This window comes from Anomalospiza imberbis, chromosome 2 (assembly GCF_031753505.1).
Source record: "Anomalospiza imberbis isolate Cuckoo-Finch-1a 21T00152 chromosome 2, ASM3175350v1, whole genome shotgun sequence".
Taxonomy (NCBI): Eukaryota; Metazoa; Chordata; class Aves; order Passeriformes; family Viduidae; genus Anomalospiza; species Anomalospiza imberbis.
In genome coordinates this window covers 60,033,919-60,178,097 of record NC_089682.1, presented here as the reverse complement: position 1 = coordinate 60,178,097, position 144,179 = coordinate 60,033,919, and the positions used below count along the sequence as shown (strand labels likewise).

The 144,179-nt window shown below is 39.3% G+C and overlaps 2 protein-coding genes across 13 annotated transcripts; one reads left to right on the top strand and one right to left on the bottom strand.

Annotated features, from left to right (window-relative positions):
* The first annotated feature begins 28,975 nt into the window (after positions 1-28,975).
* ZMYM2 (zinc finger MYM-type containing 2) lies at positions 28,976-98,308 on the top strand. 7 transcript variants are annotated; one of them, XM_068181332.1, is made up of 24 exons: positions 28,976-29,102; positions 30,221-30,719; positions 30,987-31,080; positions 35,410-35,695; positions 38,528-38,693; positions 39,503-39,715; positions 53,329-53,479; positions 54,228-54,343; positions 59,998-60,114; positions 60,686-60,836; positions 70,569-70,741; positions 76,710-76,875; positions 77,719-77,753; positions 79,533-79,662; positions 79,830-79,945; positions 80,653-80,824; positions 82,302-82,403; positions 84,268-84,362; positions 85,337-85,505; positions 86,420-86,571; positions 90,556-90,670; positions 91,800-92,051; positions 92,436-92,556; positions 96,853-98,308. In XM_068181332.1, the coding sequence occupies exons 2-24, from the start codon at positions 30,228-30,230 to the stop codon at positions 97,043-97,045; spliced, it is 3,777 nt and encodes a 1,258-aa protein (XP_068037433.1). In that variant the 5' UTR covers positions 28,976-29,102; positions 30,221-30,227; the 3' UTR covers positions 97,046-98,308. The 7 variants fall into 7 exon arrangements, with proteins under 7 accessions (XP_068037433.1, XP_068037432.1, XP_068037429.1 ...); XM_068181331.1 differs by having other exon boundaries at positions 30,218-30,719; XM_068181328.1 differs by having other exon boundaries at positions 30,221-31,080.
* Positions 98,309-130,170: 31,862 nt separating this feature from the next.
* On the bottom strand, positions 130,171-143,197 carry GJA3 (gap junction protein alpha 3). 6 transcript variants are annotated; one of them, XM_068181324.1, is made up of 4 exons: positions 141,781-143,194; positions 141,482-141,572; positions 135,342-136,850; positions 130,171-132,436 (listed from the first exon to the last, which is right to left on the bottom strand). In XM_068181324.1, the coding sequence occupies exons 3-4, from the start codon at positions 136,831-136,833 to the stop codon at positions 132,300-132,302; spliced, it is 1,629 nt and encodes a 542-aa protein (XP_068037425.1). In that variant the 5' UTR covers positions 136,834-136,850; positions 141,482-141,572; positions 141,781-143,194; the 3' UTR covers positions 130,171-132,299. The 6 variants fall into 6 exon arrangements, with proteins under 6 accessions (XP_068037425.1, XP_068037422.1, XP_068037424.1 ...); XM_068181321.1 differs by having other exon boundaries at positions 141,471-141,665; positions 141,777-143,193; XM_068181323.1 differs by having other exon boundaries at positions 141,482-141,665; positions 141,777-143,193.
* Positions 143,198-144,179: the final 982 nt, after the last annotated feature.

The following is a 144,179-nucleotide window of genomic DNA, read 5'->3' as shown; positions in this document are numbered from 1 at the left end:
CTTGGGCTAAACAAACCTTTGGTTTGACTGCTTTTATGTTTTTATGTTCCTGTAAATTTGAAAATTCTCTGTTTGCACAAGTTAGCTTGTAATTGATAAATTCTTGATTACATACACACTGACATGCTCCAGCAGTTTGAGGTCCAAACTCTGACATTATTCCTGAATAGCTTGCTACAATGCCAAGAACTGAGAGTAAGGAAGTAGTGCTGGAATATATAAATGTGAGAAGATATGCTCAAAGGGACTGAATGATTACTGACATAAGGAAAGAATGGGAGCTGGAACAACACTTCAAAGCAATAGGGGACTAGGATATAAGCCTCAAATGTGCCAGGATGTGCATCTCCAAACTGGAAGTTAAGATGTGAGAAAATGGAAGCCTGAGACATAGGCTGCAGGGCAGGTAGTGGTGCAGAAGAAAAGGGAATGTATAGTCCTTTTGAACATAGCTCAGGGTCCAGGATTCCTGAGTTAGCTGGTAAAGAGACTACCTAACATTTTAGCCAAATGATCAAGCTACACAGAATTCAGGGATTATATTTTTCTCCTGCTTTCATTTGCTATTGGCTTATGTCACCAGAATTTGTTCTATAGACTTGTGAGTTTTGAACTTTTTGTATGAGCCCCAGGGATATAAATTTGCTTTAACACGACAGAATTTCTGATGGTTGTTTTTCTAGATTAGTTAACTCCTAAAAGTAATTTTGGAAGTTTTAAGAATACAGACATTAAAACATACAAAAAATAGAGAGCACTCGAACTCAGGTTACTTGTGAAAACTTAATTCAAACTCCTGGAAGATACAGTCTTTTATCTGTGAGAGATGACATGTTTGAACCACAGGCCATTCCTTACTTATTTCAGAACACAAGCTATCTAGTGTTCAGAGTAGGGAGAAGACATGAAGTAGCCTGCTGATTGTATAACTCTTTGTATTTACCTTTTCTAGTACAAAAGGTACACAGTACAGTGACTGAGGTACCTGGTTTCATGAACAAAAAGTGTGTTCATTGGACAGAAGAATGTCTCCTGAACAACTGGATTATCTCCTTGTCTTGTTTCAATGGATCCTGTGTGAGGCTGAATCTCATTTAATTCAGTTTTGGGACAGGTGATGATAAATAGGTATTTTTCACTTTCTGGGCACCCAGCCTCATGCTGTGAAGACTTCTCAACTGCAAACAAAGTTGATGTCAGATGGATTGCCAAATAAAGTGTAGAAATAAATGCTATATCATTGAAAAATGTAATCATCCAAAACAGGCAGCCAAATAACACATATTTTTGACATTAACTGTACGCTCTGTGTATAACATGGGGATAAATGCATTAAAGTTTGTGAAGCTGTCATTTGCTAGTGATAAATGTCAAAAGAACCGTTGAATCACAAAATATCCTGAGTTGGGAGAGTTCCATGAGGATCATAAAGTTCAACTCCTGACTGCACACAGGAAAACTTAAATCATATATATGAGAGTTTTGTTCAAACCCTTCTTGAACACCTACAGGTTTGGAGCACTTCCTTGGAGAGCTTGACCACCCTCTCAGTGAAGAAAATTTTAGTATCCAATCTGAATTTATTCCAATGCAGCTTGAAGGTGGGATCACAGGGTGAGGATTTTTGAGTCGGAATCACCATAAGCTGATAAAGTTGGACAAGGAGCTGCCTGTTGAGCTGAACATAGGCAGTAGGACACAATGATTGGAGACAGCAGCTCCAGAGAGCAGAGAGTATGGAAGGCAGTTCTTGAAAGCCATGTCACAAATTCATTGTGATTTTTACAGCTGGCCTTTTAGAATTGAAGTTAAATGGGGATGTAGCGAATATTGCACTTCCTAATCTGCAGGCATTAAACTTTGCAAAGTTTCTATTACTTCAATTACTTTTTCATGTATAGCACACTTATTTACAATGAGCCAGAATGGTTTAGAACTAAATGAAGAAAAGTTTGTGAAAGAAATTATAGTTTTAGAGTAAGAGCAAGAGAATGAATGGAAGGTACCTTAAGAGCCACTAGAAAGCTAAAAGGAAATGATGGACTTTTGAAAGATCACAAAAATAAAAAGAGCACAACAGATTCAGCTCTGGGGTGATGATGCACTTGTGAGAGATCTGAAATTGAGGATAAAGCACTGTTAGTTTTTATGTGAAAAAGAGGCTGCACCATGATGACGGATGTTTAAAGAGCAAGAATTCTGGGTTTTGGGTCACAAGTCAAAGTCCAAGTCTGTAGTCTTTTTAAAGGAAGAAATGGTTGAGTCAGTCAGGAGTCTTATGAGAGTGTCATCACAAAATCTTCTCTTTGTAGGAAGGAAGGCTGGAGTTTTTCCACTTGCAAGGCTCTGTGCAGGACATATTCTGAGTCTCGTGTCAAGGAAGGGACCCTGCTGTTTAGAATATTCACCCATCCACCTTACAGTTTAACAAAGCCATTGTGGAAAGATGCTCTAGTAAATGCCCTGACTGTGTCCTGCTCTAACTAATTTTTCCAAATGGCCTTTTAGAATATAAAAGAGCAGCGCGTTAATCCAACCTGATGGTCCTGTTGACTATGGCACAGTCCTCATCCAACGGGAAAGGACAAGTTGCCTAAAAAAGCAACATTGTTCATTGCTCAGACAGTAAATGAAACAGAAGAAAAATAGCTTTGCTTTGAAAATAAGAAAGTTCACCAAAAAATTACTGGTTTTTCCAGGTTTTGTCTATGAAGCAGATGTCAAAATATTGCCAAAGTATCGTCACACTGATTTGCAGTAAGATAATCTTCTTATGATTTTTTAATAATTTGATTTTAAAATTAAATTTATTACAAGAAATATATTAAAGAATGCTTTTAAAACAAACCAAATTTAGGCATTATGAAATAAAATTCACTTGAGAATTTAATATTTTTCAAGTTTGTTTTTTTCTCTCAGACAGCTCTAAACAAAGCTAATAACCAATTAAAAACTACATTGTGCATCTTACTGAGATAAAGCAGAAGCTAGATCATCAGGCAAAAACTACTCATTCCATTATATATATGTAGCATCACTTCCATTTCTGCAGGCTAGTAGTGCTGTTTCAAAAATGGGATATACATTATTCCCCTGTGCTTTTCACTGCACCCCCTTATCAGGCACTATCACTCATCTGATTGCACATGCAGAAAGATCAACATGTTGGTCCAACTGAAAATTGGCCAATTGTCATCTGCAAGAATGCTCATGTCACCATAGAAAGGTGACATAAATTTATAGCTAGTCACTGAGAAGAGGATAGGACTGCTACTTTTGGCAGCAGCTTTATCATGCCTGTGGTGAAACCATGGAGCCTGATCTTATTCAAGTTCTTCAATAAGAGAAATACCATGAAAAAAAAAAAAAAAAGGAATATAATCAGCCAGATTTAATGGAAAGAAACATAGCTGAAGGTACACAGAAGCTCTTTCATTTAGTGCTGTTCTTACACACTGTGGCAAGCACATTTCTCTCTCTCTCAGGATTTTTATAAAGGTGCACAGAGAGAAGTGAAAGAGAAAACAATTTCTATTTCTGCTCCATGTTTTTCTCTTGTAGAATGTGTTTGGAGAATTGTTTACCTAGAGCAAATGCCTGGCTGGATCACGGTGGATTGTTTGGGCCTGATGGCCAATGAGATCCACCTGTGTCTGGACTCTGGAGAACAGGGTCACGAGTTGTGAGGGGAGTTAGATAAGATAGAGAAAGTAGCATGTAGTTTTTAGTATCCTCTTTTATATAGTATATTAATGTATCATAGCATAATTATAATAAAGAATTCATTCAACCTTCTGAAATAAGTCAGACATCATCATTCTTCCCATTGGGTTCGCCGACATCTACAACAACACACCCCACAGAGGAGATCTTCAACCTCTTAAGTAGAAAGATCTTGTTTAGGAAACTAGAAAAATCCAGTACTTGATTAATACTTGTGATAAAGTAGTTTTTGAGATCCACAAGTGAAAATCTAGAAAGAAATAGGATTTAGAAAGGATAGGGAATTTTCTGTATATATAGGAATACATACACAGATGCTGCTCCAAAGATAGGTTATGGTAAGATGAGAAGCTAGGTTCATGCAACAACTCCCTCCTGCTGAAATGGAGTCATTCTCTCCTCCTTCAGGCTGCACACTCTTCTGTGCTCTCTTTGTGGGGGCTTTGGTACCTGGTTGACATATAAGTCACTTCAACACACCAAGGTGGTAAGAAGCTATTCACCTTTTTTTTTACTTAATTGATTCAGTAGGTTGGAGAACAAATGTTATTAATGGTGGCAGTGCCCCAAAAATAGCTGAATATCATAGCTGACAGCTTTTCTCAGCAAAATGTCACTAAACCAACATGAAATCATGCTATTTTAGACTTAGACAGGACAGTATAGGAAAACTGGCTGTAGAAAATGATCCTAAAAGTTGATGTTGTGTAAATTGTATGGAAAGAAGACAAAAGCAGGTCTATATCTAAAGCCCTTGATTTCAAAAGGCAAATTTTGGTAAACTATGACCTAGTTAATCAAGTCAAGTGAATGGAGCAGCTCAGAAGTTTGAAATGAAAATTATTTGCCCTTTCTTAAAGGGGCAGGTGCTAAGACAGTTCATAAAAAGGATCATTAAGTAGAGTACTTTTGGGGAAAGAGGAACTGAGTACCAGAAGAGTTTTGCTACACATTGAGAATCCCTGAGATAAGGTCATATTTTCCAGAGCAGAATGAAGGAAATGGCAGCAGGTAGTATCAAACAGGAGAGTACCAAAATAGTGTCTTCTAGTAGATTTCTTTGGGAATTATTCTTGGGATTGATCTTATTGTTTGGCAAAGAAGAGAAAATGAGTTTATTGCAGTGGCTGGTTTCACAAAACTAGGCAGCATCATCAACAGAGCTGCAGTGGTATGTCATATGGAAAAACAATGAATGACCTTGATGACTGAACTCATGGAAACAAACTGCTATAATACAAAATGCAAGGTCATGCACCTGGAGGCTAGCAAAAATTTTGCTGTTAATGGAAAACTTTCCCAGTAACTGAGTAGTAGAAAAGAACATAGGTATCAGTAGGTAGTTACCTAATGTACTTATGCAAAAAGGCAACTACACACCCAAGACTAATATTTCATGGAGATATGGAAATATTGATCTACTGAACAATGTAGTAATTTAGCCTAAAATGGATTGTTATGAGAATTTGAACTGATATTCAGACAGATGAGTTCAGACTGGGATGGGTAGTAATAAAGCCTAGTAGAATGAACATTGGACTGAAGATCTGTTGAGCAAGAAGAGACTAAAAAATCTGTATTTAGTCTAGCAAAAGGAAGGCTGAGAGGGAATATCATGGCTGTCTATAAATATATTAGGACTAAACACCAGGGAAGGAGAAGAACTATTTAAGCCAAAGGATGAATACTGGCACAAAAACAAATGGATTCTTGAATAAATTTAGTCTGAAAATTAGAAGAAAGTTTCTAACCACCAAAACAGTGAAGTTCTGGAACAGATTTGTCACATAAGTAGGGGGTAAACATATCAGATGGGGCTACTATTAAGATGGGGCTTGAAAAGTTTCTGCAAGGGATTATATGACACAGTTTCCTCTAATAGCAAGATAGTGGACTCAGTGACCTAAGCAGTCTCTTTCAGTATTAAGATCCTGCCTTCTGTTTTGTAATACCATTTCTCCATTAAGACAAGAGATCAATCCAACTAAAACCCTCAAATGTTTAAAAATTAATAAAAATTACTTTGCAAGTAAAGATTATGTTAATTATTGTAAACCCCCTTAAAATTGTTACAGAAGAACAGTTGGTAGGTATTACAATCTTATTCTTTCAGCATGGGAATGTCTTCTGTGGGGAAGTTGCCCAGATCAGATCATAAATTGTTATTTACTGCTCCAAAACTTAAATATGGGATGCAGCATAAAGGTAATTTGAAGACATATTATATTATGCAATGAATGATAATCTTATAGGATAGGACATATTGTGTCCTTATTCAACCATTGGAAAGATCACTTTTGGTTAATTAAACTGCAAATTACACAATCTGCCTATAGACACGTAGTGATTTATTTATAAATATTACAAAATGCATATATAGTCCAACAACCATAATGGAAACCACAGGTAATGTTCTGTACAAAGCATTTTTTTGTAATTAAAAAAAAATCTATGGGTTCTGTTATGTAAAAACACACAGATATGATATAATGGAATCATAGATTGATTTGGGTTGGGAGGGGACCTTGAAGACCATCTGGTTCCAACCCCTGTGGCATGGGCAGGAACACCTTCCATTAGACCAGGTTGCTCAAAGCTCCATTGAACCTGGCCTTGAACATGGCTGAAGATGGGGCATCCACAGCTTCTCAGGGCAACCTGTTCCAGAGCCTCAGAATCCTCATAGTGAAGGGTTTTTTCCTAAGTATCTTTTCATTAAGTGCTTTAGTCTACAAAGAATAGCTGCTATGCCTGATGAAACTCAAAAATCAGAACACCGATAGAGGAAGCAAAACCAAAATGATGAAGCTGTTACTGATCATAGTTGTTTTAAGATTCTGCTTTCTTTTGTTTTGATTTTGTGTTTTTAATTTCTCTTCCATCCACTACTATTTCTTGAAGTTGTATTGACCAAACACTAGTAGACCACAATTCAATTATGCCATGACTATGAGAACACATGTTCCATCAATGAGATTAAAGACAGAAAAGTAAGAGAAATATTGGAAGAAATGGTAGGAGAAAAAAGAAAAGTTGTTCTAAGCCTGGAACAAATGCCACTATATCATAGATAAATAACGCTGACAGCAGGAGGTAGCTTTAAACTATGTTCATCTTGTTATTACAATACAATATGCATCACTTGAAGGTTGCTTTGGTAAGTGCTTTTAAGATTTCTGCTCAAACATAAATTTTCCAAAATGTATCAGATTACTCCTTCTCAGTTCAAATACAGTCGACTGGTTTTTGAGAAAATAGTCCCCCATGACAGCCAGAAGGGTGTCACTCTTCTTATAAGGTGATAAACAAACTATTGGCTCAGCTTTGTTGAATTTATCTACTCCCAGTCAATACATTTGACATTTTCTAGTAAGGTTACTGACATCAGGCCTGTCCATGAAAGAAGTGGTGTGAAGCCTATAAATACATACGCTTCAATTCTCTGGTGCTCATGAAGAGATTTTGCTGCTTAGCGTTTGAGCTAATGCTAACTCTTTCAAACCATAAAAAGAATTACTCTATATGAATTATTCTTAAAAGTAATCTGAATTATACATGGTTCTATAGAGGAAGAGGAATTTACATGGTTGCCTGAACTTTTTGTCCCTTTTCCTGATGTCAGTTGAAAAAATGAAAGAAAAATTACGGTGTATTTAATTATTTTTGGCTATATTTCAACATATGAATTTAAAACTAAGGTTACATGTCTATAGGGGGACAACAGTTCTCTGGAATTATAAACTTTATTATACAAAAACATTTCATATAGTTCCAAAAGTGCAAGCAAAACCATTAAATTTTGTTTGAGCTGTATAATCTAAAACATTAATGAAAATGTCCTATTGCTACGTAACAGTCCTAGACAACACTGTTGGTAATGTCTCTTGCTATGGCAGTGGTAAGATGCAAAGTATTCTCCAGTTACTTTTAGTACTCCAGAATACTAAGAGTGATAGGTTTTTCTTAATGTGTTCTTAATTAGAAAAACACTTGTTTTCTACCATCCATTGCTAGTGCTTCAGTCCTCATGAATTTCTTTCTGAACTCCATGAGAACTTAAATGCTTAAGGATAAGCACTGTTGTAGAACAAAATCATGTTCATGAGACATATGACTAGGAATACTGGCAAATATGTAATATGGAAGCCAACTTAAAACAGCTTTAAAAAAATTCAACCAATCTAAATGATATTCCAGGCTAATGATGAAGATGGTCAGGAGCTAGCTGACTGGATGGAGTGAATGGGGTTCAATGTTGAAATTTCAACAGCTTTCTGGTTACATAATTAGTTTGGTAGTGTGATACTGCAGATCAAATATATATCAATTTATAGGGCAACTTTGATACCTTCAAAATGGGTGATGATGCATGCAAACGTGGCACTTTCCTCCTTGGCAATGGTTGAATTAGAGCTGTTCTGCCGTCAGCTCACATAATTTTTTGCAGGCATGAGCAAGCTGCTGCCAGCCCTGAGGGAACTCTGTCCCTCCACACCAAATAGCCCTTCCAAGCTTCATCTGATGAGCAGTATGTCTTGGAAAAAAAAAGCCCCAAAACCAACAAAACGAAACCCACATTAATTCCACTCAACAACATAGAGTAACAGTGCTGGATAAGCTTTTGGCTTGAGTTGTTGATTTGAGCCAGTGTCTCTGGGTGGCATCATTAGGAAGAAACTAGATGTATTGTTGTGACAATGGATGGTAGAAAATTTCTCGTCTCTCCCACACACGAAAATTATTAGCCAAACACATCAAAGGTGGTGGAGAGAGGAGACATCCCTCCAATGACTCCTGCGCCGCCCGTGAGGAAGGCTGTCCCTCAGGCTGATCCCGCGGGTGGTTCCAGTTCCCGACTGGAAATGGCGCCAGCCGGTGAAACCCAGCGCCTTGCGCACACAAGAGCCTCTCTCTCCCGGGGGGATGCTGCTGCGCGTGGTTGACACGGATTGATCCCGGCTAGAGGAGGCAGGGCGGGTATTGCGCTCTCTCTCTCCTTCTTCTGGGCAGAGGAGGATGGGTAGATGGAGCAGAGCGGGACCAGCGCGCCAGACGGGAGGCTGCACTGCCCCGGTCCTCGAAGGAGCGGGCGCTGGTGCCACGGCCAGCGCGGGGGAAGGAGCCGCGCAAGGGAAGCGCGCATCCTCCATTTTGGCGAAGGGCGGGCGGAGAGTTGGCTCCCGGCGCCTGGCCGGAGCAATCGTCCCCACCCCGCGGCACTGCCGGGGACACCCGGCTTCTTTTCCCGTGGGGAAGCCGGACGGAGGCTGTTCAAATGGACGCCCCGCTGCGCCTCACGTTGGTTCAAACTGGTACCAAGCTCCCCGCAGCGGCTTCCGACAAAATGGAGGACGCCACCACTATTACCACCACCAACACCACCACCACCACCACCATCTCCTCCAGGAGCCATGTCGGCGGCTGATATGGCGCCCTCCCCCGCGGCAGGCGGGGGCAGCAAGGCGTCCTCGGCTGAGGAGGCGCTGCTCGGCGGGGCAGGCTGTGGGGACGCAGATCAGGCGCCCTCCCTTGGAGACGTGAACTCTCCCTTTTCCCTCTGGGAACGCTTCCATTACCCATGCTCTGTCCACTATGGGAATGACCCCAGGTTCAAAATCCTGGTGAGGGGAAGGAAGGAGCGGAGTGGAGCCCTTCGGAGAAGCACTGCCAGCCCCTATGGCTCGGCGGCGGGGGACGGAGCGGGAGAAGCGAGCCCGCGCCCCACGGCCGGAGCGGCGGCGCCCGCAGGGAGCGAGCGCACGGCCGGGACGGCTAACGCACCCTGCCCGCGGCCGGCAGGGCGCAGCCGGCTCAGCGGCACCGAGAACTTCTGCAAGTTGCCGCTGTCAAAGAGCGGCGCGGGAAGCGCCAGCGCAACCCTTGGGCACGGGTAACGAGCCGGTCGGTGAGCAGCGATCCGGGTTCCTTAAACCTGATGGATCAAAGTGGGAAGAACCCCAAGCATGGCCAGGAGGAAGATTGGCAGTTTATAGGGTCAACTGGCTGCGGGCGGCTCTGATGGATGGGCGGCGCACCCACTCCGCTAGCCCAGCGCCAGAGCCCGCCCTCTGGGAAAGCCAATGCCGGGGCAGGGAGGCGGATCTCCCCGAGCTCCCTTGGCCCGGTTCCTCCTCCCCTTCGCCAGCAGCTGCGCTTCGCCCGGGACTGGACCGAGTTAGAGTTGAGGCGCCGGAGGAGTAGCGCAGAGTGCGTGCGTCCCCCGCGGGGGGGTTCGTGCCCGCAGGCGGTGGGGAGCCGGGTAAGGCGCGGGCGCGGGGCGTTGCGCCTCACCGGGGCGGGCTGGCGGGGGGCTGGCGGCGCTTAGCTGCCCTCAGGGCGGGGATGGGAGAGCAACCGCCGTGCCTCCCAGCTACCCGGCCGAAGTACCCCGCGGTGTCGCTGCCGCGCCGCCGCCTCTGGCGGCGGGGGTGCGGGCGGCACCGGGGGCAGTCCCACGCATAACCATCGCGCCACGGCGGGGGGCGGTGGGGAAAAAAGGGGGGCGCCCGGGGGCAGCCTCGAAGAGGGGGGGGGCAGGGGTATTTGGGGGAAGGGCCGGGTCTGCTCTAGCGCCTCCTATTTTAACTCTCTCCCTCCCTTCCCCGCCGGGCCCTCGGCTGTTGTTCTGCCCCTGTGCCTCCCCCCACCCACCGCCCTCGCAGCCCCCCCGCGGGTACCTCCCTCCCCTCCCCTCCTCTGCCCGGCGCTCCGCGGCTCCCCTCCCGTATTGTTCGGCTGGGTCCCTCTAATGGCGGACAGGAGGCGGTAGTGCTGCTGGCCGACTGCAGGGGGGCAAACCCGAGACCAGGGGCAACTGCCGCGCGAGCGGGCGGGGGGCGCGGGCGCTCGCCCGGCGCCGGGGCCGTGCCGCTGAGGGCCCCGCGGCCCCTCCGGGCGCCGGTTCAGGGCGTATAGGGCAAGTTCGCAGGTAACACTCGCTGCTCCCTGCCGTGGGTGCCACCGCTGCCTCTGTACCCCACCCTCGCGGTAGGAGCCCCACGGTGTGGTGGCGCCCGGGGAAGTCTCCTTGTCCCTCCTTCCTTCAGCGGGGACAAGCTGCGTGGGTGTGCCATGAGGTGTACCCCACCGCCCCCGGCGAGAGCAGTGGGTTTATTTGTTTATTTGTTTATTTATTTATTTATTTGAAAGATTGGGATTAAAGGGAAGTGGTGAGTGATGCAGGCAGTACCTGCCCTGGCCAGGCGATGGAAACGCTCCTTGGGGGCACTGCCTGATCCTCGCTGCCCCGTGTTAACCCCACGTCTTTCCCTTAGGCTCCAGCCCAGTTTGGTGCAGCCTTGGCAGCGACCAACAAGGAGAGGGAGCTCCATTGTGAGTGCTATTTGTGTATCTGTTTCTGCCTTTGCTAGACCTGCTTACAGCGGGCTTGAACCATTCCCCCCGCCCCGTATTCTCCGGGGACAGGGGTAGAATGAGGTCCCTCTAGGGCTGGGTGGGGAAATTCCTGGGTTCAGTAGCCGCTGCCCTGGGGCAAAGCCCCAGTAATGGCTGTGAGGCGGCTCCTCCTCGGAGTGGGCGCTGCTGCTGCAGACATCGCTCCTGCAATACCAACTCCGGCAGGCAGACGACGGGCTGCTGCCGCTGCTCACGTTACCCGGCTCGGGAGGGAGGAGGAGGAGGGCATATTTCGGGTGCCCTCTAGAGTTCTGGAGCGTGTGTGAAAATCCGTGACAAGACACCTTCAGCCATCTTGAATTTTTCTCCCCCCCTCCATTGCTCGAATCACGTGTCCCGCGTATCATCTCGAAGCTAAGAAGAGGCATGGGAGGTTTAAAATCACCCAGCAGTTTGTAGTGGAGAAGCGCGCTCCGTCGTCTTTTTGTGCATTCACACTGGTTCTCTACACCCACAGATTTGTTGGGGTGATCTTGTTGGCTTCCTTGGCTGGGCTTCTGAGCCATCCGCTTTGTCCCTTCCCCAGGAAGCTGGAGGACACTGGTGAAACCCACAGGTTCCCAACAGCGAGCATTTTTGGTGTTTTGTCTGTGTGGGATTTTGAGAGCAGATTTTGATCTCTGTTGGGTGTTAGGTTGGCTAAGGAGAGGCTTGTTGCCAATCCCTGTGGGTAGGACTGGGAGGTCACTTGACTCTGGTTTCTGCCCTTGTTAATGTTGGGGCTGTTTTTTAGCTGCATGGGGCATTCCGAAATCGCCAAGTAGCGTAGCGAAGGAGCGAGTGAGGCTGCGAGCGCACGGGAGAGGCTCGGGAGCTGCCGCGCTGGGCCCGGGCGCGGTGCGCGGGCTGCGCCGCCAGAGGCGCCGGCGGGCAGCGCGGCGGCTCCGCTGGGAGCGTGCAGCCCGAGAACAAAACAAAAAGGCAGCGCCTCTCTTGCTTTCTGGGTCCCTCCCTTGGTTACAGCACGGATTCAGGTATTGCGCTCTTCCCCACCACTTGTATCTAGAATTTTTTCCCCCCTGCTCTGTTTCTGTCCCTTGCTGTTTTACGTGGTAAATTTTCCAGATTCGCAGAGCTTGCAACTTTTTTTTGTCACTTTTTGGTGGCTTACATGTACAAAGAATAAGTGCTTCGCTGCAGAGCCTCACTGCTTAGGATGAAGACATCAGATCTGTATTCGTTCTGCACGTCTAAAATTACAAGCTGCATCAAAGACTTGTAAGAGTTTACATGGCACGTTATCGTTAATAAAGTCGTCTGTTCCAACCCTTGACTTGCTACAGCAGTTTAAAATTTTTAATAGTAATTTTTTAACTCTTACCATGTCTTGGATGTAAGGCTACCATCTAATTTTATTTCTGATTCATTTGTTATGCATTCCAGTCTAATAGCTGTTCTGTTTTTTCTGATTATCCTTCATGTCAAAAGTTACTTCAAGGAAATACCAAGGCAAATGATGCTTTGGAAGAAGGGGGACAGTTGTGTACTGGAGCTGGTTTGACAGAAATTATTGCAGCTTTGTGTGGCTGCTTATGAAAAGATGAGAATACTACCAAGAACAGCTGTATAGCTAAGAGAAGCCTTTCAGTAAATGACTTGCACAAAAGCATCCTGGTAGCTGGCACATTGTCCTCCTCCAGCTGTGATGATGGTGGTGCAGCCTTCTTGTGGCATGTGATAGGACCATGCTGTTCTGGGTGTTTGGTGCTTAGTGCTGCAAGGTCATCTCTAGGAACCAAACTCATCAGCTATGTTATTTGGTGGTTAAACTAAGTAATGTGTTTGAATAGAAGTCTGTCTTAATTAGAGCAATAAATTCACTTTATTATCTACTAAATTGGCTTTATATTGTTGTTATTAATCCTCTTTGACCTCAAATATATGATTGCATTCTACTGTTGCTTGCTCTGTAATAACATGCTAATAGGGATTTGCTTCAGCAAGAATGCCAAAGTGGCAGTGAAAAAATGAAAGCAAGTTTCTTTGTCTTTTATAGAGCTTGTTCAAGTATGTACAGAGGGATATGGTACAAAGCTGGTACAGTCTCTTTCAGATTTTTGCTAGGGTTGTTTGGTTTGGGTTTTGGTTTTTTTGGTCCTGCAGAATCATGAATTGTCCTGTGTTTGAGAAATTTTCATTTTGGTTTTGAGGACTAAGTACAGAGTTGCTGAAGTTCTGTCACATTGTTTGAGTTTGCATTTAATTGATGTACCCTGCAATAAAAGCAGTATGGGGAGTTCTGTTAAGAACTTGTATCAAGAATTGTTTCTAATGGAAAATTCACTGTTCATGGAGAACTATTTATTTTTCCATCACAATTAACAATTAACTCAACCAATTTATGGAAAGGGATTGGAATTTGAAGTTCACAAGAGTTCAGAAGACTGCTCAGGTGTCCAGTGTGCGAAGTTTGAGGTAATACTTGCCTCATGAGGGTCTTAAAAGCCCCCTGTGTTGCATTGGAGTTTTGTATCCACTGAAATTGTGTTCAGCTCCACAGCTGGAAGTGTTTTCTTTTCAACTTCTTCTTAACTATGTTTCAGTGATTTAATCTTAGTAGTTGAAGGCTCTTTGTGGCTAACTGGGTTGCTTGCTTACACATTAAAGTTCAGACGAAGCTTAGCTTGTATTCCATATTTATAGCTTGCCCTATGTGCTGCTGGCATTACATGCCAACTTGATGTATGAACAATTTACTCAATTTAGATGGTACTATTTACATTCTTTATTTTATACCAAGATTTGCAAGTTTGTCAGATAGCGTTTTTTACTTCTAAGAGAAATTTTTGGTAGAAGGAAGAAGTTTGAGACTTCTGGAATGCAGTTGCATGTTATGGCTTCTTCAGTTAGGACTTTCACTATATTGACTTTGATAGCATAGTTTTACAGCTGGATTCCAGACCCTCCTGTTTGTTGCCCATTCTGTGTGTATTGGTGTAAATGCACTTTATTGGGACTATTCATCCTGCCACCTGTTTTGGGAGAGAAGTGCTGATTCATGTGTGACTGTTCTCAGGCGTTTCTGTGGTTTCTAATGCACAAACAAGCTTTGCATCTTTGCTGTCATGTGAATCTCCATCCCTTACCCCCTACTCAGATGGTTAAGTAGCATTCATTGCTGCTGTGGTTGGCTGGATTGAATACAATCCAGTGTGTGCCTGTTGGCCCAAGAAGGCCGATGGCATCCTGGCCTGGATCAGCACTGGTGTGGCCAGCAGGAGCAGGACAGTGACCGTGCCCCTGTACTCAGCACTGGTGAGGCCACAGCTCCAATCCTGTGTGCAGTTCTGGGCCCCTCACTGCAAGAAAGACATTGAGGGGCTGGAGCGTGTCCAGAGAAGGGCAGCGGAGCTGGGGAAGGGTCTGGAGCACAAGTCCTGTGAGGAGCAGCTGAGGGAGCTGGGGGTGTTCAGCCTGGAGAAAAGGAGGCTCAGGGGGACCTCATCACTCTCTACAGCTGCCTGAAAGGAGGGTGTAGCTGGATAGGAGTTGGCCTCTTCTCCCAGGTTACAAGTGACAGGACAGGATGGCCTCAAGTCACACCAAGGGAGGTTTAGATTGGATTATTTTGGAAAATTTTTTCACTGGAAAGGTTGTCAAGCATAGAAACATTCCTAGGAAAGTGGTGGAATTGCCATTCCTGAAAGTAATTGGAAGATGTGTAGGTGTGAAAAGTAGGGACATCATTTAGTAGTGAACATGGTGATGTCAGTTTAATGGTTGGACTTGATCTTAAGGGTGTTCTCCAACCTAAATGGTTCTATGATTTCAATGCCACTTATTTATACTTAAATGATTTTGAGAATTGAAAGCTTCTTTTTCATGAACTTCTAGAAGTTATGAATTTCATATGTATTCTGTGAAACTCAATGCCACTAGAGTTCAATAAGACACACACACAAAGAGTTTGATTATATGTGCGTGTGTATGTATGAGAACATCAGCGGTTGCAGATCAGTGATTGTCGTTTATGGACAGGGTCCACTGAGGGTTTCTTGTCCCTTCATCTGAAGTATCTCTTGGACACAACATGTCAATGATGAAAGTTGTTTTCTTGCTCTGGATTGCTATCAGAAGAAAATTATTTCAATCAATGGTTATAATAGATATTTTTATTAATCCAACATAAGTAAAATCTACAGAGATTGTTAATTTTTGTGTTCAAGTGACAGTTTTAGTGACAAGATTGCTAACAACATATTTTTCAAATTGCTCTCGATTCAGAGAGCATTTGTACTTGGTAAATTTGTCTTCATGCTTAAATACTTAATTTTTGTCCATGTTTCCTAAATATTTTGGGATTAGCTTTACAATAACTTCTTTCTCTGCCCCTTTCTCATAATCATCTATTAAAAGAATAATCTTGTAGGGATAGCAGGGACTCATCACAGAGGTGGGCTGCAGAAGCAAGTGTTCAGTGATCTTACTCAGGTGATGTCAGTGCTCTAGCCAGCCATACTGAGTGTCAGTAGCACAAGAAGATTTTGTTTGGGTTTTTTAAATTTGTCTGAGATGGGACTACTTAATGGTGTTGCCTGTTGTGCAAAACTATGTGTTTGGGTCTCTAAAAAATACAATTTGCAATATGTTACTTCTTTAATTAAAAGGTTTATGAACTTTATTGTACAGGTTCTTTAACCCTTACAAGACTATCAGAATCCTTCAGTTAGTATCATTATAGCTTCCAAAGGCTGTAATACTGACAATTTGTGTACCTAGTGCTGTACAAAAGTCTGTTCAGGCATAGTCCCTGTTCATCAGTTTTACCCCCAGCACATGCTAAGCAGAATGTCATCTCAGTTCTACCTTTCCCCCATGGAATAGTTTGTACAGTAGCCATATATACTTGGGCACTGATGGGGACAGCAGCTGCTTCGATATTTGAACCAGAGCTACTGATGTAACTTATGCTGGACTACATCATTAGGTGAAATCAGTGGCATTATTTGTGTTTGTGTTGGTTTTTACATTTAGTTTCCTCTAATCTTTTGCTGTGAAAGATGGTATTGAAGAAGATAGAAAATCATGCACATAGAATTGTATGGGTTATGGCAAATTTTACTAGTTGAGGGCTGCTTGCAACTCACAGTCAGTCCAAGAAGCATGGACATCTTTGTTTTCCTCCTGCAGGCTTTTGTTGAAAGTGTACTGGTATCTTACTTTTCTTTAGGCTCTTCTGTGCAATGCAGCCATACTGAATGTTAAAAAAAGTTAATTCATTTGAGTTAACTCATAATGCAACTGTGCTTTTTTTTTTTTCTTTTTGTTTTCCTCTCTCCTTGAAAGTAACCTCAATGAAAACCTTACTTCTTGAAGTTCCTTTTCCTTAGATCTGTGTTAGATCTTTCCAGCTTGATATTTACTCCTAGTACTACATCAGATTTCTCTAAAAGTCATTTTGTTCGTCTCATTCATAAACTCGGCTGTCATGCCTGTATGGATGACCTTCAAGTCTCTCTTTTCCAGACTTGCTGCCCTCTAAACTAGCTAAATCTCTGTGTGTGCTTTTGACTTCTCTTTGTGGATGTGTGACCTTTAGCTGAGGCTACTATTGCAAAGGAAAAATCTCTGTGCTGTTGCTTGTAGACAGCAGTGTCATGACATCTTTGATTCAAGCCTATAATCTAGCCCTGGTTTTAGACATAGCGCACACTCTTCTAACAAAGACTGTAGATTTCTCCCACATATTAAGTGGTGTTTTAACTGTTAATCACCAATTAGGTGTTTGTTATTTAGTTGTGTTAGAAAATCACAAGAGTACGAGATCATACCTTTGATCTGTGTATCATGTGGTAACAATTTTTCTGAACAGATGTGATAAGAATGATCCTACTCTGTTGATGGGGACCTAGAATCCTATACCAGAATGCTTTCCTGGACTTCTCTTCTGACTGTCCGATCTTTTTGCCTTTTGCATTTTATGGCGATAAAACCAACAGGTTTTGCTTACCTTTAATCTAATGTTGGGATCTAACTGTGGAGGGTACTATCTGGTTTTTGTTGTTAATGAGATTGTAAGTGCTGTTTAGGAAGTGACATCATGGGCAGTTAAACAATTTCATTCATTCTCCTGTGATGCTCCTCATGCTTGTAGAAGTGGTGCGTGTGCGCTCTTACAAGCAAGCCAGTTGCAACCTGTTAATGCAAAAGAACCTGATTTTAGGAAATAAAACCTAGTGAAAACAAACCCCAACCACAACCTTTCCTGTCACCCTGGGACTCAAACACACCTTCCTTAGCAAAAGAACTATTTGTAATCATTGTTTATGGTGGTGCTGTTTCCTTGTATTCTCATTTTTGTCTCTCTCCATCTGTTGCCCCTTATGTTTAGATTGTTTGCTCTTTGAACAATTTCACTCTGTGTTTGCACAGTGGCTAGCATGATGTGGTCTACAGCTTTGGCTCCTGAGAGTCTGTGATAACAGTTGTGATCTATGGGTGTGGTATTGGTGTCTTTTTTTTCCCTTTGTGTGTGTGTGTGTGGAAAAGGGAAGAAGACCTAGTGTTCTGTTATACCTGAGATAATTTCGTTTTGTTTGAACAACAATTGATTGTTAATATGCCAATCTGTAAATGTTTAACAGTTCTTATTAAGCTGGCAGAATTTACCAGACATCTTTTGAGCTTATAACTAGTGTTTGCACATATGCACGTTTGGGATTTTGTTTATTATAAAAATTATTAGTAGTAGCAGTAGTTTTTCTTGTAAGGGTGGTTATGTTTTTTTGAAAAAAAAAAAGTTAATTCAGGAAATTATGTTTTGTTCTGGTTGGTGATGCCTCATTAAGGAAGCCAAGTAGTATCTAGAGAGGCCAGGTAAGAAGTACTTTTTATCCATGTAATAGAAAAAGAATTCACAATTTAGAAATTAAGGAAAATGTAGAGGACAACAAAGGTGATTTGTTTTTTATCAGAAGCAAAATTTGGATATTTGCCATCGTCACAGTGTTTGACCATCATTATTTATACTTCTATCCAAAGAATTAACAAAGAGAAATACTGAGATGGTCTGACTGATATTGTGTATAGTACAGTAATGATCTGAACTAAATTCAGCTTTTTTTTAGTAATTTAAAAGAACCATAAAGTTTGGAGAAGATACACAAGAATTACTTACGAAGGAGTGGAAAACATGCTTTCTATTAACAGACTTCAGTAACTCAGTCTATTCCTCAAATAAAAGAGAATAGATTAGGGTATGACTTAATCCTAATCTAGGAGAGACTGAGCACCCAATACCATGTTAGATAATTGGGTGTGCTTCCCTTTCCAGCTGCAGTGTTAAAGGCTGAATTTCTTAGTGACAGTTATTGCCTAAGCAGTACAAAATCAAACAAGAAACAGTGTGTAGCCTTTCAGCAGGTGCAAGAACTAGAAGATGAAGTATCTTATTGAGGCATCACTTTCTTGTTTTTAGGCAAAAGTTTATAGAGGATTTGAAAAGCTCCCTGCTGGGAAAGTTTTTTTTTTTTAAGGCTCAGACTATGATTCCAGTTGCATATGTGGATTCAAAAGACAAAATATTGGCTTAAAACAAATACTACTTCGTATACTTTTCATGGGTTTAAATTTAATGTATATATCCTTGGTTGTATGACCATTTAAACCAAAATAACTTAGGTTTGTCATTGTCCTTTCCTGTTTGTATCAACATCAGCCTTTTCTGGCTTTTTTTATTGTTTTATGTTTTTAATTTTGGGAGTCAATTTAGGTCCATGAATCATCACAATTAAATTTGGGGGTGAGCAGCTATGTAGGTATAGAGTATTTGCTCTTGTTTTTTTGTGTTTTTGCTTTCTACCATCTTAGCTCCCATGATGGGCTGGCTGTTAGAATCCTTAAACAGCTAGGGAGAAAGGTGAAAGGAGTAGGAATTCAAAACCACAGTGGTCCTGTCCAGGACTGGATGTGGTTTGTAGTTGTGGAACTGTGGCCCTAACAAATACAATATGCATCTTATTTAAAAATAAGACTACCTTTTACATTTTAAAGCAGTTGGATAACCTGGAGTCTTGATTGCATAAAGTAAGTGCAGCAGCCAGTGCAGCTGTGGAAACCTATCATACTTGCCTTGCTGACCAGATCTATTCTTGCCTTGGATTTCATTTCCCTTCAACTTTACCTCATATAGAACATGAACGATTTTGTGGCTGGTTTTTTCATTTGATTTTCTCACACTTCTTTTTCTATCACATTTTGTTTATGGTGATAAGTTTTTTCTTTCCTTTGTTGCACTGTAGCTTCATTGTCTGTTTACTTGGTCTTAGTCTGCATGGGTTTCCCTCCTCCATATAGCATAATATTTACTTAACTCTTTTAAATTCAGTTTTCTTTGTTCTGAATTACTTGATGCATTGAATACTAATCACTGCAAGTAAATGGTGTTGAAGAAGCTTGTCCATACCAGGCCCAAAATACTAGGTTGTTAGCCAATACTTGATTATTTCTCAGGGATGAAAAATCTGGTTGAGGCTGTTAGCTGATGTTAGTTATGCTAAAGGCAAATAAAATGGTCTCTCTGCAAACTCGTTCATTTATGGACTTTGGCATGACAGTTTTTCCTCTTTCTAAGCATATGCAAAAATAAAGTATTTTAGAAGCATTAGTCAAAAAGATTTGTGCAGTCCGGCACTGAGAAGTGGTGTGCCATTAGGCATGGTAGATACCAGTTACCTATACAGAGCTACTTGTTCATGGGTTATACGTATATGAGTGTAGATTAAATGCTAGTTTAAAATAAAAATTTTAAAATCCCAACCAATTAAGAAAAAGCACTAATGAAGAATAATGTTAGAAGTCCATATTGTTAGTTAAAAAGTGTCTTCATTTCCAGAATGTGTGGGAATAGTATAATCTGGGCACTTACAGGATAGAAGACAGCTTTGGCTAGTCCTGGTGGGCAGCAAGTTAAACATGAATAGTGCACCCTAGCAGGATGAATGTAAGCAGCATACTGGACTGAAGGAGCAGGGTGGTAGCCAGCAGTTTAAAGAAAGTGATTGTTCTGCACTGTCTTATACTGGGAGAACACATCTACAGTGTTTAGTCTGGTTTTGGTTAGACTCTGTCCTAATGAAGATGTGGATATTCTAGAGTAAGCCCAGTGTAAGACCAGAGTGATTGAACACATAACAAAGAAGGAAAAGCTGAGAAAGAGGAGTGTGTTCAGTCTAAAGAGAAGGCCGAAGGGACAGTTTACTGCTGTGTTCATCTCATTAGTGGGAAAACAGAAGACAAAGCCAAGCTCTTCTCTTGAGATACCTTTTGGTAGAATGGCAGGTAATAGGCATAAGTAGCAACAGGGGTAACAGTTGTGAATAGCTAAGATAATCAAACATCAGAAGATTCTTGCTCTTGAGATTTCTGTTCTTTCCGGTCTCTAGTTGCTTGTTCACATTTGCTTGGTTTATATATGATTGGCTATACATCCAATTTTTTGTAATTTTACAAATTTGAAAGATTGTGTACTATTCGTGTATACCAGATTTTTTTAAATGCTAGCAAAAGCTAGGGACTTCATAAACTCTCAGTTAATCTTCACTGCTCCATATGGAACAAGAGTAAGGCATGTTTTTGAAATGTGTGCTGTGACCCTCTGACACCAGTGGCCTGTGTTCTATTGCCCAGGCCTGACATCTAAATAAATGTACTGTTTCTGTGTCTGTTTCTGATCTAGTCATTCAGTATTTGTTTTTCCTATTAAGTGTTGCATTTTTTAAAGTTAAGATCCATCAAATGACAACTTGATTCTTGCCATGCTGTATTAATGCCAATTTCTATTTATTTTTCAGGATTTTGCATGTCATTTTCCTGTTTTCAAATCTCTGGCATAGTGTTTCTCTACTGTTTCTGTATTCCCTTTCCACTTAGCCATCTTTCAAGTCTGTTGCTGTGGCCTAGTGTTGCCTATTTTCTAGAAATAGACAAGTGTTTGGCTATAAGTAATAGAAAAGCATTTATTGTGGGTCCTTTGTTTTTCTGTCTTGTTTCATCTTTCTATTCCATTTATAATAAAGGACATCCTTAAGGAGCATCTTGCTGCTTGAGTAGTAGATAAAATTTACTGTCTACCACATTACACATAATGGCTTTTAAGGCTAGAAACGGTGCTGTGTTCTTGCTGATCAGTGTGTTTCCAAGATTAAACAGCCATGAAATACATAGAAAGTGTGCTGATAAGGAGGAGAGACATGTCAGCGTGGCTGCCCTAAAACAGTGTTGGTCAACTGTATGATTTTGATTTACCATGAATTCTTATGCCAGGTGCTGCTTATTCTTTGATGAATAGTCTTGAGAATTACTGGTACTTGTTTTGGATACCCCTTCACAGAACTAAGTTTGAGTTGACTCTATATTTTGATTCTGTTTGTGCACACAAGGAAGCATTTCTTTGCTTTCATTGAGTAGGAAGACTCAAGAAAGAGCCTGTGTTGAGCAAAATTGTTCAGGTATGCCTGGAAGCATCAGTTGGAAAATAGATGTCAGCATTCACAGGTAACAGTAGTGGCTGCAGTTCAGTTAAAATGCTCAGAAGATATCAAAGTTTGCATGCTTTTGGTAAGATTTAGCTGTGTGTAAATAGTTATTCTTGTGAATAAAACTAAAATTTATTGACTTGCTTCACAATATTTCACTAAGTAGATCTTGCCCTTTTACTGTTCTTCGTTACTGTCTCTGCTGGATTACAGGTCTTTTCATATGCTTTTTTGTTGAATTCTCTGAAATCTGCATGACAAACACACTTTTAGTAAGCTAATTTCTTCAATCCATACAATTTCTTTCAAAACCAGAGGAAATAATTAAATTTGAAGCAGCTCCAAACCTACTGGAAAACAAATTCTGAAGCAATGTCTCAAAACTGAAGTAATGAGATATACCGGGCTTTTGTAATGATGGTACTTATATAAACAGGTAAATTACATTTGTGAACCTAAACTTAGTATCCTGTTCCTGAAAGCTTTTACCCATGTTCTGAAACACCAGCAATATAAATACATTGATGGGTTTGTGTTAAATATTACTCAGACTCTTTAATTAGCTTGTATAGTAATTTAAGACCCTTGTTTTACTTTGGTGTTGTGAATACTTGCATTTGAGGTTAGCCCAAAATATGCAAGTATTCCTGTTGAACTCATTACCATGATTTGTGTGTGAAACTGGCTGATGAAATAGTTGAGTCATTGTGGCATTAATGTAATATCTGAGGCTTGCTTAAAGCCTTGCTTGCTTCAGATACACAACTCAGTGTGGCCAGTGGATATACATGTTGTAAAATTCAGCCTGTCGCTGCTTGCTGTGTTGTCAGTGGGCACATGCATGTTGGATTGTTTTAAGTAGTAGTTGCTGTCAGGGTAGAGCATTTCTGTCTGTGGCCATCAGCTTGTCATTACTATCCTGTCTGCTGAAATGATCTTTGTGCTGAAGTTCAGAGCTGTGGCACCAACCTTGATATGTTCAGGCACAGGTGTAGTGTTCTTGCACAGAAATTGTTCGTTTGGGGAACTGATTTGGCTGGAAAGGATTCCAGCAGGAAAGTCTCTTTTGTCTGGTTATATGTGTGGTTGCAGAAACAGCTGTGCCACATGATAGCATAGCAGTGAGGCTGTGGACCTAGTGACTAGGTGGACCTTCAGAAGTGTTAAAACTTTTGTTAGAGATGTAACAGTAAATCAGAGCTACCAGGTATCCAGGGCATATCTGAACATAAAAAGCTAAAGCTGATGGCTGAATACCCCTCAGGAAGGCTATACAGAGGAAAAAAAACCACAAACCAAAACAGTTATGTGGTTGCCTGTGGTAAGAGTTTTATATCTGGTGACTCAGAATGGCCCTGCAACTGCTTTGTATCTAACTTGGAGTTATATTAACATAGGTAGGAGTCTCTCCATACACAGAATATATCATTTACTATGCCCAAATTGAGACTGTAGTAGTAGCATGCAGATTCAGCTTAAAGATGGATTAAATTACAATCTTTTAAAAATCCTGGGTTACTTGTGTTTTTCTTGCAGTTTTCACTTCTTTTATGTGGATATAGTTGAGTTACTAGTTTACTTTAATTGCACTGAAAAAGTGCTACTTTTAGGTGATTTTAATTTGAGTGATTTAGTTTGTTTTTGGGGTGAACTGTGGCATACATTCAGCCAGCCACTGGGTTGATGGTTCATACCCCGAGAAAGCTGTGGTACATGGATTGCATCTACCTGTGTAGGGAATGAGTTTTCCTGAGCTGTAGCAAGACATTAAGCTAGAGAGCTTCTTGATAGCTGCTTTGCAGATAGTCTGTACTGAGCTTGTGATCATCAGACATAAGGAAAGTCAAGTGATAAGTGATTTTCTGTAATAAGGAGAGGAACTTCAGAAAGCAGCTGAATTAAGGAATTAATTGATATTACGGTCAAATGAATGTCAGGGTCAGGAAGTGGCCATTAGAACTGGATAGCCTCACAGAACATCAGGACATGTTCAGTAAGTCTCTAGCCCTTATACCAAAATGTTGACATGCATCCCTCAGCTGAAGTCAGCTTCAGAGCCATAGGCTGAAATTTAGATTTTTTGGGTAAATGGGTAGAGTTTCCGTGAGGCTAGTGATGCTTCTTTTGTATGTAAGAAGATTATTGTTACTCTCCTAAGTTAGGGTAATTGCTGTGCCAGGCAAATAGACAATTTAGTCACTTGTTTGCAGCAGGGATGTCTAGGAATGGAAGTTTTTCAGTTAAAGCTTGATTTTTCTGCAGGTGTATTCTGGTTATCAGCTGGCTGGCCAAGAACCACTTGTTTCCTTTGAACCACTGTGTTGAAGTCATCAATGCATTTATTCCGTGTTTGCCCAATCCCTGTTTGAACTGGTTGGCATTTCTAACCTCTGTAGCCTTCTACAGCAGTGACTCTCCCAATTAAGAAAATGTTTTCATGCACAATAGATTATTAAGGCTTCTTAATTATTAAATTTGTCACCTTTTTGTTCTTGCAAAACACTGGGCAACTCTTACCATCTGTATTTTTTTATTCTTTCAGATTTAGGATCTTCTTGACTTGTTTTTGTTTCAAAGAGAAGTGTTTTCCATGAGTATGAATTGTTCATGTAACTCATCTGTTTTTCCCTTTCTCTGAAAAGTGAGTGATCTGAACATCTCATGATAAGCAAGATGCTGGTGAAGTATGTTTTTTTTCATAGTAACAAATGTGCTTTGTTTTATTTGGCTCTTTTTTTTTTCCTCTTTGGTTGTTGATGATTGAGTAGCTTTGATTTGAATGAGCGAGAGGGTTGCAACTGGGATCATAAATTATGTGTATTCTTCCCCCCACTCCCCGTTCATTACCTTGGATTTATCTCTAGTGTTTTTCCTGCCACACTGCTTTACAATCGGTTTATGTTTTCAGCTGCTGTGAATAAGTTTATATGATTAGGAAGCACTCATTTTAGGAGTCACTGTCTCTTTGGCTGACTTCATATATGTTGATCTGTGTCATTTTATTTTGGAACCCCTGGGGTCACTTGTCTTTATTGTGGTAACAGCAAACAACACATGATATTTTTCTCTGTAAATAATTACAAATCCCCCAGAGAACATATTCTCAAAATCTTTGTTATAGATAATTTCCACAGCAGTCTTCACTTAGTACAGTGTTTGAATGCCTTTTGGAAGACTTTAGTGTTTAATCACAGTTGGTCTAAAAGTATATGAACCTTTCAAATTATTTTGGCAGTAGTCCTGTGAGACATTACCTTTTCATTGTAAAATTTTTGTTGCTCCCCTCCCGTATGTTTTTTTGATGTATTTATTCAGCTGTAGTTTCTTTCAGTTTATTTAGTGGTAGAGATAGGACTGTAGTCTGAATAATTGTTCTTGCCTGCTGCTTAAGTTATTGGTTGCAGATTCTGAAATAAAAAAAAAAATTGCTGACTGCCTTTAGAAATCTTAAGTGACTTCCACAAGGCCCTAGTGATTTGTTCTAAAATCCTCGTGTTAGCACTTTAATGCAACATTTTTCCTCTGACCTGACCTGTAGAAAGAGAGCTTAGATATGATCTTCCCTGATCTTTTCCTTACTGAACATCAGTGCAAAGAACTTATTCTGTGTTTTCTGGTTCAGGCTTCACGGATGCTCTTTTACTTCAGGAAAATTTTACTGTTTGTAAAATTGACAAGAATTGGGATTTTAGACAGTTGCCCTGACATAGGGCAGTAGCCTGTTTCTATCCAAAAGGTCTATGAAATGTATATAAAATATCCCCCCAGTATGATTCCAGCACTTCTGTAGGTCAGAGGCTTCTTGATAGTAGTCTCTGTTGGGGTTTTGGAATCTTTTTGGGCTGGTTGTATGCATAATGTAGTGAGTTTTATAGATGGCTTTCATGCTTTCAAGCTTTTTCTTCTAGCTGATCCATTTCTTTTCCTCCCACTGAGGTTGTTCTTTCTGAAGCTATATGTTAAAGTAATGAGGTTTTTTGTATTTTTATTTTTTTATTCCCCTGGGAATTTAAATACACTTTTCTGGAGTGCTGTCTGGATAATTACACCTTGAACTATGTTGCGTGGCTCGGAGTTCTCTAGGTGGTTGAAGTTGGCTGTGTTACAAAAATTTTTCCCATCGTTCAGTGGTGGGCTGATTTTACTTCCCCCCCTCCCCCAGTTTGCACAACAGTAGTTAAAAGTAGTTAAAACAGTAGTTAAACAGTAGTTAAGTAGTTATGGTGAGTAGTTATCTCACCATAGTGAGATAATGGGAATGAGACTATTTTGCAGTCTCTTGCTCATTATCTCACCTATGTTGTCACTGGTTGAGTGGAAGTGGTTGGTAGTATACCATTAATGGGCTGCTTCTTCTGCTTCGGATGTGGAATTTCAAAGTAGCTCAGTACCTCTTGAGGTAAATAATTTAGTTATGATACTGTGCTTTCCTAGCAGAAAGTAATATTCTTTTTGCTGAGGTAAATAAGTCCTTTTCTTTTTGTTCCGATATTTGTGTCTTAGGATACTGTCTCCTAAATTTTGTCTGTTTACGTTTGAAGATGTCTCAGTTATGCATTATTTCCAAAGTAGTCTTTAAAGTTTTTCCTTTTTGTGTTTGGGCTTATAGCACTGATAGGGAAACATCTGTACATGATGGTCCTACTTTGGATGTCTGTTTCCAATGTCCCGTTTTGGTGGAACTGCAATTTTAGCCAGATTTTAGTGACTCCTTTAGATTTTTGTGTTTTTGCTCCAAGTGTACATAACTGTGACTTGGATCTTCTGTCACCTTCATTCCACATGTTATTAATGGCACTTGGTAAAGGCATTTAAATTCCAGTTTCTGCTTTTGTTAAAGCAAAGTTGATTTTTTTTGAGGTACTGATACACCTCATCTAGGTTTCTGCAATTCATGATAACTTTAACTCTCTTATCAGTGGACTTGACCCTACAAGTATTACTTAGCTGTCTTAAGAGCTGTAGTAGTTGTCATCATTCTTAAAAAGTGCCTGCATTTTGTCTCTTATTTCTTCCAGCAATTAAACCTTGAACAAAGCAATGGGATCGTAATTTATTTCAGTGTGAAGTCTTTTAACCAGGTAAGTGATGTAGCTTAAATTAAGAGGGACACACAAGGCCTGGTTCAGGAAGGGCTGTTGAATATTTGTAATGCTTCTGTTTCTGTCCAGATGTGATTTTGGTGTCTATGTACCACCACAAAGCCATGTGCTTGTTCTTCAGCAGTATTGAACTGCATTTTCTGCAAACTAGGTCTCACTATATTGTGGGTTGTTTTCTTGTTGGTTGGTTGGGATTTTTTGTTTGAGGTATTTGTTGGGTTTTTTTATTATTATTTGGTTTTGTTGTTGTTGAGTTGGGTGTTTGTTTTGTTAGTTGATTGGGGTTTTTTTCTGTTTCAGTTTAGTTTTTTCCCCCCCAAATGTCAGCAGTTCATCCAGTGATCAGTCTAATCAATCTCACAGATTTCTAACAATTGTATTTCTATTGTAAAGCATCTTTTGCTGTTGCCAGTTTTGAGGTGTGAGTTCTTTTCTAGTTTCCCATTCTAAATGTTTTGTTTTGTTTTTTCCTGCTAAGTCACTTTTTTGGGTAGCTTTTTGTTTAGAAATACTGACTGTGACATTGCCTATGTGGTTTTTATGATTCTCCTTGTTGTTCCTACTTTTAGAAAACAAGCTATCTCATTTTGCACATTTTATGGGTAATTTTGTTGAGAGGTAGGAGCTATTTGCAGGGAGCTATATGCAGATTTTGCTTATGACTTTGCACTAGTAGTTAAACACAAATTTTTACTTTTTTAATATTTAACAGTACAGCTCATTAAAACCTAAGAGCTTTGTGGAAAAAGTAAATAGATTTAGGCAAGAAGATACATGTTTTGAGTCTTGATTTTGCTACATATTATGTGCATGTACTGTAATACGGCCCAAGTCTGTCTTTCTGCTAAGGATTTGTGAAAATAGAAATCATAAAGTTTTGAGTCAGGCCTGGGGTGTAGTCCTGGCGTAGTCCCATTTTTTCTCTGCTCACATCTGTTCAAGTATATTTAAACTTTATTAAGAGCTTTATGTGCTTGTGATGCTTTTGTCCTTGTAGAGAAAGAAAATATATAGAATAAACCTGTGAAATTAAAAAAATTAAATAAACTTAATTATTTTCAGCAAAATCTGAGATGCAGAAAAATCTTAAGTTATTCAGCCCTAGAGGAAAAAGTAAAAGTGAAAGAGAATATTGGATTAAATTAACCTTCAGTGTAACTGTCTGATTTCCAGGGGCGTACATGCCAACTGCACTGTTAATACAATTTTTTTTGGGTAAGAAACCTTTTATCATTCCAATTCAGTGTTCCCTTTATTATGGTTCAAATACTATTACATAATGGCATATGTCTGTAAGGCTAACATAGGAAGGAGCTAAAAGGTGGTCACCTGCCTCTCTTCTAGGATTAATCTGGTTCACAGCTTTACTGTTTGGTCCTTGTCCTGCCCTCGCTACTACTGCTCTGTTAATGGTCAGCAGGGCTTGAATAATGTATATGTGTAGAAGAATATTTGAGCTGTATTCCTCTGTGCAGCTTTACTGTCTGGGGGTTTTAAGGGATGCCCTCAAACAGTAGATAACTACATAAGTTAATGCTCTCTTTTGAAAATGCTGCCAAGTCTGGAAAACCTAATGACTGTTATAAAGCCTGAAGAATAAATAGATGCTTGAACTTTGAACATTTTCAGTCTCTTGTGAGTGATCACATGTGTTAATACAGGCTATGGATGCCTGAATCTGTGCTAAGTATCACTGCAGTGTATATATACAAGCTGAAAAATATTAGCAGTGTAAGGTTTATATTGCATTGTAGGCCTGATTTTATGTCCTGTAGTTTTCCTTTTATATTTTAATTTTAGCATAGTGTATTCTGCTATAGGCAGCAAGGAGGTTGACCCGATAAAAATGAAGGAAATGTAGCTGCTAAGATTTTTTTTCCTCAATTGCTTAGTTTAATCGAATCATTTATTTCCTTAGTATTCTATTACAGATATATTTCTTAATTCTAATGTTTGATTATTCAATTGCAATTCTATATATCTGTGTCTTACCAAACATGGCATATTTTTCACCTCTATAAAGCCTTCTGGGAATGTGATGTGATAGAGTAGATGATCTCAAACAGTACTGCCTCTGCTTAATTCACAGCAGGGATTGAATGGACTCACATTCTCTCTTACTGTAGGATCATAGTGCTGAAAGTCAGGTTTGAACTTAAACGGTAAATATAGAAGAAATTTGGTTTGAGGAACATAGCTGGCAGATGATGATTGAGATGAGGAAATCGTTTTGAGTAGCTAATATTTGTTTTAACCCTGTTTCAGACCACAGTATTTTTGTGAAAGGCAGCAAGTTGGTACAAGAGCAGTTTCCCCACAGGAAAGAAAATAAAAGTGCTTGGAACAACTTATTAAGGTAAACAGATTGCAGTGGATTTCTGGATGGGTAAGTATAGATGAGCAGGATATTTCTACTTCTTGTAATTATCTTCCTGTACAAAGGTTTTATAAAAAAGCACAGATAGCCACTTCTAACCTTCCACACAAACTCAGTGGTGTCACGCACCAGCGTATACTCCAAGACATACCCAAATTATAATTATGTGTGTATTTTTCTTGTAGTATTATATCAAGATCAGTTTAATTTACTGATCTTTAGTATGGATGTTTTTTAGCGCCATCTTGGGTCTTTTAGCTTTGATCATATCCAGGTTGACTTTTGTAAGTTTTAATTCATGGTTGAATTGACAGTTATGAAGAACAGATTCCTCAAACTGAACAATTACTAAAAGCAAACAGATCTCCCCAGGCAAAGTAGCTATGGGGAAGTAGCCTGAATAAACACTGCTTGCTCTTAAAAGAAATTAGACAAAGTCACTGAAAGTTGCAGGAGCATGAGGTAGTTACTCAGGACTTCAAATGAGCTTGCCAGTCTGTAGTGGCTGCAAATGAGAGGTTGCTGTCCACTTTCTGCTGCTCAATAATGCATCTATTCCTGTCATATGCAAGGGTTTCCTATATATCTCTTCCTTACTTCTTTGTTCCAGTCGTCTTGTGGCTATCTAAGGAGCTTCGGCAGCGTGGGGTTGGGGGAAAATCAGTTGAATTTCAAAGCTGTTAACATTCCTAATAGGGCCAAAATTTAATAGGAATTCAGTTTTTCTTTTTGTGTGCCTAACTCTTGATCTTGCTTTGCAGTCTAGCAAAAGCAGTGTTAGAAGATAATTGCTTGCATATGTGGGGTGGGAAAGGGACTGAGAGATCAGGATCATGTAATAAATAGCACTGAAAATTATGTTTCCTGTGTGTAAATGTATTGATAAAATATTGTGATGTGTAGTGATTGCATATTTTTTGCTAGTATAGGATTAGAAAGTAAATGGATATTAAGACATTCAAAAAAAGCATGGAAAAACTTAATTTTCCTTCCTGTTATCTCAGGAAGAAAATAAAATCTGGAACTATTAATTCAGTAGTTATTTTTAAGACCTGTTACTGGCAAGTAGTGTCTTACTCTGAAGTTGGATGTGTTCCTTTCTTGCTTTGTTTTTCTTCAAACAGCAGATCTGGAATGGACACGAGTCCTCTGGGAGGATTAGACTTGTCTGAAAATACTCCTAGTCTGCTAGGGAATACCACCATGGCAGCAGGTCTTGCCAATGTAGGAAATACATTTGGAGGGCCACCAAGTTCTTTAGTTTCTAGACCTAATAAATTCCAAAACTCGCCTATAGAAGATGATGATGATGTAGTTTTTATCGAACCTATACAACCTCCGCAAAATTCTGCATCACTGGTAGCAGACCAAAGGAACGCTGCATTTACATCATCTAAAAATGAAGAACTTAAAGGAAATGATTGCAAAATGCTTCCTTCTCCAAAAGACTTACATTCTCGAAAGGGGAGTATAAGTGAAACTATTATTATTGATGATGAAGAAGACATTGAAACAAATCAAGGACAAGAGAAGAATGCTTCCAGTTTTAATGAACGAAGACTTCCAGAGTGTAAAAATAGAACCAACGAAATGGAATTCTCACCTTCCGGTTTTTCAAGAAGTAAGGTAAATTCAGGAATAGGTAATAGTGGTATTACCACAGAACCAGACTCAGAAATTCAGATTGCTAATGTTACTACATTAGAAACAGATGCTATGAGCTCTGTCAGTGTTGGTCATTTAGAAAATGATGGTGACGGGCATGACATGAACCTAATTATTACACGTGTAACGTCACTGCAGAATGCCAGCTTGGGAGATGTATCTAACGGACTGCAGTCAGATAATTTTGGTGTTAATTTGCAAACATACACCCCATCTTTGACTTCACAGACCAAGACTGGTGTAGGACCTTTCAATCCTGGTAGAATGAATGTGGCTGGAGATGTATTTCAAAATGGAGAATCTGTGACTCATCATAATCCTGGTAAGTTGCAATTTTGAATTTTTCCTTAAAGGCTAGAAATAAATTGTGAAATAAGTTGATTGAAGTATTTTTGGCAGTGGCACTGCTAGTCTTTTAGCATAATATGTATGAGAGATCTTGATTCCCTTCATGCCCATCACTACCTTATTTGTGACTGGAATAAAATATGATCAGTGGCATAATACATTAGAAAACATATCTTCACCAAAAGCATTATTAAGTATTGGAACAGGCTGCCCAAGAAAGTGATCTTCAACCCTGGAGATACTTAAAAAGGATGTAGATGTGGCACTCAGGGACGTGGTTTGGTGGGAGTGCTGGGTTAATGGTTGGATTTGATGATCTTAAGCATCTTCTCCAACCTACATGATTCTGTGATTATATATATGTGGTTTGGAAGATTTTTTTCTGGATCAGTGTTAGTCTATTTCCTTGAGTAGGTATCTCTTCTCTGTATGAAGCAGTAGGTGCATAACAGAGACACTTCTGTGCTACACACTAATTTAGAGTCTGATGTCCCCAGTAATCGTTGGAGTGCCTATGATAGAATGGTTTGGATTGGAAAGGACATTTAAAGATCACCTCAACCAAGCACCATGCTGTGGCAGGGACACCTTCCACTGGATGAGGTTGCTCAAAGCCCCATCCATCCTGACCTGGAACACTCACAGATGGGGCATCCATAACTTCTCTGGGTAAACTGTTCCTGTGTCTTGCCGCCTTCATTGTGAAAGAATTATACCTCATGTCCAATATAAACCTACCCGCTTTCAATTTAAAGGTACTGCCTCTTGTCCTCTTACTACAGGTCTTGTTAACAAATCTCACTGCATCTCTTTCTGTAACCCCCCTTTATATGTTGAAAGACTGCAATATGGTCTCCTCTGCCTTCTCTTCTTCAGACAGAGCAACTCCCAGCTCTTTGCTTTTCTTCACAGGAGAGGTGTTCAAGCCTTCTGTCACTTTTTGTAACCCTCTCCTGTGCTTGCTGTAACAGGCTTATTTCTGTCTTGTACAGGGGACTTCAGAGTAGATGCAATATTACAGGTGGGGTCTCAGCAGAGCAGAGGGACAGACCAGGATACGAGTGATTTTTTTTGGTCTGTAGGCACAGGTTGCTGGCTCATGTCCAATTTTTCATCTACCAGTCCCCCACAGTCTTTCTCCACAGGGCTGCCCTCAATCCATTCAGCCCCCAGTTGGTATTGATTTTGAAGATTGCCCTGACTGACCTTCTACTTGGCCTTGTTGAGCTCTGAGTTTTCCATGGGCTCATTCATCCAGGCTGTCATGATCCCTCTGGATGGCATACTGTCCCATCTGGCTTATAAATTGCACCACCCAGCTTTATGTTCCCAGTAAACTTGCTGAAAGTCTGCTTCATCTCACTCTCTGTGTTGTTGAAAAAAATACTAATATCAGTCCCTGTACAGACCCTCGAGGGACACTGCTTGTTACTGGTTTCCACTTGGACGTTGAGCCATGAACTGTAATTCTTGGGGTGCAGTCATCCAGCCAATTCCTTATCCATCAGATATATATGTCTCCAACTCAGCAGCAGGAACATTGTGGGGGGGACCTTGTCAAAGGTCTTGGGAGACGTCCAGGAAGATGAGGTCCATGTAGGCATGCTTTGGAGTGGAACTTAGGTTTTGTTTCTCTCACTGGAACCTAGTTTTGGTGCTTCAAAAATGTTCCAGAGAAAGAGTCAACACCTAGTAAATTGAAGATGCAGTTTACAACTGCCCTGATCTGAACCAGGTTTTAATGCAACTGTATGTAGCTCAATGTGTTTCAAAAGCTGCATACCTGTGTAAAACTTCTTCCCCACCTTTGCCCCAAGTTGTACTGACATATTTTTTTCAGCTTTTAAAAAAAGATTTAATTTTTGTAAGATGACTTTGCAAATAAATGGTATAAATGACAGGAAAGGATGATTTTATAGCACTTTAGAGCAGGAATGAGTAAGAAAGAAGGGGAGCAACCTGAAAAGCCACAGCAGTAAGAAGTAGTTGAACATGACACTGTATAGTCTCATAAACTTGGCCATTACAGAATTGCAAGTAGGATGAAGACATAAGGCAGTGAGGCATGAAAACTCACCAGGAATTAACTAAGGAAGTGTGATACTCCTCAGTTCAAGGACATGAAAACTGGATTTTACAGATATCTTGTAGAGGACTTTAAGCAAAGGAGGTAACATGGCTGAGAAGTGAGATGTGAAGTAATGGGTATCTATGAAGATGGGATATGGAAAAAGTAAAATTAAAAAATGTCAAGATCCTCAGATGTTCTTGCATATTTATGGAAGGAGAAATGCAACAAAATATCGAGGGAGGCTATCTGAAGCTTTAAGAAAATAAGGAATAATTGAAATAACCTTAAAGAGATATTATCACCTACCGTAATTAGGTATTAGTCATGCTGAATGTTTCAAACTGAAATGAGTAGCAAACTCAAGTTTTCATGACTGGCAGTTGAGTGCTACCGGAATTACAAGCAGATGTAGCTCTGTTGCACATGCTGTACATTCCTGATAAGAGAGGCAATGTGCTTTCACTTGATATCTAAGAGGAAAGAGGAGAATCTCAGAATGTTTTGAGGTATTAAGGTGCTACCAGGATATTAGTATATTTGAAGTAGTAGAAGTACAGAAAAGTTTGAAGAGGGCACTTAATTTTAATTCTAAGTACTCTGGTAGCTTGTCTTAGTTTGTCAGTAAGGATATTCATGCCTTCAAAGGTAAACGTCTTTAATGCTTTTGAGACAAATGTGTTTTGTTTTGTGTCCTTTTCCCTTCACCTTTTCATTCCAGCTCTTCTGTTTACTCTCAAGCACTACAACAGGTAAATTTCTGGCTTGTCTTAAATGCCTGACTAGTAGGACATCCTTGATAGCTAAAAAGTCACACCGGAAAATGATCTTTTACCTGCTAAGGAATGTATGTTGTTTTTTACACTAACAAGTGTTCTTGGATCTTTGTGCCTAAATGGATTTTAAAGCTATGCATCAGAATATGTTGTTAATAGAATCCTTTGAGGAAAGAACAGAATGCAGAAAATAGGAGGAAAGGGTTCCTTTCATTTATTGAACGATTATGGGCCTTAAGAATAAGGTAGGGGTAGTTGCTCATGGGTGTAGGTTAATGCTTTTGTTATCTGATGTAATAGAGTTTAAAATCATCTGTCTTATATTTGGGTATTAGTTGTATTAACACTCCAGAAATACTCTGAATCACTCCAGTAAGACATTCAAGGCTAGGTAAGTCCCAAGTGCTCTCAAAGTATTTGGTATAACTGGCGCACTATTGAAAATTTGTGCAAATGTTTTTTATAATGCAAAATCATTTTATCAGTTTTAATTCATGCTTAAGGAATGTATTACTAATGGCAGTCCTCAGAAGGTAAACATTTCTAAATTCTGATGATAATCACTTTAAATGAAAGCTCAAATTCTGGAGAAAAGCCTAGAAATTACATTTTATTAGGGGATTTATTTTCCCAAAAAAACCCTGTATTTTCTGCTCCATACCAAGATAGAGAGCATGTAATTTAACATATAATCTTTATAGATGTATTTCTTTCAGAAAAAATTGTTTTGCTTACGTTCTTGTTATGTGAGTTACTCGTATAGCAGATTATGCTACAAAAGATTGGGCAAAGATGACTTTGTTCCATGACAGTTATTTTCCAAAAATACAGATAGAAAAATACTGGAGTCTGAAACATGGGGACATGGATCTGTGTACTACCAGAACTTAACAAAATATTATTTTCTAGGTTCATTGATTTTTACTGAGGAAGTCATCTCTCATGACTTTGCAAGTTCACTGCTATGCATAGAGTTCTTTGGCTGCAGGCTGAACTAGGAGCCAGTTATAGGATTTATCACTGAGGCTGGACATACTATACTTGTTAAAGCTTTGAAACAAAATAACTAATGAAAACTTCAGATCTAAATTTGCAGAGTTTGTATCAATGATTGGTTTAGAAATTCTATGTTGTCTGTTGGTCTCTTTTTTAAAATTTCAGTTTTGTTTGTCTGAAGATAAGATTGCCAGCTTGCAGACTCAATGCAAGTGAATTGAAATCTGCAAAACCTGTCACTAGATGTAGGATGGGAGCATCCTGAAATTTGTTCATGTTCTGAAACAACGTAGCAATGGAGAGTGGTACCATCAAACAGGATTTTTTACATTAAACCTGAAATTAAAATATATTTCTTCTGTGCCACAGAAAAATGATTTTATGATCATGCATCTGTGAATACTATTCTGTACATATGTATGTCTCTAGATTTACTTCTATGTTTGGGTTTTTTGTCTTGAAGATTCTTGGATATCCCAGTCAGCTTCCTTTCCTAGGAATCAGAAGCAACCGGGTGTGGATTCCTTGTCACCTGTAGCATCCCTTCCTAAGCAAATTTTCCAGCCTTCTCCCCAGCAACAGCCTTCTAAGCAGGTTAAAGTCACGTGTGCAAACTGCAAAAAGCCTTTACAAAAGGGACAGACTGCGTATCAGCGGAAAGGATCAGCTCACCTTTTCTGCTCCACTACCTGCCTCTCATCATTTTCACACAAACCCACTCCAAAGAAACTTTGCGTCATGTGCAGAAAGTGAGTTTTTTGTTTCACTCTAGCACCTAAATTCAGTACTATTAAGATTCTTACATGTGCATGCGAATTGCTCTATTAAGGATATAAAATCTGAATATATAAGTGCTTTATGTAGTGTTGCTTTAGTATTTGGAAATGTTGAATTCTCCGAGTCTAACAAAATAACACCAGCTTTTGAATTCAGAGTATGGGATATTGTTTTACTGAAAACCACCAGTACACTAAAAATAGGTGATTTTTTTTTTTTTTTAAGACAAGATGTCCCAGTTGTGGCATACTTTGTGACAAGATAGACTTCATATATGAAGTCCTTTATGAAAATGTGGAGCATTTGTTTTGGAGAACGCGCTCATTTTGATAGATGAAGATGTAAAATGAAGAGGCTTTAAAAGGTTGAGAAGCTGGAAGAAACTTGGGAGTTCTTCCACTCTGGATCATAGGGGGATAGGAAGAGCCTTAGCTTTTCTCCATAAGTGGAGCAGCAGGCAATATTGTAGCTGAAGATACCTTTAGTGGGTGTACAGAGGGAGTAACAAGCATAGCTAGAAGTGGCTTATTTTAAATTAGTGATTAGGTTTGACTTGCAGTTTTTCATGATATGCCAGACTTGATATTGCCAAAGAGAAGTCTTCTTTAATTGTGTTCTTACAGTGTTAAGTGCATGGACTGGCTGTACTATCTTTTACTTTCAGTGTACTGTTTACTGAGCTTTTTGCACTTTTTCATTTTCTCAGTCTGGTACATGCTGCAATGACACTGGTTAAAGGATAAATTTTTGCTGAACTAAAGAAGACTTGCAATAAAGACTGCCTTTGTTAGTGTATACTCCAGAGCACATAGTCTTTGCTCAATCAAATATTTAAACTACTAAAAAAAACCTTTTACAATACTGTCCAGTGTGCTGGATTAATGGCTAGTATTCAGATGCAAGCTATTGATCTTTTTTTCTCCTTGGCACTCAGTAAAAATAAGCTACAGAAGACACTGATATCCTGCATATTCATACCTTGGTACCCTGCAAACCTAGAAAATGTAAGATATTCTAGCTTTTAAAAAAAATCTGTGTAAAAGCTCAAATTCTCTGAACCCTTCCCTCTACAGGGCTAGTTAAAAGTAATGCTTGTTTTTCTATTGGCTTTTTATGTGTTTATACACTATTAATTTTTTTAGACATAATCTGGTGACTGCCATGTTCAGCTAGCTGCATGATATGTAAAGATGAAGATTGACTAATCTTTTCTGACTGAAATCATGGCTAAATCCATGCTCCTTTGCCACTTTGGAGATAATTAAGCTGTGTATTGCAAGAGGCTACATACAAAACTGTCCTAAATTAAAAGGCTTCATTTTTGAATGATGAGGAAATTTATTTCCTCCTCCACCTTATTTCTAGGTTTCAAGGTTAAAGGGAGTCTTTCTGAAGTCACCTTTGACCGTTTTTGAGGTGATGTTAGTCTTTGCTTTTCCACCACTGTGAAGTTTTTACTCAATCACTGTTAAATAGAAGATAGTGTATGCACTAAATTGGTCTTCTGTGGTGCTGATACTCTGTATAACCCAACAAGAAAAGTCAAAATTCTTAGGTATTTTATTATAAATCCCTTTTCTTGCATTCCTCTGAACTCTTCTGTAACTATATAAATAGCAAGCTCCGCAGGGCAGAAGCTCTCCCTTTGTTTTGCAGAACAGGAATAGTAGCACTCCCTGACACAAATCTTAGTAGTTCTCCAAAGGGTAAGCCAAACTATGCTGACTTCCCCTTGATGGAAGAAGGCAGGCTTGCAAGTGTTGATATTGGGGCTGTACAAGTTAATTTTCAAGGAAGTGTGTCTAGGGAAACATACCTTTTCCCTGTTTTCCCAGTGTTTTTTACCCATCTTGGTTTTAAAGCTTATAGGTATGAATGTGTGGGGCATGTGTTTTCCAACTGGTGATCCAGATGTGCCCAATAATGTATTTTATATATTCTGCCCAATAGCATTTCCTGTATGTCAATAATAGGTTTTAGATTTTTGTGGTTTTTTCTGCTTAGAGGGCAAAGGAGGAGGCTTTTATTTCTTCTCCTTACTTCTAATATATGGTATGTATTAGTTTGGGAGAGTGAAAGTCTGTTTGTTTAGAACAAGGTTTGTTCGGTTTCAAATTACTTTTATTGATGGTTGGTTTTCTGGTTTAAGGTGTTAAATTGGCACAATTCCATGGGCAGCTGCATGAACTGCTCAGATGCTTTGGGACTTTTAAAAGGAATGATGGAATTAACTTTTGTCAATTTTGAATGATAGAACTTCTAGGCATGTTTGTGGTAGAGTTCTAAGCATTTTGGTTGTTTTTAAGTTGGAGAAATATGAGAATACAACTTCTTCTCTTCCTCTCATCCTGTCATGAGATAAATACTGACCTACAAAGACAATTTCTTGCTTTTAATTATAAATCTGAATTTTTTGTGCGAAACTTACATACAGCTTTTGTGTCAAAGGAAAAGCCATTATAAAATGGCTAGTTCAAATTTGGTGTGTTTTTTGAAAAAAATTGAGTGTGCTATAATAACATCTAATGGTGCATTAGTACTGCTTAGTTCTATAATAATTTAATGGGGAAAAATAACTCAAAGCTAAAGAAAAGTATAGGGGTTTACACAGTAAAGACTTACTTACAGTAGCTGTAAAAATATGATCAAATTTAGTATTCATCCTGTGACTAACAACTGTATACTAAAAAACTGTTCAAAATGTGAGCATTGAAAGGAAGAATGAATTTTATAACATGTGACGTGTTCTTGTTTATATATATACACATAAGCACATGATTTTTTAAAACTTTTTTGTATTTCAGAGATATAACAACAATGAAAGGTACCATTGTTGCTCAAGTAGATTCAAGTGAGTCTTTCCAGGAGTTTTGCAGTACATCATGTTTATCCTTCTATGAAGATAAACAGAATCCCTCAAAAGGAGCCTTGAATAAATCAAGATGCACAATCTGTGGTAAACTAACTGAGGTCTGGTTGAGTGTTTTTTGTCTTTCTACATAATGATGTATTAATACCTCATATACTTAAATAAGAAAACTGAAAAGAAGAAAATGTAAAATCTTCAGTATTTTGATATATTAAAATATGCAGGTTTAATATTCACAAAGAGCAGCTGAAGGAAGTATTCCAAGAGGTTGATATTTGTTTCAGAAACTTGAAGTGCCTGTTGCTGAGAATGTGTTCTATTAGGCATAGAATCTTGTAATTATAACCCAGATCTCTCACATAAAAGAGAATGAATGAAAAAATGTCAAGATGAAAAAATGTCAGGATCCACCATATTATGTGTATTCTTTTACTGTATGTTTTGAAAGGTAGTGCAGATGGTTTTAGAGATTGGTAGAATATGTGTAATTTTAAATTCTTATGAATGTATGTATTTATTCTTGATACCTTGTTGATTAATGAGCCCAGCACAGTTCAGGCTACTGCTTTGCACAGCATATTGTCTGACCAGTCTTCATATGCCAGGTTCTTCAGCTGTAAATTGACTGTTTAATAAAATTGCATAAATTGGCATTCTGCTCTCATATGCAATTTCCACACCCATCCTTCTGGTCTTTCCTTCTAGCCTAAAGGGTAGATGAGTCTGAGAGTGTTTCCTAGTATATTGGAGACAACAGAAACATCCCTTTCTGTTTGTATATTTCATGGTCACTTCAAGTTTTTAAATAGTGATATGGTTATTTGACTGTAAGACTTCTGGCTCATCTACTAGTTTCAGGCAACTTTGTGCTTGTCTAGTGATAGAATACTTTTTTATTTTTATTTTTTAGATTCGTCACGAAGTTAGCTTTAAAAATATGACTCATAAGCTGTGCAGTGACCATTGCTTCAATAGATACAGGATGGCAAATGGTTTAATAATGAATTGCTGTGAGCATTGTGGGGAGTATTTGCCTAGTAAAGGAGCTGGAAACAATGTCCTTACTATTGATGGTCAGCAGAAAAGATTCTGCTGTCAGAACTGCGTTGGTGAATACAAACAGGTAATGACTTCTTTACCTATAAATTAAAGTTAAATAAGCATTAATAGTTCTTAAGTTTATCCTGGTACTAATAGCATGGATTTACTTCTCCTAAGAAGACATAAGTAACAAAGACTTAGAAAAATAAAATTATTGCCAGTGAGAAGAAACTGTCTGCAGTGGACCTTTTACTACTATCTCTTTTTGATGTTGCTGTAATAGCGATACATACTTGTTCTTAATGAAAGTATAACTGAAATTAAATTTTCTTAATAATTTCTGTTTTTTTTCTGTTGGTGGTATCTGAAGTATATTAATAGCAAGCACACCACACAGGCTTTACTGGTCCTTAAGTTATGGAGGTTTTTTTATATAAAAGCTCACTTGGATGCAGTTGAAACATTAAGAAATATGCAGAACATAACAGATTGGACATTGATGTGAGAAGGCTCTAAAGTGGTTACACTTCAGCCGTGTGCTTGCACCATGTCTCATCTCCATTGTACAGCACAGGATTCAAAAGATTGTTACTTTCATCCTTCCATGTGTCAAATTTTATGCTTTCATTTTATTTACTTGGCTTTTCATTTATTTTTAAGACTGTTAAGATAGCAGTATTTGTGTTTAAAAATTATTCCAAATCGAGAAACCTGATGCTGATGTCTTTTACATTTTGCAGAGCCATCTTAGCTCTGAACTGTTGCTAATGCCAGCTAGAGGGTTTAAAATGTTAATCACAGTATTTATATTATAATAGGATAGCTCTGAAATATTAAATATTTCAGGGGAGGATATAGAATATGGGGATTCTGGTGGTGTTATTATTTGGGTTCTTTGGCTTGGTATGTTCTGCTCTGATTTTATAGGGGTAGTGTTCTGACGGGCTGTTCTACTAGAAAGAAATGTATGTTTCTGGTTTTGAAATGCACACTTGAATATGTGAGTGGCCCCAGTGCTGCACATTGCTCAGGGCTCATTCTTCACCTCTTCCCATTTTTAAGAAACCAGTGGTCCAAGAGAAGAGGCATTGCAGCACTGTGTTGTAAAGTTCTTTAATGTTGCATCACGTGTGCTTGTATTTTCTCACTGAACGCTGAGCTCTGATGCTTTTGGGGATGGCTGTTCCTGTGTATGTGCTGTGTGTGACGAGGAAAGCTGGAAACGTGTAAACAGCCTCATTGGAAACGTAACATAAGCGTTATTTTTTTGCCACAGCTGTACCAAAAGGGACAGGATAGGTTTTCAAGCTACTAAAAAGATAGGCGTGCCCAGAAGCCATGGAAAGACTTGAAGAAACGTTGAATACTGTCTCTTGAAGAAACAAAAATGCAGGAGATTAACTTTGAACGTGAAACATTCCCCCACAACCAGTATAACTTACACTGCACATGGAATTATGAAATGAACATGAAATTTTGAGGTTAAATGATAAATTTGTACTTTAATGACAGAATATACTGTATTTGTTCACAAATAGTTGTATTTTGTGTTTAGATATATATTTGAGAACGAGAAGAATATGGGTAACAAGTTGTATGTTCTAGTTTAATTTGGAGAGGAGGAGCAGTTTGCAGTACCGAGGATCTTCACAAGTAGTGTCAAGGTGGTGCGTTATTGTGAGAACCTTAAAAGCTGAGACACATTGTTTTGGTTCATTCACTTCTGACAGCAGATTTTATACAAGCAAGTTCTTAATTCCTTTATCAAAATATGTGGTACTGTGCAACTATAATAGGCTGTGAGAAGCTTAATTTGAGTGCTTGTGTGCATCTGTTTTGTAATGGTGATTAAGTGTTACTCTTAACTGGTAGGTTTCAAATATTCACAGAGTGTGAGGAGTTTGGAGTATTATTAAGAGAAGCTCTTATGTGAAAATCCCCTATGACCAACCAAGTGGCTTTCTGTTACAGAGTAACTACACCAGTGGATGAGGGAAGGACTATAGATGTTGTCTGGACTTTGTAAAGCCTTTGACATGGTCCCCCACAATGTTCTTCTCTCCAGATTGGAAAGTGACGGATTCAAAGGTGAACTGTTAGGTGGATTAGGAATTGGTTGGACGTTAGCATCCAGAGGGTAGTGGTCAACGATTCAGAGTCCTGGTAAACACAGTAAACATTGTGGTGTTGATGACAAGTGGTGTCCCTCCACCCACCCATATTTGGATGGGTGTTATTTCATATCTTCGTTAAGGGGTAGACAAAGACACCAAGTGCATCCACAGCAAGTTTGCAAATGACACCAAGCTGAGGGTGCAGTGACACATCTGAATGACAGATGCCATCCAGATGGACTGGATAAGCTTGAAGTGAGTGCATGGGAATCTCAGTCATGTCAAAGGCTTCACAGAAGTCCAGCTAAAGGACAAAGACCAAGTGCAAGGTGCTGCACCTGGGTTGGGCATCCCCCATTGCCAACACAGGCTGGGGATGAACAGATGGAGAGCAGCCCTGCTGAGAAGGACTTGGGGGTGCTGGTGGGTGAGAGGCTGGACATGAGCTGTCAATGAGCTCTCACTCTCACAGAGAGCCAAACGTGTCCTGGGCTGCATCCACTGGTGGCAGCAGGGCCAGGGAGGGGATTCTGACCCTCTGCTCTGCTCAGCCCCCACCTGCAGGGCTGCATCAGCTCTGGGGTCCCAGCACAGGGAGGACAGGGACCTGCTGGAGTGAGTACAGAGGAGGGAGATGATCAGAGATCATCTGAGATTATCAGAGGGAGGGAGAACCTCTCCTATGAGGAAAAGCTGAGGGAGTTGGGGTTGTTCAGTCTGGAAAAGAGAAGGCTTCAGGGTGACCTAATGGTGAGCTTCCAGTAACTGAAGGGAACTTAGAGGAGTGATGGAACAAGACTATTTACAAGAGCACATTGTGATGGGACAAGGGGAAATTGGTTTAGATTTAAAGAGATTTGGGTTAGATTAGATATTGGGGAAAAAAATTTTACTGTAAAGGGTTGTGAGGCACTGGAACAGGTTGCCCAGGGAAGCTGTGGATGCTCAATCCTTGAGAGTATTCAAGGCCAGGTTGAATGGGGCCCTGAGCAGCCTGGTCCAGTGGAAGGTGTCCCTGACCATGGCAGAGGGGATTTGAATTGGATCCTCTTCCAACCCATAGACCATTCTTTGGTTCTGTGAGTATATGAAAGTCAAACTATAAAAGTGGAAGTTCTTCTAGTATATGCTATAGGTGTCCAGAGTTGCTCAGGACACAAATACTTGAGAATATTTAGTTGATACAATATTTAGGTTTGAAGTTAATTTAGGTTTTTCAAGCTGAGTATGTTCAAGGAGTTTGTTTTTTTAGAAAAGAAGTTTAAAACAGACTGGAAAATATCACAGACAACCCACTGGGCCACAATTCATAAATTATGGGCTGTTTTGTTCGGTTGTAACAGTGTTTCCTTAGAAATTAGTAGACCTTGCTTTAAAGGAGAACTGCTGAAGGAGAGCTTTTGGGAGAGTCGTTACTGCATACTGAAATAAACTTCATGAAAGAAATAATACAGAAAAAGTTAATGTCATTTGATTCCAGTATTGTGTTGTACAAGTAATTATTGTGTGTCACATGAGAGTTTTAGCAAATGTTTTCTTACAAACAGCTGTAAAATAAATAGGTCTTACTGGTATGAGTTTTGTATTAAGCAGTTTATATTGTAAATGTCATACATCTATCAATATTGCTATACATTTGTAGTAGTAATAAATGAAAACGCCTGCTTATTACTTGTACTTACCTATATACTTAATCACAATTTTAAAAAATAAATATTACACTGATTTGAACACATTATTTTTCAATTACTCATCATGGACTTTTTTTTCTTCTTTTCTTGGAATGAAAAAATTAAACTTGTGGGTAATTAAAATTACAGTGGTTCTCAGAATAACAAGTCATTGGTTATTGCAGGTAATCCATCTGCTGCAATTATCTGTGCAGTGTGTCTTTCCTCTGCTTTAGACTGTTCCTGGCAGTAAGAAACAGTGTTGTTCCTGGGATGGAGAGTAGGTTTTTTCTCAAATGTCCTCTAAGTCACCTTTCAAGGTGATGGATGCACTTATCTTCCTATCTACACGTTTCAGAACCTGCTTTAAAAATGAGACATACATAATCTTTAATATTGCATTTTGAGTCTAGATTTTCTGAGAGGTCATTGTTGTTCTTTCTTTCCTAAAACTTAAATCGATTGCAGATCTTAGGTGTCTTTTAGTGTTAAAAAGTTACAAAATACAAATAATGATTTCTAAAATAATTACAAAAATAATAAATAGCCATAAAATAACTAATGCTCACTCTAGTTATATGCAAGAGCAAGTTAATTTCTCTGTGACACAAAAGCCATGTGTGAAGACAGCTAAGTGCAAGTCAAGCTTTTTTCAAAAAAGATGATAAAATGTGAGAACAAAACTCTCATTAGAAATATTTAATTTTTTTAAAACCTGAAGATGACAATTACTGCTAGATTGTACACTGTGTTACACTGTGGTTCAAACTCTTCACATGTAGAGGGTCAAGAGGAACTTAAAGAATGACCCTAAACAAAATGGGAAAAAAACAATCAAAGCACACTAGAAGAGAATGAAATTATATCTGAAGGGGAACTGACTAAAATTGTCTGTTATTGTACAGATACTGAAATACCTTATTTCTTTGAGGAGATATTTTCAATAGTTAAAACCAAAATGTAAGCTTTTAGAAAATTGCTGTAATGATTCATTTGAAAATTATCTCTGCAGTAAATTGGAAGTGACCTCAAATATGCCTGCCATAAAGTTGTTAACCACATGCAGCACATTCCTAGGTTGCTTCAGTATTTTTTTTCGGCTACATGCATGTTGGTTTTTTTTCTGCATGTTTTCTGTCTCCACAAAATTAGTTAACTTCCTTTTCAAAGTAATTCCCATGTTTGTGTCTTGGTTTGCTGGATTTTGGTACAGGCTTGACCACATTGTTTTAAGAAACAAGCGGACTGTTTCTATTACTTTGTGACTTAGCTTGTGCAACCAACCATACCTTTTAATTTTGAGCTTTCCAACTAAGCTATAGCGGTGTCTGTGTCTGCTTCTAAAAATATTTTGCTTCCTTGCTTGATCAGTCCACAGTGCTCTTGATTCTACTAAGAAAGTATTTAATACCTTCCTAGTTTAAAATGTTCCTTTTTTTACTTTGCTTCTGTAACTAAAATTCTTCTTAGAATGTGACCTGGGATTTGCTTGCTTTGGGGGCTTCTTAAAGTGATGGTCTTCATCTACTGCCAAAAAGGAGTGGGAAGGGGAAGGGGGGTGGGAAAGGAGCTCTAGCTGTTTCTTCATAGGCTTTTTGATAGCTCTGGACTGAAGTGATGCTTAAAGAATGCGAGCCAAATTAGAGTTTTTCTACTTGGAGAGGATGCTTGCAGTGCCTTTTCATTTAGTGAAAAGTCTTCCAATACTGCATTAAAGTGCATTTGGTTACTTCTTGATTAGATGAAGACATACTGCTGAACATGCTTCAAGAATAACAAGGCTATGCCATGCCCTTAAGCTATTCACTTACAAGCAATAGAAAGAAAACACCCTAGGCAGTTGTGCTTCCTTGTTCAGTTTCTGCTCCTTGCCAAGGAACTGCTTTTGTGAAACTCTTAAAACTCATTTGTCTATTTTATCTCTGTGCAGGGGTTTAAGAGCCGTCACTGGATACAATAATATGCATGTCAGTTCTGCAGCTAACAATTAATTGCTTACATAGAGTTTCTACTTAGCCTCATAAAGTGTATTTTTATCTACTGGTTTAAATGCTGTGGTAGAATGTCCTGCCACTTAGCGTGTCGGTGGAAGCGTCTAGGATTTTCGACTTTGTCTTGTGTCTTGTCCCATACTGTGATTGGGGTTTTTTCGGTGCTTCTTTGCTGTTAAGACAGAATGTCCTTCCTGTCTTCCTTTTTATCTTGATAATACAATGAACTACAAAATCTACCACTTCCTGCTATTTTACTGTTTTATGAACTCTCATTTCCAAGTGTCTTTTTCAAGAGGAAGTACTCTTGACAAAGTCACTAGTTGTTAGAGTTGAACAGCCTACTTACATGGAAATGTTAGAAATAAGGACTTTTTTTTTTTTTAATTTTTGTCACTTTTAAAGAGAAGTTCTGTGGTTTCAGCCAGATCAAGCTGTGGTTTAATAGTGGAGTTTCTTCATATAGTAAACCACTATTATTTAGTTCAGGTAATATTCAGTTTGGTATTACATAATCTCTGATAATGCTGTTGTCTCATACTGTGCACACTTCTACAAATGGAGATAGCTAGATGCTTTTTATCCCATCTAACATGGCTAAAAGAAATTTAACCAAGGAATAATATAACCAAGGAATTACTTAATAATTATAACCAAGGAATAATAATTTCCTCTTTCTTCCTGCTTAGTGATATGGGGAGGTTTTCTGAGACCTCTTGGTATTTATGACCCCAAGTTTCTTGTGTGTCTGATGGAAACTGAATCCTAGAAACTATGCTGTTCTGCTTTTTCTTCTACTGTTAATTCACTCCTGCTTTCTGGAACCATTTATTTTGCCATTTTTTCTCCAAATGTCTGTCTTCCAACTGTAGAATTTGCTGCTCTTTGATAAAAACTATGGTACGAGATTCCTTAGACATCTGAATATGATTCATCATAATGATTCAGAATGCTATTATGTAGATATTTTAGGTCCATCAGAAATGTTAAAATGGCTTTGTAGTTCTGAAGGAAGCTACATAGGGCAGTCAGATGTGAGCTATGATTTGTGTGGGAGCACAAGAGCTTCCTGGAAAGAGGTAGCATGACAAGGTCTCATGATGGATATAACCACATCCATACACTGGTGTACCTGGAGTAATTACCTGGGTGGGGTTGGAGGGAATAGAAAAGGCAGAACAGAAGCAGCTGAAACATTCAGTTAAATGTAGAAGTAACTTGCTCTTTGAGGCAGGTGTTTTCAGCTCTGCCTTTCTCAGAGACAGGAAGACAAGTGTCTTAAGCATGGGAACAAAACCAGCGAAAAGAACACTGGCAGTTGGAGATGCCAAGGAAAAGTATTGGACAAGTTATCAATCTAGCTGTTTGCAGAGTCAGCTGTTGGAATGTAAACATAAATCACTTGGTGTTCAAGGCCCACAAAAACAATTGCTTCATCTTTTGCTCTTAGGACTTGGAGCAAATGCTTTGGAGGAAGAGTTTTCAGTTGTTGCTCTTGAGGGAGAGAAGATTTGGATGCAGTATTTTAAGAGAAAATAAATTATACAGTGTCTTCTTTCTTTGCTAGTACAGATTCTGCTGATACCTGGTTCCTAGATGTGCATGTTGCCTCTGGATCAATCCAACCATCCTTCCAAATGAATCAGAAGTAGTTTAGCTGCTGTATTCTTGATGACCTTTCTGAGTGATGTCAGTTACCAAAGAATTCCATGTAGCAAATATATCTGCTTTTCTACTTACAGAAAATGTTGTTTCCTTTCTCCTTTTCTGTTTGAACACAGGCATACTAAGTTTCTGTCCTGGAATTTCCTGGTGTTTTTCTTAATTCTAATCCAAACCTCTTATTCTGTAAAGCAGGGAGGTTTGCCTCGATTGAAAAGTATTTAACAAGCTGTTTTTCCATGGAGTTTTAACTACAAAGCATTTCCTTTAACTGGAAGCAAATCTTAGGGCTGCTACATAGCATTGTGGCAATCAGGTGCTGTTCTGGTGTTTTCTGTTGACTGGCCCTTGCATGGGAGAAGCTGTAGCAAGAATGCTCTCTTACACTGCTGGCAAGTCCTTCATCATGCTCTCTTAGCCTTGTCAAGGCAGATGAAGCAGATGAAGCAGATGATACTGCTTTTTATTCAATCAAGAATAAAAGTGTCTAGCAGAGATGCCTAGATTCAAGGCAGTACTGTTGCAGCCAGAAGGTTGAAGAACAGAGGCTTTCCTTAGATTCAGTTGCAAACAGAAATGAGGCTTCTAATATGCCATGAACTTATGGTATTGCTCTGACATTTATTTTGGAGTTTGAGCTTCATTTTTTGTAGGGTACATGCAACAAGAGTTCTAGACTTCAGTTTATGTGACCCTTTCAGTAAGATGTAAAGGAAGGTCCAGATTCCTTCTAAAATCCTAGTTGCTTATAGTGGCAAGAATGAAAATTCCTCAAAAACTCTAAGTGAGTTTTATTTCCAGGAATTAGTATTTTTTGGAAACAATTCCTTCAGTTCTGGAATATTCTACATTCATCTGCTTTGTCTTCCATTTCGATAGCTGCTTTTGTAGTTTCCCTTTTGAATTGAACACTATCCTCGTGAATGGAAGGAATATTTGAAATATATCTAGAACTAGTGACTTGCAGGAGTTTTTATATCACATTGTTTAATGTCTGTTATCTGTCATAAGATACCTAACATGAAATAGAACTTCTGGAAATAAGTTTCTAAGGATATACAAACAATTAATGAAAGAATGAGTGAGTTTAGAATCAAATATAATGAGAAGAATATTCAGGCTTTTTCATCTACCATAGACTTTATACTTTGAAAGAGGTCAAACATGCAATAGGATCTAGCTAAAATTAGGTCATCTCTATGCAGAATCCAGGTGGAGTAGTGAAGGAGAGGTGTAGTCAGACTACTATGCATCAAGCTTTCCCTCAGGGCACTGGGCCTTTATTCTCTTGAAATTTTGCTTCTGGATTAGATAAGATTAATTTATTTGTACTTAGTAATTGATACAGTTTTCTTGATTAATTTGATTGTGTTTTAACGTCAATTTTTCTTGAAATTACAGTCCTCAAATGTGTATGTTTTCATAGGATGCTGTAGATGTGAATTTGCACATGGGAATAAAGTGCTTGATACCTTTTCTGGCAGGTGGTTTTGTGTTAATTTCACCTTTGAAGGAAACTAGCAGCTGAAGCTAGTTTGACTTTGCAGGTTTTGTCAAGAGGCAGGAGCACAAGAAGAAGCTAATACTTGATATGAAATGGAAGATAATTGCCCAGAAAGCAGCTTTTGAGAAAAAGACTTGGGCATCCCAGTGGACAATCTGAACTGGGGTTAGGAGAGTGCCCTTGTAGCAAAGATGGCCAGCTGGGTCCTGGTTGTCTCATAAAATGCCTGACTTCTGGAGGTGATCTTGTCCACCCCCAGCTCAAACAGGGTCACCTGGAACATCCATTTAAGTTCTTTAGTATCTCTAAGGATGGCGACTCCCCATCTTGTGTGGGCAGCCCATTGCTATATTAGCAGTACAACCAGCAGGACAGGGGAAGTGGTATTTGTGCCCCACTCCCCCATCCCTCTGCTCTTGAGTCTGCATCTGGAGTACAATGGCCAGCTTTGGATTTGACAGAATGACAGGCATTGTCATGCTGATGGAAGTCAAGTGGAGGACTGCCAAGATGCTTAGATGGCTGGAGTACCTGACCTAGTAGGACAAGCTCAGGAGAAGTTACTTTGTTCAAGCCTGAGAAGCATAAAGGGTGATGAGTTATCTAATGAGAGCAGTCAGAGAAAGACAAAGTTGAACTCTCAAGAAGAGTTGCGCAGTGGAAGGAAGAAAGTAAAGAGACACAACTTGAAAACAAGGGGAGACTTATTTAGATAAAGAAAAAGGTGGTGTTTTTTTTGTTATGGGGGTTTTTTCAGTTGGTTGGTTGGTTTTGGGTTTTTGTTTTGGTGGTTTTTTTTATTTTTTTGGGTGGGATTTTTTTGGGGAGGTGTGTGTTTTGTTTTTTCCTCTCCTGTAATGATGGTGAAATCCTCCTGAGGTGTTTTGAAGTGCCTGTCCTTGGAGATGCTCGGATTTGACTGGACAATATCTTGAGCAGTTTTCTGCAAATGAAGATCCTTTTGTGCCTTGCCGTGAAATATCAACAATATTGACACAGCTTTAAGTTTTTCCTGATTTCTTTTTTAAACACCCACTTGTCCTTGCGGATGGTTAAAATACTAAATTAAATATGTACTGTATTAAGAACCTGAGAAAGCTGTTGTGGTTCTTATCAGGGATTGAAAGTCCTGCAGTGATGTAAGTGGGCATACATGGAAGAGTAAGACCAGGGCAGGAACTTAGGATATTTTCCTCTGAGAATTCTCTTAGCTTCTGACTCTCCAGAGGTCAGGGCATCCCTTGAACTTTGTGATGTTCCTGTATGCTATTTTTGAAAAATCTCTTTAATTAGTGCTTGTCCAGTCTCCTTGTGAATGCATACAAACAGTTTTTCCATCCATGACTCTCTTTGGTAAGAGTTTCTGCTGATCTGCTATTTGTCACATGAAGAAACGTCTCCTGTTTACTTTCAAATTTCTGTTGATATTCATGTGATTTCTTGTAGTTGTTAATATTAGAAAATACACTGAGCAGTTGATCCATAGTGCTCCACATAATACCATTTTTGGTTCTGTCATTATTCTCCTAAGCTATCTTGTTTCCAGGCCAAAAATCCTTACCTCATAAGAATGCTCTTTGACCCTCTGTATTTGCTCTCCTTAATTTTAGTGTATCTTCTGTTTGTTTATGGCAGCTAGAAGGATACTTTGAGAGAAAGGATTCTCAAATGTTACTTTTTCTGCAGAATGAGGTTAATACTGCAGATTCTTAGAGATGAAAGAGATTGCGTTGGGAAGAATTTGTGAGTAGAAATGTAAGTTAGCTGAGAAACATGAGAGTCTCATCTGGAAACTTCACACTTCTGAACAGAAAAAAATTCTTGGTTTGCATTATGGGTATTCAGAGATATAGTGAGGCTCACTGTTGATGTTGTCAATGGAGGAAGTCATTGAGTTAGACTCTTAAACATATAAATGTTCGAGACGTGTATAATACTGATTGGATACTTTCAGGTATGCATTAATCTTTTTTTAATAATAGTGTGGTACTCCCTGTGGTTTTTAAAATGGTTTTAATAATTGAACTTGGAAGTTCAGGGAATGCTGGAAAGAGTAATAAAAATGCAAGAAAAATGTTTAGCTTGAGGGAGATGATGATTACAACATTTTAGGAGCAATACATTTAAAGAAGGTTTGGGCCTTCTAATTTTCTTTTTTTCCACCATGCCCTGTCTTCTTCACTTGTGTAACAGTATGCTTAAATTTCTAATAATGCAGAAATGTTCAAACATTCTTTTTTGTTGTTAATACAAGAATAAAATGAGAATTTTGTTATTACAATTTTGCTCCTACCCACAAAATCTTCTGCATAGTTGGCATGTTTTTTGGAAAATCGTAGTCTTTGTAGTTTTGATAAACTAGATCTAGATTTGCTAGATTATTACTAGATAGAAATAAAATTTTTTCTTGCATTTAAATCTGAAAGAGATGGGAGTAAAATCAGTAAACAGCTCTAGTATTTTGAAGATGTGTGAAATTCAGAAGTGATTGACATGCTGTTGCACTGCTCTTTGTGTGCATGATCTGGTTTTGATATCATGTAAATGATGAGGTGTTTGAAATGCTGGTTAGCAAAAGCTATTTCTACTTTCAAGGATGTTTTGTTGAAACATGTAGTTTGTTGACACACAGATTTTTTTTCCAATTATGTCCTGATCAGTTTACTATAAATTCATTTATTAAAACTTGTCTTGCTGAAATCACTGTAGCCTCTGTTGGATTTCTCTTTTGGATATGGAACTTGTGAAAGTTTCATTTGCCTGTGTGTTGTTTTCTGATTATATTGCTGAATGCTCTTAGTTATTTGCAGGTATATTTGCATCAATGCTTCTAGATTTACAGTTTGGTTTATTCTGGAGCTACCAAGGCTATTTGTGCAAGAAGATTTTTTTTGGTGGTTGTCCATTAAGCAGGTTCCAAGGAATCAAGTCCTTTGTAAATTGTAGACTCCTCCTGTATTATTAGTAATATAACTCAGTTTTCTAGATGCCCTGCTGTTGTTTCTTAGCCTGCCAGAGGAGATGAATGTATAGCAGCAGAATAGCTCCAATTCACAGAACAATATAACTGCTACATTCTGCTCTTGGTACTAAGTGTGAATTTTGTCAATATTGTGACCGATTAGGAAGATAATGATGTCCTGAGTAACATGTTTAAAGGCAAATGGAAAAAATTAAAATAGGAAGGAAGTATCCTAGAGTTATACCTTCTTCAAGATAGGAGTTTTATACCTTGACAGGTACTCCTTTTTGGAGGAAATTCTCAGCAAAGGTTTCATCAAAACAGCCTGTGGAAATTACGAAGTTGTGTGGAAATTTTACTGGATTCTGCAAGGTGCTACATCCAATTTGTGTCACAGGCATGTGGATTTGTATGTTTTTATGTAGATGCTCTTAGTATAGGAAAGACGACATTATAGACCCATAAATTTCATCTCTAGCTGTCTGTAAGACTGGATTTTACTAGTTTTCAAATTTAGGTACTGAAAATTAGGAAGAGCAACAACATCCTCTGAAGCTTCTTGCACTCTGATCAAAGGGAAGCACCTATGAAACATGCTTTGCCTTTGCTTCCCCTTTCCATCCTTGAGAATAGGGAAAGAGGGAGAGTGCCAAAATAATTTATTTAGAAGGGAAGAGATCTTAAGTGCCTAAGTGACAACTTTCTAATACTTAATAAGGCGAGAGTCTGTCTTGTAGGAGGCCCATCATTTTTGGTGAGGAATTTTCTCCATCACTGTCAGAACCATGATACTATTTCTATGGGCAGAGAAACTGTCTACATATTTTTTTCTGAAACTTGCTTTATTATGCTTGAGATATTTTCCTAACACTGGCATATGTAATACATGTAGCACATCAGAATTATTGATTTTGTATGTTGACTATGTCATTGGTATTTCTGCTCTGTGCAGCATTTCTGTGCTTTTTATAGAACATTTGTTGTGTTCTCTGGAAAACTGCTGATGGACTGACTGCTATGTTGAGAGATGTCAAAATCGAGTCTGTTACCAGGTTCATGGAGTCACAGTTGAGCATAGAAACTCTCCGGTGTATTCCTCCTGCTTGGAGGATTGGAGATACAATTTTTTTCTCCCCAAAGTTTATTATTATTCATATTTGTAACTTTGCTGTGCAGGTGACTGCACAATGGAACAGATTGCCCAGAGAAGTTATGGAGTCTCCCTCACTGGAGATATTCATGAACTGTCTGGGATGCAATCCTGTGCCATGTGCTCTAGGAAGGCCCTGTTTGAACAGGGAGGTTGGACCAAAAGGAGTCTTTTCTAAGCTTACCATTCTGTGAATCACATTAGCCATGCCAGATTCGTGTTCCTTTCCTTACAACTATTGTCCCATCAACAAGGAGAGAGCAATAGAGTTTTTTCAAGCTCTCAGTACAACTTGTTGCACACTCTTAACCACAGTTCAGTTTGCAGACAGTGGGGTTTGGGATGGAATTGGGATGTTTTGGTTGGTTTGAGTTTTTTGAAGGGTGTGTGTATATGTGTGTGTCTTTACACAGAAGGTTAGTTTCAGCTGGCTTTTTCCCAGGAGTAAAAGACATAACCATAGTGCTGAATGCTCTTGAGAGGATGATCAGGAGAGTTAATATAGGAAGGATTTGATGAGCAAGCATATGACAGAAATAAAACTTAACTTTTTTTTTTTTTTTTTTTTTAAGACCATAATTTAAGTTAAAAGCCAAGCATAGTTTTAACTAACGCATTGTTTTGCTTTGTTTTATGTTTTAGAAATGTGGCCAATTAACATCTTGTACTGGCTGCAGAGCTCAGTGCAGGTTTTTTGACATGACTCAGTGCATAGGATCTAATGGATATATGGAGCCATACTGCTCAACTGTATGCATGAACACACACAAATCAAAATATGCAAAATCACAAAGTAAGTGAAAAGGATGATGGGTTTTCATCACTGCTAAGAATAGACTTTTAAAAATTTTGAACACTGGGGGTGGGTGCATTTGTTTTACAGTTAGTCTATGCAGATGTGACTTTATTGTTTTTAACTTCATTTAAAAAAACCAAAACATCTTCCATTGAACACCAGTAAATGGACCCATGAGGATTAATTTTCCTCACTGGCCTTTTTTTGTGATGTTTGAAAGAATTTTCAACTGTCTTAATCCTTCCTGTGAAAAAAATGCTGAAGCATAATGTGCTCTGATGTGTCACAGGATGACAGTGCAGGTTTTTTGCATATGAATTAATATTTTCTGAATTCTCGTATGAATCCCACCATGTTTTTTTTTCAGTCAAGCAGGAGATGGATAAGAAGGGAGGTAGTTATAATGCATATAGATATTCTCTGGGTAAAGTTTTTGATCCAGTAAATAATTCAAAACTTGTGTTCTTCAGTATGCAAAGCACATCTCAACCTGAAGTTGAAAATGCTCCAGTGAATTTTAAGGAAGAAGGTGTTTTCATATTTAGTACTGATTTTTAGTGAAAGTATTTATCTAAACTTCTGTGATTTTTTTTTTGTTTTGTTTTGTGTGACTTGTAGAAGCTGACTGGAAAACAGACTAATCTTAGTTTTCTACATTGAAAAACTAAAAAGGGCTCACCTGTAACACTCTTTTTTCCCTATTATTTTCTGTTTATTTTGTTTGTAAACTACATTTTTCTTTTAGGTATGGAAATTATTTGCCACTTTTGTAAGCGAAACTCTTTACCTCAATGTCAAGCCACAATGCCTGATGGAAAACTGTACAACTTTTGCAGTTCCAGTTGTGTAGCTAAATTTCAGGTTAGCTGTTGTGTTAAATCCTTTCCTCCCTAAATATTTGTGTGCCTGTTTTTGTGTTAAGTATTTGAATATTAAACTAACTTGCTTGTGTATACATGCTTGAGAGTTACAATTAACATAGCAGGTGTTCCTGGCTCATAACAATTTCTTTGATCAAAGTGCTGTTTCATAATGGTAACACTAGCTGCTGTCTTAAACTTATAAAATTGGATAATAATAACCAATTTATGCTTTATATCGTTAGAAAACACAAAGCTGTATTACTACTCATTTTTACCACCTTAGCCTCACGGATGTGAGCCTTGCTGTTTTGCATTGAAGATCAACAAATCTAGCCTCTTTTGTACTAAACACAATAACAAAATTCTCATTGAAGAGAGCTAACAAAGGTCTGCCATGGAGAAAAGTGACTTCTTCTGAAATGAAAGGTTAGAGCCTCAGCCATTTCATTTATGGACAAAACTAGCTGTTTCAATTGTGGCCAGAAACTGGGGAATTGCTAGGCTAATGACGTGCACTCTGGATGAGGCTGCTCTGCTTGTTGAAAGTGTCATAATTTCAGTATGAGTCAAGATTAAAGTGTAAGTGAAATGTGTTACAACCATTAATCTCTTGGTGACCAAAGGATATTTTAAAAGAATATGTTTCAATTTTTGTGTGTAAAAGCATTTTCCCAGATTTATGCAGTATAATTGATAATTGCTTCCTCATGTGTTGTTGAAGAGTTACACCTACACAGGGTTTTCCCATTTGTCATTTGCTGTTTTCTGTCAACTGGACAGCAAATGGGTTTTTTAATTGCTTCTTTAATATACCCTGGGTAGGACCTCTGTCATATAGCCATGTTCTGTGTTTCCATCATAACCAATTTGGTAGGTCTCTGTCAGTGGAACTGATTAATATAATACCTGTGATTGTTAGTATATAAAGACAGGCTGTAATACGTATTGCAATCTCATTTAACATCTATTTTATTGTACATGATTTTACAATCTGTTGCATCCCCAAGAGCTCTTGGAACAAATACAGCCAGGGAAACGATGAATTCAACCTGGGCCTTCTTGGATTTGCGCATAAGTCAACATTAAGCAACATTATTGAATAGAACTGCCAGATCATTTAATGCTGGCTGTGTGTCTGTGGTCTTACTGAGTCCTCGTGCTCATGCTTCTATTGCACTCTCAGTGCTGCATGTAGATCTCCAGTCAGGGTTGTCGTGGAATTGGATTGAAGCAGCCTTGCAGTCTGTGAGCTTTCAGTAAAGACCAAGAATGTGACAGCCTACCAGTTGTCACTTGCTTACAGTTAGTTTGCTCAACCAGCGCTGTTGGATTTTAACTTTTGATAGTTTTTGTATAGTCACTGTGTGGAAGAATAAAACGTATTTACCATAAAGCTAGAGTTGAATTTATGAGAACAGCTTCTTGGTTCTGTTCATTTAGTATTTAGGTGGAAAGGATGGTATACCACAATGTGAGCACTGAACTGTTAGTGTTCCCTTGAGGCTTCTCTTATATCTAAGTGACATCTAGGGTATTGAACCTGAATAGAAAAAATGGTCAATTTACTATGGTGCTCCATATTTTTCAGTGTTAATGGCAATAACTCCTGTTTTAGTTTTCTGGATTCATATTCTTCCCCTTTTCCTGCTTTGCCTGCTCTTCCTAGACTTTTTTCTTTAAGGGTTATCCTTCACAAAACAGAATAATTGCTATCTCAGGCCTGTGTTTCTTCCCTTCTGCAAGTGTTTTAGTCCTTTTGGTTTACAAATGGGTAAGTTTGTTTTACAGAACCTCAGGATTGATTATAATTGTGTCTTAAAAATAACCTTTTGTTTCTAGCTAGTTGTTCTTTTAATGGATTGAAATATTGGAAAGATTCAGCTGAGCTGCATGTTGTACAGTTTATGTCCATATCTACATTCTCCTTTGAGCAGCCTGTAAGAGCATTTGATAATGTAAGAAAGAGAGATAATAACCTGCTTTATCTGCTTTTGTTTGGTTGTTGGTGGTAGAACAGTGAGACTGAATCTTGTCTTCCACACTCTGTCTTGGAGGATATTAATGCAGAGTCAAAGACAGAATTCTTCCCAAGGTGTATTGTTTTAAATCAGTATTGATAGTGGTACTTTTACTGGGTCAGTTGAAGATCTTGCTGTTAAGGGAAAAATAAACTACTGACTATTTATTGTGAATGTGGAGGCAGTCACACAAGTGTCTTCCCAGTGTTAGCAGCTGTGTAAGTGCCTGAGAGTACAAGCTATCTGGCAAAACACAAATCTGTGCAAAATTTGTGCTCAAGCTTTAATTGGTTTGGCATTTGCTTCCAATTTATGGATGTATCTGGAGAATTGTAGGACCAGTATGGGTAAGAATTACAAGTACAGCGGTTTTTAGCAGGATACTCTCTCTAGTTATTCACTAATGCTGTTCTCTTTCACCATTGTGATGGTGCCTGGAAGTGTTCTTGGCTGTATGTGCTGCATCTCTCTTGCACACGTGTGTCTGCACACAAATACTCTTCTAAATTTGACAATAATAAAAATATGCCTTCCATGCCCAGGGTGGAAGGTCTGTGTGTGCATGAGTGCAAGGGGAAAGCTTGTTTCCTTCTCTGTTTCATTTAGTTCCCTTGATTTTTCTTGTGGACCAGTCCTAGTGAATGACAACATGTAGAGGATTCCTCGTACTTGCTTCCCTCATGCGCATTAAGAACAGCTTGATTCTTTCCAATGTTTGGGGTTTTTTTCTCAGCTGGAAAAAACACCTAACCTCAGTCTGGCTACCTACTAGCTCTTCCATTTGTACACGTATGTACAGAAATGTTTCCACAATTTGATTTCATGTTGCTGTGAGCAAGGATAACCCTCTGCGCATACGCTGCTGTGGCAGGGGCTGGCCAGAAGCTGTGCTGCTGTGGTGGTCTTCTCAGAAGATCCTGGGCTGTGCCTGCCTAGTGTTCATTATTAAACTGGCAACTTAGAGCAGTTTGAGCTGGTTGCATTGAAGGCCAAAAAGGGCTTTACAGTGTGTTTTTTTGCTTTGCTTGCACTTCCCATGCTCTTGTTATTCAGGGCAGGCTCTCTAAAGAACAAACATAGGTACATGACTTCAAAGATATCTTTGATACAACACAACATAGATAAAACTTTATGTTCAGGGTGACTGGTGAAAGATTTTAATGAATTTACGATCTATCTTTCTTTTATTATTCTGTGTAATTATGCTCCCAAATAATTCCTAAAGGTACTTTAAGTACTTGTAAGTTAGAAGCAAAGCAAGATGGTGAAAATACTAAATGCATGTCATCTTGGCTCAAAATATTATGCAGAAGCAGTCCTTAATTTTAAGCAGAATAACTGGAACTTTAAAGAGGTATACAAAATAATGTTGAGGTTAACTTGATTTAAAAACCATCTTCTGCTTGGTTTAGAACTTTGAGTAATATGAATTCACTTCTTTACAGATTTTTCTGGGAAAAAAAATTAACTAGAGGAGCATATGATAAAAAGCATTGCTTTTGGGTTTTTTTAGAAGTAATAATGCCTAATAGTTTAAATTTGTTTCATGTATAGTTATGTGCAAATTTCCTTTAAAACAAATTCTAATTTTAAATAGTCTTAATCTTTGTTGTTCTCACTTCTCTAGCTTTTTGTTATTTTTCAATTACCAGCCTCCTAGACTTTGTGAGTCTGAATTTCTACCCCAGTAAACAGTAATGGAAAGGAATAAAAGAAGGTAATTGTGGCATACCTCAGAAAACAACAAAAAACAATGTTTTACATTTAACTTACAGCCCTTACAATAGGGTGTTTGGGTCCCATATTTAAAGGTAACTACAGATGTGAAAGATAAGGATTGCTTTTCATTTGATGACCACTGTTTCAAGAAATACACTATTTCATCTTCATTCCTCCCTCTGTCTTCAGTGTTTCTGTACAATTTGCGACATCTGCTAGTTCTTTACATCTCCTTCATTCCTGAACTGGAGGTGCTGGGCATTCTTGAGTTCTTTTCATTTTCAATGAGAACTTCTAGGGCTTCCATAAAGCACACACCAGCATGTGTTGAGTATGATGTTTGCTCTGTGAGGACACCTGCAAATGCAGAAGTGCACAGATTGGACCTTGCAGTTAAAAATGCCTTTGTTGCTCTCATGCTTGTGCAAGTCTTCAGCTATTTAGAGTAGCCAAAGTGAAGCAAACCTTGCTCAGTCACAGGGATATTTGCTGGATATAATGGGAGAAATATGACAATATTGTCTGTAGGCATGAGAAAAAAAGTTGTTGTAGAAGTTACCTGTATAAAGTTGTTACAGGCTGATGGGCCATTGAGGTAAAGGTGTCAACTTTCTGCTGCCTGGCATTTGGTTCTCAAGTCCTGCCTGTGATTGGGAAATATGCATGGCTACTTAACATTGGCAAACTCTTGATGCAGAATTAATGCATCTGCATGAAATGATACTGTTTGCACTGCCAGCTAGAACTCAGCAGCACCAGCCCACATAGATCAGGGTTTATACCAGTAATAAGTCTCAACATAGTTTTAAATTTATTTTTTAGTGTGGGTGAATCCTTACTAACATGAGAGTCTAAAGAAAAGTATCCTATAACAGAAATGTTTTGAATTTTCATTGTTATACAGTGGAGAGGTAGTAACAAATCTGTCTGAAGAGAATTTGTCTTTAAATATATTTGTTTTGTTGTAAATAGTGTGGGAAAGTGTATTGAAAAGACAGATGTGAGAAATTTGTCCTGGATTCTTCAAGTGTCTGTGATTACTGCTGGTTCAGATTTTTGTCTTGAACATCACATCTATAATACACCAATAGTTCTTGCTTAATCAGGGAATTTGCAAAAACACTCAATTCTGTTGGCACATATAAGACACTGAAAGATACAGGTACTGTATAATTGAGTTCTTTTATCTACTGATTGCCACAGAAATGCACTAAAGAAATTTCTCAGTTCCAGAATTAATTTCTCATACCTACACATGCAATCTATAGTATTTTTCTCAGTTTTAAACCCCTGGAATGTTTAGGGGCTGGCTGTGTCAATAACTGCATCTTCTTGCCATGGGATTGAGGCTACTTAGGACTGTCAGGTAGTTTTTTCTTAATCTGAGTAGTTGTGAGGTTTCTCACTGAAAGCCTTTTACTTCAGTAGTTGTATTTTCAAGTGGTATGCTTACATAGGATGTTGATAATCTGCCTTGGTGAGGTTTGGCTTTGAAGACATTTGTTTATTGGTCTTTATCTCTCTGTCACCAAAATAATACAAGCTGTGAAATGTATTTATCTGAAAATATGTTTTGTGATAAACAAAAGCATTCTGTATGGGGATTTTTTTCTTTATTTTTACAAAAAATGTGTTAACCCTTAAATAAAAGGCATAAGAAAGGTAAGGTAAAAAAATGACTTAAAGTAATTACGGTAGAAGTAAGGGTAAAGATTCAAAATTGAAAAATCTGAGATGACAGGGAAAATGAATTAAGGTGAAGAACCAACCTGCTGTACTTTTGCCAGAAATGTTTTTAAGTTTATAAATAAACTCCTGAATTCTCAAATACAGTAAGCTTAAATGAACAAAACCCACATTTTAAAAGTAACTTTGTTTTTTTAGTGATGTATGTATATATGTTTATGTTTTTCAGACGCTCAGTGTTCAGTCTTCAACAAATGGTCAGTTCGTCTCTCCCAGTGATATTCAGTTGAAATGTAATTATTGCAAAAGTTCTTTCTGTTCAAAACCAGAAGTACTGGAATGGGAGGTAAGGGATGTTGGTGTTGTTCTTAGAATGATGATGTGTTCAAAAGTTTAAACTTAGAACTTTAATATGGTTTTTATAGCTATTATATAAAGTATTGGAGTTTCTTTTAAAAAGCTCAGTTAAAATCTACCTGGCTCTGTAGAGTATAATTTAATTTCAGTATGGATCAAAGTAGAAGTCTTTCTTCATAAATAGTACTAGTGGAATTTAAAAAAATGTATTTTCTCAGATCAGCTGTAAGTCTGCAATCTGCTTTCATCTTCAGTTATTGTAGATATGGTAGACCATTATTACACTTCTTTATGAACTGAGAGAAGTATCTAAAGAGGATATGCTGAGATTGAAGGGCATATTTTCTGTTCAGTGTTTTCTTGTGAAATTATGAGTATTTGTAGCACTGTCAGCTTAATTGGGATTTGTAAATTTTTAGCATTAGAAGTCATACTCTAATTATGTGTTCACACCTTACTTTACTTTGTAAGTTGTCTTAATGGCAACTATTATTTCAAGTTGCACTAGTTAGAGCTTAAGATTTTATCCATTAACCTTATTCATGATGCTTTGCATTTAGAACAAAGTGTATCAGTTCTGCAGCAGAGCATGTTCTGATGATTATAAGAAACTGCACTGCATAGTTACATACTGTGAATACTGTCAGGAAGAGAAAACGCTCCACGAAACAGTGAATTTCTCTGGTATCAAAAGACCCTTTTGCAGTGAAGGTATGTATGTATTTGTTGTTTTCCTGAGGTATTGGTTGTTCTGCTGCAGTTTACTTACTTTGCTTATATGTTAAAATTCAAGGTAGAAGCTCATTCTGTTGTACTTGAGGCTAAACAGGAAGTCTCTTCATTACTATTATTGAAGTGATTGTACCTGTTATTGTTAATGCAGGTACTTTTTAATTTAGCTGAGCTGCCTTTAGAGCTTTTCACCACTTAGTCCAGGTTAAGGGTAGCACTCTTAAGTGTGTGTGTGTGTATAAATACCTACACATTTATGCACATTGCATACATACATATGCACAAAAAACTATACATTCTTTTTTTAAAAAAGGTGTGCAGTAGTGCATGTACAACATTAACTGCACTGATGAACACCAAGCTTTCTCTTTGATTAGCATTTTCTAAATAAGTTCAACAGTAGAAGTTCTATGTTGACTTAGAATGGTTACTTAAGCAATAACTTGAATGATGCCTGTTGCTGTGTGTTGATTACTGTCATTACAAATTACTTGACTAATTACTTGAATTTTCAATCAGAAAACAAACTAAAAGGGAACTCCATGGCCCTAGAATTCTTTTAAGTTGCATTAAAGCATGGTTTTAATAGAAATAGCAAAATAGGGTTTTAAAAAGGACTAATCCTTTCTGCTTCTGGTGAGCTCTCCTTTGATACTGGTATTTAATCATGATCTTAAAAGTTTAACTACAAGTTTGGATGACCATATTCACAAATATGGTTAATATTTTTTTGTTTAGTTATAACAACAACACTTCCAATGCCCTTTGATAAGACCTGTGGAAGATACCTGCTTTCAGGCAGATTAAATAGTAGCTATGGGAGTTATAGGAGGATCCTGTTAAGCTGGAGAGGGTTGGAATGCCGGGCGGAAGGCAGTCTTCCCTCCATGCCTTTCCTATACAACTTCATGACTCTGCAGTCTTTTGTTTCTGAAGAATGGAGTGTGGTATTCTGGACTGGAAAGTGATAGCTGGAGAGTAAAAACAGACAAATGAAGGCCCAGCCTTGCAGTGTTCGGTGCATTGCTCAGCAACCTCTAGCTAGGAATTGTTTCTGTGAATGAAGCAATTCCACAGAATACATTGAAACAAGAGCAAGATACTTTTCTGGAGATTAAAATATATGCTTCTATTACTGTGAATATTCATGACTCCTTAATTTTGCCACCATTTTGTTCATAATGCCACCTATGCTATTATTACTTCTCTGTGAGGAGGCTTGGAAGTAAGTGAGGACTTGTGTTTCCTATTGGAAAATGAGGAAGAAAAGAAATAAAAACAGTCTCTCCTGTTTAGATACTAAGTGGGGGGAATCTGTTGCCAGATATCTTTGTGTGGGTCTTGAGTTTGCAGGTGCTAGACTGCCAGCACAAGAGCAAATACTACATTTATGAAGGTGAGCATGCAGAATGTTACCATAAAGACAAAGTTTATCAGCTTCCTGTGATGATCTGAACCGCTGAGTAATAGAGAGAGGATAGTCAAAAGCACCATTAAGTAGATCATAACTTGAATAAATACAGTGTATACCTGCCAGCTGTAGCTGAGGTCTATTTTGTGATGCATATGACAAAGAGCTGTGTGTGTTCCTCTCACAAATAAACCAGTGACCTGGACAGAAATTCTGAAGGAACCCCAGACCATTTATTTTGAAGGAAAACCATCAATTGCCATTAATGGCTGCCGAAATAGTGCAATCCAAGAATGAATGGTGCTTAGATCTGATGTAGGAAGGACAGGGCCAGGACTTGCGGTGGAATTTTGGAGGTCAACAAATAGGAATTCAATCATCAGATGTGATAGATTTTTCTTGCCCCTTTTCCAGGCACCTAAACATCACTGGTTTGTCCTTAATTTCAAAGCATTTTTATCAGATATATGTCCAACTGTTTGTGAAATAACAAAACCAGTACAAGTACCAGATACTTTCTGATTGTGGAGGCCATCCTGGTTTTGATATTGCAGATTGTTCAAGGAACCTCACCAACATAGATTATTTTTTTGAACATGAAATTATTCTTCATCAGAAGACAAATGTATTACAGTTTGAGAAGCAATAGCCAGTCACAAAAGTTGCTGGCATTTTTGGAAGAAATTGAACCCTCAAGGGGAAATGTGAGGAATTTCCAGGGGAGTGTTTATAAAAGGCTCCTAGATAAAATCAGAAATTAAACACATGTTGAAATTTCTGCAAGTGTCCTTACTTGTTCATCTTTGTGCAAACTGATGGGAAAGGATATATAAGATCAACCACAAATATCTCCTGACTGCTTACAGCTGCCCAGCTGGAGTACTGAAGATGTCGTCATTGCTCCCATTCTTCATACCCGAGGGTTTTTTTCACACCTGCAAATACACATATATTTACACAAAAGCCCTGCCACCCACATTCAGGTCTCTTGGATCAGTATTTCTGTGTGGTTTTATTCCAGCTCTGTTTCTTTATATGTTTCTCTTGAGACACTTCAGAATATGTGCAGGAAGCCTCCATTATAATAAGGTGTGATTAGAACTGACCTAGATTTTGTGCTGAAGATGGTTATTCTTTCATGGAGTATAGGATGCTTTTTCTGTTTTTGTAAAAAAATTGGATGCTATGTGGAGAATGCCCAACCTGAACGGAGTAGATGAAAGAGCTTAATCTGTTCCACTGGTGCTGAGGCTGTCCTGGTGTTTTGCCACTAGAATGCTGCATTCCAAAATGTCTGCGTCTAAATTAAATAAAATATATATTATGTATGCTAAAGTAAGAAGTAGCTTGTGGATTTTTATGTGCATGTAGTTGCATGAGTGACATTTGAGGATAGGCTGTGCAAGTTTTTAATCTTGAGGAAATCTTCAAATTACTGGATTTGGGATATTTTGGGAGTGGGTTTTTTTTTGTTTTTTGCAATACATATTCCTTCTGAGTGTCTGGGAGAGCAAATCAGTCTTTGGCAATCTAGCAGTGAAACTATTTTATGATGAGCATCACCATAATTTAATTTTTATTTGTAGACTTATTTAATTCATCTTTTGAGTAGAACTAAGTGCTATGACTTAAACAACACAGGCTTAATAATTTTATAATGCAAATTTTAATAACATTGATTCATATCTGGTCATCTTCTTCTAGGAGAGAGAAGGTCATTAAGCTGTTGGATTAGCTCAATTATCTGATGCTTGGGAATACTTTTCAAATGGATAATACAGATAAAAGACAGCTGTCAAATTAGCAACTGTACTATCACCCTGATGGCTTGCTAGTAAATTTCTGGGAATTATGGTTTCTACAAATATAACTCAATGCAGACATTGAGTATTCTCTGAAAACATCTCTGATGTTTCATCTAAGTAGAGATAATATCTTAAAATACTGCAGAGTCAACAAGTGGGAAAATAAATTTAGGAAATTAAGTAATTTTACCTTCTTCTAGGAATGGTTCAGTTAAAGCATTGTACATTTTAGAGTGGGATTTTCCCAACCAGTGGACTGTTTGTGAAAGTATACTATTAAATGATTAGCTGATTAATTTCTAGATTTATATGAAAATATTACAGATATGGAGATAGCCTAAACACAGGTGTGTTAAGTTTTACAGAGGTGCTTACATTCCCATGTTTCACAATCAGTTAGGATACTACCTGATATTTATAGCAATTCCTGCTGTTATTAGAAACGGCAAAAAAATTATATAAAAAGTGATGTGTGATATGAAGTGTTGCTAAGACTTATTTATAGTTGCTGGGCTTCTGTGGTGGATGGGCCGAGGAAGAGTTGGTGCACTGTCCCTGCTGTGCTGAGCTGCTGTGTCCCCCTAGACGAAGGCAGTTGCCATCAACCCTGTGTGAATCTCTTTGTTCCTGATGTTTGGTCTCATTACTTTTAAAGTGAGAGCTACAGAAACTGTTCAAACACAGCTTTTTAAATAGTTTACATTAGCAACCGTCTTTTTTAGAAGCACCAATACTGCTTTTAAAAATAAAATGTACAGAATTTGGGCTAGCGTACAGAAATTTTTGAAGACAGTATGAAATCACCCTATTACATGCTCTAGGATTTGTGCTTCACAGAGCTGTTATGTCCCTTTCTACAGCTCTTGATGGAGGTCTGCCATGTTGAAATAATTTGATCTTGCTATGGTGCCTAGTTTGGTTTTGTTCATGACCACTTCTTCTGGCAGTGTCCCTCCTGAGGTAAATTCTTACCTGAAATGTTGGTTTCCTTGTGGCTTTCTTATAAAGCTTTATTTGGTGCTGAGTTGGGGTATCTGGCAAAAGGGGACAAGTAAAAAGCAAAACATGTCTTAAATACTGCAGAATGCATGATCTGTAAAAATATACGTTCACAATTGAAAGAGTCATGTTGTTACTGCAGGGGAATATTCCTTTCCTATAAACTGGGTTAGTAGAAAAGAGCAGTGAATGTTGGAGGTATTTAGAGCTGCCTGGGCTATTCTGAGACACTCTGACATCCTTAGGCTGCTATGGAGAGAAGTTAGAATGGGACATTCCTGGCATCTCTTTGAGCCATGGCAGTTTTCTTCAGGGAAGTCTGAAGGCACAGAGGCCATGGTTGTGGCCATGACTGTTCAGGGGATGTCATCTTCATAAGTAGTCTGGTTTAAAATTTTCGAGCCACAGATGACTGTGCCAAACACATTTTGTTACTGTAAAAGCTAAAATAATTTTTTTTTGCTTATAGATATGAGTTAAGGTAAAAGGGACAGCATATTCAATTCTGACAAATCACTTTGGAGGTATTTAACAGGCTCCCTTGCTACAGAAGCACCAAGTGAAGACTTTTGGCTATGCAGAAGGAAAGCAAAGTTCTGCACCTCCTAGACAAATGCACGTAGAAGAGCTGCACTGTTGGTTCTTGTGGTATTCCACTTGTGGAAGAGTCTCAGTGTAGATGTAATTTCCAATTAGTGCTTCTTGGATTCATCTCTTATGAAATTACTGTACAGTTTTAACTTGTTAACCTGGATTTTGATATTTCTGACAGTGTTCTTGTAGTTGAGAAATTTAAAGGTATAACTATGCAGTAGAAGAGATTGTTTATCTTCCTTTCCCTTTATAGAGGGAGAACATTGATAGTGTTCAAGTAATATAATTTAAAATTTCTGTACATGTATTGAGTCTTGAAATTTTTGTTTTTCTTTGTGGAGAGATAATTTGTAACATGGTAAAGAATATCAGGTGAAATCCTGTGCATTGTTCGACACCAGCAGTCCTTGTTAGATTTTCATTCTTCTGTGTTAATTACACTGTTGTGTCTTTTTTCAAAGAGGTTTGAGATAGTTCTTTGAGCAAAGACAGCATTGACTGGTGCAGATAAGGGGTGATGCAATTTAATGTGCTGAGATTATGAGCACAAGAAGAAGAAAGTTTCTGAAGATGCTTCTTATTAACATGAAGAAATTATCAACCTGAAAAGATTTAAGAATAAACAAAACATGAATATCCAGATTGGAGTAGGAGGGAGGAGAATGGAAAGAGTACCTAATATCAGGAAATAGTAGGATAAACTGAAGTTGTATGAAAGTTGGATTCAATAATAATAAAAAGTTCTTAAGGTGAAGACAAGGAACAAAGGGGTATACACAACTTCTCTTCACACAGAAGAGGGTAGGGTTTACTTTAACAGTAATCCTAGTAGGACCCAGAATTTGGGTACATTGCATCTGTTTTCCTAAAAATAATAATGTTTGTTATAAATCCAGAGACGGCAGGTGATAGCAGTGTGGGTATGGAAGAGGTTTTGCATTCAAATCAGTACAGAGGGAGATGCAGCAGAAAAAATCTGGATGAAATATAGCTCCAGAAAGCTTCCAGGACATAGCTTGTGATGCTAAAGGCCTGTTGTTATTCTTCTCTAGAACAGGTAACAATTGAAGTTACTACAAGATGAGAGAAAATCAACTTTTGCATGTTACTTAAAGGATAAAGGTATTTTAGTAAGGACAGCATTCCAGAGGTAAAAACCCAATTATTTTAGGATGGAACAATTACTTCTTATAAAATATATTAGTCCCAGTGGTAAAAAGGCAGTGGTGTTGAGAACTCAGTATTATTTCTGGTTCAGCATTCCTTTTTACACAGCTACTTGATGTAGAAATGTACTGAACTTCCTGTCATTCAGATAGGTGCTGCTGGTAGAATAAGATCATGTTTTTAGTAGCTTACTTTCAGTGAGTCTGCAGTCAGTCAAGTGAAGCAGGTTTTCTGCCATGGGCAACTCTGCAGGGCTGAACCTGGCAGTTCTTGGATCTGCCAAGACAAAGGAAGCTCTCTTAACCTGGAACTTCCTGAGGTAAAGGTTTTGAGGAATTGCCTGGGTGTTGTCTTGTCAGCAATCTTCTCTTTTATGTGTTCAGATCATTTCTTCCTCTACCATTTATGTGGGGAACCAAAGTTCAGGCCTCTTAAGAGATCGGTTTTGTGTTGGGTTTTGCTTGGAAGCCAGGATTCTAATACCGTAAATAAGGAAATGTTAAGTTAGCAGATATTCACCTACTAGGTTTTTGTTTGCTTCAGATTTTGAGTTGGAGATACTTCTGAAAATGGTCTTTAGTGGTCTTTCTGAGACAGCCAGCTTGGGGGATGGTGTTAGAACTTTAATGAAGACCATAATTAATGGCTGGTATAGCTTGAGCCAGATAACCTGTGCTTATAATTTCTTTCAAAGTAAGAGCTGTTTTCTCTCAGAGGCACTTTAAAACAGTAGAGGTTTTTATCTGAACACACTGTAACTTGTGGGTCTGGTGTTGTAGCAGAAATCTTGAGGAAGTTAGGATTTTACTCAGATCTCTTTGTTCAAAACGTTGGGACTGTCAGCAGTGCTTATACTCATAAACCCCAAGTCCCCAGAGGAGATAGGCTGAACAACCCTTAGGATTTTAGGGTTGATATTAGAAAGGTCAGACACTCAGTGCTTTTTGTATTACTCATTCACTGCGTGCTTGAAGTCAAAGCCAGCTTCGTGGTCACATCTACAAGGCCAGCATGGGTGTTACTGTTATGTTGATTCAGGATTTCTCTTGTGCAAGAGAAGAAGTTGTTTGAGCTTAAAATCTGTTTTGCCAAAGTCAAACACCTTTTTCCATACAGTCTTACTCTTTCAATCAAAACCATAGCGTTGTAATAAAAATGTATATACTGGACTGCAGAGTAGCAAGGACGTAAGAAAGGCATTTTGCTCTCTTTCTTTGAAATCACAAGATCTTGAAGCTAAACCAGTATTCCAAGTATTTCCTGGGCCCCGTATATTGTTACGTATTATAAACACATAAAAGAGTTTCAGACAAATCTGTTGAATTTTGCTCATGATTTTGCAAAAGAAAGACTTCGTAAAAATTCTACTTTAACAAGTTTCAGCATTGTAAGAATCTACTGTCAACATCCAAAGTTTTATAAAAACAGTTTTTATCTTCTGTAGAGGCCTCCTTCAGCAAGAAGCCCTGCTGTCAGTGGTCTGTAAAAGAACCCCATGTTTTCCAGGCATTTAGGTCTTAAGGGCTAGAATTTTTGACTTTTTGTTACCCTTTACTTAACATTAATTGATCATTTTCCATGAGTTGCAGAGATGTGGGAGATGTTTGACTGTAGAGTGGAAAATTTCTTACCTGATAACTTTTTAAAATAAAATAGTAGCATCATCTTCAACTTTACTTCCCGTAGTTCAGCAGCCAAGGAAAAATGTCTATTTTTTCCATTATTTTTTGTAAACTATTTAGCCAGGTGGACATAGGTTGCCTGATTGATAGTAGAGGAATACTGCTAGTCTAGTAGTAGTTTTGAAAGGGTGATGCAGCACTGGGTGGCTTTTCTAAGAGACTGCTGAAGAGGAGGATACATTGTGGTGCTAAGATACCTCTGGAATTTTAAAGAAGTGGAAAAAATATGATGCTCCATGCAATAATGAGAGATACAGCCAGCAGAAAAAAATACTGGCAAGAAATTTTGCTTTTAACTGGTACTTTTAACTAATAACTTGTTATTATTTGTTATTATTGTTGTTATTTCCTTCAAAGCAATGTATTGCAAGTCCAAATCAGTTGCACTCTAAGGATGGTTGCTGGATATGGCACTTTTCATCTGTGCTAGTAATTTTCTTTATTCTGTGTTGAAGAACTTAAAAGAGAAAACCAAAGAACAAACAACCCCCCCCCAATAAAACCACTTCAAACCAAATTACCTGCAGTGTCTTATTTGTACCATATTCTATAAATGTCTTATTTTGACATTACTAGCAAATTAATTCGTTAGCAAAGCTTGTTGCATTACAAGTTAAAGTTCCTCAATAACATTTTGTTTTGTGAAGATTCAGTCTGCTGTATCTTCTATTTGCATTCTTGTGCTTTTTGTGATCTAAAAATAGTATCTCAGTTTCACACATTAATTCTGCCCTAATAGACAACACCAGAAGTCACATAATTGAAATTACTGAATACATTATAGTATTTTATATTCTGTATGGCAGAGGAAGTACAGCATGTATCTTACATACTGAGATTCATAACTTATCAGAAGTACAGAAGTCTGCATCTGTTAGATTATGTATATGTTCTAGCAGAGTGGGCACTTGGAAGACTTGAGTTCTCATCTTTGGTGGTGCTATGATACTTGGTAGATCACAAAAACAGGTGCAGAACCTTAGATTAAAGGTCTGTGTAAATGTTATCTTGTCCATCCAGTGTTTGATATAGAGAGTTACTTCATCTTCTCATTCTGTTCTCTCCTGCAAAATTAGGACAATTACAGAGGTATGCAGTATATGATTTAGGCATCAGCTGAATAGGTATTGGATTTGAGATCATTTAAATACAATATATTCTGAAAATAGCCAATATAATAGCTACAGTATTCATCTTCTAATGCATTTAATATGGTAGAATGTCTTTTCTAATTTGCTTGAGGGAGGATTAGATTATGGAAGAATATAGCTGTCATTATTGCAAACTTAAAATTGTGTCTGCCTAGTAAATGAAAAAACAAAACAGAAAACACCCCCACCCCTAAAAAACCCCACCATAAACCAAACCAACACAAAACAACAACCAACCAAAACCAGCATCTCCACCCCACCCCCATGTGGGAAAAAAAATTAAAATATGAATTGCATATATACTCTTCACAAATTTCATGTGTAATATCTTGTCTTCGCATAACTCTCACTACTGACCATTGCTTTATTGTTACATTTTTAAAGAAATCCCTCAGTTCTGAGGTCATCTTGTACATATTAGTGTTCTTAAATATTAATGCATTATCTTAAGTGGTTTGTTGTATTAATATAAAGGTAGTAATAAAATTAAGTTGATCCATGAAGATGGGTATTTCTTTAGTAAATAAATGTCTGGATCTCTAGCATTTTGAGGATGTGTAACTGAGCGATATAACTCCAGGTCAATGCTTTTGCACAGGTGTATATTAAAAGAAAATTATGATTTTTTTTTCCTGACTGTTTATTCAGGGATTTGATAAAAAAAAGATTCAGCATAGGGTTTTGAAAAATATGCAGGTGTCACAGAAAACCATAAAATTGTGTAGGGAAGGTATTTGGGTAAAAATTTCTTGAAATACAGTCTTACTGTGCAAACTGAATTTGTCTGAAGCCCCAGTTGTTAGCTGTTGTTGTATTCATTTAATTTTCAATATTTAACTCTTAACTGTGATAATCTCTCTGTAAAAGTTACTTTGTTCCTAATGTTTAAAATCTGTTTCCAGGCTGCAAGCTGCTATATAAACAAGACTTTGCAAGACGGTTAGGACTGAGATGTGTTACTTGTAATTACTGCTCACAGCTGTGCAAAAAGGGAGCAACTAAGGAACTTGATGGTGTAGTGAGAGATTTCTGCAGTGAAGAGTGCTGTAAAAAATTTCAGGACTGGTACTACAAGGCAAGTAACTCAGAATTTTTGACGAGAGCTCCACAATTAAAAAAAACAAAAATGCACATGTGAGGATATCAAGGACGGTGCAGCAAATATGGCTTACTTCAGCAAAGCATTTGCTATAGAATAAGCAAATGTATTAATTTCATAATTTCAGTTTTTGTAGATCTTAGAGCAGCATTTCTATCATCTGATTTTATTAATTCGTTTGGCAAGGAAGTCTTGAGTTACAGAAAACAAAAAATTAGTATGTATATTTGTTACTTTACAATTCCAATTTTTTCTTAGTTATTACCACGTTTTTCTTGTCAAAACTTCTTTAACGTGTATTCAGAATGTTGAAAATGCTGATAGTAGCAGCTAGATACCTTGAGTTCACTGACATTAGCAGAGCATTTCTTGTTCCTGTTTTTGCCTCCTTTTTTGCCTTTTCCCTTCGTCCACAGTTTGAACTGCAGAGGCTTTGATTGTTCAGTATTTCCCAGTGGAAAGGATGCCAAAGGAAAAAGCAAGACCAAATGGATTTCTAATAACAGTTTAAATCAAACAGATGGCATCTATTTCTAAGTCTCTGGAAGCTTAACTGCCTTGTGAAGCACCAGCAAAGACTTCACAATAAGAGGTTTTTTGTTTACATTTTTTGAAAGGAAAAGATGAAATTGGACTGGGTTTAACCGGCGATTAGTGCCATGGATAAAATATTTGATCTCTGATGTGAACGTCCTGGAAAGCTACACTGATAATTTCAAAACAAGAACTACACTGTGGATGCAATTGAAAAAAGACAGTACAAAATTCATCACCATACCAAAACTCTGCACACAGCCTGGAAGGCAGTAAAAAACTTGAAATGTTAGAGGGCTAGATACAAGTCCTGTAATTCAAGACGATCTACCTGCCATAAAAGAACTGAATATGAAGACATATCTGATATTTTGGAATGTCCAGAAATGTTACAGCCAAACACTGTAAATTCTTTATTTTGAGTAATGTGTGTAGGGCCTTGTAAGACATTCCTAAAAGAAAACTTCAGAAGACAGCAATGTGTTTCTTTCTTTACATGAAAATAGGGTGACAGAGCTTGACTGCAAAGTTCTTAACTAAAATTTTAACTTCGTACAGTAATATTTAATCTATCTTAATGCCTTAAAACTTGGAGTGTGAGATTAAATTTATCCCTGTGAAAAAAGTGCCTTCTGGTAGAGAACTCTTTGGTGTGCTTTAGGAATCTTTTGGTGATTCGGCAAAGAATATAGTCTGGAGGTGTGCATACCAAACTGCTTTAATGTACCTGAGCTTCTGTGGAAGCTTGTGATTCAGCTTTGAGAACCACTTGAAAACTCGGGCTTCACATTATCCTGATTCATGGGATAAGGTAATAACTGGCCCATGAAGTCTGCATAAATGCTGTTGGTACTGTGTTACAGCAAAGTTAGATCTGATGTCATAAAAAGACAATTTAAACAGATTTGCTGGTAACTTTTGATACTTGATGATGTATAAGTGTTAGATACTTCTACTTTTTGAATTTTACACTTGCTAGTGTAACTAGGGTTCCAATGAAGAATTGTTAATTATAATTTTTTTCAAGTGTTTCTTAAAGCCTTAATCCAATTGAATTTTGGTTAAAAAAGCTTGAGATTTATTACATGAGAAAGACATATAATAGGTTTTTGGGAAATTGTGTCGTTTGCTAAAATTCTCTCTTTTATTTCTTTACATCCCTGCTGATAACTTCTCCCACTTTATGAAGTCGCTCCAGATACCTTAGATTTGGTAGTGCATTGTTGGCTCATATTCTTACGCAGCCAAAATAGACAATGATCCAAACACAGGAAGACAGAATAGATAAGGACCATTCTCTGAATTTGTACTTCATTAGCTGTTTTGTCTGTTAGCTTCTTAAAAGAATAGTTACATATGTATGAGCTTTGTCTCATTTATGCAATGTCCAGTGTTGTTTTGGAGTTTCAATGAATGTATACATGAAGAGAAACAAGTAGTAATAACTCAGTAATGTTTTAACACCATCATTGTGTTCATTAAACAAGTGTTTGTCTCCATCTTCTTTGTCTACTTTTTTTTATGGACACATCTTTGTCATGTAGTATTATCTGGAAAACTTTGTAACCTTTTAAAATAATCAAGTATTGTGGGAGCACTTCCCTGAATGCCAAAATTCTCTTCTTGGAAAGCCAAAAGAAGTTATCAATAGTAGAAGCACAATAACTTTTCTAGAAGTATTAAAAGTTCATTAGATTTACCTAGATAAGAGCCCTTTAAACCCAATATGAAGTAGTGAAATGTAGAAGAATAGTTTTAGTCCTGATCATCTGTTGGACAACAGCTGCAGTTGGTGCCAAGTTCTGAGGAAATTTCTATTCAATGGTTTCCACGCACCTCTGAGGCAAGAGGCAAAATTTTGGATGTCTTGAGGTTAGCTCCCTAAGTTTTTGAGCTCCTCCTGTAAACTTGCATGCAATGGTTTGGATGTTAATCCAGAAAATGCCTGGAAAACATCAATATAAATCTTTAAGTAGCCTGATGTTTGATGACAATTTCAATAATTTGATGTTATATTAGAGCATTGAAATTACCTTGAAAACGTGTATACAGTTCTGAGAACAGCACAGGAAACTGTTTCTTTAAATACTCACTGAGAATCACTGGTGACAGTACTGCAGCTGAAGTGCACACAGGTCATGCGAGGCTACAGTGGAGAATTGATTAGACTCAGCGTGTGCAGTGATGACTCTGTATTCAGTGGGGGTCAGGTGTCTGCAGCAAAGAGGAAGTAGGAGGTGGGGAACTACAGTCTGACTGAAAGAAAAGTCATTGTGGCTGGTGAGCTCAGCAGTGATGGTCTGCAGTGGTAAAATTTGAAAGTGGAGCCAGCATTAATCAAAATGGTAAAGACAGCAAGACAGCCTTGTGGAATTTCTCTTGTTGGAATTCAGCCGTTCTCTAGTTAGACATCTCAACCTCCAGTAAGTACTCTTTCAGAACAGCCGATCTTCTGTTACAATCACTCACTCTCTGGAACAGCTTTTGCTTTCTATTTACTGCAATTGAAGCTGCAATAGACAGCTAAGATTAGGGGAAGTTATTAGCGGTCCAAACCATTGGAGAACATTAGGAACAGGTGATGGAGGGATTAAAAATGTAAATAAAAGCCCCACATGTGAAATTTTTATTCTTTAACCCAAATTTGGCGCAAACATTAGTGATTTCTACTAATCACCGTGCCCATTTGAAGATGCTGAAGTAATGGGAAAAGAAATGTACCAAAATGCAGCTAGGAGTGGCAAAGGACTTGTGCTGTGCAAGCACAGCAAGCAGAGATGGGCTTTTTGGAACACAGAGATAAGCAGACTTGAGGCAGGTATTTTGGAGATTCAGTTAACATTTAGTGCCAGTATCCCAGGTGAAAACAAATGAAAAGGGGAAGGAAGGAAAAATCATAAAATGTCAAATCTTTAATTCATTTTCACTTTCAGTAAATTTGATGGTCAGGGAAGTAGGTGAGCAAGCAGTTAGCAGGAAACTTCAGTGCATGGAACAGTGTATAACATTGACTGTAAACAGAATTCTGGAAATCGTAGAATTAAAGTGTAGTAAATGTAGAGATGAGAAGTGAAGCGTCACTGTGAAAGAATCCCAGGTTTCCTGAGGACTAGTAATTTCCATGTGGAAGCAAACCAATTTTTTTTTAAATCTAAATAATTTAGTAGAAGCCCAGGAGAGACAATATTATTCAAAAGCCTAAATGAAAAATGAAATCAGGAGAGGGAGAGAACAGTTGCAGGAATGAGAGAATTACAGAATAGTTGATTTGGAAGGGACCTTTAAAAGGCTACATAGTCCCAACACCTCTGCAATTAGCAGGGACTTCTTCCATGAGATCAGATTACTTGGAGTCCCATCCAACCTGACCTTAAAAGTTTACCTATCTATAACCTCTCTGGGCAACATGTTCCAGTGTTTCACCCTCATTCTGAAAAACTTCTTTCTTCTATCTAATCTAAGTTGACCTTTTTTATATCTAATCTTAAGTTGACCCTCCAATTTAAAACCATTTCTCCCTGTCCTATCACAACAGGCCCTGCTGTAGGAAGGCGGTAGTTGCTGTATTTGACAAGATTTGACCCCTTTTTCTTTCTTTGAAGGCGAGAAAAATGAGCAGAAAGTGGTGCTTTGATAGTCAAGCAGCGTGCAGCAGGTCAGAATAGATGGGCTTTTCTGTACGTGAGTCAGCTGTCATTCTTAATCAGTGTTAGGTGGGTTTGAGCTTTAAATTTAGAGTGAATTATACTTTTTTTTTTCCCTACTGGTATTTCAGTCTTTTGGTGGCTTTGGAAGTTGCATCTGCCTTAAAGGTGTGAATTCACAGCTTTCCTGCACTGATTAAATCTACACTATTTTGGCAACACTCTACATTTTATCTTCTTCCCCTCTCCCTTCTAAGAATAAAACTTACTCGCTCTTTTGCCCCACTGAGGTGATCTGCAAAAGGAACTGTGGATCAGTATCAGTAGAAAGTCCAAGTGACAAATACAACAAAAATGGAGGGAGGATGGGGGTAATGCAGTGCTGTAAGGCTTCTGACATTGTGTGCCTGGTGCATAAGCGCTGCTGCTGCTACCTGCACAGAGAAGAGGGAAGAGAAATACCTGCTCTTCCAGGGCCACCTGATGCTTAGTGTGAGGTGATCTTGAAGCTGCAGCTTTAATTTCTCCCAATTTAAAGCTGGTTATACTGTTAAAAACGAGCTTCTCTGTGTATCATCTTTAAATATGTGAAAATTACAGCTGAGAACTTAATTTCTTACACTGCCAGAGGATGGTACTACACTGTTCAAATACAGAGAAGAAATGAAACATTTAATTATTTTTAAAATTTGAACTGATTGGCTTGTTCATACTTTTTTTGAGTCACAAAACCTACAGTTGGACTTTGTTTTGTTTTGTTTTGGTTTTTTAAGCCATCAGAGCCTTGTGCATAACTGCAATGTTGTGTATGGTTTTATGTATTAATGTTTTATGTTGCATATATTATAACTTCCTCTTCCTCTCCTGGCTATAGTATATATTTATTAATAATTCTATAAATTATATAAATTATTTGGTTGACTTACTTTGGATTCCTGAGCATCTGCTCAGGTCTGCTTTAGGATGGAGATTGCAAACAATATTGAGGCGAGCTGTAGTGCAAACAATTATTTGCTTACTTGAAGATGTGAAATTGAGGCTACCACTGTTCAGATAGTAAACATTGTCTGCCTTAGTGATGCCTCATTAAATTAACATGCAGATTCATGAAAGATATATTAATTAAATGTTTGAGTTTTCCAAGTTACATGCTAACTAAATTTTGGGGGGGTCCTCTTTTTTTGAGAGAAATTGTTGTTTATAAATCATGGAGAAACTTGGATGAACTAAAGAATTGGAATCTAAAATTGCTACCAAACTACTAAAATAATGGAAATATAAAAAACATTTATGCTGACTTGATACCTAGAGAAGTGATTCTTTTGGTGGCTTTTTAAAACTTTTGATTCTCGTTTAAAGCAAGAAAAAGCCTGGCAGATCTTGGAAGTAATAAAAATGGTTTATGTTTGTCCTCAGTTCAATAGAGTCATTAAAGAGCCTAACACTTTCGGCTCTTGTTTTGCAGAATGCTTCAATGAAATTAATTAAAATTGATGCACAAATTCTTTTTTTGATGACTCTTTAGAAGTGGGCTTTTTTTTTTTTAACATAGTGACAAATAAATAAAACAAAGTAGATGTATTCTGGATGCTAACCCCCAGTAAACAATTGCAAAAGAAGGTAGCTTAACTGTTGTTCATGAGCGAGACTTAACTGTATAGTGGTACTGAATCCTCAGTGCTCTTAAAAATGTAGTCTTTTAAAATGCAGCAATAATTTTTTCCCAAGGCCTGTTTAAAAATGTGAACATCTTCCTTTGCATTAAGGCTGTACGGTGTGACTGTTGTAAGTCTCAAGGAACCCTCAAAGAGAAGGTGCAGTGGCGCGGCGAGATGAAGCATTTCTGCGATCAGCACTGTTTGCTCCGCTTCTACTGTCAGCAGAACGAGCCCAATCTGGCCACCCAGAAAGGACCCGAGAACCTGCACTATGGTAGGTGCTGCTTCAGGGCTAGACAAGTGCCAAGCCAGATGCTTCCTTTAAATGAAAAACTGAAAGCAGCACGAATTGTTAATTTGTCGTAATAAACTGCATTAGGTGTTCTCCTTTTCTGTGTTCTCATCAGAGGCAGCATTGAGCTATTCTGGGTTAAGTGTAATTTTAGTGCTGTATCATCGTGGGAACAGAGAATGTTTTCCTCTTTTGTTGTGCTTCAGTTTGTCATTGCTTGCTCTGTGGAAACATTTCTCAAAGTCCTGTTTGGTCTCAGAGAACAGATACACTAGGAATGAAAAAAAGAAAATTCTTTAAATGGCATTGAAGGAAAATAAGTGAAATGGAAATGAGAATAAAATGAAAGTATCTAGATAAGAGGAATACATTGGTTTTTTTTTTTCTTTCTGTTGGCAATAGGTACTGTGTAAATGTGAATACGTTTGTGTGGTTTAAATGTCAAGTCAGGCAAAGTTCAAATAAACCAGCTTTTAAATTAATGCAATTATAGCAACTCAACTTCTTTGTATAGCCATTCTCATACTTGAACATTTTGGTGTTTACTTTTCTGAAAGAGTCTGTATTCACATCTGGCTAGAGCACTGATTTATCATTTGGCTTTGTGTAAAGCTCAATACTGGAATATTGAGGGAGATCAGTAGGGAGATGTCCATGAAGGAAAAGACTTGTGTGCAGTTCTCACCTGCAGTATGGTACTAATGAGTTCTCTTGATTTAATGTTATATTGGTGGCAGGTGTTATCTTGAGTTGCTTACTGAAATTTGCTTTGATTTTCGAAAAAAGAAAAAAGTAAATTCTAAAACTGTTTCCTTATACTTTTAGATCAGGGCTGTCAAACCCCCCGGACAAAAATGACAGTAAGTACATATATTTAACACACTCTTACATCTAACTCTCTCTCTGTTTCTCTCTCTGTCTCTCTCTCTGTGTGTCTCTCTCTCTCTCTCTATATCTATAAAACATAATTAGATGTACTTAAAATGTGAGATCCTGGTGAATTAGAGGGATGCTAATAAAATTCAAAAATTAGTGTCTTTGAATGATTCTAAGATAAATTTATGAAGCTTTTTAGTCTCTTTAACATCTGTAGGTGAAATAAAAATTTCAAATATTCATACTTTTCAATGTCTTCTGGGAAACTAGATCAACAACCATGTGTTTTACATCTGTAGAGCATGTAAATGTTGCTTAAAAGTTGATCAACACACTGTGTGTCTTATTTACGTGTTTAGACTGATTAGGTGTATTTGTTGACTATAGAAAAGGTAGAGAATTTCACTGTCCAGTTGGAATATTAAGGTGGAAGCTCAGCTTTAAAAAGCTGAAAATAAATCTTCAGTTCTTCAATTTTGTCCTTCTCAAGAGAAGAATTCTCTAGGTGCTCAAGGTCTGACTGACTTTGCTGCAGAGTAGGGAAGCAGAGCCTTTTGCAGGATGGCTGTCTGAAAGGCTGGGGTTCATCAGTGGGGCAGCAGCCTTCGTCATTCTGAGTTACAGTTTTTCTCAGCTTGTCAAAAATACTACTATTAATACTGTTTTCAGTTAGGTTAGTGTATTTTGTTTGTCTCATGGAAGGTCTGAGAGAATTGCCTTTTAAATGCAAATAGGCATTAAAGACAAATCTTAGATTTAAGTGAAAAAGTGAAAGTTTTTGATGACAATATAAATATATTTATGAAAAACACAGAAAATTGCTTAGGTAACTGGAGACTTCAGACAAGCTAAGCTGTCATGTTGAAAACTTTTAGTATTTTATGTTTAATGATGTTAATCCAGTCATTTCAAGATCGTGTCAAAGCTATGTGGGATACAGTATTTTTTGATATATTTTAGGGAGTGTACGCCTGGTAGAGCACATTGCTGTTCTTGGGACTGGGCTTCCTTTCCCTATCTAAAAGGACATATGGGGCTCGTCTTCCTATATATATGACCAAGTAAAACTGAGAGTTTGTTTCTCATATCAGGTTCTAAAAGAGGTACTAGGGTACAAAAAACATGTATGGAACAAGAGGGTTTTTCACCCCTTGACCATAAGGATGCAGTTTGAGAATTCTGGGATGTTCCCAGGTTGTTGTCACTGTTGCCGAGCCAGCAGGGGGAGCTCGAAGTTCATACTTTAGGTAATATAAAAGTGTTCAGAGAATTTTTATTTATTCAGAAATACTTTTTTTTTTTTAAGTAAAAGTCATCTTTAGACTATGGCATAATTCAAGAAGGTTAGATCTAAGAAGGTTAGATCTTGAGCCTAAAGTTTGTTCATGCTGCTTATAATGAACTCTTTTTACAGCTGAAATTATTCTTTTATGTTATAAAACTGCTTAAATGATGCTTTCACTTAAACAAGCACATAAAAAACATCTTTAGGGTGCCTTTAATTAAAAAAAAAAAAAAAAAAAAGGAAAATGAGCCAGAAGTGCTAGCCCTCCTGTTATGATCCTGTCAGTGGCAGCTCAATACTACGAACCTAGAATAGCTTGTAATTTTAGAATAGTAGTTGGTGCTGTTTTGTTGTGCTTCTGTGAGCTTCCTCTTCAGTATCTCATTTATGAAAAGTATCAGCTGATACATTTAGTCAAGAACTTTGTGTTGGAATCAGTGTGGTGCAACAGGACCTCCTCTTATTTGCTTGTCTGCAGGGCTCAGCTCCACCACCTTCTCCAACACCTAACAGAGAAATGAAGAACAAGGCAGTTCTTTGCAAGCCTTTGACAATGACAAAAGCCACGTACTGTAAACCTCATATGCAGACAAAATCTTGTCAGACAGGTAACTCCTGACCTTTGCTAGAACTGATTTCCTCATTGCAGCTTTTTCTTAACTATTACTGTCTTTTAACACATTGCAAATATTCTGATTTTTTTTCACTAAATGGCAGGTGTAAAATATATTTAAATACCTGGCAGTATTTGCCTTTTTCCTTTTTCTCTTAATAGAAGATGAGTGGAAAAAAGAGTATGTCCCAGTGCCTATTCCTGTACCAGTCTACGTTCCGGTGCCTATGAACATGTATAGTCAAAATGTTCCTATTCCTACCATGGTTCCTGTTCCTGTAAGTGAGACTTCAGCTTCATTTTAAAATTGGCATCCCTTCACGTGCATGTGTGGGACCACCTTGTGTTGCTAGTTATTCTCCTCCTGGTCCATCTAAAGGATTGCAGGGTGCTGCAGGGCTATTTATTGAAAAAGCATTAGAATCCAACAGTGGCACTTGATTCCCTGATTGTTCTTTAGGACCTGTCTGCCTGCTTCCGGTGTGAAAATCTTGTGCCACTGGGCTTTTTCAGAACAGTTCTGAGTGAAACTTCTGCTTTTGCTGAATATGCTGAATAAGCCTTTAACAGCAAAGTTTGTTCTTGTAATAAGGAAGCTGAAAAGATTGTGTTGGGAAAGGATGGCAGAGTAGGATAAACAGCAGGGAAAAAAAAAGCCACTGAAACAAGATGCTGATTTGTTCAAACTGTTAGTCTGAGGTTATATCAGACAGGTATGAAGTTCCAAAGACCCTTCTTTCTTTGACCAGCTATAGATTGTCTTTTTTTTTCCTCTGTCATTTCCTGCTGTCCTTTCTGTTCATAGCTCCTTCACGTTGGGTTTTTAACCTGCCAGCATTTTTTGTTAGTTCACACTAGAGTGACTCATTTCTAATCTGTATCAAGTCTGTCTTTCAGAAGAAGAGTATAGATTTGTTTTGGTTGTTGGTTGCTTTGTTGTGGCATTTTTTCTTTTCTAATTATCTCTTCCTCCCTGTCTGCACAGGTGCCAGTTCCAGTTTTTTTGCCCACTACTCTGGATAGCACTGAGAAAATCCTTGCAGCAATAGAAGAGCTGAGGGGAAAAGTGCCCTCAGATCCTCTGGAAGCTGAGCTACTGAACTTGTCAGGGGTGGTACCTGAACATGTTGGAAAAGCTGAAGCTTCTGATGTGGCCAGTGAGTTTTTGACTGTTTGGAATGCTGGGGGATGTGTGTGACAAGAAGGATTTGGTTTGGTTTTTGATTTTAAGGAAAGTTTGAGTACAACATTGCTGTCATTGATGTCTTATATTAGGTTGCATTGTACTGTCAGATGGCAACTAAGTACTACACAGCCACTTTATTACTCACCTCATGCCTGGTGGGGAAGAGACGTGGGGAAAAAAGTAAACCTTGTGAGTCAGTAACTGTTTTATAATTGAAACAAAATGAAATCTGATACTAAGTGCACTAGTAAAGGCAAGAAGAGGGGAGATAGAGGAATAAAACACAAGAAAACTAAGTGATGCACCATACTGGTGCTCTCTGCCCACTGACCCATGCCCAGCCTGTTCCCGAGCAGCAACTGGTGGTTCCCAGCCAACTTCCCCCAGTTACATACTGAGCCCTGTGTGGTGTGGGATACCCCGTTGGACACTTCAGCTCAGCTGTTCTGGACATGCTTCCTCTCAGCTTCTTGTACACCCTGCAAACATGGGAAACTGAAAAGCCCATGATTTAGAGTAAGCACTACTGGGCAGCAGCCAACACATTATTCTCATAATAAAAATTTATCAAAGTCTCACATACTTCGTAGTTTTAGTTTCTCGGTGCCCATGTCTCTTTGCTCTTCTTTCCTGGTTCTGCTTGCCCAGATCTTCAAGTCTTTTCTGCATCTTTCCAGGGAAATTTGCCTTCACTCAGATGAAATTTTGAAGGTTTTTTCCAAGCTCTTTGAACAGATTTCTTAAAGGTTGTTGACAAATTACATAAACTTAGACTTTGTGCCTCATTATATAGGAGGCCAGTGGAGCTGCAGTCCTGGGAGGTTTACTGTGTTCTAATCTATTGCCATTCTTCTACTACAACTGCACATTTCTGGTAGCGCTGCAAAGTTGTCATTTTCAGTTTCTTGCTCTCTTTTGTGAAGTACAGCTAGCTAAATGAGCAGATGTATGGGATCAGAGCTTGCTCATTTACAGAGGACTGAATTTGGAGCAATCCGTGTTTCCCAGAAGCTGGAGACAGTTCAAGCTTTGTTTCTCCTTACCTGCATGCCTTATTTGAGAAACAGATCCTACAAAAGCAGACTTGAAAGTCTGTTCTGTTGTGACAGGATCAGGTAGGAAAGTAGACAGTTAGTTTTGTCAAGATTGTTTGACTTCTGGGATTGGTTGATATGATCCAGGTTCACCAGTATTTGATTTTCTATACATATGCTTTGCTGACTCACCTTCATGGAGAAGAACAATGGGCTAGTAAGTATCTTTCATGTTTGAAAGAAAATCAGGTTGGAGAAGTAAATCTGAGATCCCAGGAACAAGAAAATGTAGGATGGTAATGAGCAGAATAATCAGATTTAGAACAACTCAGCTTCTAAAGTTGTAGATCTGCACCATTTGGCTAATCCATGTGTTGGTTAAAATAATGACTTTTTTCCTTTTCTTTTAAACAGATGTGATAGTTGACTCAAATCTCCTGAACTCAGAGTCACGGACAAGCTTGCCTGATGTTCCATATGAGCCAGACCTTGATATTGAAATAGACTTTCCAAGAGGTAATTCTTCTTTAATTAATGCTGTGATACCGTGGGCAGCCGTTGTACCTTGTTTAATCATCCTTTCAGAGAAGCTTTACTGATTGCAGGATCCACCTGACGGACTGTTGGGTAAAACTTTGCCATGCCTTTGTAAGATGGGGGACTTCTGAATTAGTTCTTCCATCTTTCTAAATACAATATTTGAAACAATGCCAAGAAAAGGGGAAGGTAACCATTTGCAAAGAACTTGGCTGCATCATTTGTTTTGAACATGGATTTAGGAAAGTTACTTTGAAGGCTCAAGGACTCCGATGGCATGTGTCATGGAAAACATAATGAATACATTCTTCAATCACCAGGTATTTTCATGGTTTAGAGAAATTACTAAAGAGTCAACTTCCCACTGAAGTCTGTTAAAAAATTGGCATGCAAACTGGCGTGCTGCATGCCACTTTTTATATCTTGGTAATGTCCGTATCTGCGTTTGAAGCAGCTACTTGAATTAGCTGGAAAAAAATCACTGCTTTGAGACCTTTCTTGAAAGAAACTCTTGATGCTATCTAGTACAATTTCTACCACTCTACAGAATGCAGGGAACAGTGTCTGTTTATTACACCATACCCCAGTCAATCCAAGATCCAAGAAGGCTTCTGTCTGTAGTTACTGTCCCTGTTACATGGCTTCTGTTGGACACATGACTCTCATGCCCACAGCTGGGCAGGTTCTGTAGGAGCTGACAGGCTCCTTTTGTGCTGTGTTGTAGATATCTGCAGTAGATGCCCAGTTTGTTTTATGCCTAATTTAAAGGGAAAGCCTGGGGGTTAGTCTGACCTTAATCTTGGGAAGTTTAGTAGTCAGATGCATCCTAGGTTTTTAACCCTCTTTTTAAGTAAGACTGGGTACATGAGAAAGAAAAAAACATAGAAGAAAAGAAATAAGCAAGTTGGAGTAGTAAGTAGCAGCAGTCTGTAGGAGGCATTGATTACACTGAAGTGCTTCTGAGATAAGATTCTTTGTCATTCTCATCAGGAGAATGACTGCTTTTGAGTCTGGGGCAGAGTTCTGAAATCTCTGCATGTAAGTGCTATTTCATCTGCACCAGCTGGAAGGGTGTCATGAGAAATTAGGTGGTGAAATCAGATTATCAGAAGAGCATTCAGTTTTGAGTGAAAACATTCTTTGATGGCTAAATAAGGGATGAACCATCTTCAATAAAGTAAATAAAGGTGGGACTTGCAACACGAAATCCATTCGTATGTTGTCTCATTCCTCAAGATTGCCTGAAATAGAGTCCCCAGTCCTACTCCTGAAGTGTTAAATAAACAGTATTTTGAGCTGTTGCCATACATCTGCTTACCAAACTTAACTGTTATATCCATCATGAGCTAGACCTCCACCACTTGTATAAATATAGACTAAAACCAGTTTCACTGAAGGAGTTTGCCTTCTGATTCTTGATGTTTTTAATGAAGTGTAATGTGCTACAAGAAATAACAAAACATAAATATAAATAATCTAAATACAACAAAACTACATGTACTAAGTTTATTTGTATTTTTTCCAGTCATAGCTGCTCATTCTCACCGTACCTAAGAATTTTTGATACCAAAGACAGCCTGGGCAGAAAACATTATGTAAGAATCTACAGTAAGAAATTCTGCCTTAGCGACTTCAGATAATACAGTTTGACAGCTTTGACTTAGTTTGAATACAAAAATAGGTTTGTTTCCTCTTACCAAAATCCAGTCTTTGGTTGTATTTATTTGTGTGCCTTTGTGGACACCTTATGTTAAGGCATACTGATATAGTTAATTGGTTTTTTTTTTTCAAAGCAGTATTATTTAAGACACTTAGAAATAAGTTTCTATTAATGTATTTTCAGCAACTGAGGAGCTTGATACAGAAAATGAGTTTTTGTTACCTCCTGTTTTTGGTGAAGAATATGAGGAGCAGCCAAGGCCTCGGTCCAAAAAGAAGGTAATTTATTCATGCTGTTAAAAATATCAAGAAAAGCACAAAAATGTATGTAGGAAAAAATATCTTTTTTTTTTTTTTAAGTTCTGGTAATGATTTACAGCATGTTACTGTCTACTCATACCTAATATCCTATCTTTATGACATAAATTGATACATTTCAAGTAATAAAATTATTTCAGTGGTATGTCTGTTGCAGATAGCTGTTAAATTTGGTAGGAGTGTGATTTGTAAATTCTGACCCTGTTTCTACTTCACAGTGTTAAAACTGTTGATGGAATTTGCCAGTGTGCCAATGTATATGCCTACTGTATTCTTAGCAATGCTATTTTACCTTTTAGTTTGAACAAAGGTGTCTTGGTTTAATTTGATAGTAAGATGGAAAAACATTGGCATTACCAAGGTTTATAATGGGAGCCATAGCATTTCCTTTATAAAAGAGTTTAAAAATTTTTTTTTATTTACTTGTAATTTTCCCAGATTTTATTTTTAGTCAATTTTAGTTTAGACATTGGGTACAAATTAGCCATAGTCTTTTATTTAGAAGGACACTACCAAGAAATAGTTTCCTGTGTCGGGCACAAAGCTGAAATGGTTTTGTTCCAATAACTGCAGTAGATATTGCAGCTTTAAAAAAAACAGCCAACTTATACTAACGCTTTCTAATAATAAATGGGTTTTTCTAGTATCAAATCTGGAGTCTAAGCTTTTGCTGTTATGCACTGGACATTATTACATATCCACTGCCTGGCATGCCTTAATCTGGAGCCAGTGCTGCCTTTTCCATTGGCAAAGGGTTCATTTGAGCCTACGAGTGGAGCTGTGACACAGATTTGTCCCATCTTCAGCTCCCTGTGCATTAACACGAGGAAGTTCTGTTGAGTGCGGTGAGGCTCAGGGTGCACTTTGGCCCACAGCTGGCTGTGCCAGGTTCTGTGTCCCTGCTGGTGGCCTCACCCTGTGTGTTCCCATGGCAGGGTGTGAAGAGGAAAGCCGTGTCGGAGTACCAGGCGCACGATGACAGCTCCGAGAACTCCGAGTGCAGCTTTCCATTCAAATACGCCTACGGGGTAAACGCATGGAAGCACTGGGTAAAGTCCCGGCATTTAGAGGAAGCGCTTCCAGAGTTAGAGGAAATGAAATCAAGTAAGTATTTCCAAAACTCTGGCATCCAGCTTCTTACCTGCTAGGGAGAATTGCCATACTTTTGTGATTCTCAGCTGGAATTTTTGATAGAATTTTTCTCATGTCCTTAACATTTCCAGCATGACTGAGATTATTTTACCACAGAGTTGCCAAACTCTTTTTTTCGTAGTTTTTCCTGTTTGATTCAAATGCTGGGTCTCATACTTCTTATGAAAGCTAGAACACCACCTTCTTGGCTATTCTGATTTTTTGTGATCATTTTAATTTTTTGTTTGCATTGTATTTTTCCTCATATTCTAACTCACTTCAGAGTTCACACTGTTTCTGGGCTTCTAAATGGCAAGGGAGGGACATTGTCCTACTCTTTGTCCTGAAGGAGATCTTCCTCTGAGGCTGGCATTACGTGGCTGTGGAGCTCTGGCACAAGGTGGCCTTCAATCCCCTGGAGCCATGCTGCTCTTTCTGCAGCTCTCTTCTCTGTACACATTTGTACTGTGGGGGAAAAGGGGAATTGCTGCTACTCCTGCTGTTCTTCAGCTCCCACATGCATCTCAGCACCCTTGTGTTGTGCTCTTGGGTGTTTGGAAACTGCTGTTTCCACTGGAGGTGCCTCTCTACACCACTGGCTTCACTTCAGCATCTTGGGCTGTCTCTGTGTCATCCTGAGCTGTGCATGACAGTACATTTGTTTGCAGGTGTTACTGCATTTGGTTAACTAGACTTTACTGTGGGGGCCTTGATTGTTTTAATACAGACCTAACATTTTAACTGCTTAGTACATTTTAGTCTCATTCATTGGTCAATGGAGAGGACATCAAGCCAGTTTCCCAGTTTCCAGTCAAAAAGTACCCCATCCCACCTTCACTGTGTGACAATTCTGTTGTATAATGTAGCATTTCTTCTCTATTTTACAGTAAAGTCTGTGAAATTAAAGGAAGATCTGTTATCACATACTTCAGCTGAGTTAAACTATGGGTTGACACATTTTGTCAATGAAATTCGAAGGCCTAATGGAGAGAACTATGCACCTGACAGCATCTATTATCTGTGTCTTGGAATTCAGGAGGTTAGTAGAGGCTGTAGAGATGGGAAATGGAGCTGCTGATTTGACTGTAACCCATTTCAGTAGAAGAGTGGAGATAACATGGATTTACTGGCTAGGAGCTACCCTTAATACATGGCTGCGGTCAGGCTGCTGTGTAATTTCATTGTAGAAAGCTGTCTGTGTAGGAAATGAGTTTGCAGACCCATCCTGAAAATTCAAATATAAATTGGTATATTGTAATAATTTTGAGCTTCTTGCTGGGTTAAAGCAAGTAATTAACCCAGTCAAAAGCTACATAGTCTTCTCAAATGCTGTGCTTCATTTTGTTTGCTAAAGATGTCCAATGTAAAAACAGAATGAAACAAGGCATGATCTCTAAGCCTTTTATTTATTCATTTCCTTAGCATATAGAGGAAACAACCTAAATTAAGTGTCTTTTGTGGAGGGTCTAATTTACTGAGTATTGCAGGCTGTGGACAGGCAGCATAGAGTGCAGGAAACTCTGCTATATTGACTGTCTTACAGTAAAATAGGAAGGAGTCAGGTTGGATGTAATAGTTGTGAAGGCAATAACCAATCACTAGGTAATTAGAGAAGCTGTTCAACAGCTGATCTTTTAAGCAGGGAGGGCTGTCTTAATTTTTGCTACAAAAGGCAAAACACAGGCAAAATAAGCAGTGTTCAGAGCTGAGAGCCCAGAAAATTTCATTCAAGTTAAAAAGCAATAGAAGATAGGTGTGATGTGGAAAGCAAGCTGCTCACAGGGTTTGCAGTTCTACTTAAACTGTTCCATACTTGAGGCAGAGGACTTGAATCAAATAACAATTTTTTTAATTGAAATATTTTAAAAATAAGTAATAAAATAGTTATTTTCCTGTGTTGCAGGTATGCAGAAATAGAGTTAGTTGCTATCTTTGCCTCATTGTTGAAACTTGAGAAGCAAACATTGATTTTATTCAGTGGCTTTTTAGTCAATATTGCTACAAGGTGTGTTTCAAATTCAGCTAGCTTTCTGCTTCTGCACTTGCATGATACACTGTCTCTCTGTACCTTTCTGTTGAATTGAAAATACTCATCTTAAGCAGATAAACAGTACACAGAGGGAAGTACGTGTTTATAAAATGGAGCTCCAATAATATTTTTTTTAATCTTTCTCTTTGTACCTTTGACATTGTCTATTTTGTCAGTCATGAAAGCTAGTTATGTATAAAATATCTTTTTTTTCAGCTCTTCAGAACCACAGTTTGTGTGGCAGCCACAATTATCATGAGGCCTAATACATATACACAATGCTGGAACATTCTACTGTAATTTTACTGCTTATACTTCATGTCCAGTATTTAATTCAGGCAGAGTGAACAGCCCTGATTTGTTGGCCAGTCTGGTAGGAAGATGTGTTGTGTTCTGATGAGTTTGTATTTCACAAAGGCAGACAGCAAGTGAGGGACAGAAACATGGGCTGTGAAGGGCTGCAGCCATCATCTGTGTGTGAATGGCAAATATTTGGGGGTGTACCACCCTTCTGAAGAAACATGTTTAGGCAACCTATGGTACACTAAATGCAATGCAGTTGTCACAATGCACAGTAATGCTCCATTGCCTTCTAGACTTTGCTTAGTCCTTTCCACCTGACAGCCCTGACCCTGAAAAAGAGTAAATTGTCTGCTACTTCATAAAAGGTATTGGCTTTGTTGAACTTGAAAGGGGCTCAGAGAAGATTAAATTATGCCATTTAAGGACAGAGTTGGGCCAAAGATCATTAATATTTTGCTATCTTAGAGTAAATTTCTCTTCTAAGGAAGAGAAAGTAGGAACCATTGGCTAGTAAAAAAGTACATTCCCCTTCCACCAGCATTACTGCGCTCATTGTGGCTAAATACACACTCAGTTTGGAGCTTTTCGTCATGGATAGAATGTGGTTTGAGCCCAGGAGTCTTCAAGTCCTAAGTTGGTAGTTTTGTTTTTTAAGTTTGTAAACCAGCTTTTTCCTAAAAGAAGCACTGTAAAATCTGTTCAAGGAAACCAGTCCCTGAGTGAGATGGTGCAGTTTCTTAGTTCAGGTTCATCTGGAACTGAATTTTTTCTGCTTTCAGACAGAAGTGGTTCAGTAATGGTTTTGATAACTTTAAAGCAGTGATCCTGAAGGGTATCAGAAATAAAGGCTGCTGCATGGTCAGGCAGGCATCTAGTGGAGAGGGTTCATCTAGAGCAAGGTGTTAGCCTGCAGTGCTCCTTTGTTCCATCATGGCCTTCATTCTTTGTCCCTAATTGGGATTATTGGGATTTGGTTTGGGTTTTTTTCCTTGCTTTCTGTATGTCTGGTAATGGGTTTGTTTGGGCAGGCTGATAGAGTTTGGCAGATGTTTGTCTGAAGGTCAGACAAACAAAATCGCTGTGGACAGTGATTCAGCCTGTTGTCCTCCACCGTGGGGTTCAGAGGCACATCCAGTTCCTTTCCATGCACTGCAGTTACAGGGGGGAATGCCCTGTGCTCATCCTGCCCCTGTAGGGTTTGTAGAGGAGCAGAGCAAGGTGGTTTGGGAATGAAGGTTTGCAGGTTTGGGTGGTAGGTTGGAGTCTGCCCTGCTGCACAACGTCATCCTTCTATAGACTCTGCGGTGCTCCAGGGAGCTTCAGGCTTCTACTGGGGATGCCAGAGTTTAGTCAACACTTACTCTGAAACAGGAAGAAGTATTTTTAGTTGAGTTCTCATAGGCTTGTGTATAGATTGGTTTTGAACCAGTTTTCAGTCTTCATTTTCACTGCCAGCATTCAGTGTGAGTGTTTAATGCAAACCAGAGAAAAATACGTGATGGAAAAATGTGCCAGGGAATGGAAGGGTGAGCACCATGAAGCTTACAATGAGTTGTATTATCTGGCTTAGAATTGCTTTAAAAAATCAAAACTGGTGTATGTAGAAAGAAGCATATGTGGGGGAATATTGTGCTTTGAGGAATTACTTAAAGTTATTGTATAAAATAGTCATCTAAATGAAAATGTTGTTGAAAACCTGCAGGAAGTGTATTCATTCATTTGCCCTTATAAAATTAGGTGCAAAGATAAGGAGGCCAGGATGTACTGGACCCTGATCACCTGTAAGTGTTGTGGTTAATGTGATTTCAAGCATGGGTACAGAAATAGGTGCCATTTCCAGAAGCAAATGCATTTTTGTCTGTCACTTTTATTGTATTCACTAACAGGCATGTTCTTGCAAAGATAACACTGAAGTGGAAAATTTAAGAAGGCAATACTCCCTTTCTTAGAAATGTCTCCAGAGAGGATAATATCAAATAGTAGTCCTCAGCCATTAATTCTTGGTAAAGGTTCAAAAGAATTTCTGTCTGTAAGGTCAAGAGGGGTAAGATAATTAGATTGCAGAATAGGCCAGTGTCTTGCACCCTCCTATCATTTTTCCTGTATTGCAGTAAATTATTACCACAAATATATGGGTGGCTTTTTTTCTCCCACTTTTGTATTGAAGATGGTTTTGTCAGTGTCTGGAGTTCACATTTAAAAGGGCAGACTCTTGCTAAATGTGGGTTGGTTTTGGTTTTTTTTTGTTTTTGTTTTTGTTTTGTTTTTTTTTTGTTTTGTTTTGTTTTGTTTTTTTTTTTTCTTTTTTTTTGTTTTGTTTTTTTTTTTTCTTTTTTTTTGTTTTGTTTTTTTTTTTGAAGGCCTAGGTGGAGGAAAAGATAAATTGGTTGTTTGTGGTTTGGCGTTTTCTTCAATGACTCCCCATTCACTGATACAATGTTGCACACAGGAAATCTTAGAGAAAAATGTTAGTTATAATGAAACTATTATTCATATCCAGTTAAAAATTTGCAACATACAATTATATTGGAAGCGTTACCTGTTAGATATTGGAAAAGTGGCATAGCTTTATTTTTAGATACTGCTTTTCAGTACAGCGCTTGCACAGTTATGAAAAAAAAAAAGAACCCTGTAGCACAGGAGTTGTTCTAATGTGGAATTGTAAATACTGTGTCTCTCTCTTTTCTGTAGTATTTATACAGGAGTAATCGGAAAGACAACATATTTATCGATCCAGTCTACCAGACGTTTGAACAGGAGTTAAATAAAATCCTTCGAAGTTGGCAACCAAGCGTACTTCCAGATGGTAATTTTCTTTTTGGTTGTGTATGTTTTTCATCTCTTAAAAGTTATGTATTCCTAAGCAGATATAGATATAGATATAGATATAGATATAGATAGATATGTTATGCATTGCAATAGCAGTTGATGAAGAATTATAGACATGTCTTCTAAGATTTAATTTAAAACTGTACCTGGTTTTATTTGTCTTGTTTCTGGGTAATCCCTGCTACAAAAGTAGTTTTAGCCACTGACTGTTAAAATTGACTATCCATCTTTAGGAGAGAAAGTTAAAAAATGCTCTTTGACCTGTAGTTTTTACCTGAGCTGAACTTATTTTTTTGCCCAGATGGTAGGCAAGACATTTTGCCCAAGATGGTAGAAGACATTTTTTCACCCAGATGGTAGCAGGCAGGCAGGCACTGCACTATATGTAGGTAGGGCTAACAAGGGATGTATTCTAGAATTTCTCACCTGGATTAGGAGGACTCTTTGCTGGGAGTCTTCTGCTTAGAAGGATCATAAGTTCATGGAGAAAGCAAATTTTTCCCAACAGAACAATGTTGCTGAATTGCAGAATCGGCTGTTCTTCCATCTTTTTTCACAATCCTCACTTGAGTGAAGGCTTGGCCTTGCCAGATTCTTTCGTCTTTTCTCAATATTGGCTTCTCTCAGTACAGCCCAGAGAGCCTCTGTGTTGGGCCCTTCCTGCATCCTCTTATGGTTCAGGAATGCTTTCCAAGTGAGATATTTATTAGTAAGAAGAAAGAAGAAGGTACAATGTTTGGAGGCCTTAACCTGAGCAGAATAAAATGAACTCAAAAATATGCCTTTTGTGATGGAATTTAGGTTCCTCCATTGAACATTAATTTCTATGAAATAGCATGAGAGAGCTGCATGTGAGAAATGCTGTTGTAACTAAACAGAAATGTGTTCTCTCTGAAATTGCCTGTACTGAGATTTCCCATTGACTGTCTCAGTGAGTGTCTTTAATAGATGGGTTTGGGGAGTGTGAACATGGAAATAGATAACTTTATCAGCATCTTCTCTCATGATCATTTTGTTGTTTTACACAGTAAAAAACACTTGATTTTTTTTTGTACCTTGACAATTGCTAATCCATTGTATTTTCTCTACTATGCTTTTTTTCCAAGGATCAATATTCTCTCGAGTTGAAGAAGATTACCTTTGGAGGATTAAACAGCTGGGATCACATTCACCTGTTGCTCTTTTGAATACTCTGTTCTACTTTAACACTAAATATTTTGGCCTGAAAACAGTGGAGCAGCATTTAAGACTTTCTTTTGGCACTGTTTTTAGACAGTGGAAGAAAAATCCTCTAACAATGGAAAGCAAAGCTTGTCTTCGATATCAAGTGTCTTCTCTGTGCAGAGCTGATAATGAAGGTACTATGCCAGTTCAAAGTTAGTATTGCAGGAGCATCCACATGGCACTGCTGAGGGACATCTGGGAGCCTGGCCAGGAGCCAGAGCTCTGCCTTTGCATACAAAGTCTAGCAGCTCTCAGCTCCCAGAACTCTAATTAGAGTGTGTGGTCCATGGAGACTGCAAGGTCTCTGAGTTAATTTGAGCCCCCTGGTCTCCATGTGAAATGCTGTGACTTTGCTTTTCTTTTGGCTGTGGGTGGCATTTCCAGTTTCCAGTTTGCAGATTTGCACAGTTGTGGTGACCGCCTTGTGGTACTTGGTGGGCTACTTATGGGGAATTTTACTGAAAAATGTAAAATAACTTCAAGTTATAGTTTAGATGTTGTTGATTTTCTTCTTAAAGATAAAATTGCTACTGGAAAAAGGAAACATGAAGATGACGTTCCAGTATTTGAACAAATTGAAAACACATCCGATCCAGCTAGATGCCCTGTGAAAATGTTTGAGTGCTATCTGTCTAAAAGGTAAGTGTGATACAGGGTAATACAGACAGGATCTAGAGTAAACCGTGTCCAGAAAGGAACTGTTTGATGCAACATGAGATGTGCTCAAGCAAAGGGAATGGATTGAAATCTTCTGAAAAATACCTAAATTAAAGTATTGAAATCTCCAATTCTGTATCTGGACAAGATGTGCATAAAGTGTGGGAGCAGTGGAGTACTTCAGTGTTAATTGTCAAGGGCCCCGTCTGGGAATAACAATACAACTCGATTTTCTTACCTGGGAATACCAAGTATCTCTGCAGAGAATTGCCAGCAAGGGATCTGGTGGGTTTAGCTACTGAGGGTTTTGTTTGTGAGGTCTCCATCTCTTCACTTAGAATTGGGTTAAGACAACAGATTTGCTTTATTATAAGCTATCAGACATCTGAAATGTAGATGCTTTTGAGGTACCCAGTGTTGGAAGCATGTTTAAAATATTTTGTAGTAGGAAAATAACTACTGGCATTAACCCAGTATTTAGATCTAGCTTGTTTTCCATCCAATCTCCACAATTAATTGTGCAGAAAGGAAGGAAGCAGAATTTATTACATTTTTTAAAAAAGCTTAGGCAACTCTTAAAAATTAATTTACTAGCTTAGTGGTTTGGAAGCTTGAAAACAAGGTTTCTTGGAAAGTACTTTTCCTTAACTGTAACAGCCACTCAAGTGACTGATTTTAATGTTCTGTGTAGCTCTAAGGGAAATGAGGGCAAGTGATACCAAAGAAATAAAATCACCTGGTATATACAAGACAATAAATCAAGTATGAGACTCAGTGTGTGTTAGGAAACGGCCTCGTGGTCTGAAAGGTGAAGGAGGAGCTCACACACAGCATCAGCAGAAGTACAAGCATGTGATGTTATAGAGAGAAACAAGTAAAGAGCAGCTTGTGGTCTGTTAATGCAACCACCTGCTTTTCAAAAACTCAGTCGATCCTGGTTGTTGCAGGGGGGTTTTGCCTTCACTTTCTCTGCTTTCATGATTTGGAGAGGATTTGTCATTAAAAAGTTGAAGTTGGATTTTTGGACTAAGTTACACAGTCACTGTGGGAGAGACCACATAATTTTTTTTTTCTTTAGGAGGAACATCTCAACTTTGGGGAAAAGAATGCTCTTAAACCCATTTGGAGCATCAGTTATGATGTGGTTTCAAGCCATGCTGTCTTGCAGATGTTGGTCACCATTGTTAACTAAAGCAGCAAGACTGTTTCTCCCAGTTCTGCTTCTTAATTTTGTTGAAATAATTTTAATGGAATACTTTACACCGTAAAAACTATTGTAAAATTTTAGGTTATGCCAGCTGTTTGAAATATACTTGGCAACCAGTGGACTGCTGTAGCTGAAATTTCAGGATGCTTTCATTCGCAGCTATGGAACATTGTATTATTGTCTCATTATAGTCTCAAACTGCACGTGGAGGGTTAGGTTGGACATTAGGGAGAAATTTCTCCAGAGGAAGGATAATTAGACATTGGAATGAGCTCCCCATGGAGGTGGTGGAGTAACCATCCCTTGAGGTGTTTAAGGAAAGACTGGATGTGGCACTCAGTGCCACACTCTGGTTGACATGGAGGTGTTGGGCCACAGATTGGACTTGAAGATCCCGGAAGTCTTTTCCAACCCAATTGATTATGTGATTCTGTGATTGTGTGTTCCTATAAAAATACTGTTGTTTCAGTCAAGTAGGAAGGAGGTTAAAATATTTAAATTCTTAGACTATTTTAAACAACCATATTATATTTCTTATCTGACTCTTGATCTGATTTACATGAGAGCAAAACAATTTGACAATCACCCCAGCAGGTGAAGAGCAACACCTGAAATCTTATCAACCAATTTGGGAAGGTGAGCTGGTAAAAATACTTATTTTTACTGAAGAAACATGAAATAGAGTTGACTCCTGAAGTCTGCAGTATTTGCGAAGGAGGGAGTTTGAGTGATCACTTGCTCATCCAGAACTGAAAATTCTTTTCTGAGACTTGCCTAAATGGATCAATTGCTAGGATTTCCTGAAAGGAGTCTTCTCTAGTGTCTTAAAGGATGTTTCTGAGCTACATGTAATTCCATAATATAGCAGCTAAGGAATTAAGGGATTAAGATTTATAACAACCAACCTTTTAAATGAAACAGTGTCGCTGTAAAGCAGGACGGGAACAAAAATGACTCCAAATCAAAGGCAAAGAGAATGAACTGCGATTTATTTCAAATGCACCGCTCTATTTATAGAGAACATCGTGCAGACTAATTTCATTGGTCCTAGAGTAAAAACATCTCACACCATTGGTGTACAATGAGTGACGCACGGTGGCAGAACATATCTATAAACAATGTGAACAACAAGAGAGATTAGAGAATTATTTACATTCTTTCCCAACAGTCTCCCAGGCTCTTGCCTGGTTAGAAAACCTTCTCTTTTTCTCTCTGACTGAACTGAGAATATCCACAAAACAGGAGGAGGAGGGATTTTAGCTGCTTACATTTCTCTGCATCTCAGAACTACCATCCTTGGCTTTTTAAGGGAACCCCAGGCTTTACATTCAGAGGTAGCCACATCAGCCAACAATTTTGTAAGCAATTATTGATGTAATTGGTGTAATTAGTGTTGGACCTTGTCTTGGTTTGACATGGAAGTGATTTTTTTTTCAGGAAGTTGGGTCAAACCAATCAGTGGTCAAGTTTGGATATTGGCACCTGAAGTGACCACTGAAGATAGGGATACGCCTCTGAGAACACAAAGGGTTAAAAGCAGGAACTCCCAAGAGCTCGCTCTCTTTGGTTCTGGTCAGGGTGCTGTGCAGATCTCCCCTGCCCAGCCATGGGGCTGGGTGGGGGAGGGGGAGCCATGAGGCCTGGTCGAGGTGAGCTGAGGGGTAGAAGGACTGGAACCGAGCCAGCTCCTGTGGACAGAAGGGTGGAGAGAAGCAGAGATGTCTTTGTCATTCCCCCCCAGAGGGAAGAGACAGAGAGTCAGGACGGCACCTGTAACTTTGCCGGCGTGGAGGAGAAAGAGGGGGGGGAAGGTGCCCAGCCTTGGCCTTGGGAATCGGCTGCTGGGCAGAGATATCAGCCGTCCAGGGAATCTGAACTTTTAACCCTTTCCCAGGAAATGAAGGCTTTGTAAAATATTACTCCTCCTTGATTTGAAGTAGAAGAGAGACAGTCTGGGATCCGAGATGATGGAAGAAGAAATTCTCGAGTTGGAAGGAGATGATGGAGTGGCTTGTGGCTGGACTTGTCTTGTTAGCCATAGACTGAACCAAATTCTCCTAACAGAAGCTGCACTTAGGGGGGTGCGTTGGTGTGCCAGGAGACCTGTTTCAGTGATTACCAGCAGAGGAGTAGAGAGAACAGAGGAGAGTTGGAGAAGGTGTGGAGAAGCCCTCTATCTTCAAGGAAGAAGAAGAGGAGAAGAGGACCTCTGTTCTTGGACCCTCAGCCCCAGGGGAAAATGGGGGGGACTGTAGTCCCAAAATGAGAAACTGAACTGTTGTCTCTTTTGGTCCATGGCAAAGTATCCTTAAAGGAGCCCTATGAGCAGTCTGTCCATGCACGGTGGTGAGAGCACTGTGACATGGAAAGGAGAGTGTCACCATGGCAGATTTTCTCCGGGCGGTTGCCATGTGTGACATGGAAACACAAGGGTGGCAATTGTGTTTCCTGGGGAGTCTGTGGCACAGGAGAGACTTCTGTCTCCCTTGAAAGACTGAGTATTTGAATATCTGAAGGGTAGCAACTTGATCAGGATCCTGGGTGGTGTCTCACTGTTGAGTTTGTTTAGAAATTAGGTGGGAGGAGGAGGGGTGTTTTGGAAAGTCTTCATCCAGGATTTAGTGTTCGTAGTTTTTATAGTAGAAGTAGTTTAATAAAGTTCTTTCCTTTGTTACTAAGTTTGGGCCTGCTCTGCTCTGTTCCTGATCACATCTCACAGCAATTATTTAAAAGGGTACATTTTCATGGAGGTGCTGGCATCGTGCCAGTGTCAAACCATGACAGACCTACTTTGCAAATCATGGAAAGTACTTTCTGGTTTAGCAAGACCTGGATCTGCAGGTTTTTGAAGAGTCTGTGATCTCTTGCATGTTTGCTGAGTCCCAGGCATGGCTCCTTCTATCAATAAGACTACATTTCTCCACATTATTCTTATCATTTTGGTTGGTTTGGGGTTTTTTTGGTGTCTTGCCTGGGTGCAGTTAGAATTTGTGCAAGATTTTGGAGCTGCTAATGTACTGTTTTGTCCTGTGAGGCTGTGTTTCTAACCCCCTGTGTTTTCCTCCTGGTAGCCCACAGAATCTGAACCAGAGGACAGACATGTTCTATCTGCAGCCAGAGTGCTCCGTGTCGGCAGAGAGCCCCATCTGGTACACTGCCACTTCACTGGACCGCAACACTTTGGAAAATATGCTCGTACGGGTTCTTTTAGTAAAAGATATTTATGATAAAGACAATTATGAACTGGATGAAGACATAGATTAAAACAAACTTCCAAAAACTGTCAAGACAACAAACAGCATTAGATATAGTCATGCTGCTAGACCTTTACTATGGAAAACATTTCAAGTTTACCCTTTGTTTCATGAGTTTTGTAGCAGTGTGTACCCTCACCCGGGTATTACCATGTAAATAGTTTGTGAGTGAAAGTCTCCATTATTCTGCATAGTGGTTTTAGGATACATAACAAACACACTTCAGATTCTTTTTTTATTATTTATTTGATTAGGTATGTTTGTAACTTTTTACATTGCAAAATATGAATGAGAATGTGCCATGTGTAATTTTTTTTCCCCTTGTAGTAAGATACATCCATGTTGCACAACTCTGCTGTTGGAAGCTCCCTTGGAGGAGGCTCTTTTAATGGCTTCTTAAACCAGATGGTTGTGTATGGGTAGCACTACTAAAGTTTAGAACTTGCTGTGTCTTTCAGAATTTTTAAATGAATTGTAAACTAATAGGTTTTTTACTTTTTAGTTACTGAAGCCTTATAAGGTTATGTAGAGAGATTCCATCTTATGTACCAAAAATGGACAAAAGAGAATGCTGTCAATATTGGTGTACTGTAATGTGAATCTATTCTGGTGAAAACACTTTTTTGTTGCCCTTATTAAAACCTTAGTGTCCTTTCATTATTTGTGACTCTCTCTCAATTGCCCCTACAAATAAAATATATATGTAAAAGTAAGTGAATATAAGCTTAGAGCATGTGGTCATCAAGACATGTATTTTGTAAAAAGGAAAATTGAAACCAAAAGTCCCTCAAAAAAAAAAAAAAAGAAAAATGAAAAAAAAAGAGATGTCTGATGACAATGCTTTATTATCCTTTTTTTCATCTTTACTTTTCCCATCATAAATGCCAGTACCTCATATTAATGTAAATTTGTCCTTTGTAGCCTTATAGAAAGGGGTTATATGCCACATTACTTGGAGTAATATGGTATGCTAAATTTTTAACTTGTTTGTCCTTGCATTGCTGTATTTAAATACAGTCAATACTTGACTATGGATGGAAAGACTCTTTTAACTAATGCCTCCATTCAAAAGCCATATGAGATGTGAAGTTGCAACAAGTTGAAAGATAATTTTTCTTGAAGAAAATCCTTTCATTTGCTCTCTATCCTTTCCTTGTTCTTTCTTTAATTAAGTAGTCTGATTTCCAGATACATGTTTAACTGCTTCAGTTTTGTTACTTGCTCTTATTTAACTAATACAAACAATATGGTGGTTCAAGCAGTGGTTTTGCTGTTGTACTGAAAAAAATGTAGTAGAGTATTCTACTGTAGAGAACTCATAAGCTTAAGTCTCTCCTAGATGGCATTAATTATCTGTTGAGAGGAATCATCTACTAAAGGAGAAACTTTCTATGTATATATATTACCACCTGAGGATTTATTTCTTGCAAGGGCTGCATGGCTTTTTCATTTTCCTTAGCTTAAAATAATGCACATAAGGATGCATCTTTCTATATAGATAAATAAAGCTTCAGTTGCTTTGTTTTGTTAAACAAGTTTATTTAAATTTCTGCTATTCTGTGTGTCTGTGAGTATGTATTAATTTTAGATATACCACTATTTCAAATGGAGATGGAAATGTACATATTTAATTTTTCATTTCTTTCTGGTGGCATTACCCTTCCTATGAAATCAAGAAATGCAACACAGCACCAGTGAGTAGATCACAAACAGCTTCAGTGCACTTTTCCCTTTGTGAGTGAATACTTAAGAACTTAGTTCATTAACCCTTGTTTTTCTCAAACAGCAGCCATAGAATGTCCATGATACATAAAAGGGATGAAATCAGGAACTGTAGTCATTGTTTTGTTCTGGTCTCTCCAGCTTTTTTAATGCCTGACTTGACCGTAAATTAAATTGACATATGGAAATCATTAATAATTACCTGTGTTAAATGAAATTTGAAATATTTCATTTGAACATAACTTTTAAGTGTTTTGATAAATAGCAGTAAGGATCACTTGCAGCCCCTTCTCTATAGTTCAGACTTGGAGGACTTCAGCAGAGGTTTCAGTTGCTCCCTGATTATAACTGTTTCATGACAAACACACTTTTGTAAAACTGCAAACCTTTAATGTGAAGCTGAAAGTTAAGTATATGTGTTAAGTGTTTTGTCTTCAGCAAGAGTTTTAAATTCTTGTTCTCAAAATCAGATTACAGCTATTTCTTAAATAGTACGGTCAGTCTTTAGTATGGCATGTTGAACAATCTCTAGGCATTTTCAGCACCAGGAGGAAATAATCAGTGCTTCTTAAATTTTATCAGAAACCACATTATTGTTGTAAATTCCTTCCATTTTCTACCCAAGATTCATCTGCCATCAGTAAAAATGTCCAAGTTGGGTTTTGAAATAGACATTTTTACATAAAGATCCACGTTGGAAATGTAAAGATGGTTGTTAAGAAAATAACTTTTATCCAGAAGATGGAGCTATTCCATCATCAGCAATAATGTTTTTTGAGTGGTTCATGTGTTCAGATTGAACATTGTAAACTGCAGAGATATTGCAGTCAAGTCTGCATCATGGTTCCATGTATGCATTTTATTCCTAAATTTGAATGGTCATGAGAAATGCAATAAAATACCTTAGTTCTGAAAAAATAAAGATATGCAATTTTATAGTAATTAGGAGTTCAGGGCAAATCCTTTTTTTATTTTTCCTTTGGCAGAACTGTCAGCAGCTGGAGTAGAATAAGGTTGATGTCAAGGAATTATATGCTGTGCAGGACAAAACATGATGTTCTGTTCTACACAGGCACACAGCCTTCAGGTGGTGATGTGTCTTAGAAAACTGCCCTCACTTTCCTCCTTAAGTGGGTGTGAAGTGGCACCCTGGCTATTGAGGGCATCCCTGTGAGCTCTGGCAGAGTTTACCTGAGAAATGCAGTGTGGGGACTACACCCCTCTGTCCACACACAGCCCTGCACTCCAGTCCTGGCAGGGTTTCCTTAACTTCTCCAGTTGTGCCAACATGTAACAGCTCTGCATCTCCTTGCTGTCAGATCAAATTTTGAACAACTCCCAGGTGAAGTAGTGGCCTTAAGACACTGAGAAAGTTAGACAGCAGCAGTAAGAAAATCACATAGAAAATATAGTTCAGTGTGAGAAACAATGAAAAATTCATGGAATTTTCACAAAATAAATTTACATGGTTAGTCATCTTTTTTATCTGTGACTGTGTTCAGTCAATGAGAATCATGCAGCTTTTTGTAATTAGGGACTTAAGCATAAATTACAAGTTGATTTTTTATTGAACAAAAGATTGTGGTTGTGAAATAATTTCAGTGTGTACAATATTAATTACCTTTAAAGTAGTCACAGTGGGACTCTACAGTGCAGCAAAATTTGTTTTCTTAGTATCTGTGACTCTGTCCCATGAGAGGCTGTGTAAATAGGTGGGGAAAACAGGAGAGGTGGTCCATAAACCTTGCAGTCCCACAAGCAAGGTGGTGTGTGAGATGGAAGAAAAAAAGGCATGAGTAGTGGTAGAAAAACCTATCCCATACTAATTTTTGCTGACCTTTTTTATTATATAGGAGGGTTTTTTTCTGTTCTACTTTCCCATTTTGTCTGTTACGGATAGGAACGGCAGTTAAATATTTTAATTTCCATTTTTTAAACATCTCTTGAGTTATTTGCACTCTTCAGTTCATTGCACTCATGCTGTGCATTATATAATACACGTTATGTGCAGGACTGAGTATGTGGCAGAGTAAATGAAGTGGAAGTTTAAATTACTGAGATGTAAGAGGGTGTTTGGCCATCATAGGTGAAATGAGTCTCTGGATTATAATGCCAAAGGTTAATGATGTTTTGGAAGCATTGAATTTGAAGTGTTGAAACCCAAAAGCTTCAGCACACAAGCCACAGCGCTTGGGACCAGCATGTGATGGGGCCTGTGCTTTGAAACTCAGGCTGGTGTTTGTGTCTGTGATACAGGGAAACAGGACAGAAAAGGGTCACCGTGTCCACTTTGAACAACTACCAGAGTTTAAAAGTCGCAGGTTTAAGATCTACTTTTTGATGAGGCCTTCTGAGCTTCTGACACCTGTTACAACTTCCTGCATAGCCTGGCTCAAAGCTTTTAGGCCAGCAGTTGCTGCATGCATGGTGGATGTGGAGAAGAGGTATGTATTTCAAAGGGTTTAGTCTGGCGAGTTTTATTTTCAGGAAATTGGTGTGTTGGTGTTTCCAAATACATATATCTGGAAAATTGTTTCCTCACCCAAGAACTGGTTATCTTTATGGAATAAAGCTATTGACACAGCAGTCATGCATGACACATTTGCAAGTGCATAATTTGAGTAGGGAAGGATGCAGGTAACTCTGTATTATGTGCCAGGTATGGTGAGGTATTGCAGCACTTCTACAGATTGTTTCATGACATGTTTTTCTATCTCCACTGTGCTTTCCCCCCCCACCACCATCCCCCCTTTCCTTTATTTGTGGTTGGTTTGGTTTGGTTTTGTTTTGTTTTGCTTGATGTGTGAAATGAAAGAAGAAAATCTCTGAAGATAACAGAGTTCTTGGAAAAATCCTTCAAGGACACCATCAGCCATTTCCTCTGTTGCTGGCAGGAGTATGTGAGAGGTGGCTACTGGCAAGGAGCCATAGAATAGCCCTAATTTATCATAGCTAGGAAAAGTTACAGCATGAGTGCCCAGTTTCTGCTGATCCTATCATGAAGCATGATTTTTCCTGGGCAAACCAGTGTCAGTGCCAGTCCTGGAAACACTTCTGAGCAGAGCAATTTCTGCAGATACTCACAAAAAGCAAATAGAGAAAGAAAATTAGAAGGTCAAGCTCAACTTTGATTTCTTACTCAACTACTTTTTCAAATTCCAGCAATCTGAGTATGAATGAGGTGTAAACATGATCTGAGTTCTGCTTTCCCTGAAATGTGGCATTTCCTGGAGAGGTGGCATGTGGCACTTGGTGAGGGCCATTTCTGGCTGTCACCTTGCCTTGGAGCAGGGGACAATGTCAAGGCAGCAGCGAAGCTGCTGTTTACCTTCCTGACGTGAGAGCTGAAAGCTTCCTAGAATTGTTCCCCAGGTTTAAATCTTTACTTGGCCCAAATTACTGGGAGTTTGAAGAAGTACAGATACTGAAAAAGTGTCCCTCTGTCACTGGGTGCCTACAGCTGTGCGGGAGATGAAAGCTTTGGAAGGCAAAGCCCATGAATGCCAAGCAGGAGAGGCAGTAGGTTGGACTTGAGAGGTCTGGAAAGAGCAAAACCTAGCATTAAACCAGCTTCTTCTTTGAGTTATGCCTGTTCCTGGGTTTCAATTTGTATATTTTAAAAAAAATTAAATTTTGTTTTGGTGGCTAGGTCTTTCCCCAAGCAGGAGCAGGCTGCTTTGGTTTCTCTCAGAACTCCTCAAGGATGGGTCTTCTGCCCAGTACAGGGAGAGTTGGGGTTATTAGCATCTTCTTCCTTTCTTTATGTATTTGTTGATTTATTTATTGAAATAATTGTTCCTGGTTCACAGTCACAGAAGAGGGAAGTGTTCAAAGCATTAGTGGGTTGTGTCATGTACCCATATGCTTAGGTACTTGTAAGTACCAACTCTATTTTGTTTTTATACTAAAATTCTGGTTCATAAAACATGAAACCTCTGTGTCCTTTTAGGCATAGGAATAGGAGCATCCTTCTCATCTGTGTAATTTAAACTGCTCACTTTTCATTTGTGCCAAAACACAGGAAAGTCTTTACTGGTTTAAAATACAAACAATAATTTTTTCCTTAGTATGTTAGCTGAAGAAGTCATGAAGATTGCTTCCAGTCATGAAGGTTATTTCTGCTTTCAGCATGCATATAGGCAATATGTGTAGTATTTGCATTTCTAGTCTTCAATTAACATTTTTTTAAATACCCTACTTGGAAGTGAAGAGAGAGCTTTTCAGCTCAGGATAAAGCTCTGTCACTAAGACAAAGGAAGGGACTCACCATCATTGCAAAATCATCAGCCTCAGTACCTCTGGAAAAAAACTAATTCCAAAAATCTTCCCTCCTCATTATATCTTAAAATATTTTCTGCTTGTCTTTTCTCCAGCCCCATATGTGACATCCACATTAGTATGTAACAACTCTATTGTGGTAATAGAAAGAATAAATACAGGAAGATTTATAATCTGATTTCTGTTAACTTAAGAAATAAAGCTTTTTTGGTTCCTTTTTTTTCCCCTCTGATGAATTCTGCCTGTTTATCAGTGACCAACAGGGATTAAAGATTGTAAAACACAGTAAATAAGAAAAGACAAGTTTGAAAGAGAACAGGAGGAAGAGCAGTCTTTGGCCCTAATGTCAGCTGACAGAACTGAAAAGGCTTTTGAATTTCCTACCAGTGTGTCCATTCAGTTCAGGTTGGTTGGAGGATAGGAGCCCAGGCACCTTTAGCAATGGACACACTTGTTCATATTCATGTTCCTGTATCTTGGACAGCTCCTACTGAAGCATCTCCAAGGACCTTCAGGCAGAAAGTATTTCTTACAATAAAATTTACTTCATCCCCCTAGAGGTGGTGTCCAATGTGTATTTTGGCGTATTTTAAAAAGTGTCTTCACCCTAAAGGGAGAACATTCTCATCTGTATCCTTGGTGTCTCATCAAGATACAATGTGGTTTCTTCTCCAGCTTCAAGTGGACAATCCCCCCAAGTAAGGGAGGAGGAGGTTCAGAGTAACTCCTCACATCAACTGAGTCTCTGGAACCACAGGCCAGTGGTGAGTTAAGTCTCGGTATGTTACCAGAACAAGAGAATCCTATGAAATACCGGGGATTAGCTCAGTTGGTTTTAGAGCATGGTGCTAATAATGCTGAACTCATGTGTTTGATCTCTGTATGGGCCATTCACTTAAGAGCTGGACTCGATGATCCTTGTGGGTCCCTTCCAACTCAGAATATTCTGTGATTCTGAAATTCCTTGGTGGGTCTGTAGTCACTTTAACAAGGGGCCAGATTTAATGCTGCAGTTACTGAACTCACCAAGGGCCTGAGCACAGCAAAGGTGTGAAAAGGATTCTTCTGGGAGCAAGGCTGAACAATTTGGACTGCTTATGCTCAGTAGGGAAGAAGTGAATAGCAAGGGATGTTAGAACAAACTGTTGAGCAAAGGAAATAAAAATCAACAAGAAGAGCAATGCCTCCTTTACAGTATTTTGTTACTGTGCAGAAATCCATTGGGATGGGATCTCAGAGAGGAGGAGCACTGCTAAGTCTTCCATGTAAGGGTGGATGTATTTTTGCATCAGAATTTGCACCGTCACAGAAATCTTGTATAGATGCTTTTATTTTTTTAATGCAAGAAAGTGACACTGTTTATTTGTTTGTTTGTTTGTTTGTTTGAAGCAAGTATTCTGCCTCCTCCTACTCCTTCAGCAGCATCCTGGGACAGATTTCTGCAGGGCAGGGAGAGGCAGGTGAGCAAAAAGAGCCTCAGGGAAACAAGATCATCTAGGAGTTGTTCTGTGCTCTGCCTTCCCAAAAGCACAATTGTTACCACCATAGGGAAGGAGGTTCCCGAGTTAAGGGGGAGTTGTGTCTTGCTGCTGTCGTCTTCTGAGGTGAAAATTACCAGGAGGAAGAAGATTTCTCAGTGCTGTTGTCATCCTCACTGCCACTATGTACTAGAGATGCACTAATGAGGGCTGCATTTGGTCTGGTGGAGGAGGCTGGGGGCTGAGGTGCTGCTGCTGATGCCAGATGTGCCCATTCTAGGAAACAGCAGCCCAGTTTAGTGTTTGCTCTGGTGTTTGGCTGCTCCTGTTCCTTCTCACTAACAGAGTAATTCCCGTGTCCTGCTGGAAATGTCCCAATTGCAAGGGGTGAAGCAGGGGCAGCTGCACCACTCATGCCTGAGAACTCCTGATCTTCATGCCTCTGGCAGAACCCTGCCAGCTCCCCTAACTGTGGTGTTCCTGGCACATCCCAGGTGTGCATGGGAGGGACAGGGAATTTGGCATAAGCTGGCTCATTGGAATGCAGCTCTGGAAGCTCTGCTGCAACCTGTTTTTGTGTGATTCTCAACTTCCCAGGGAGAATCAGCATTCAGCTTCCCAAATTGTATCCTTGGGAAAACACAGGTACCAGGGAGAGTCCTAGGAAACCTCTAAGGGCTGGGGTTGCTTTTTCTTTGAAAAGATTTTGAAGATGAGCATTTATAGCCCACCATTTCTGGTTCATGACAGTCACTGCTAGAGGAATGAGTAGATCCAAACTGCCTTTTGGAAGGTAACCAACACAGGAGTGAAGGCCTTTTGAACAGTTTTACTGGCTCTGGAAATTGAGACCATGACTATAGCAAGTCATGGTTTGGACTCTATAAAAGGTCCTGTTGTTTCTCTGAGGTTAAGAAAGGTGAAGAAAGCCAGGGTCAAAGGGAAGGCTTAACCCAGGATGCCCAGCAAGGTACCTGGTAATTGGGTCCAATTCAAGAAAACCCAAAGTTTTCATCAGGAAAATATTTCATCTTCTGAGAAAAACCTTATTTATGTACAGCAAGGACATCAGGCACAGAAAAAACAATCTTTTCACGCATCATTTTCAGCCCATGAGCAACTGGGTTTGTTTCCATCTCTGGGGTCCTCAGCATAGGAAAGGCATGGACCTGTTGAAGCAAGTCCAGAGTAGAACTACAAAGATGCTCAGGGCAGGACCACTTCTCCTTTGAGGAAAGGCTAAGAGAGCTGAGGTTCAGCCTGGAGAAGAGAAAGCTCTTAAGGAGTGCATAAGGGAGCTTATTAGAAAGATGGGAACAAATTTTTTAGCAGGGCCTGTAGTGATAGGACAAGGGTAATATTTTTAATTTAAGAGAGAGTAGATTCAGACTAGATACAAGGAAGACATTTTTTTACAATGAGGGTGGCTAAACACTGGAACAGGTTACCCAGAGAGGTGGTTGATAGCTCATTGCTGAAAAGATTCACAGTCAGGTTAGGTGGGGCTCTGAGCAACCAAACTATTCCATGATTCTATGATTCTAAGCAGTTTCTCTCACTGGGATTACAATTGTTAGTGAATTCTGAGCACGTATAACACACCTGAGACAAATCAACTTTTTTTAAACAAAAAATAGTATTTTCAAGCTAAGCATTTTGTGTAATAATTACTTTTTTTCCCAGTGCCAAACAGTATTTCTTAAATACAAAAATGCTACATGTCTTTTAGCCTTCTTAAGCTGTGTCACCTGCTGCTGAGAGGTCCTGACCCAGTGGTGCCTGCAGGAAAGGAGAGCAGTGACAATGGCTTCCATGAGCTTTGTATGTATATCTGCAGGCATATTATGGTGAGTCTGTTTCTCAGTTACAGTAAGAATTAATGGGTTTTTTTCCCCTATAATAGGGAACATTAACACTGTTGAAGAATACTGCTGTAGTCGTGCCAGGATTGACTTCCATATGTCTTGAGTTAGAAGTTTGTCTGTCATCCTCACAGAAGAAACAATATATGTCAGCAGGCAGGTAGCTTATATAATGCTACTCCATAATTCGTAGTCATTTTCATCATAATTTTCAGTTGTTCAGTGTTCCAAGTGCTGTAAAAGAATCTCACTGGCAGTGCCAGCTGAATTAGCTGGTGATGCATGAGGCAGGGCAGAACACAGTGCAGCCATTGCATGTTTCTCACTGAGGCAAAAAAAAGCATTAAAAGACAAATGATATATCAGACCTTTTAGTAAAATATATGCTCTTCCAAGAGAAGACAACTGTTTGAAGTTTTTTTTGACAGATTTGGTGTTGCTGACAAGATGAGAGCCTTTTTATGCCATTGTGTGAGGTGTCTGAGACGGTCACGTGGGCCCGTGCACAGCCAGTGCCCAACAAAGCCCACAGCGCATCACTGACACCACTCACAATGAAAGCTTGGTGTAACCACATTTTTGTCACCTCTGTGAAAACTCAGGAACATGGACAATGCAGGACGCAGAGAGTTTCATATTAAAGGGAAATGAGATGTAATAATTGCGTAGTGCTATTAACAAGCAAAAGATTTCAAGGAAAAGAAAATTAATTTCATTTAAGAATGATGGGGACAATGATTACTTAATTTCAACTCTGTCACTTTCCTGAACTTTATTTTCAGTGCTGCTGGTTTCCAGGCACATCGATGTGCTATAATAAAGCAGGGCAAGACAAAGCCAATGTTAACCAGAGAAATTCAAGCAAAAATATATGATTAAAAAGCAGTCAGAGGGTGGTGGGAATTTTACACTGCACATTTTTCTTTCTAATTTGACAGACAAGAGAGAAATGAAGTGAGGCAGCAGAGCACTGCCACAGGGCATGTGGGTACCTGTTGTGGAGGAAGGCTGAACCAAGCAGCAGTGATTTCATCATTGAATCCCTCAGCATGGAAGGAGAGGTGTTGGGAGACCAAGTCCACTTGGAGACCACTGGGTGCATGGGGATCATTCCACCTAACGTGCACACCCAGCAGCTTAATGGACCAGGTTACAGTCATAAAACCAATACATATTCTCTACATTTCTATTACATATTCATTACATTTCCTGAATACATCCATATACATCCATATATGCTAATTATATCTGTGGAGTGATTTGGATACAATTGGTGGTCTCTTGAGGGTCTTTGGTGGTTGTTTGGGAACATCCCATTCCCTAAATTTCCTTTTCATTGTTCCAGATCTAATGAATCTTTTCTCCTTAAGAGTATTTCAAATATGTGGTCAGGTCATGATGTACTTTTCTTATCATTTTTTGCTTTGGCACACTATCTTTGTTTTCAAAACTAAGTCATCTGCCAGTACATATTAATCACTGATATAGGTAAATAAGGAAGCTCTAACTGGCACAGGACTTATTAGTCACAGATGTAGGGAGTTAATACAAAGCCACATTAATCTCTGGCATTTGTACTAAGCACTATATGGTACAAAAATAAGCATTAACCACGGATATAGGGATCAAACACTATTGTGCTAAAGTTAAAAGAGTTGTCCAACATCTTCCCCCACTGCTGCAGAGACTCCTTTTTAAAGAAATATAACTTGTTCAGTACCATTGTCATGGAGGGTTTTTAGAGGATTATTCCTGTGTAGATGGCCATATCTCATGGCTGTTGTCATGGCCCATATGAGCTTGAGTTTCCTGACTGGCCGCACTGTGGCTTTCCTGTATGGCTGTGAGCAAACAAAATCAAAACCAGAAAACCAAAGTAACAAAATTCCCCTTGGTCACCTGGATGCTACAGAGTATGAAGAGGTTGGATAGGACAGTAAGTACCTCTCTGTATGTGCTGGAAATGATCATTTAACTAGTTAACTACGGCTTCTGCTGAATAAATGCTGATTCAGTAGTAAAATAGCACCAGTGGGGGATGGATTCTGGAAGAAACAGCAGATCTCTGTGGTAGCCAGCAAAAGGATCTGGATTTGGTGGACAGGCTCCTTTCCCATGGGAAGGGAACCTCTGATAGCAGCAGGAATGGTCACGCTGATTCCCACCCCAGACCCTATTCACGTGTTACCCTATACATGCTCCATGGCCCAGGTGTGAGCAAAATGGGACAGCAGCTGACTGCCAAAGGGACTGGATGAAGGCAGGAGGAGAGCTGAGATGAAAGAGAACTGTGCAAACTATGCAAAGGCAGCATAGCATCAGCCATGCTGGAAGATTAAAAGAGATCCACTGTAAGGCAGTCCTGAAAAATGAACTTTAGAAGATGTAAGGAAAAATATATTAAACAATGGGAAAAAGAAGTCCCTGGCAGGATAACCAGTCTCTGCAAAAATGAGCAGAGAAGATTTTGTTTAAATTCGAAAACCTGAGCAATGTCCCCCATGGGAGATGAAAAATACTCTGGACTGTGGGATGGCTCATGTGGTTTTTCTGTGTACAAAGGGAGTTTGTACACAACATTTTTTGAGGGCTATGAGAGGTTTGGGGAAAGCCTAAGCCTACCTGGCTTTTGCCAAGTGAAAAAGAGGCCACAAGGACAGACTATATCTTAATCTCAGAAGAAAACATGAGCAATTGAGAGAGGAGCAATAGGCTGTGGAGTAGGGTTTTAAAATGAAGAAACTGAAGTTCTGTGATTCAGATTGATTGGGATTTTTTCCCCTCAGGAAGGAGAACTGCCATTTGGTGGACACTGGCCATCACTAAGCACCTGAATTTCAGCAAAGCTGGAGAAGATTTGGTTCAGCAAAGAGTTAAATTCGCTGAGCCAGAGGTGTGGCTCAGAAAGGTGCGGACGGACACCCAGAAGCAGGGTATGAGGGCAGGGGGATGTTTGCTGCCTCACCACTGTGCCACACCATGTACTCAGCCTACAGCTTTCATTGAGACCTGCTGCTCTAAGGCTATTCTAAATATGCCAAATAAAAAAATCAAGACAAAATCCCCAGCCCTGAGGCACCAGGAAAACAGTGCCCACAATGCCCCAGGTCAGCCTCGTCTCAAGAAGGTTTGCCATGGAGAGGGGGGTAGCAGAGCCCATAGCAAAGCAGTGTGGACATGACAAATAATGATAACTAAGTGAAAGTAGCAGAGAAGCAGAAATGTCCAAGCTAAACCTCAGGCTGGGATCTTTTTGAGCTTGGGCTTCCTTACCATATTTCCTTCTGGAAGCTCTTGGTGCAACACAGGGCAAACAGGCTGTGGCACCAATCCTTTGGGCTGGAGGTGAAACCCTCCTTCCCTGTCCCACAGCAGGGAGAGCTGCCTGCCCTCCAGCATCAGCAGCAGCCTCCCTGCCCCTCCACCCTCCCCAGGAGCCCTCAGCACACACCTGCCCATGGTTCAGCTCTAGCTAAACTCTTTTCTCAGCTTCAGCCAGCACCTCGCTACCTTTTATTTTCATGTTGGTTTGATATGCAGACCTGAAAGATAGCAAAAAGAAAGGGCTAAACCAAGAAAGATCTGGTTTAGTTGTTCATATCCTTCAATAAAGACATGATAACTATTTTCATGTTGTTACCAGCATACCATCTGTAACAAAATCGACCCACAAAGGTACATTTTTGCTTAATTATATCTTGATTTGTTTCCTAAGCAGTACATCAATGCTGCGTTACCTATTACAAACCTAGACAGAAAGATCTAACTAGTAACCTTCCACCTTCAACCTTTTGCTATTTATCCTCATCATACTTTACTGGTGTGCCAAGAGAAAAAATGAGCACCACTAAATAGTGATAGAGCATAAAGCATGAAGCTGATACTGTATTAATTCAGGTTGTCTTCAGTGGTGTCCTGTAGTTCTGTGAAAGAAAGTTCTTGCTCACTGGTTTAGTTGGTCACTTTATTTTAAACACGTCAGGACTTTTTTTTTGGAAGATGGAGATTTCTATCAAGCGGCGTTGGCCAGACTCCAGATTTCTTCTATTCATTGAGAGCTATAACAGTACTGAACACATAGCTGTGAGTGTGAAAGCAATGTTCACCCCTGCATTTTTGTTTCTGTTCAGTCCTCTTGTCCTTTTAGACAGCATAATAGAAGTGCTGCAGTAAGCAGGGTCAAGTAGGATATGCCAGTGAGAAATGTTAAAATGAGACTATAGGCTGCGATTATGGGCTCTAATGTGCGATGAATCCTTTTTAATCACATGATATGAACTAATGTCACCATTTATTATAAAACAACAAAGTGTTCAGCTACAGGAGGAATAGAATGGATGACAACTGCATTTTTCAGTGTTTTGTTTAAGCAAGTACAGTGTGATCTTTTTAGATAACTAGGAAAAACTGAAGTTAAAATAAGTGCAAGTATTTCCAGATGATTTTGGTTAAAACAAGTGTCTTTTCAGGACATGAAGATTTAGCCCCTGAGAAAGGGATATGCACTAATTATCCGCCTGCATCTCTGAGCTCAAGTGAAAACTAAACTTGATTATTATGCTAAAAATGTTTTAAAAGTTAATTCAAGATGGGTTTTTAGAAATGTAAATACAAAAGTTAAATGCAGTTCTGTTCTAAAATTATTTCTAATGGTTATTTAAATATTATGTTCTTAAGTGATAGACCTTGTTTCATGCCAAAATGTCAGAGGAAAAGTCTGAAAATACTGTCAATTTTGACACATTTTCAACTGTTCATCCAGTATTCTAGGTACATATATTACAAAATATTTCTGGTGTTCAAGACAGTCAAAAAGAATTGTACCTGAAGAGACTGTAGTGAGGCATTCCAGGGCCTTATCATCACTCAGAAATCATGGTTACCAAAGTGGAGGCCAGTTTGCCCACCCACCTCAGATCTTTTGCTCCAGATCACAGAGCTGATTTGCTGAATGTATCCTGCTTTGCATGACTAATTTAGTTCATTTCTTACTTGGTTTAATTCATAGGACTAGGAAAGGTCAGTAGCTCCTGGCAGGAGGGAGTGGGAGTATCAGTGGGAAGTACTCATTTAACTCAAATACCCAGCAGCCAGGTAAACTTCTTTGATAATAAAACTCGGGACAGAATCTCTCTGGATGGCCTTTTAAACTGTTTAGAAGTCCTGACTGGAAGCACAAAAGCATTGCTCTGATTTCTTCTGCCTTCTGCCACCCTAAGCCATGCTGTCATGCCTCCCCTCTGCACTGCACAGCCCTGATTCCTCAGCTTTCTGGAGCAGGAATCTGCACTGCTCCTCTCCTCACCCTGCTCCTTAATAATCAGAAATTAAGTGATTATTGCTATAAAGCTACTGATTGTCCCCAAGATTGGTCTCCCATGACCCTGTGTATCACTGGAACCTCAGCACCAGGACATTATTGGTTTCACAGATTTAAAGTGCATTGATTAAGACAAAAAGTGGCAAAAAATCCTTGTGACTTGTGCTGTAAAATAGTTTTCTAAGAAATGGTTTAGGAGTATATGAACCAGGAGATTTAAATTTGGAAGAGGTGTACCATGGTGCAGTGTCTTATAGAGAACAACACTGCAGTGACAAAATGCAAGAGTTTCTTCAATTTCCAGAGCTTCAGGTTCATAAGTAAGAACATGTCACCATTCCTGCACTAACCTTTCTTGCATGTGACTACATTTTTTGTTTTTGAAAGAAAGCTCTGCCTACTATTGTCTGGCTTTGCTGTTACAGGGTCTTTGCTGATAGATGATATAAGCATTGTCAGACATTGTTCTGTTACACAGCCTTTCACAGAGTCACAGAAAGGTTTGAAGTGACCTCCAGAGACCACCTGGTTCAACCCCCTCTTCCAGCAGGGCCACCTAGAGCTGCTTACCCAAAATCATGCCCAGATGACTGTTGAGAATCTTCACATGATGGAAACATCATAACCCCTCTCAGCAGCCTGTGTCAGTGCTCCATCACCTTCACAGTAAAAAAAGCTTTTCCCAATGTTCAGAGAAAACTTCCTATGTTTCAATTTGTGCCAGTTGCCTCTTTTGTCCCTGGGAAGACTCTGGTTCCATCTGCTTTGTACTTTCCCTTTTGGTATTCATATATACTGATAAAATCCCTTAGAGCCTTCTCCAGGCAGAGCAGTCCCAGCTCTCTCAGCCTTTCCTCCCAGAAGAGGGAGAATCTTCCATCCCTTCATCATCTTTGTGGCCCCTTGTTGGACTCTCTCCAGTAACTCCATGTCTCTCTTGTACTGGGGTGCCCAGCACTGGACTCTGCACTCCAGGTGTGGCCTCACCAGAACTGAGTGGAGGGAAAGGATCCCCTCCTGTGACCTGCTGACAGTGCTCTGCCCAATGCAGCCCAGGGTAACCTCAGGTTTCCTTGCTGAGAGGGCCCACTGCTGGCTCACGTTCAACCTGCTGTCTACCAGCATCCCCAGGTCTTTTTCTCCCAAACTGCTTCCCAGATGCCTGGTCCCCAGTGTATGTTGGTACCTAGGGTTGTCCCTCCCCAGGTGCATACTTGGCACTTCTTCTTGCTGAACTTCACGAGGTTCTTGCTGGCCTGTTTCTCCAGCCTGTCAAGGTTCCTCTGGATGGCAGAAAGACCAGAGGTTTATGAGCCACTTCTCCCAGTTTGGTGTAATCTGCAAACCTGAGAGTACGCTCTGCTCCACCATCCAGATCATTAATGGAAATGTTAAGAAGGTACACCCTGCTGTTGCTCTTTGGGTCACACCACTCGTTATTTGCCTCCAGCTAGATTTTCTCCCACTGGTCACCACCCTCTGGGTCCAGCCAGAGCAGTTCAGGCAATCTTCAATCCACCTCACTGTCTGCAGATCCAGACAGTGTTGGAAATCATACTGAAGTCTAGGTAGGCAACATCCAATGCTCTGTGCCCCTCCTAACAAGCCACTCATCTCATCATAGAAGTTTGTCAAGTGGTCAAACACCACCTGCCCTTGAAACTATGATCTTTTGGTTGCAGCAGACAAGGTAGACAGACATCCTCAGAAGAAATTTTCTTTTTTCTTGCTTACATGCTTCTGCTGACTCTTGCTATTCCAAACATGTTGAAAAGCTATAAATAAACCAAATCAAACCAGAGTATACCTGGGTGTTCTGTAGCACTATCTTTCTTACCAAGTGAAACATAAGACTGACAAAGTAATTATGAGTAGCACAGCTGCACCTCAGCGTCCTCTCACATTCAAGTTTACAAATGCACATTAAGAGAATTATAAAGTTGAGGCTTTTCTAATATGAGAAATCAGGACAAAACAGGAGAGTGAAAAGGAAAGAAAAAAGCAGTCATTCTGCAGTGAAAAACACTGAAATACTCAGCTCATGTTGGACAGGGAGCCAGCAGCAAAGCTGGAGCCTAAACCTGTGTCTGAGCCTTTCTCTAGTTCCACAACCATAAAATCATTATTTTGTTGATTAAATATGGAACATTTCCTCTAAGTTCTTGATGTCTTTTATGCTGACTACAATCAAATACTTTTAAGAGTATATTTACAAAGTTTGCAAATAATTAACATTCATGTGTGCCAGAATTCGCAGAGGAAATCATGATGTCAAGTTAGCATATGAAATCTCTGAAATCCAAGAGAACTACTCTCTTCCCTGGAGACAGGAAAGTGCAGACAGGATGTCTATGGTGAAATAGGAGTTACAGAGGAGATGGACATGGACCTGGCTGCACATCAGAAAATCTGTAGCTCTGCAGCCAGGAAATATGATTCACATCTCAGCTATGTCTCATTTGCCTTTTTCATATGGGCTTTTTCTTGATGGAGACCCCTTTCTACCATTATTTCATTAATACCTGGCAAGAGCATGATGCAACATTCTGTGCTTGAGGGACAAGCCTACAAAAAGCATGGGTGGAATGAAGAATGTGGCTGCTGATTGCTGTGCCCACAGTACTTTCTCTGCTTCATTGATTTCTGCCTCCTTTATAGTGATGACAGCAACGAGAGTTCAAAAGGTGGCTTCGGATCAGAAACATTTGCACACAACTCTGCTAGAAGGAAAGGGAAATTAAGGTCAACAAGAAAGGAATACTACTGTGTGCTACCAGAAATCACATCCACAGTTTCCCATATCCTGGAGTTACATGATTTACTGCTGAACTAAAGACAATACTGCTAGAACATTGTCATACAGTGCCTCATCCAAATGGTCAATGTGGAAATTTTTTTGTGTTTGAAAACACAGAATTGGAAAGGCCTAAATAAGCTAAAGGGAAGATCAGTCAGGGACAAAAGACATTTCCCTGAACAATTCAAAATTCATTTAGAGCGGAACAACAGTTTGCTCTTCATTGGGTAATCAGTATGCAACATTTTATTCCTGCAAAGCTCCCAGGAGAATTAATGTCCAAGGCAAAGTGTTACCCTCTGAAGCTGGAGGAAGGAAAATGTCAGAGGACACCTGGTGATTCATCCTCATTACCTCCTCAAGAGCAAGAATTTTGTTTTACACATAAGTAAAAGTTTACAAACCCTGATATTCCATGAGGAACTAAAAAGGGCTGTCTTGATCATTCCGCAGTTGGCACGTTTCTGCTTCAGCACAGGCTTCTCAGAGAAAAGCACTTGCTGCTCTGTAGATAGCTTCACATGATGTCCTCACAGTGACCATGGCCTTTACATCCAGCTGGTTTGCTCTTGGCAGCTCTATTCTGCTGATGTTGGGTGGGGGCATTGCGTGATATCAGTGACTTTTAAACCTCTGACCTTTGCAAACCAGGGATTAACAAAAGCAGTATGAGCAGTTGAAACAGCAGGAATGATGCCTGTAGAGCCTCAGAACTAAGGCAAAGCGCTAAAACTGCAATCGCTCTCTGATAACAAGCAAACAAATGAGCCAGAAAAGTGAAATATTTATTCAATAAATATAAGCTTACAAAAGGATTGCTCCTGTTTCTCCTAAAGGATACCCTTGTATGGGAGGTGGGTGGGTTTCCTGCCCATGGCTCACCAACACTGATACCTTTGCCCTAGGTTAGGAAAGCATTTGCCAGAGGAAAAGATGGGAGAAATAAAGAGTTTGTCATGCACTGGAGAATCAGAGGATTGAGTAGTAAATCACTATCTGGAAATACCACTGTCTCCCCGTTGGCTACTGGATGAGCCTGCTTGAGTGGGATGGACCAGCTGTGTGGCACTTTGGCAACCAGCGCTGGATGGTTCTGCCCTTCACACAGGAATTTGGGCTGTGTGAATAAGACATGTGACCTGAGGACTAGACTTTTGTATGTTTGTACCCTGAAAGAAGTTTGTCTGTTGTAGCTGGGCCTTTAGAGAGCTACTTGCCATTCCCCGTCCAGTCATCCTCTGCATTTGATGAACTGCTCTGGGCATTACTGACAACTATTCTTGGACTTCTAAGTGAGCCCTTCAGAAGTCAGAGCAGATGTGATCAGCTCTTTGAGGGGCCAGGAGTAAAGCACACGAAATTTCCAGGAAAGGGGCTATTGCTGTTCCTTGCCATTTTCTGAGAAAAGTAGCAGCCTAGCAGCCCATATGGGATCATAGACACACAAAACCTTAAATATCAGATAGATATGATGGTATTTCTGATGGTATGTCTATTTCTGATCATAGACACACAAAACCTTAAATATCAGATAGATATGATGGTACTTCTGAGGTGTGAAAAGAATAACAACACAGACTTATGCTTTGTGTACATGGAAGAGCCAGGTAGGACTAGAATTAGAGGGAATAATTACTGTTCCCAGCAGAGGAAAGTTTGTTTAGGCCTCCAGCAGGAAGGTTCTTCTGAAATTCAGAATAATTATTTATTTTCTTGGCAATGTGAATACATATAAGGCATGAGAAACAACAGGAGAAATCAAGAGTGTGGAAACATATCTTTTGGCTATATTTTAAAAGCAGTTTTACTCCTTTGGCATATAATTTTTCAGTTTGATCCCAGTCTTGCAGAAATGTGAGAAAGCCTTTAAGACTTCTGGATCAAACTGGAAAGCTATTTTACATCTTAAAGATAATTCACCAATGTTTGCTAACCCTGTCCAACATGTGCTACTGGGACAGTGTTCACCATATATGCCTTCTTCATGGTTATATCCCATTTTGAAACTTCATATAAGGGAGCATCTGTGGGGCAGGGAGGTGTTATGATTTTAGAAAGACCTTGCAGATACTTGGATTTTCAAACACACAGGACATACAGACAACTTGTGAAAAGAGAATCAGAAGTAGAGACTTTGCCTCTCACACATGTTTGCCATGTTGAGTCATTTCATACTAAATGAATTCTTCCTGAAATTATCTGGCTTTGTGGGGCTTATACAAATTAAAATTCTACCAAATTTAATTGAAGCTCAAATACTACAAGCAAATGAAGTTTTTATCTTGTTTTTTTCTTCTTGGCAAAGCAAACCCTGTGGTATTGATAATAGAATCTCTGAGACGATGGATCCCCCACAAAAGCTTCATAGATTATTAACATGAAAAACATGTTGATCATGGCAGGGCTGGAGACTCAGTTGCCTGCTTGCAGTATTCTGACTCTATTTTTCTGACCACAGGGTCATCTTTTTCTGAGTGAGGGTTTATTGAAGTGACTCTAACATGCCTTCACACAGGCTGGGGCAGGATGGAGGCACAGAAACATTACAACAGCTCTGTGTGGCCTCATGTGCTTTGTCAAGCAAAAATTAATTTAGGGATTTGTTTGGGGGTTGTCATAGAGTGTATTTAAAAACAACAACAACAAAAAAGCCAACTGAGAAGTTGAAATATACCAACAATTTAGAAAAATGAGATCAGATTTATTTTCTCAGAAAACACTTGTGGATTGTAGTTTTCTTTTGTTCATCACTTATTTTGTCTAAGACACCGGTAACTTGTTCCATCTTAAAGTATCCTCCTGGCAGCAGATATCCTGTGTACAGACTATGAACAAAAAGATTGTGGTGTTGATGTTTAATTAAATTAGTGCCAAATGCCAGGACAGCAGTGCTAATTGCCCTAAAGATGTTGTTTGCTTTGTCTCTAGCAGTTTTAGACATTTATTTTGCAACCTGCCTGAGGCCAATGTAGTAAACACAATAGTGTTAAATGAGATTTAGGTATGAAAATGATAAAATGGTACATCATCCTACTTTTTATCTCATTTGAATATTTTTTTCTTTTCTCCAAAGTACAGTAAAGAAAAGAAGTAACAGAAGTAATGAAACAGTTTCTTTTCTGGGCAGTAGCCACAACATAACTTCCAAACCTCATGTGTTGGTATCCAACTTGTCATCTGTTCTTTCTTTATATCTCTCATCATTGCATCTTTTCAGAGTCTTTGCATCTCTTGGTCTTTGTACTATTCATCCTTGCATCCCTCAGCCTCTCTTGGTGCTCTAGTTTAACATCAGCCTGGAGCTGCAGCACACCAGTCAGATCTGTGCAGGATCTACTGCTAGTTTGTTCTGGGACAAATCATCTCAATCCCCTCTATGTGGCGTCAAAGGAAACATATTTTTCCATCTGAATCCAATGCCAAAATAACTTCCCAACAAGATACTAAAACATTTCAGCTCTCTCTTTATGTTAACTATTTTCCCTCTAGTGTTCTGTCAAAGCTGAAAGTTGCTGTCTACTGGGAAGAGCAATTTGATGATGCTTAAGTATTCTTCAATAGACCAGAAGCATCCTCTTCCACTCACACCAGTTCAGAGTACTTCCTCTCAAGTGCCAGCATAACCGAGGAGAATGAGTGAAGGACTGAGTGTTGTTGCACTTTCAGTGCTTGACCTCATCGCTAGTACTGTCAACAAGTTGTCAACATCTGCACAGGACTGGGCAGACGAACAGCTGGGCACCATTTCTGTTGCTGCAGGCTAGACAGAGTCACCTCCACAGCCCAGAGGTGCCAGTCCCCCAGTGCCATCCTGTCCAAGGTCTAGTTCATGTCCAAGACTACTCCAAAGCACTTGCTCTCCACTTTCTGAGATCCTCCAAAAACAGATGACCACCTGCAATTGCTTTCTGAAACCAACCATAGAAGGATATTTCCCACTGAAAGGTTCTGGGGCAGTGTTAATAGGGTCTAAAAGACAGGCTAAGAATGCAGAATCAATTAAACATTATAAAAATAGTTATCTTGATTTTGAAATACATTTTCAGCAGTAACCCCCTCAGACATGATCATAAGCTCTGTTAGTTGTTCCAGGTTCATGAAGCCATTGTGCTTGGATTCTATGCCAGACATAGGGATTCCTCAAAAATAAGACCTCCCTTCTTGACAGATCCCACAAAATGCTGTCTTTTAAAATGGGGGAAGTTTCTTATTATTGTCTGGTGCATGAAACAACAGTTAACAGATAACCACTGACACATTGAGTTTCCTTCTCAAAATGGACAAAAGGAGCCTGGAGAAGCACAAGTTTGCCTCTCAGCTCCTTTTGCCATGTGGCACCATCCCACTCAGCCACATTTTGGTGCTTTCTTTGTTACGTTGAACATCTATCACTCATGACAGGTCTTCAAATTCTTCCTCAGTTTGAGTCTTCTCTCTAAAATTACTCTGGCTTGTGTCTTAGGGACTTGTTGACACATAATTCATATGAAAGATGCCTATGTCATGGAATGATATGGCACACTTTAAGATGTCTTTAGCTAGTTAGTGAAGCTATAGACACATGGCAGATATTTTTAGAGCTGCAGTAAGGGATGAAGTGATATACAGAATCAGCAGTGCTATGATTAGAAAAAAAATATTTTTTCACAGGCTGTTTTCTGCAAGACTTGTATTTTGTCCATCATATTAAATTTGCTAAATCACTTTTGCTTAATTTGAAAGATTGTACATTTGCATATAAAAGAAAGCTTCTACTAATTACCACAGTCCATTCTTAAAAGTTTAGTGTCCTTTCCTATGACTGAAAGTATCTCTGTACTTCTCATCTACAGATGAGAAAGCACTTCTTAAAGCAGATGAATACCATGGGTCCCTTTTGCAGATGGGGTAAGGGAGGTACTGGGCAGTGACAGGACTTCCTCAAGGTTAACATGAAGGCATTGCTAAGAGAAGTGAGGCTTCATAGCTGGTGGATTAACACTGAACCCAAAGCACTAAAATACTGGGGAATCATTTTGGAGGAAAGTCAGTATGAAAGTAAGGTACTACACTTACTTCATAAGAAGGGCAGTGAGCACCAGCCTGCCTGCAGTGTGAATCTAGTCTTGGTAGGAGATCATTTTTAGAAAAGGTTAATCCAGCCAGGGTATTAACCTTCAGAAACCTTGGGCTGACATACGCCAACAGTTTGTAATTCCTCACCACAGGACATGAACTCAGACATACAGAAAGATGTTCAGTCAAGTCAACAATCAGTTGGATTTTTTATACTCAGAATGTGCTTTTCTGGCTTGATGTCCTGTACTTTGCAGTCTTTCTTTAATCAGAGCAGCTGAGCTTGCATGAGAAAGGGACATAAAGATGATTATGCTTCCTGGGCCCACTTCACTGTGTCATTCACTCACGCCTGCCTCTGAGCAGCACAGTGATAACATGGCACTCCATACAGAAGGGAAAATAGCTGCTCGGTGACCACATTTTATATTTAACCCTTTAGGTCTCCTCTTTGGGGTTATTTGTGTTTGATGCATACATAAGGACAGCTGATAAATTGCACTTTGACTCTAATAGACAGAATTTAATTTCTTACATGTAAAAATTAGGCATCTTAGCCTGGAAAGTAGAGCTTGAAAAATTCCATTGACCACTAGTGGCCAAAAGACCATCCCACTAGCCTAATGCTGGATAGAGGGCTCTGTCTACATCATCAAAGAGGAATAAAGTCCTGGTGAGGAGAGCAGCTGAAACTCCCTGTAGAAAAAAGTTTTCATTCTTTGCCAGTAGCTGAAAACCATTAAATATAAGCAAGTTCCCAGTGCATATCACAGAGAGTAATTTGTTATTTTTTCTAGTACAGAACATTTGCAAGCCAAGCATGGATTTATTCTGTAAGTCTGCCCCTTTTGGACCATGGAGGAAGTAAGATACCCACTGATCTGTTCCATGATGAGTGAGGGGGAAAACTCAGGAAGACCCAGCCTACAGTTAGAAGAAAATCTGGCCAGAGACACTGTGGAACAGGGGCTCCTGCTTCAGGCAGACAAGCATCCTGAAGTGAGCAGATTCCAGTATATGGAGATGTGTCAACACTGTTGGCTGCAGCAGAATGAAGGGATGGCTCAGAGAATTAAATAAATAACCTAAAGATCAGAACCACAACAACAGTCAATTCAAGGACTCCATGTTTAATGAAAGTTTTCATTCATGGAAAAAAAAATTTTTGAGCCATGAAGAAGACAAAATATGCTTTCAGTCTGCCATGTCTAGGTGATACTAGCCAGTCTATCAGGAGAAAATATTTATTTTTACAGGAAAAGTGCTCTGTTTGTCCTTGGAATCTGTCCCAGAACTCAACAGCTTTCTATGTCTGGATCTCTTCATCACGTGTGTTTATCTGTGAGATACTTAATATGCATGGCCCTGCTTCATTTTTCATGACTGACCTTATAGAGTGCAACCCAAGCACCTTTCAAGTTTACACCTTTTAAGACAGTTATCTTTCACACTGTATTTTAAGGGAAGGTTCACAGTAGCATTAAACTAAATCAATATGTAAGCACATTCACATGAGGGCTAGTTATAGAAAAAGGCTGAGTAGCACCAGCTTCTACATGAAACTGATCTCTCAGTTTTCTAAATAACTCATATTTTCAAGTTGATGAGCAGATTTAAAGCAGGGATTTCAAGAAGCTGGAGATAATTTAGAAGCAGAAATCAACACTGACTTTCACCAGAAATGTGGAAGACTTGCTAGCAATGTAAGCAGAGGTTAAGGAGAAAGCAAAAGAACTTCAAAAAGAAAGAAGACACAACATTTCAAAAACAGAATGGCTCCTGAGGGGTCGAAGAGTGTAAGTGTGAAGGAACAACTCTGGACTTTGGCCAGGAAGAGGGCATTAAAGGCAGCTTGATGTGTGGTGAGTTAGCAGTAGGGAAAGAAGACAGAGTAGAGGAAGGCAAGAGTGGGGCAGGAAAAAAAATAAAACAATTACAGGAACAAATTCTGAACTGCAGTGATTGAACTTCAAGGTAAAGGAACGTGGGTGACAGACATCAAAGAAGAGACCCAAAGGTTTTATTTTTTTTTTTAGAGGCTGGAATGTACTAAAGCTTGTTGTGTATGGGGAAAGAGCTGGAGCATAAGAGAATGGGTTGAGATGGAGTGAGAAAGGATAAGAAATTGGGCAGGAGAGGACAGGAGACTATACGTGCAAATGGAGTTACTAGAAGAGAAGACAAACTATGTTTTTGCTGGCTGTTCAGTAGAGGAAGAAGAAATATAAGCTGGATAATGGGGGAAGTTGAGGAGGGCATAAACTGGGGCAATAATTCTGGAGGGACTGGTAAGATCCTCCACGAGAAAAAAAAATCTGATGGAAGGATAGTTTGAGAAGTGAGCCAAAAGACTCACAGAAAGGAGAAATGTTTATCTGGAAGAATGGGGAGTTACAAAGGGCAGCACAGGGGAGTGTTACAGGAGACAATTGCATTTTTAGAGATGAATTGGGTGTTGCAGAGACAGCAGGAGAAGGTGGGGAAGAGATGGACATGTCACAAAATAGTGAGGATGAGTGTCAGGCAGAAAGGACAGAAATAGGAATGGCCATGGTGCTTGCCAGCATAGAGAAAGATGGGGAAGTGGGACTAGCTCTGAGCTGGTAAGGTGAAGGTAGAAGAGCAGCAAGCAAGGGAAGAATTGTAAAGGGATGAGACTGCAGAGTATGTGTGGACAGGAAGGGGAGAAGAAAGAGGCACAGAGTTACAGCAATAGCCAAAAAGAATAGCCTAGATAAGGTTTCTAAAGAAGTCTGTCAATGTGACATTTTCAGCTGTTCTTGTGAAGCCAGGAGGCAGTGACCTCTGCCTCTGGAGGGACTGAGCAGGCTGGGAACATCCTTGGATGTGATGATGTGATCCTCTAAGGGCTCCTCAGCAGCTTCACCCAGAATCCCAATCCAGCCCCAGTACTGGTTGCTTCTCTTAAATGAGCCCTTCTTTAATCTCTTAACACACAACACAATATCAAATTTTAGGAAAACCAAACCTGTTTTCCTAAAACCTAAAACCTGTAAAAGCCTTTCTGCACTGCATAAAGCCATCCTACAATTAAAATGTTCCTTTGCAAATATAATTATGAAGATCAATTTTAATACAAGTGGTTTGGTTAAATTTTAAATTTATGAGTTAAGGGACGAGACTGAGAAATAAATTCCCTTTTTCTGAACATTATATTTAATAATTAATTCTTCAGCAATTATGTAGATCCCATAGCTATATCAGTGCTGCAGGGAGTGCCTACAAATTCCCTAAATGGGGGTGAGGTACTTTGTACCAACAAAGCTTGACTCCAATCCTTCTGGAAGTTGGTTCCAATCAATCTTCTACATCCTCCCTCTCTTCCTTGGTAGGGTTTTACTTCCTGATACTTAGCATGGTGGTTCAAACATTACATTTTCACAGTTTACCTCAGGCTTTTTACAAAGGCCTGATATTGAGCAGAAAGTCACTCTAGACCAACCTCCAGCACTGGCTCTCAGGGCACCTCCATTTTCATGGTATCAATAAAGCCAAAGCAGCACCAGACACATCATATCAGTCTCTGCCCATGCTGTGCAGAACATGTGTCCAGATCGCTCACTCCCTGCATTACAGCCTCCCCACTTCTGCTGGCATTTACCTGAGACCCAGCATGGAGACAGTGCCTGCCCCCAGCATGAGCCATAAGCAGTCCCTCAGCCTCACTGCCCTCAGGGGCTGGTTGAAAAGGGAACAGGATTTTGCATCTCATTCCAGGATGCCAAGGAGTAAAGGCACCAAGGAAAAATGGTTTAGCAATGCAAAGGCCACAGTGCTTATCACCCTGGGATCTTTTGTCTTCTTTACAGATTGAGGACACTGTGTTTGCTCAATGGCCTCAGTGCCATGCCAGCACCCAGAACCAGCACCAAGGCTAAAGAGTCCATAAACTCAGTCTTCAGAAGGCTCTGACATTTCATTAGTTGAACAACAAACTAACTCTGACCCCACAGCCAGGGGTATCAGAACTTCCCAGGATCTCTGGACAGCAAGAGATCTCCTGGTTTTAATCCTTTCTACATAACTAGCAACTGCAGTCACTAAAAACAGTCCCCCAAGCTTTTTGGCATGTTGTCTCTGTCCTTGACAGACAGGTCTTTTCCATTGAAGAGAATATTGCCAAAGCATCAACCCTCTTTATTACACCCTGGTGTAGAGCCCAGTCAAGCTCTAAGTATGTGGCACAATATTGTTGAGAACTTCCAAGAATCATGAGCACTTTAATTCCTGCCTAAACTCCAGGATGCCACAGTAACCATGCAGGAGAAAATCTGCCAAGCCACTATTGTGGCAGAGGCTGGAATACAGCTCAGTCCAAACATGTCAGTGCAGTGAGTCCATTAACCTGACTGCAAGCAGGGTTGCAAATTGCAAGAAAATATTGTCTGGCATTGCAAAGATGCAACTAACCCTTGAGTAAGATTGTCTCAGGGTGCTGAAAAATTAGGGGTATTATAAAAAGAGGGTGTGAGCAAGTTGCTTGGACAGATCTACTGGTCCGCAAACACTATGGTTGCAGCTCTAATCATACAAAAAGCTTCACAAACTGCAACTTTTTAAACTCCGAAAAAGGCTAACTTCCTTTCTCTTTGCTATTGGCAGTTGCCCTGAGATCCCCAGTTATTTATAAACCATGCTGCTGTGGGAAACCCTATAAATATCCAGAGCGATAAGCATGCCCTCATTAGTCTTAGAGTAGACAACTAAGTAAAAATGGAAATCACCCTTGGCCTACTGGAACTTCTGCAGCCACATCCTCTGTCCCCACCCTATCAAGCTAAAAGCAGCATTGCCAGCTCACCATCATAGCCAGCTCTTTGGTCACACCTCAGTCTCTGTATCTGATACAGCGACAGCTGGTTATCTGACCACCACACACAGTCAGTGTACCCAAGAGGAGATGCAGGACATTTGATAGACAATGCAGGAAAATAGACAATGCACAGCATAGAAGATTATGTTCTTCAAAGTGCAAAGACTATGGTAGGAACAGCACAAATAGGTCCAAATCTGGCCCTAGCCATCACACAAAAAAAAAAAAAAAAAAAAAAAAGTTTACACTTTTCTGTGGGCTCACTTGTTTTTGACTTCTTCTTGCTGCTGAAGTTTTTTTTAAAGGTCTATTTCAAATCTACCTGTGAATGAATGAGAAATCTAACCCTGTTCCAGTACAGAGCTCACAGCATATCTCTCTGAGTGCTCACTGCCAGTCTGCAGCTGTCCTGGGAAATATCATCTCAAAGAGGAAAATGAGGGCAAATTGCTTGATTTTATGTGAGCACCAGCAAGGCCACACCTGGATTACTGTGTCCAGTTTCACAGCCCTCAGCTCAAGGGGAATGTGAAGAAACTGGAGAAGGTGCAGCAAGGGTCAGTAAAGATGATCAGGCGCCTGAAGTCCCAAAGAGAGGTTGTAGGAGATGGGTTTATTTAGTTTGGTGAAGGGAAGGCTAAGAGAGGATGTAATAGGAATGTAAAACTGGTTGTAAGGGGGTTACAAACACAATAAAGCCAAACTCTTCTTGGTCAGGACAGATGATGGCATAAAAAGTAGCAAAACCATGAAGAAGCAAAAGGCATTTATGCATCTGTGACACATAGTGACTGCCTAAAACATTCAGCCCATGTGTTCTTCTAGTAGAGCATGAACAAACAACTCCAAAAACACCGTGTGCACTGTTGGCTGAGGGACTCAGCAGCTGTAGCAATGTCTGGTATCATAATATTTGTGACTGAAAACTATACAAAATTCAAGCCTGAAACCAGAGAAAAAATAATATTACATTAACTTATTGAAAGCAGAATTAATACTTTCTGGATCTGATTTGGTTTACTCTTCACACTCCTTGACTACTTCTATTATTTTTGATGTCTCTTCCATAAGAGCATTTCAACTCCTTTTGAATTAAAGGAATAACTCAAAGAATTACACTCAAACATTTCAGAACTGGTTAAACTATTTCTTTCTCTCTATTTTGTTATAAGACTTTCTAAGCGAACAAAAGAGTTAAGGCATAAAAATCTTGTCTGACAGCTATAATGTCACTTTGTAGCTAGAGGGAACATTCCTGCTGTCACTAAAATACCGCCGATGTAGCCAATTGAACAAAAATGGTACTGTCTAAACAAACTCAGCAAACAATGGTTAGTTCCTAACTTCAGAGGTTCAGCAGACCAACTGTGTTCCAGACAATGCTGAGTTTGTTTAAAGTGTAATACATTTAGTTGTGCATGCTTATATATGAGTTATTGTAAAGTTGCTTCAGGCTAAATTCATTTCTGCTGCAACACCACTGAAATGAATGTACTTACAACAGAGATTAATTTGGCCCATTATGCACTAAACTTGCAGATCTTTCTTTCTTTAAAAAAAACCTATTCTTTTGCAATTGATCTTATTCACTGCAGTCATTTAAACACAAAGAAAGTCTTATCTGTGTTACCCCGGTGTGGTGGAGTTATACTGGATTTACGTTGTTGCAACTGAGAGAATTCTTTCAGCTGAAAATAAAGACAGCTGCCCAAATTACATGCAGATCACTGCACTTCTCCTATACACCCAAAAACTTGTAATGAACATTTCAGTGTCATGCATGACTTGCTACAGCAGCTGTAGGCAAAAGGAATTCCTGATACACAAAACTTTGTTAGAAAGATAGGTCATGGATTTAGTTGTAAGAGATTTCAACATCTAAGCAAATGTGTTTAAGCTTTTCCATTATGCATGGACAGCAAGCAGTCCATCCTTTCTCCAACTTATGGGGCAGCAATAGAATTATTTTGCCACCTGGATCATCAATAGAGATCACTTCAGCAATCTGGGTATGAAAACTGGGTTTGAACTCAAGGATGGAGGAATAAGATTCAAAATCACTAGGTGTCTAAAACAAAACTATAAATCAAATTACTGAGGCATTTTATATGGTCTCATCTTACACAGGAAGACAAGAATTTCTTCCTAGTCTTAAGGAAGTTCTGAACCTGAATTAAGCCCCACAGCTTGAATGAGTGAGGAGCAACCTGTGCTGGCAGGCTGCTCAGAAGGACTGATGCTGCCTGCTGCAAGGAGGATGGCATGGAGGCAGCCCAAAGGCAGGCACTTGCAGCTCCAACTACAGCCACAGATATGCTGCAAAGAGGCTCCACTCCGGTAAACAATAAAGAGCAGAGATTTTAAACATGCATCCTGAAAGTTAGACACAGAATTCTCATGTAGGCCACAGCAAGAGGCTGGTGCAGACTGCATCCTTCTCCATGCTACAAAATCCCAAAACACTGCAGTCACTAGTATAGCCCCATTCACAGACAAAGGTAAATGCAGGCATTATTTTGTAGACTCCTGGTCAAGAATTTTGCTCTCAAAGCATTGGGCTGCACCACTTGAATTGAATACAGAGTTTAAAAGACTACAGGATGTAGAAATTCCTGAGAATCAGCCATGTGTGTTTCTGGTATCCCAGCCAGGCTGGCTTTGGTACAGGTTTTTCTTCCATAATGAAAACGACTCTTTCCCCTCAGAGTATCCATAATCCAAACACAGTAAGTTTGCTTAGGCAAAACCTCCTTAGCTGCTTACTTCTGCATTTTGGGCAGAATTTATATAGCAAACCCCACTACATGAGACATGCAAAGTAAACAGTAGGTTCCTCCATGGGGCAGGATAGTTCAACCATAATTATCCCTTAGTCTCTGCTCAGAAGACCACAGCATGCCTTAAAGCCGAAATCTTTAGAAAGTTTAATCTTCTCAGACAGGGGAGTGAGATATATGATAGTTGATAATTGTTTGCTTTTCCTTTTCAGTTTTCATTAAATTGAGAATAGAATCTACATTCTCACATGGAAAGTAAAGTTTTAATTCACTTTACTCCATCAATTCACTGACTTTGGTGGATCCTGTGCAAATACAAGAAAAATGCATCCCAATGAAAAATGTATTGTCCTTTTGAGAGTTGGAACTTGTGAAGCCCTTTCTATTTAAAAACAAATTTCCTAGAAACCATAGGAACTGTTTAAAAAGTCATGTCTCATGCTACTTAGAAATGCAAAGGTGTGGACATTTTAATATATTTTATCATACTTTCATGGGACAAATAGTAAGAACGGTGAAGAACTGCAAGTATTTGATTTTTTGTTTTTTTTCCACTCAGGAGGCAACCTCTAAAATTACAGAGATCTGGCTGAAAAAAGGTTAGAGATGGCTACATCAATGAGCCTGGGCAGTTCTTTGTGACCTTGGTGTCAGTCTGCTCATTGCCACTGTCCACGGCACCAGGAACCTCAACTACATCTGTAGCCACTGTCGTAAGTCTTAAGGACCGCCCTTAAAAACAAGGTATGGCAAAAGCTCACACATTGAATATCATTCTCTAGGGACTAAACATAGTTCTGACAGGCACTGTACTACTGCTAGTGACTCAAAGATACACAGACCACATACTGCACAAAAAAAAAAAGGAGGTTACTACCCATAAAGGACAGCATTTTGTTGTTATGTACCACTCATCTCTCTTTAAAGATGAAAATAAACCTTGTTCAAGGAAGAACAGCTGGTGCAACCCAACTGTCCTACTAATGCATCAACAGTAATTAATGATACCTGTAATTCTGGCATAATATCGCATACCTCGACCTGCTAAAATGTGTACTTCCTCAAACCACCTGTTTTCCTGGACTACGACACTCTAAGAAAAACAGTCTTCCTAGATCATCTTTATGAGAAAGTCCTCTTCAGTTTTGTGGGTTTGGATAAGCATCCGCTTACTCTATTGTCTGCAGAAAATAGACACAAAGACAATTAGACTTCGTGCACATCCAGTTGCCAAAAGTGATCAAAATGTCAGAGCTATTAAGATCTCACTATCTGACATCTGTTTCCTTGAGAGGCAACATGTATTGCCTTCATTCCTGTTCCAGCTACAGTGTGGGGAAACACTGATGATGTTAGTCAAAGCCCATTCTTAGTGCAGTCACAGTGAAAATTCTTGCTAAAGCCCAGCTGAATGTTCTTGTGCCAAATCCCTGGGAACAGCAGCAGCAGTACAGGGGTATGTGGAATGCTCCTCATTTGGCTCTCAGCACAACTGTTCAGACATTTACTGGAGCAGTTTAGAGAGTTCCCCCCAGCATACCTTTTTTCATTACGATCAGAATCTTCAGGGTGCTCTGACACAGCTGTGGGTGAGGAGAGCATACCTTTCATGCTTTCTCCAGAAGCTCACATGAAGCTACCTCGCTCAGTGGGGCAGCAAAAGGTACCCACACCATCACAAAGGCCTTAACAGAGACCAAGAGTTGCAACATTTGTATCTCCTACTCCAGCCAGAAATTCTTTAGAGACAGTGGATGCAAGGTGACAGCAATGTGGCTTTGTCCCAAGGGAGGGAGGGTCCATGACCAAGCAGTCAGGGACTGCTTATGCACTCAGCTCCCTTGGGAGTACTCTGTTTCTTCTTCAAGTGACAAAATTGTGGAATATGCATCTAAATAGAAAGCTTGCCAGATATATTTGTAGCAAAAAGTGCTCTTGATCAGAGGCAAGAGAGTTATCAGCTAGTATTACCATACCACTTAATGCACTTCCTTAGCTTATGACTGCCAAGCACAGTCTTAGTACTACCCATATTATACACCTGACAGCCTGCTTTACCCCTGCCAGTAATGAGAGATAGTGAACAGTCTGGTTTACCATATGGATACAATCAGCTAATGCAGAGGCAGCACTGCCTGAGCACAAGGAGGCACCACAAAAATATGCTTGACTGTACTCCCATGAGAAGCACTCAGTACAGCAGGGCATACCAGACCTACCAGATCCATGTAATAATAATGAAATGTGCTGCAAATAAAAAAATGTTTTACAAAGCCTTCATACTTAACAGTTCTGGAAGACACACTTAGTCTTGCCTACATTGCTGCTTTCCACAAGTAAAACTTCTCAGAAATCTGGCCCTGGCCTCTTCACGGGACTAGACAATGTTTAGACTGACCTGCCTTTAATACACTGTACATTTTCAGTGCAGCATTGAGTTACACTTCTGCATGCTAAATTGTGAACATTCCTATAAGGGGCAAATCAGCAAATTTCAAATGCAGTGGACACCCCACATTATCCCCAGCAAGGACACACTTTCTCTGCACTAAAATCCTTCATGCATTTATAGGTAACAGTCTCATGGCACAGCAGCTAGATGGTTAAATCAATGTTAGTGTCAGCACTGGGGGGAAAGGTGGGAGGTACTGCCAATGCCACACTGCACAAGATGAACAGTGACTCCTGTGTCAAGGCAAGTGCCAAGAGTGAAACCTGGATTTGGTGGAAGGCAGAAGCAGACCTCCCATTGATGTCAAGACAGTCAGCATTTCACCGTGCACATGCTCAAGTGGGTCTTGTTCCCAGGTGTCTTCTGGACTGTGAACTTCCTTTGAAACCACTGGGAGTTCTGCACGGAGACAGGTTTCAGCATCCGGTTTTCCAAGAGATGCAGTTCAGTGAGCACTTCACATGATGAAGGGAAGCAGCAGTGTAAGTGAATAAAGGGAGGGAGCTAACTCTTCTGTCACATTAGTATTATGTGAAAATTTAATCTAGAAGAGACAATGCTGTGGTACAAAAAGTTTATTTAGTCACAATTTTGTAAACATATGAGGTAAATTAACATTTACATCAACTTGCTTCTTACAGAATTTAATATACAAGGCACTTTCTGAAGACAGTACTGTTTGCTGATTTGATTGTTACTACAAGTTCCTGGCTGCTCAGAAAACTTGCTATGTTTTTTGTCAGATCCTGTCATGTAAAAGACAAGCATCTGGAAAGCAACAAGAAAGTTCTGCATAAGCTTTCTTATGCTTTAGAATCCTTTAACTGTGAGAAACAGTGGCAATGCAAATAGCAATGTACTCTCCACCTTAAAATATGCTCACACGTCTTGCATAACTCTTCAAGAACTGAAAACTCTAGAATTAGATTGGCATCTTACAGCAAACTTAAAATGTAAATCTACAATTTAATACATCAGTATTTTTAGTTTATGCAAATAGTGCCACTGCCTTTAATGGTCTTATTTGCAAAAGTTAAAATAACTTGCATGAAATTGTATTTGCAGGCCCAGAACTATGTTTTTGCCTAGAAAAAAAAAATCATTTATTTTTTGCAAAATCTTCTACAATGTAACAGTGCAGTGTTTATTCACAAGTACTTTGTCTGAAATTTTAAACCAGGCTGCAAATTTAGCTTGTAAAGGACATATGTCGCAGCTAATTTTTGACATTGAAGCTCTAAACACACAGGAAGGCATATGAACAACAGTGAATCTTAGTTTATTTGGCAATAATTGAATTCATGATGAAAAATGTATTTTCCATGGTGTGCTCCCTATATATCCAATGCCCATATTTTAATTATACAGAGAATGCTGATACTATGCATCAGTGATCAGGTTAAATTTAATGGTACTGCCTTATGTCTGAAGAGTTCCTGTGTTATAGTAAGACATTTCTCTCATGTTAAACACATTGGCAGAGTCATTCTTTTACTTCTTATACAAATGTAAACTTAGAAAGCAGTTTATTTCATCCAAATGTGCAATCTGAAATCAAAAACCGAATGTAAACTTCAGAAAATCAAAATTACAAGAGCACACTTTTCAGAAGAAGAATCAAAGTAAAACATTTGGAATTTAAAAAAAAAAAACAACCCAGCCTATTAAAATCCATGGTGTTAGTATCCATATAAAACAAAAAGAGCTGGGGGCTCAACACTCTGCTCCTACAGACTGCTGTCACCCACATGAACTCAGTGGAATACAACAGTTTGGAGCAGCTGAGGAGGTGGTCTCATGACTAACCAAAAAAGGACCTAAATAGTGATCTGATACTTAAAGCTTGCTTTTATTATTTTACTGATCCTACACTTATGTATTCATACCATAAAATAATCTTAAGAGCTGCATAATGTCAGACATTTAATTAGCTCTAAGTGCCTTGTTGAACAACAAATATACTGCAAAAAGAGTAGTACATCATACACCTGGTAACTTGTTCAAAGAGTATCTTTTTTCAGTTTTCTTTTCCATAGTTTACCTCAGCATATTTTTTAACTTCAAGTAAGAGAGAGAACAAGTTTTCCCAAAATTATTCTACTCAAAGAGCAAAAATTAGTGGTTTTTTTTTTTTCAGTCTGCTTAATATCAGGCATGATTCTGCTCTGACTTCTGCTTTTGTGATAACTTACCTACAGGTTTCATCTTAGCTGTGCACATGAGGTCTTTCAGAATTGTGATTTGAATAGCCACATGACCAGGCTAAATCAGGGTATCACTTGTTACCACTTCCCATGAAACTCTGTAATTAATTGACATGAAAGAGTCGATGACTTAGAAATTAGCAGATAAGTTTGGCCAATAGACTCTATTCTGCAAGTCAGGGGGTGTTTGTACATATTTTCTAGAACTGTGGAATTCTGCACAGAATTTGACACTTGACTCACAGGATGTTGAATGCAGTGATCGTTCATGAGTGAAGTTTAAAGTCCTCAAAATTGGCCACACCAGTAAGATTTTTCTTTCAACAAATCTGAATCCAGATGTGATGCATCAACTACAAGCAGTTGTAAGCACTAAGGAGTTCTGCCAAAGGTTACCTGGGCTTAAATGAAGAAACAGTTACTGGACTCCAAGTGAAACTGTAGGCAATGAAGAGGCTTGACGCTGCATAGTTACGTGATGGAACTTAAGCTGATCTTAAAAGCGCAACCTGTGAGTTGTAGCTTTGCTTTCTCAGACCAGGACTGCCTGGATGCAGAGGCTGCTCTCTCAGACTTCTCTTAGGGGTTGCAATAGAGTTACATTTCTCCCCCCGAGCTTCACCTAACAGGAAAAATCATCTTTTAGAGCTTTCCAGTAGTTACTCTGGCTGAAAATACCATATATTCCACAAAAGCATCTGAACTTTCTGCAGGTCTAACCACACACATTAACTTGAAAAGGTCAGCCTAGGTCTCAGTTGATCCTAAGTTAAATCTATCTCTCTTACTATTTTTTATATACAATATGGATGCATTCCTGCAAGACACACTCTGTGAGGGTAGTACTAAATTAAGGGCTGCAAGGTGCAGAGCCCCATCAAACAACATCAGTTTTGCTCTCAGGAAGTGATACAAAAAAGCACACATTCCAGGTGGTCTGGCTTATATAAATACACTCCAGAAAGACTTTGACTTCATTCTTCAGAAGCACAGAACAAAGGAAAATATAGCCCATAAACTCCAATGCACTAAAACACAGAGATGCATATATTGCATTATTTCAGCAATGTAGTTAACTGGCATTTATCAAAACTTACAAAACTGCTACTAGAGATGCTAGTAAATCTAAAAATTTTGAATCTTAATCTCTGCCTTTGTTTATATCTAGGCAACTTCATCAGCTTCAGTCTATGTTTAGCATAGACTAAACAGAAAGCATAGATTCAATAGAAAGCAGAACTTGCCTTTTTGTTTTCCTGCAGAAAGGGTTTTTATGGCTTATAACAGAAAATCCTTGACAGCATGCCTGAAGCTGAATACTTAATAATAAATATCTTTATTGTACTATTACACATTGACTTTCAATGCAGTGGCTGCCCTTAAGATCCATGGCAGCAGAAGGACTTCTCCTCACCTGGTTCAACACAAGCAGGACAAGGAAGTCATGAGACGGCATGCCCAAAGGTTGCAGAATACTGCTTCTGATCATAAGAAGTTCATTGTGACCACTCAGAAAGCAGCAAAAATGTTTAATCTTGAGTGGTGGAAATATATTTTGACTGTTGAATAAAATAAGCACACTCAGGAAAACATTTAACAGCAGAAATAACTGGTAATGTTAACTACTTGCTACAGGTTGACCCTGCTTTGCCTGAGTAAGGACTGCACTGCCAGGCCAAACACTTTGAAGATGCAAAGGGTTATCCCAGTGTGTTTGATTGCTCTTTTCCAGTTACAGTACGTTCGATTTATAGCAGCAACAGGACTGACTCCAAGCTTTAGTTCTTTTGGATTTTGCTTAGAAAAGAAGTTGGGCTTAATTCTGTATTTCTTTTGTACTGAAACTCTCCTGAGCCTATTCAGGCATGCAGAATTCTAACATCTTGTTTAGGAGGGAATAAAGGACAGAGCCTGTTGAAAGGAAAGATGCACCTTAGAAAAAAAAACGCTAGTACTTTCCTTCACCCATTTTTAAGGGACACACACATTTTTCAAAAGCAGGATTTCAATGTCTTTTCTAAGGCCCAAAATCTAAATTTCTACTGGCTCCCAAAACTTCATGTGAATGTTAGTCTTGCTTGAATAAGGCCTGCAAGATCCATTCCCAAATCTTGCTCCTTGTTAAATTGAAAGGAAATTCTGAAAGCGACTTCAGCTGGATCAGGATAGACCCTTCAGCCACCACATTGCCCAGATATTTTAGCCACCTTTTCTGCAATACAATATTATCTAAGTCTGTTTTCACTGACGTAAAGACACTACAGATTGATGTTAAAGGGTACACAACAGGAAATAATGTTGCTTTGGGAACTTCACCATTAGTAAGTTTCTTTCCTCTTACATTTTCTTGTCAGATCAAAGATCAAACTAAAATTAAAAAGTACACAGTCAAGTAAATTTAAACCTACAGATTATTCTCAAAATGTTCAAATACTTAAAAATAAGCACTCAAGTTTACTTCTAAAAAGCATTTTTCCAACAAACTTATGCTGATATCTAACAGGCTAAAATGCAGAGCTGTACTTTATCCTAATTGTTTGTCCATGGGCAATGTATGGAGCCACAGTGTATTGAAATCATAATCCTTGCTTTCTGAAGAGAAATTGTTCTGTGTAATAATTTCCAAGGTGTGGTTTGAATTCCTGTCCTCCTGTAAGCAATTTTAGAAGTCAGCTAAAATTATAGTCAAACATGCTCAAACATATTTGCAGGCTTATAAACATAGTTGTGATCATGGTTGGCAAACACTGGATAGAAGGTCAAACTGAACACTTCCTAAGAGGTCAAGAGTAAAAAAAAATTATGGAAAGAAGAACCTCAAAAATCTATTCCAGGGGCTCCCTAAACTTTGCCTGGCCGAGGACTGCATTGGTGACTTGCCATGAACACAAAAGCTTGATTAAGTCACATTATATGGAAGAAACTGAGTTACCTTTAATATGGCAAGTTGGTCCGTAGACACAATAGGTGCCAAGAGGCAATATACCACCCTGATGTTTGCCATAGGGTTATGTAAGATTTAAGAGGAAGAAACTAAGTCATTGTAGCTGCTCATGTAGAGCTTCTGGGAAAGAGCTGAAGTGAAGGCAAGGGCAAGAGGGAGACGACAGCCAGGTGCACGGGCACCAGGGATATTAACATTTTTCTCAGATGAAAGTCAACCTCGGGGCACACGACCCGAGCTACCATCCCCACCTGTTATCTGTGCAGGCCTCCCCTACGGCTGCCCTTGAGGGATCTGCTGTGAACGTGAAGAAAAGTGGGACTGGTCCCCTGGCCCACGGGCTGTGCTTCGGTCACCCCTGACCTATTAGAAAACGTTGATAATTTTCCCCACTACAACTCACAGAGTGCAAAAAACAGCAAGCGTCTAAGTTTGAAGCCCAGGCCTTCTCACCCACGCCAGGCCTGGCCTCCCCAGGCAGCTCCCCTGCCCACTCCACCTTCCAGCACCTGCTCCCCCGAGCAGGGGCGACCGCCTTACACGGCCAGGTCGTCTGACCGGGCTCTGCAGCTGCTCGACTTACTGGCCCTGCTCAGGCGCCGCGTGTCTACGAGCAGCGGTGGCTCGTGCATCTCCACCGTGGTGCAGGCAGCTGAGACGGGCCGTGCCCCCGACAGCTCCACCTCGCCCTCCACATCCCACTTGCTGCCGCTCGCCCCGCTCAGGCTGCTGCTGCTGCCGCTGTTGGCTGCGGCAATGGGCAGCACAGCTGGGGGTGGAAGTAGCTGCTCCAGTGGCTCTTCCTGCTCAGGAAGGGGATGCCGGATGCTGCTGGGGGTAGAGGAGCCTGCTGAGCTGGAGGAAACCTTCCCCTGGTGCTCAGCTGCCATGTTGACCCAGTTCTGCTCGGATGTCAGGGCACGGCTGCTGCTGTTGAAGTAGTTGATGGCAGCTGGCGTGGGTGTGGGGATGGGGGTCGGGATGGTGACGGGAGTGGAGATGGGCGTGGGAGTCACAGCACGGTGCCTATCTTCAGGAACCTGTGGAGCAGCAGGGTAGCTTGCCATGGACGTCGTGTTGGAGGGGGGCCGTGGTCTTGGAGCAGCTGTAGCATAGTAAGATGCCATGGTCACTGGAGCCAGCAGCGGTGTGACAGCACGGGTGTCAGGCAGAACAGGGGGTGGCGTGGCAGTCGTGACCACCACAGGTGGTGCTGGCGGTGGCAGGAAAACAGGTTTGGACTCCCCTGTTACCATAACTGGTGTCATTGTTGCAACAGGCATCTCTAGGATGTACTGACTCGTCATGCCCTGCTTGAGCTTCTTCCACCCCAAGTGATATATCTCAAGCATGTTCAGCAGCAGGGAGACTGAGGCCACCACCAACATGAAGATGATGAAGATTGTCTTCTCAGTGGGCCTCGAGATGAAGCAGTCCACAGTGTGTGGACAAGGTGAGCGGCTGCACTGGTAGACTGGCTTTAGCTCGAAGCCATATAGGAAGTACTGGCCCACAATGAAGCCCACCTCAAACAGTGTCTTGAATATGATATTGAAGACATAGGTACGGAGCAAAGCACCCCCCATACGAATTCTACCACGTTCATCACGGATTGGGAGCTTCTCCTTCCCCCTTTTGACAATAGATTGATCTTTGACGTTATTGCTGCCTCCTCCACCACCGCTGCCAGATGCTGCTGCTACTGGGTAGTTGCCATCTTTGCTGCTTCCCTTCTTTTTCAGCTCCTCTTTCTCTTTCCTTTTCTCCTCCATGCGTACAATGTGCAGGACATGGCCCAGGTAGATGAGGGTTGGAGTGGAGACAAAAATGATCTGCAGCACCCAGAAGCGGATGTGAGAAATGGGGAAGGCTTTGTCATAGCAAACATTTTCACAACCAGGTTGCTGAGTGTTGCATGTAAAGTCTGACTGCTCGTCTCCCCAGACCTCCTCAGCAGCAGCCCCCAGCACGAGGATCCTGAAGATAAACAGTACCGTCAGCCAAACCTTGCCAATAACCGTGGAGTGCTCCTGCGCATTCTCTAACAGTCTCCCCAGAAAGCTCCAGTCACCCATTGTTTCAGATTTCTAACCTACAACAAGAACATCAGAGCAATTAGAGCAATGTTAAAACACCTTGTAATTGCACAATGCTGGGGCAGAAAAGATTGATCCTCAACAAATGATATTTCTTATCTTGCTTTTGCAGAATACTGCACACATACATTAAGAACTAGATAACCCTAGAACCACACAACCATGGGCTTTGGTGAGCACAGAAGGGAGATGTTTAAAATGCTCTCACAGAGCCCATACAGGTTTAAATGCCTATAGAGAACTGGCAAGAAGGAGTTGTAAGTTAGAATTTCTACAATAAAATAATATTATTTCTGTTTCCTCCATCTGAGATGGCTCTACCTACTCCTGCTTTTATTTAGAAAATAACAGGTAGAAATCAGATTGATTAAACAGAATAATGCTACTATAAATGCAATGGCATTGGTATCCAGAGTGTGATGCAAAGTCTGCCTAACTCTAATAATTTTATTGTTATCAAAACTTATTTACTCCAGCAATCAGGAAGTTAGTAATAGGTCTCTGCTATTTTCAAACTGTATAAACACAGTAAAATAATTACTCAAAACCTATGGAATTTAGTGTTGAATTTTGGAATTTGTACAACTCAACAAGCATGGTCTCAAAGCCTAAGCATGTTTGAATTTGTTTATTTCTAAAAAAACCCAGTCATTTTAATAACTTGAAATATTGGGAAGAATGAGAAATTCTGCAAGGAATGGTGAAAAGATTTCTGTGCTATTTCCCCTACTGTCCTGGCATTTGATGTTACTGAATCATACTTACTACAACATCATCAAAACAAAACAAAACAAAACAACAAACTCAAGGTCACTTCAACTATAATACAGAGATTTTCTTGGAAAATAGCAGAATTACATCCTATGACCTTATTTCTGTGACAAACAACTGGCATATATTCTCTGCAGTTTCCACCAATTCATGCACGATGGGCTTCCCAAGTCCAATTCTAGGCAGAAACACAACTGCTGATTTGAAAAGTCTTGAAGTGCGAGATTTTTTTTAATATCAGATTCCTCACAAGCTTCCTCCAATTGAGAAACAAGAGAAATCTCCTAGTATCACTTCTCTTATCCTTGGCCTGTTCCTAAGTGGATTATATGTAAGAATACCGGAATATATGTAAGTACAATCCATTCCCCTAATAAACTCACTTCTATATTTTATATGTCAACCTTCAATGAAAGACAAAATAAAAAAATTTGCTTTCAGCTAACTTCATTACCTTCAGATATACTTGTATCATAATTGTAATTCAGATTTAACAATTTGCATACAAAAAAAAAACACTATCAGAAAAGTAATTATCTCCTTGTTTAAAAATATTAGCATATTATATATATATAACTGAATTACATCTTACTATGCTTATATTTCTTATGCAAAAACCTGAGTGTCTTACAATTCCCGAGAAAATAAAAAGGTGTTCATCACTACAGCTAGGAATTTACCACTGAAGAAGTGTACTATTCTCATCATTATAAGAGTGTAATTTCCAGCAAATATGTCACTGTTTTTCCAAAATCTATCCTGAACTCCTTTCAGTCTTTTAGTTAATGCAATGAAAGAAATTAAATTTATTTAAGGTGCTTTTTTATAACTTGATTTTCCTGTAAGACAATGAAATACCTATAACTGCAGAGCAGTATGCTTTCACACAAAAGGCAACAACACATCCATTAGTATTCTGCAGGTCTATAAATCCTGGTATACCAATTCATTTTTTATCACACAAAGTTAATTTAACAAAAACTCCCACTAAAAATACATCTTTGATATTCTTCAAAAATGCATTCCCTTAATATAAATGAATTATTTTTCCAACATAATATGATAAACTACAAACGATGATACTAACAACCAAATACTGATTTTATGTACGTATGTTCCCTGTCCTGAAACTTTTTTTAAAAATATATTCAGATTCTTTTTGAAGAATGTGTTTTTTCTCCTCTTAAAATAGTAGCCCAAAGCTACTATAATGTTATAGCATTTTTATAGTCTTAATTTAATATGTTTATATTACTTTAAAATTTAACCATCCATCTTAATTTTATAAAGTTTAAAATATTTTGGCTGGTTAAGTAATTTTAATATTGACAAATCATAATTTTTAAGGCAAGAATGAATTAATTTTATACTTTTTTAAAACTCAAAATCATTTGAAGATATAACCAATTTAGTTCCATCTTTGAACAGAACTAAATTGTTGTTCGGGGATGTTCTCATTAAGAGTGGGAAAATGTAGGAAAAGCAAAATAAATAAGGTGATATTTGATGGATTAAAGAAGTTTAGCATAAATCCAAGTTCAGTATTTCCTTTCTCTGCTATACTTGACATTAATCTGTGCCTCTCAGTTCAATACTCTCTGCCTTACTCTTTATTTTCTATCCAGATAAAACAAAATAGACAGCTCAGGTAATGAGCAGGCAATGAAGTCTACAATGAAAACAGGACGTTTTGTGCTTTTCTGAGGATTTATCTACTGATTAACAGAAGAACATTAACAATTTTTATAACTGAAAGATGACAAATAATAAATCCATCTAATTTAATCATTCTCCAATCACTAATACTACTCAAGATTTTTTTTTTTAACTACAGGTCAGCAATGCCCAGGGTGAGTTAATTCAGGACACCAAAGACATGACACAATGCACTTCTGAGAGGATACACATAAAAAAGCTATTTTAGCGCTTACGTTAGCTAAAATACTTATTTCTGTGTATTAGAGTGTGCAAATTCATCCTGCACACCAAGAGAAAGTGTTTAAGCCATGAGCAGACAGATACTTCACAGCATCTCCACTGCACAGAGGTGAAAAATCTTAGTGTACATCGTAATATGAAATGCAGCAACTGTTGCCTTCACCAAAAATGTGTCTTGTCCACTGTACATAAATACTGGAAGAACTTTTTTTCCAAGGGCAATGCAAAGTTACATCTCCACCGGCTGGAGAGTTCCCAGAAATCCAGGTCCTGTGTCTTTCTTCACTGTCAATACATTCTTCAGTAAGCAATTCTTAAGGCCAATGTAACTCATCCAAAAATCACACCAACAACTGCAAAGGGGTGCCTTGATACAAAAAATCATTAAATTACATTAAATGAAAACAGAAAGTTCACAAAGCTCAGAGAATATTTTATTTTTTCCTATTGAGTTTGAGAATACCTATGTCTAAATTTAAATGGCCACAACTCAATATTTTAGCTGAGAATATCCCAAGCTTGCTTTTGTAGTATTACATAAAATTCAACTGAACATTATTACTTTCAGTACTACAGAGACAGGCAACTCTTAAGACCTAATCTTCAATATGGATTGTGAAAGGAGACATTTTTTTTTTCTTTTTGGGCTTGGAAAAAATGCAGATTAAGAAATGAAACATCTTTATCTGCATTTCATTATGTCCATGAATACCCACAAGGGAATGACAGAGGATCTGTCTCAGAAAACAATCTAATTCAACAGTATGAAAAGCAAGGACTTCATGAACCTTTGTATGATTTAATAAGAACTGTGACTCTTGTTTATTTGGTGTCCTTTGTTGTATTGTATTCTTGTATTAGAAAATAATTTCTTTCAGACCACACTGAAAAGTGGACATTCATAAAAATTGGCATGGCATTTAAGAATCAATGTTGTGCTATTAATTACTAGTTTAGTACATGCACAAACAAACTTTGCATGTAACAAAGAGAACAAGCAAGCGAGAATAAATTTTAGAAGCTGCGATGTCATATCTATCCCCTGCAAGAGAAGAATAATTATGTGACATCAACAAACTTTCCAGTTATTTTTATTTCTGATGATGTCACTGAAGAGGTTCATTACTATGTGCACTATATGCTCTAGGTGCAAAACTTGACATTTTATTATTTATAAATTTACTCAAACATGTACATGCTTATGTATTTCTATGCACATATGAATACAAGTAAGTACACAGCTGTACTACATACATTGCCAGATTATGACACTTGATGAATTTACGATTTCATTACACTGGTACATCAAAAAAATGTCCCATAACAAATATTTAGAAACTTAACAGATATCCTGGCCTGAATATATTTTCTTAAATTCAGCCCACATTTCCTTTAATTTCTTGTGACAGTCTAAAAACCTGGGATTTAGATTTTTTCGTCAAAATAATATCTATTTTATAAAGCAGTATGCCAAAAAACAAGCTGCTAAAACAACTCGCAATATTTACTTTGGTTTTTTACCAAACAATCAGGAATCTCCACCACTGCCAGGTTCATAACTCTGCTAATTTATATCAGACAAAAGCCGTCATCCTGCAGAAAGTCTGCAGCATCAGCACGTAATTCCAGACAAACTGGCATATGTGCAGGCACAGAATGAGCTACTATAATTTCCAGAGAAACTTAATAGTATTTGGCTATGTATATATATATGAAACACAATGGTGAATGTTTCATAAATCACAACAGAGGTTTCACTGTTCATTTTATAAACTTGTTTAAACGAGGATTTGAAAAATACCTTTCTTCATGCTCCCAGTGTCATACTTTCAGACACAGCTATCACCACTCTCACTGTATTTTAAACACTTGTTAAAAATTAATTCCTTAACTGATCTTGTTATTACCTTGAACTTACTTTACTGCTATGGAGCCTCCTCCTTAAATCCCAGGCAAAACTTCTTTTGACTTCTTCTTGACTCCACTTGACCTCTGAGTGAAAGTTTGGCCTGAGTAAAGGAAAAGCACGAGGAGTGCAGGGCTGAGCCCAGGAGGAGAGCTACACCCGACCTGTTAAACTCCCCTCTTCCCTGCTGGAGCCCCTGCCTGCTTCATTAGCTGTGGGAGAAAAACCGGAACAAAAAGCAACCCCTTTTCTCACCCAGAATACCCAAACGCCACCTTAGAGCTCTAAGGAAGGAAAAGACAGTGACTTACCAGTAAAGCTGAAAGGTGGGAAGGGTGTGGAGCTACCGGGGGACTGCGGAACAGCCGTGGAGCATGAAGGCAACAGTCCTACATCCCGAGTGAGTGAAGCAAGAATGAGACAGAGCTGTCAGGTGCCCACATACCATCAGCCACACAGATCTAAAAACTGCACCATGAGGAGCGAGTGTCCCGCCCCCCGCCCCAGATACACAAAGGAAAGATGAGCCTTTGCGGCATTCAAAGACTCAAGACCCTTTTCCACTGCAGAGAAGAAGGGACTCCAACATTTGAGTACCTGTCTGAGAGGACTTGAGGCAAGTTAAAGTAACTGCAAGGGAGACCCTGTTCAAACTCCTCAAAGTACACTTTTGTACTGTGGAAACAATTTAAATTTTTTCTAGTTTAATTCTAAAATGTTACAGTAGGATTCTCTCGTTTCCCTTTAAAGAGAAGAGGTAAATACCTCTAGTATCTCTGACTACTCAGTTCAATCAATTCTTTGTATCTATGTCAGTGTTTTAAAGACCTAACACACTAAGGATTTCTAACAACATGCTAGGCTTATCTGATTTCTTCAGTGAGTCAGCAATGAACCCAAAAATTTTTTGCCTATAGGAAAAAAAAAAGACACAAATGAAACAACTTTTTTGCTTACAACAGTGGCAAATTTTTACTTCATCAAGCTTCATACCTTCCTGAGAATATTTATTCATGTCAATACTTTGCATCGCTTGTGAGTCCTGCGTGAACAAGTGAGTAACTGGCATGTTTTGGTAACTCTGGGACCAAAGATGTGAACAGAGGTAACAGTCTGGTCAACGCAGGGAGGCCACCCGGCCGTTTTCCCCACTATCAGCAGAAAGTGTTTATATGGGCCAGATAACTCAGAGCTCACCCCAGGGAACCCCGGAACCATCTCGGGTTATGCTCGTGAACTCCATCATTCTGTGCAGCACCACTTAAAACACTGAAAGAAATTTTGTCTATGCTTTATATTTAAGACTTAGCTTTACTCCAAGTGCAAAACTGGCTTGAAATGCGTATCAGTGTTCACATGTTAGTGGCAACTTTCAAGGAAGATATTACACGTCCCTGCACAACCATCCTGGATATTAACACTTGTTGCTTTGTCCTTCACTGCATCTTCTGAGGTACTTGATGAGGTTTGGACACTTCTCCCTGCCACACCAGGCTCAGTTACCGTCCCATCTGCGAGCGCCGCTGCCTGCAGACGGTTCCCTCGCTGCGGCAGGAACAGAGGGACATTGGCGCCAGGGTCCCTTAGGAAGGTATTCAGAGCAGCAGGACCCCCGCCACGACTCCTCCTCAGTAGGACGAGCAGGCTCGGCCCCGCCCTGCCCTTCCCTGGCGCCCATCCCACGGCCGGGCGACTCGGCGAGCGGGCAGAGGCCCCAGGCAGGCTTCCGCCCCCAGCGTGCCCGCGCCCGCGTCCCTGCCCGGAGGCGAGCGGCGCAGCGCAGGGGCGCTCTACTTACGCTTGGCGGGAGGAAGGCTTTGTAAAGCAGCAAAGGCGCGACTCGTTCGGACGAGTCCGGACGGAGATGGCGGATAGGCCGTTTAAGCGGGGGGAAGAGGCGCCCCCAAACTCGGCTGGGCTGTGGCAGAAGCGGCGAGGCGGGGCGGGCGGCGCCGGGAACCTGTGCCCAGCGCCGTGGCCGCTGCTGCCCCGCGCTCCCCGCCCGGCGCTAGCACCTCTGCCGGCCGCCCCGCAGCCACCGGGCACCCGGCCCTCCCTCTGCCCTCCCCTCCCCGCCTCCCGCCGCGGCTTCACACGGAACGGGCCGGCAGCCCCTCTCCTCACCCGGGAGGCTCCAAGCGGACTGTCTCCCTGGATTTTAAAATATTTGTCACTGTGTAGATGACCCATCCCACCTCCGCTGGATTTCCTGGGGAATAAAAGAGTATTTCCCGCTGAGGATGGAACCGTAAGAAACCCCTCCCCGCCCCTCCGGGCTCGGGCGGAGGCAGCGCCGCGGGAGCCGCTGCCCGCTGGGCGCCGCCGCGCCCCAACACCGCGCTCAGAGGGCGCCTCGCCTCGCCCGGCCCGCCGAATGCGCCGCCCTCCGTCAGGTGTCAGAGATACCTGAGCAAAAGGGGAAAAAAAAACCACCAAAAGAACAGAACGACTTCTTCGCCAAAAAGAGGGGTTTCTCTCTGAGAGCAGATAAACCTTGCAGGTGGTGCCTGTGTGTCCTGAATGAGGAGCCCCAAAGGGCTGCCAGCCCCTTTTTTCTTTCCCTCGGATCCCTCCTCAGTCAGGATCAGCTATCAAGCTGTTGTGCACAGAACTTTTGGAAAAAGAAAAAACAAAAGACCCCCAAAACAGAGATCAGTTATCACTGCTCTGAAAGTTATTATTTAAAAGTAGCTCTTGACATTTTCAGCAT

Bases quoted from the DNA above. Each gene is read 5' to 3' on its own strand.
- ZMYM2 (XM_068181328.1), top strand. From the start codon at position 30,228: ATGGACACGAGTCCTCTGGGAGGATTAGACTTGTCTGAAAATACTCCT. The intron at 35,696-38,527 runs GTGAGTTTTTTG...TTTGTATTTCAG, and splicing joins CTTTGCGTCATGTGCAGAAA to AGATATAACAACAATGAAAG. The intron at 39,716-53,328 runs GTAATGACTTCT...TTTATGTTTTAG, and splicing joins GCGTTGGTGAATACAAACAG to AAATGTGGCCAATTAACATC.
- GJA3 (XM_068181324.1), bottom strand. From the start codon at position 136,833: ATGGGTGACTGGAGCTTTCTGGGGAGACTGTTAGAGAATGCGCAGGAG. The intron at 132,437-135,341 runs GTAAGTCGAGCA...TTTTCCTGTTAG, and splicing joins GCGGCGCCTGAGCAGGGCCA to GTGAAGCTCGGGGGGAGAAA.